Genomic DNA, 144,179 nt, shown 5'->3' with positions numbered 1-144,179 from the left:
ATTACATATGTGACGTCTAATTATCATCTTGGAAATTAGAATAATTTAATTCAGTTTTGTGAAATTAGGTATTTTTTATGATAGAATACGTCCATGCCAACATTGGCTCAACCAATGTTGTGAGTTTGTGGCAGGACTATTTCTCTGACCAATAGCAGAGTGTCATTATTTTTACAGTTCTGAAATATGTAGTATACAGCATGCTAGCCTGTTATTCTGAAATAAGGTGTGTACTGAAAGTCAGTCTGACCAGCTTTATTTGGATTCACAATTAAGATGTTTTTTGTTTTGTTTTCCTTCAGCAAAAGAGATGGACGACAGGTTTTTATCAGAATATTACACACAAACTGTGTTATGCTGTATGCATAATGAGAATGATCTAATTTGGCAAATCAAATATAATGTTAGAAACTATAGAAACAAGTCAAGCAATATCACTGAAGCACAATACCTGCATCAATCCAGTAAGTCCGGCTCCATGGCAACCATTCTAGAGATATTTTACCACTGAATTCAACAACTACAGAAAGGGAGATTAGAAGGTGAAACACAATTTAGCTTAAAGGAATAGTTCACCCTAAAATGAAAATTAAGTCATTATTTACTCACCCTGGTGTTGTTGTAATGCCTAATGCCCTTCTTTCTTTTATGGACCAAAAAAGGAGATAAAAAAAAAAAAAAAAAATTATGTCCCATTCGCACTCATCCACATAATGGCAGTGAATAGCACCCAGCATCAAGCTTTTAAAAAAATTATCAAAAGTATGACGGATTGATGCCATGCGACACGTGCTTCATATTCCATATGTTCTGGGGGTGTAGATATGAAATTTAATGTATTATTTAACGAAGATCCTGACATTGGCCGTTGGTCTTCTGTGTGCGACATGCGCGTTTGTGTGACTCTGTGAGCGCCGCAGTTCACTCCATCTTGTCCATAAAAAGTACTCAAGTTGTGAAAAAAAAAAAAAAACGCGATATGAAATACAATCTTTGTACATTCTTCTCTGAGTTGAATATATCCATTGTATTCGGTCGTAACAAGAAGTACAATAACTTCTTGTTACGACCGAACACAATGGATCACATCGGTCAACTGTCAAAGACATATTTAACTCTGTGAAGAAAGTACACCAATTCTAATTGGAGATTTCTAGGCGTTGTATTTCATGTCATGTATTTTTATTAAATTAACTTTTTTTGCAGCAAGGACAAAAGAAATTGATCAAAAGTGCCAGCAAAGACTTTAACATTGTTACAAAATATTTGTATAAAAAATAATTAAAAAAATAGTTCTTTTGAACTTTCTATTAAAGGGATACTTCAGGATTTAGCATTAAGCTTTGTATCAGTAGAAAACCTGTAGTATTTTCGATTTACCGTGCTTCCCTCCCTCATATCCCCCTGAGACGAGAGATTTATGTATTTTTTGTCTGAAAAAAATCCTCAGATGACACAAAAATCGTCATTTTGCGTCATCAGAGGATTTTTTGGCCAGAGGCTAGAGACTACAGCCAGTAGTAGGAGCTCGTTCCGCATGTTTTCAACCCGCCCATAGGTGGTGGAATCAGGGATGGAAATTAGCACCCGCCACCAGCGAAATGCGGGTGATTTTGTGTTGTGGCGGGTAAATTCGCTTCACCTACCGGCCACCGTGGCGGGTAAATAAAAATATACTGTTTCACACAGACGGCGGACACTTTTAGAGGACATAAGTGTACGCTGAAATAAAGTCTTTCACCTCAGAAAAACGGACTTTCTTGTCCTGTCACGTCAGCCGTTATCCGGTTCTCATAGCGAACACTCTTCAAATGCACGCGCAAATGTGGCGGCGCGCGCTGTGTATCGCCTCACTGTATATAAAGTGCAAAATAAACTACGAGCAAGCAACACCGTTACGTTGTAAATTACACAAAATAAAAGTAATGCAGGGACGATTTTCATACTATTCACCAGGAGCAGTTTCCATGGTTCATTAACAGTTATTGTTAATATTGTGTATTCACCATGGTAACTGTCGTTTCCATATTAACCCCAAAATGCCACTTTATTTTTCTTTGCGTTATTTTTTATATTTTTAAATGACTGTAGTGGCTCATTAGCCTGACTACGTCAGACTTCCTACTTCCGCTAATTTCATTTCGCTCCTGTAGTCAGTCTGAGATAGCAGCCTATCTTTCAGTTTTCCACCGGCCTGAAAACAGCCGGGCCAATCAACGAACAGAGGGCGGGCTGAGAGCCGTGACGTAGACGCTGATTGTACCGTGGAAGCGTAGATTTACTTCACATAATCTCCAAAAGTCGTTCACAGCCATGTTCACTCCGGTATTTCGCTCGATGGTTTAGTTTTTGCATCATACATGCGTTTACAGTGGAAGTTAGATGCGGCTGAGCATGCGCATAACACACGCCATAACCAAACGTTATGTGATTGGCTTACGGGTAACCAATGATTTTAAACTTCAGACAAGCGCCCCCCCGCGAGAGAGAAAACACTTCTCTATTATGCCCTTCCAGACTCTGTATACGAAGCAAAGTGAAGTAGCAGAGTCTGGTATTACCAGGCTAGTGGCTCATACCAACATTGTATTAACAAAAACTAGTTTGGAACTGCTATTTAATAGCTTTAGCATAGGCCTAATGTTTATTTATTAGTACTAGTCTTTACTATTAGTCATATTCTTACAATTTATGTTAAGTAAAGGGGGACAGTACTTGTGTGTGTGGAAATAGCCGGTTTCAATAAAACTACTTGTGACATGTCATATTTGGCTTTGACTTTGACTGAACATTTGCTCTCACTTTGCGGAAAAAATATCGGGATATATATCGTATATCGATATTCAGCCTAAATAATCGGGATATGACTTTTGGTCCATATCGCCCAGCCCTAGTTTCATTGTTGGGACTAAAAACCTAAAACTGGAAGCCATAAAAGACCACGAATCATTCAAATGCCACATCCAGGTAAAAAAGAGAAATATATATAAGAGAGAAAGAGAAAATGTCAGTATTTCATTGAGACTTGAGATTAAATAAACTGCTTAAGTATTGTAGATCTTGTAGTATTAATTTTCACATGCAGTTACACATTGTCGGTTAAAAACAAGAAAGTGGCTGGTAAAAACATTGAGTGGCTGGTAGATTTTGAAATCCACCAGCCACAGTGGCCGGTGGACAAAAAAGTACATTTCCATTCCTGGGTGGAATCTCACGATAAAACGGCGCCTTTTAAGTTTCGAGTCAACTAGAAGCCCAGCCGAGTTGTTTAACTGTGTGGCCTCGTAGGGCAGCGAAGCAAGTGCATTCTGGGAATTGTTGTCTTTCATCCACATGAGCCAAAAATTATTTTTTTGGGGCTTTTCTCAGTCTGGAAGGCTCCAAATTCAAAAATAATTTCACATTTCTTCTACATAAATGACCCATTTTAAATACACATTCATCTTTCCAGAGGTGAAGTATCCCTTTAATCAATTTTGCCAAATCAAATACTGAAAAAAATAAGCAACTGTTAATATTAATAAGCAACATTAATAATAAGAAGAAATGTTTCTTGAGCACCAAACCACCATATTAGAATGATTTTTTAAAGAGCATGTGACACTGAAGACTTGAGTAATTATGCTGAAAATACAGCTTTGATCATACTGTTACGGATTGACAGACTCGAGAGAAACTGGGTGGAGAAACTGGGATATATGTTTATTACAGCAATGAGCAATGGGAAATGCAGGTAAGCAGATCAGAGTTATTCCAGTATAGTGATGAAGAATTGTGAATGTGGAGATTTTGGACCGGGGATGCAGACACTTTGTTACACTGATGGTGAATAGGTAATCTTCAAACATACAGGGAGACAACACCAATGGAGACCGGAAGGAGAATGAATCACTCTGGAGAAATGCAGGAGAATCGAAGGAGTAATCGTCAGAGCTTTGGAACACAGGTAAGTAATCCTTCACTCATAAAGTGCAGACGAAACTGACCCCTGGTTAGCAGGATGACTTGTTGACCTCTTGAAGGTCGGCTGGCTTGAGAACGACTAGAGAACCGGCTGAAAGACGGGCCTCTGAAGTGAAGACAACGGCTGGCCTGGCGAAACAGAGAGAACAAATATTGAGAACATAAGAGCGTCCATTGTGGCTGAGATGAGGGAGCTTTGATCGGCCTCGTGCACATTACTCCTCAACCTGCATGTGACGGTATTAACGACGGTCCTGAATTGTTGACAATGACAGAGGTGTGACCATGGTAGTACGGTTTCAGGAAACAGTCATGACAAATTAGGGAATTTCTCCAACGAAGGATCGTAGCAGGGTAATTAATCAGCGAGTTACATTGTTGTATGGGAAACGCACCAATGACCAGCTGAGGAGTGCCCAAAACCCCTCTCAAGTCATCAAACCAGACCAGCCTAACTAGCTTGGTAGTTTAAACAGTGACAGCAGAGCCTCTGGATGTGTCATTCGAGTGGGTGCGATGGACTAAGAGTCAAAGTTGGTATATTGCCATTTTCCTCCTGTGCTAGAGGAAGGAATATTGGCTCGGTTTTAAAACATAGTGAACAACTTCACTGTATACTGTCTATATCCCCTAATGCACTCAGTAATTTTGAACACTCCACACAGTTCTGGTGATGGTCATTCACTCTCGTCATGAGTTTGATGTCAGCACATTGTTGAGATAATGGCCCTGTTTACACCTGGTATGTGTTTTGGTAGATCGGATCCAAAGTAGAAGGAGACACATACCCGTTTACACCTGGTGTTTTAATCCATCTCTTTTTTTCCACTTTCCACCACTTCTGTCCTGATTACTTCTAGTGGAGTGTCTATGAGCTGCTCCCGACGAGCTGGATGGCGCCTTGCATGGCTGACACCGCCGTCGGTGTATGAATGAGTGAATGAATGGGTGAATGTGAGGCAATATGTAAAGCGCTTTGGTGGCCATTGAAAGCGCTAAATAAATGCAGTCCATTTACCATTTACCATATGAGCGGGTAAATGTACGGGGTTTTTCAGATCTTTTGATCTAGTGGACAAAATTAGCTCGCTCATTTACATATGAACACGACCGTAGACAACGGAAAACATACAGAAAACATACAGAAAACATCAGCTTTTGTTTTTACTCTGATAGACGCAAGACCCCGGCGAAGTGTTTGTTAGAAATCAGGAATGGTGAGAGAACGTTGTGCTTGGTACGTTTTTCATCTTCAAACCAAACTTGGGTCTTCAGCCGACAAAGTTTGAATCCCGTCTGGCTAGTGCACTTCCCATAATGTTTACTCATTAGGTCAGTAGGCAGAAAGTAGGCAGACTTTTGTGGCTTTTCAATCACATTTGACCACATGAGCGTTTACACTATGAAAGCAATCCAGTCTAATGCATTTTCGACTAACTCTGGAAGTGATCAAAAGTGGACAAGCTCAAAACGTTTTGGACCCCGTTTACACCTGTATTTAGCGTCATCCACTTGTGATCCGATCGATGAAAATGCATCTAAAGCTGTCCTCAAGTCAGTCGTCTCATTGTCTTGTCTGCTCCCTTGTGTGTGTGTGTGTGTGTGTGTGTGTGTGTGTGTGTGTGTGTGTGTGTGTGTGTGTGTGTGTGTGTGTGTGTGTGTGTGTGTGTGTGTGTGTGTGTGTGTGTGTGTGTGTGTGTGTGTGTGTGTGTGTGTGTGTGTGTGTGTGTGCGCCTGGAATTCCTGTAAGATAAACCCAGTCATTATCTGCATATTCATTCAAAGACTCTATTGTTATTGATTCTCCTGCTTTTCATTACTCACCTTCATTGGATTGTGTTCCTGCTGGCTCTAACAATAAATGTACCTGTTCATTGTTCATCTGACTCTCCTATCATCATTGTGTCCAAGCCTATGACAGTGGAACAAGGAAGCTTCCAGAAGAGCTTGTATGTCCTGAGCGAGTATGTCGAACCTGACACACATACAAATTCTTCAAACACCTTCAAATCTGTCACAATAATTTTAATTTATGTTTTACCTTTGCAGTTTAAATAAACCATACACCTCACCTATTTTAACAGGGAATTTTGCTTTATTATTTATTATGAATTTCTTAAATAACTAAAACTTCACCAACATAAGGGCATATCCCTTTATCGCAGCTGATGATGCTTTGAAATGACGCTTGAGTGATCAAAAATATTCCAATGTACAAATAAGATTTTCTTCTTTTATTGCGTCCTCAGTTTCTTTCCTTGCATGCTCCCTTGCATCCTAAGGGAGGTGGAGTTGTGAGAAAGTGAGGAAAAGAAGCAAGAAAAGAAAGTGAGGATGCACAAATAAGAAATGTGAAGCACCCTTCATTTCAAGGTGTCCTTGTTACAATGTAATTATACATTTCAGTATTGAGTAATATTAATTAACTATGTACTAACTATAGGGTAAGGATTAGTTGCATTTGTTTATGTATAATTTATATTTATTATTCGGTAAGTACTAAGTAATTACATGTAACATGTAAAGCACACTATAAAAGTGTTATCTGTATTATAAACTTTATAATTACAAATGTGCAATCACAAATAATGTTTAAATAAATGACATCAAAGCTTCAATAGAAATGACATTAAAGTATATTTTACTTTAAAACAAATGCTTGTCAGTATATTCGACAGGACACTTTAAACATAGTTCAAAGACAATAGAAGTAATTCAATAAATACTTTGATTCTTCATCCTCTATACGACTCATTAACAGCACCACAGTTCCTGTAAGATTCTCACATTCTTCACCACCATTGAATCCCAGCATGCACCTCTCACATGTGACTCATTCTAATTATATTCCTTTTAAGTGCAAAACAAACACCTCTTTGGGACAATTTCATGCCATTTCCCCATGCTGGTGACTCACCACAGCTATTTTTCTATTCTACCAATAATTTCAATATTTATATTTTATATAGTATAGCGCTTTTTATGTCTCAGGAGTAGGCTTATTATTATTATTACTATTATTATTATTATGTATTTTTATCTAGCAGATTTAAAAAAAAAAAAAAAAAAAAAAAAAAAAAAATATATTTTTTTATTTTTTTATTTTTTGTCTTTTGAAGATCACATTAAAATGGCCATCATTTTTAAACCCAGATGCTTGGCCATTTTGTTCCAGAAATGTTTAAAATGTACACTTGTATCACTTTAATTTCCACCACACAATGTTATTTTATACAATACTGTACATAATTTTTGTAGTGTAATAATAATCACGTTGTTGTTATTTATAGACAACGTTATGTTATATATAACAACGTTGTGTGTGTGTGTGTGTGTGTGTGTGTGTGTGTGTGTGTGTGTGTGTGTGTGTGTGTGTGTGTGTGTGTGTGTGTGTGTGTGTGTGTGTGTGTGTGTGTGTGTGTGTGTGTGTGTGTGTGTGTGTGTGTGTGTGTGTGTGTGTGTGTGTGTGTGTGTTATGGCAGGAGCACCTAAAAAGAAGAATTTGTATGTATAGAAGGTTGTGGAATATGGAACAGGATTAATGGCTTTGCTCTTAACACAATTAAGGCCATTAACCATATTCACAGCTTGCTAATCTGAACCAATTAGCCTTTAATAAGCTGCCCAAAGACGTCCTTCTTAAATTATGCTTGACCTTTTTGCAGTTTATGAGAACAATTTAGTGCAAACATTAAAGAACCCTCAGTGTGGACATAAGAAGTCATCTAAAGCCATCAGGATTTAACATTAAATGCCTCACGATTTACAAAGACTTACACTGTGTTTATAAATCAGTATGTTTGATAATTGAATAAAAATCAAGCATATTGTCCACCTCTGAAAGGGCACATGATTTGAAAACTCTCCAGTGTATCTTGATGTGGGCTTTCAAATTAATTATCAAGAAAGGAGGCCCATTTCATTGTGAACTAACAGAACGCTAAATCAAACAGAACAAGCCTCTTTTTTTCATAAATATTTAAAGCCGAAATAGCTTGCCTCGACATTACCATATTTCAATATCAACCTTTTCAACCTCCTTTTGCTACTTTGATGAATATGTCAAAGCTTCACTTCTGTCCTCTGCCTTTCGATTTGGCTCTTCACTTTTGGCTCGTTGAAGCTGTCGCTATCTTGTTTATCCAATACCTCAACAGATTCCCTCTGATTAAACTGGAACAACAGCTGCTGGTGCATTTGAACACAACAGATAGTTGAACCATTATGAAGGAACCTGAATGAACCCTTACATTTTAACATGCTTATTTCTCTGAGACACTCCCTAGAGGTAAACATAAAAACCAGAGGGGACAAATAAACGACACACTTTCAAACCATAGCTTAATTCACTTTGACTGATTGTTTGATGCTGATATGCACACAGAAAACACTTATCACAGCTACACGGATGATGAAACAATCACTGGAAACATTTTGTTTTATATTTACATGCATGATTAACTAGTCTTACAAGTCTATCTTCTAAATATCAAAATATTAGCCTCTGGTAATAAGTATTCGCAATCCATTTTAACCATGTCCAGGTTGCTTTTGTTGTCCACATGTGATTAAAAGAAAAGGCCTTTCCTGTAGCTCAAACAGTAGAGCGCTGGCGCTTGCAATGCCAAGGCCATGGGTTCGATTCCCAGGGAAAGCAAGAACTGAGAACTGATAAGAATCTAAAATATGTACCTTGAAATGCAATGTAAGTCGCTTTGGATAAAAGCGTCTGCCAAATGCGTAAATTGTAAAGGCTATCCACAGCAGTTTTGAGAAACTCAAATGCAGCACTGTAAAGGGGTAATGTATTCAGACCTTGCTTGTATCAGAATCCTTTGAACCAGCATGACCTTGTGGTTAATGAGTTACACTTGACTGCCAGTGTACTTTCACCCACAACACACCATATTGGGTACAATCCAGCATTGTAAGAGTCTGAGTGTCCTTTCTGACTCAAAGGCTCCAATTTGACTCTCTACTCTACATTTATTCTGCTAGTATGAAGACCTTAAAAAAAAAAAAAAAAAAAAAAAAACCCTGAAGGCCATGGCTCGGATATATTTTAAACAGTTAAGAAGCCATAACTGATGATCATGATTATGTTTTGTTCACTGTGTTTTGGTTTGGTTATGTTCTCTTTCTGTTCCCTTGCCATGTGTATCCTGACCTTGTTTCCTAGTGTGTGCCAGTTAGTTCCCTTTCGAGGGAACTCGAACTGCGTCGATGACGACACTTTGGGGAACGCGCTTAGCGTAACGCATCTGAAGTATGAATGAAACTAATCCAATCCCGATTGGTGGTGTGTCATGACGTAACATGTGACGGCATACACGGAAGCTACAAAGGGACGCCGGCACACAAAAGAGTTCGCTTTTTGCTCTTCAGCAAGCACTCTGTGTCAAACTGTGTGCTGGCTGTGTTCATTGAGAAATATCTCGACGCGCACAGCCGTATGTTTTCGGGTTTTTCAACCTAGCGCCCGTGACTTTCTTCTCGAGGGATGGAAGCCAAATATATTGTAACAGCTCGAATCTCGCGTTTGGTAATTATGGCTGCATTTAATTCTAAGAAACTAAAATGATGGAATGTTATCTGACTTTAAGAAGTTAGATATTTTAATTCAGCCTACCATTCAGACCGTGTTTCACTTATCCAGTGTTTATGGCTTCATTTAATTCTGAGGAATTAAAAGGATGAGCAGCGAACGCACGCTGCTCTGCCTGCCCCACAGGCTTGCGGCCAGGCAGTGTTCGTGTCCGCACATTGGAAACTGTTTTCGATTATTCCCTTCCGGTCCTCCGCTTCAGGGTGTCGAGAACGAAACCGAAAGAGCCTGCCCTCTGGGGAGTCCTCAGTATGTATCCTGCCGGGCACGTTGCTCTGTCTGCACCCACAGGCTTGCGGCCGGGCAGTGCTCGCGTCCGCACAACGAGAATTGCTTCGACCAAACCTTGCCGGAGAGCCGCTCAGGGGATTGAGTACGAATCTCGAATAATACCCGAAATCAGTCTCGAGAGGCTGGTTCCCTTAGCAGGACAAGCATGGCAAGACCTGCCAAATATTTATCCTTGGGTCCTGCACACAATAGAGAAGGGTTAAAGGCTGCAGTTCGATTCCGCCTACCGAAATTCAGCGGGGTGGTGTGGACTGCAGTCGACCCAGTGCAGGGCCGGGTATTGGAACAGGAAGGAAACTCCCTGATAATGGAGGCCATGGAGCGTGTTCCACCGCCGGACAGGGAGTCCGGGTTCTACAGCCACTACTTCATAGTTCCCAAGAAGGATGGGGGGTTGCGCCAATTTTAGATCTAAGGCACTTGAATCTGTCTCTGAGGAGATTCAGCTTCAAGATGCTCACTATTCCCATCATCGTGAGTCAGATCAAATCTGAGGATTGGTTTGTCACGATAGATCTAAAGGACGCATACTTCCACGTATCCATCCTTTCATCTCACAGGAAGTTCCTGAGGTTCGCTTTCGGGGGTGAAGCGTTCCAATTTTGGGTTCTTCCGTTCGGCTTTGCTCTCTTCCCTCGCACATTTACCAAATGCATGGATGCAGCTTTAGCTCCGCTGAGGCTTCAGGGTATCAGGGTGCTAAATTATATCAACGACTGGCTTATTATGGCCCAGTCACAAGAGCTGGCAGTTTGGCATCGAGATGTCGTTCTTGCCCACATCCAGAGCCTGGGGTTGGGACTCAACACGAAAAAAAGCGTGTTGGCACCAGCCCAGAGAACCACATTCTTGGGAGTGGTGTAGGACTCGGTCACGATGCAGGCACAATTGTCTCCGGCACGGGTCGAGTCCATCCTGGCCACGGTGACCAGGATAAAGCTAGGCCAAGCCACCACTGTAAAATGTTTTCAGAGAGTGTTAGGGCTCATGGCAGCAGCGTCCAACATCATTCCATTCGGCCTGGTGCACATGAGGGCCCTGCAGTGGTGGTTGAAAACCAAGGGGTTTTCCCAGAGGGGGAACCAGTTCTGCATGATCAGAGCTACGCGCAGATGCCTTCGTTCCCTATCTATGTGGGAAAAAGCTTGGTTTCTGTCCCAAGGCCCCGTGCTGGGAGCGTCATGTCACCGTAAAGCCGCTTCGACAGACGCCTCCCTCACGGGCTGGGGCACGGTCATGGATGGGAGGGCTCTGAGGAGCTTCCTCCCAGACCTCAGGGGTTACCATGCAGGTAATGTGTCGGTGGTCTCCTACTTGATTCATCAGGGGGTTCAGAGATCGCGCCCTCTATCCAGATTGGCACATTAGATCCTCCTGTGGTCCCAGGGGAAACTGTTATCTCTCAGAACAATGCACATCCCAGGGGACCAGAATCAGAGAGCAGACATCCTGTCGAGGCAAGGGCTGAGGTCCAGGGAATGGAGACTTCACACAGGACAAGAAAGTCTGACCAGGTGCATGAGCTGGGTGACCTGTACCTGGCCTCTGGAAATATTTATGAGGCATTGAAAGAGGATGTTTACCTGATTCTCCCATCTCCCCAGGTTCCACCCAGCTTAAAGTCTCCTGTGCCTCTGTTGGTTCTGGCCAGCTTGAAGTCTCCTGTGTCTCCAGAGTTCCCATCCAGCCTGCCTCTCCGACCTCCTCTTCCAATAATAGCCAGTTCCTCTGCCCCGCCTCCGCTGGTTCCCTTCAGCCCCTCAGCTCCTCCTCTGACACCTCTCCACTGTATGGATTTTCCTTGGGTCTTCCAGTCTCCAGCTCCACTCAGTAAAGAGGTTCCCCCGGCTCTGCTTCCAGCCACTGATCCCATCGGCTCCACCTTGGCTGCTCCCTCCCTCGGCTTCACCAGAGACCATCGTCCATGTGGCTCCAATGGGTTCCCTCGTCCTTCTGGCTCTGCCTTGGTCAGACATCACCCTGCCTGCGCAACAGACTTCTCAGCCATTCCGCTGCGCTCCATCTCTCTACCCCTTCAGTTCCGATTGGCTCCGCCTTCCCTCTGCTCCACCTCGGCCCTCAGTCCCACTGGCTCAACCTTGTTTCCTCATTTCTCCCTATGTGATTAAGCCCTTAGTTTTCCTTTCCTCACAAAAAACTCAATTTAAAACCGAGCAGCTTCAGTTGGACAATGCAACGAATTCACATGACCAGCTTGAACCTGTTGAGGAATTTGCGTGAGGATGCGTAATTCGCTGTCATGCGTAATTCCCGATCGTGTGGATTTTTATTGAATGTACTGGATTTTGCCAATTAAAATGTGGCTAACAAGCGTAAATGTGACCGCACCTTTATTCTGTGAATGTTATCAAATGACAAAATACTAATTACTAAACACTATGAAAAGTTTTCAAACTGCAAAAGTGGTAACCTGGATTTGTTAACTTTTTTTTACAAGATTTAAGCCATTACAACTTATATTATTGTTGGAATAAATTAATATATTTGAGATTGTAATAAGGTTAAAGGCTCAGGGAAGGAGGAGGAGGTAACCAGCGAACATTCAACGAAAATTGTATTATAAAATAAACAGACAGAAAACAAAAGTAAAGCGACAGCCCCTCACGGACTAAATAGTCCAGGCCTGGGGCCTCATTTATAAACGTGGCGTACGCACAAAACGGGGCTGAAAATGTGCGTACGCCACTTCCGACGCATAAGTTGTGATTTATAAAAACAAACTTGACAGGAAAATGTGCGCACCTGCACGCAAACTCTGACCCATGCGTACGAACGTTTTGGAGATGGAGCAGTTTGGCGACACCGATGGTGAGCTGGAGTTAAGTGTCTTTTTGGTCACTTTTAGACAGAAAATCTAAAGAAAATTAAACATATACAGAAAGATAATACAAATATAATTTCACTCACCAAGCCTGTCACTTGAAGCAAATATCCCTTCTTAAATGTCCGCGCCAGAGAGCGCATTGGGCCGTTTAGTGAAACTGACGCAAATAACTGTTTAAATAAATAAAATAATGATTTAAACTATGTTTTACTTCTGATATAAACATTTAGATTAAATATGCCATTCAAATTAATGGAGTTAAACACTTAAACATGAAATCATTACTGAGAAGTTACAACATTTTTTATATTCAAATTCAATCAATAGAAATATTGCTGTGGATGCGATGTTTTTGAACACTTCCTGTGGCGTGCTGTGTTTTAATGTTTTAACCACAGAGATAATTGCTTATCATGATAATACCAGATTGTCTGAGAAAATAGTTCCGTACAAATAATGCCCAAGGCCTATCTGTTTCCATTAAAAATATAAATCAATTAAAAATACAATTCGGCCAGTGGAAAAGATTGAGAAAACTTTCTCTGAAATGATTTTTACACTATTTGATTTATGTATTCAAAAACAAGGCAAGGATAGGCAACTACTTGATTTTTATTAATGTAATGTGTCTTGTACCGTTAAACGTTATCACGTGGATGAATAATAATATGCAAATGATATGCAGATGAGGATCTGCATAGTAAAACTAGGTGTTGTAAGCTCCATATATGGTTATTTCGGGGTGGAGACGCATGTGCGCACAATCTTCCGCTGACTGGGATTTATAAAGTGAATTCTGCGCAGGTTCTGGCGTACGAACGGTTTTATAAGTCTGAATATTTTTTTGCGTACACCATTTTTGCCTTTCGGGCGCACGTACACTTTTAGTAAGGTTCCTACGCACAGTTTTATAAATGAGACCCCTGGTCCTCTATCGTCCTTCACTGTTGTCACTCCTCCTTTTATCCTTCCGGAGCTGCTCTGTGAGAGATACGAGGTAGTTGTGGCGCGCAGGTGACGCTCATTAGCACTTGCGCCACCGGTCTCGCTTCGCTCCAACAGCTCTCTCGGCCCTGCACTGGGATGTTTTGAAGTTGTAAATAAAAGAAAGATTACTGGAGTGTGTTTTACAAGAAAATACTATATAAAGGGGTACTTAACCACTGCCAAAATAGGCTTTCAGTAAAATGTGGCTGCCTATGCACTAGAAAGGCGAAACAACCTTTAAAATTGGTGCTACCTGACTAGAAAAATACAGAGAAAAAATGGCTGTTGTCTTCCCTTTTGCCAAATGGTAGGAAAACTTCAACACCCAGAATGCACTAAGCATTATGCCGTCCCATTATGCTTCCCACCAGTCTGCTGTGGATATATTTACCAGAGTCAAATAGTGACTAGGTTAAGTAGGAAATACTTCTTAGCAAACTTTTAGTCATAATGGTCTCGACCTGTATTGTTCCCGGGTACAAGGATTCAAGAGTAAACGTTTAGCGGAAGTGAGTTACTTTCAGTTTCTAGTGAAGGATACAGCGTGTTGTTGGCAGTGACTAAAGGCTGCAAAAAAAATCGTAAATGCGGAGAGAACGGCGCAACGTCGGTGGAACATCTTAAAAACTTCTGTGTTTGTAGTCAACATTTCAAACTGGATGAACACAGTGTTTTAGACCAAACGGAGGAAAAAACTGAAGGAAACTGCTGTTTTCACAAAAGTCCTGGTGACACATAAAGGACTTTTTTTGACAAATAAACCTGAATTTCTCGGTCCAGGCAGGGGTGCGGGAAGTAGGGGTAATGTGGGTGCAGCAGCACCCCCTGTTTTCACATGATTGTAAATGCAACACATTCAGTAATTTATTTGTAATAAACACTTTAAGTGGGCTATTAAAAAAGTGTAATTTATATATTTCATTGTTTTCCAAAACATACACACAGAGTGTGACGTCATTTTGTGACCGTTGCAGTGTGCATAGAAAGAATTTGTCCGCTCTACTCCCGAGTGCAAGTTCGGTGTTGTACAAGATAGGCAGTTTTTCTTCTGTTCATTTTTATTTTCTGTCGCTGTAGGCTCTTTTTTTTTGTATGACAATGCAAATGACTCAATAACCCTTTTATTTAAAGGCTTGATTTATGTCCCATATAGCATTGCATTACGATTGCAAGCAGTATCAATAATGTCAAAAAGTGATGTGCAGTCAAATGTCCCAGTGTGTATGTTGTTTAAACGAGTGTTCTTACTGATACACTTGTTGTGCTTTGTGGAGTTTTGACGTGTTTTATAGAGCCAATACTGTTTCGTATTCAAATGTGGTGAACCATTGCATTGCACAAAATGTTCTTTCTAGTGGGAAAAATGGTTCTTCTATGGCATCACTGTGAAAGGCCTCTTTTGAAATCTTTATTTTTAAGAGAGTAGTGCAGAATCTGCTCTATCACATCATTGCAGTATGATAAAGATAGTAATTTTCCATGAGGAAAGGTAGTACATCAAGATCATTTTATCTAACTGAAAAGTGAGTTTATATCCATAGGAACAGACTAGTCCTACTTGTTGTACTGGTCTGTGTTCAGGACGTGGTCACCAGGCAAGCATGACCTAGGGCTATCAGGATGACCGATAAGGGAGTACATCTCCTCAGTGAAATGGAAACCAGAAAATTTTCCATTGTAAGAAGACATCATGATGGCAGTCCCTACAGTCAGCTGTTGTAAGAACAAGATCTATAGATATCAGATGAATCAAAACTATTGTCTTGGTTGGTTGTTTGGTTAGCTCGCACCCATTAGGTCCACAAGGAATATTAGTCCAACGCATTAAAAACAGAAAAGACTTATCGATTAGGTACGATAAGAGATGACCTCAAGGTCAGCAAAAGATAAATCAATATGAGATAAAGTTCATTTCTGGTGTCTACAGTCTTTCTTTGATTACACATTTTTTTCACATTCAACACTATGTGTCCCTTGCTGAAGGCTGTGGCCAATCAATTTTTAAAGCCCTTTTTGAAGTCCAAAATAGCTTTCTTTCTTTCTTTCTTTCTTTGTCTGTGTGATGTTTAAAGTAGCACTGAACATTGCAGCAATTTGTTTTTGATTGTGTCTAGCTGTCCCCATCACAATCGTTATTAAATAAATCGTAATATTGTATTTTATTTTGTTAGGTTTTATGATATTTTATGATGAATTTGAACTTCTGTTCTGTGTTCAACTGAAAACTTTGGGTGGGTAAACTATTACATTTGCATGCATATCAGAATTAAAATAATAATTCACTATTGAATAAAATAGTGTCAGTCTTTTTCTGTGGATTTGTTGACATAAAATATGAGAGTCTTAATATCTTTGCTGCATACAGTATATGTTTTGGACACTTAATAGCATTTTAATCGCAATTAAATGAAAATGCATTAAAATATTAATTTAAATTAAATATGCTTAGCTTAACTGTAAAGTGCTTTTCGACCTAGGCTACTTAAGTAGGACTTAAAGTTCCCCTGTGGTGAAAATCAAGCTTTTAATGTTGTTTATATGTCTATCTGCTGTTTTTAATATGCTTTAAGACAAACCATGTGCAAATTCATGAGTCAACACCATTACTGAGTATTTTCTCCTTAAAACTGCAGTGAACCAAAGACAGTCTCAAAAACACGGTTTGATATAGTTGGTGTTTCTGACGTCACAAACTACCTTGTAACCAATCAGGGGTGCGTTTCCCGAAAGCATCGTTAGCCAACTATGGTCGCAAGTTCCGTCGTTATCAGCATAGTTCAACGATTTGGTGTTTCCCGAAACCATCGTTCCAACGAACGTACGCAAACAGCATCGCAAACTTGTGTGGTTGGAACGACAGCTCTCGAGCTGTGGTTAGAAGCATCATTTCTAGTTTACATGAGATGTAGACTGAATAAATCCTTATCTTTAGCAAAATAAGCAAGCTGACATTCAGTACAACCCGTGTTATTTATTTAGAATACATACAAATGTAATTTACATCTTTTAGTTTGTCAAGAGATTTAAAGCACCGTTTTTGAAGACTGCGCATGTGCGAACGTGCTCTACTATGTAAGAACGAGCCAAATATTGAGTCTGGTAATAAAGCAAAATAACTGAGAAAAATTTGAAATGGTCTTCAGATGCCATGTCTGTAACTTATATGACAAAATCTAGCGTTAATTCGATCTCAAACAGATTCATTAAAATAAGTTATTAGTCCACCACGTGCGAGACGTCATAAACCAACGTGGTTGAACGATACTTTGCAACATACGGTTTCGGGAAACAGTCGTGACTAGCTAGTTGATTTCTCCAACGATGCATCGTACTATGGTAGATATATATATATATATATATATATATATATATATATATATATTTATATTTATTTTTTTCAAGGAAAAAAGTTTAAACGTCATTTTGGTGATCAAAGACGAGTAAAAAAAAAAATACTACAGGGGGATTTAAAGTACAAATCATAATTAACTGATGTAGAGGACCAAATAGTATTTGCACTTCACGTTAGGAGTTTTTGTCGGAGTCTGGAAGTGCAGGTTGAGGTTTCTTTATTCTTACAGTGCGTAAAATGTGTGCAACTTAATTTTTCTTTTTTTTAAAAAAAACAGGATGTCCCTTTGCACACACCATATGCAAATGCAGCAGTGCCAAAGACAGACGCACGGTGAGGAGATTACGACATTGTGAGGTATTTTGTTTAAATCATTTGCCATCCTGAAAAATTTAAGTAGGCCTATATGTAGTTCACTATATAGTTTTATTACTTTAAGATGTCAGTTTATGTCATAAACTGCTGCGGTTACACGAAATGATTGTTTGCATGAACACAAAATAAAGTAAAGTTAATCAGATTGATGTGCGCGTTTATGTTGCAAGTATCAAATCGAAAATGATCTTTTCACGTGCGTAGACTACACAAACCAACCAAACATTACAGTTTCAGAAAGCAAGCGATCATGTGTTTTCTCATTGCAAAATTTTTCTTAAAACAATCAGTTTACAAAAGGTTTCACCACCACTTACAATAAACTGATTATAAGTATCCATGTAAACGCAGCTAATGACTGGCTCTGCTTTTGCGGAAAATACGCACTTGCAACTTTGAGCCGGCGAGCCGCCGGCCGCCGCGTCAGGATGTATCGTGTGATATCAGGTCTCGCGATGTAAACAATTGCTTTACGGCCAAAAGAAATCTGCTAAAATGCATTTTATTATTGCGCTCCCTCACGCTGTTTGAACCCGAATGAAGAAGACGTTTTAAAGAATGTCCCATCTGATTTTATTTTATTTGATAAAATATAATTTTAGCCTATCCAAAATTGTATGTATTTCAATGCAGTATTACCATCACATACCAACAATTCAGGAAATAATCTAATGAAATATGAGTTTCAAACCCTCATTCCCCATTGTGCTATACCATTTCTCTGGTACATTCAGACTGTGTTCTTTGCTATGGTTCTTTGATATCACTTCACTAGCTGTCAAAACCATAGACTGTAAAAAAATATGGACGTAGTGTCCGTGACGTCACCCGTAGGTTTCTGAAGAGCATTTTTGAAGCCTAAAGTGGGCAGAGCCGGCCGTCGCCATCTTGGCCTCGCGTCACTCCCGGATAACAGAAAATGGGCAAAGAGGCGGGGCGGGTGCTACTGACAGTACCAAGTCTGCGACTGCACAGGCAGGGACGTGGGAACTATATTTTGAGAGGGGGGGCGGGATTTTTTGGGGGGGGGGGGGGGGGGGGGGGGGGGGGGGGCCTATAGTAGAATTAGTATAGGCCTATAGTAGCCTGTGTTATGTATCCTGATTGACTTTATGATTAGTTAAACCTGTTTTGCACATGCATCGCCACAGAGTTAACCATTTCAGACAGTAGGCTACCGGACAGCCTCTGTCTCGTTCACTTCAAGTCTGTGGGCGTTACGCACAGCTCAGTGTGGCCGCTCCAATTTACCTTCAATGAAATCTATGTGAAAACGCGTCAAAAGAGGCAATGCATTTACGCAGAGCAGGGTCATAAACGCGCAGAAAACGTGGCCATGTGTGTCTGGAGTTCAGCGAGCTCCACGGACCACTCCTTCAGTCTATCCACGGAGCGCTCTAAAGTCAACAGCGCTGAATGAATGATGATCTGCTTTTATGTAATTTTTCCTTTTTTATTCAGAATATTCACAAATGTGTTAGCTATGGCATGAAATATCTGATATTCCGATTGTCAAATATATGCAAGTGGAAGTGTATTGTTGTTTAAACACCTTTATAACGATCGCGTTAGTTGAGCTGTATGCGCGATGGGCGCCGCCGTGTTAATTTGTGCCGCAGACGCAGTTCAGAGAATCGGATCTGTTGGATTTACAACACGTGTAAATTTCACATTCATCCACTTCTCCCGAAATACATAAAAGTAAGTGGCTGGTGAACTGGGAGAAGAATAGCGTAAACATTAAAGTTACTTACACAATGTGTATCTGATATGAATAAAACGTGTCGAATTATAATGGAAAGGATTATTATTACCTCCGAAAACAATACATTTAGAATTTGTAGAATTTTTACAAATTCTAAATGTATTGTTTTTTTTAGTAGCCTACTTATGTGAATTTATATGTCTGAAACCTAAAATAAACAGTATGTGGTTGAAAACACTGAAAAGTTGTGATATATGACAGCTCTGAGCGCGCCTGTCTCTGGCTAAATTCAACATTTGAATTTGACATTCAACATTTGAATTTAGCAGTTGATCATGTGATGCACTGACCGTTCTGATCACACCGGTGTGAAACGCTCCAGGGACCAGCCTAGACTGATCACAACGGTGTGACCGTACGTGCGAAAGGCTTAAAAACAAGAAATTTTATGACACAAAATGTTGAAATGTAGGCTTAAATCAAACAGATTTAATTCAGATTCTGTATATATAAAACGGAAACCAAAAACAACGAAAAAAACAGCTGGCTGACCCCTAGAGGGGTGGGGAAAAGGGGTGGTGGGGGGGGGGGGGGGCGGCCGACCCCCCCGCCCCCCCTGTTCCAACGTCTATGTGCACAGGGCCTCGCGCTAAAGTGACAGTTGATGATGTAAAGCCAATTAAAAGTTCCTGTTTTTGCCCTTCGAAATATTATAATAGTTAAAAGACATGGCAACAAGTGAGACTGTGTATCGTAATTCTGTACTATTCTGCTAGTTGAAAATGTATATGCAGTAACTTAATATTACTCTGAGAGAGTGTGTGTGACAGTGATTTATGTGCATACATGTCAGTCACTCTTTTTTTATAGTGTATGGTCCGTCAGCGCGGCATCGCTCGTCAAGCTCGTAGAGAGCTTATTCAGTCCATTTTAAATTCTGATTTTGGCCGCCTCTCAAATGGGTTAAACCATAGATATATTAACGTTACCTATGAAGTTCAAGTAAATGCGCTGGAAATCCGCGCTCATGTAAGGATGTGCATTTATTGCATGGACGGAGAAAGCGCCGTCACCTGCAGGATTTCATCTGACGGTACATAAGCATATTATAATCTGTTCCGTGAGAGCAGAACGAACGAGCCTTTACTGACGTTTTTAAATCTGAAAACTCCAAAAAGCAACGAAATTGTCAGACATCCATTAGTGCATGTTCACAGAGGAAAACAACTGAAATACAGCGCTGGTTGCTCTCTCGAACGATACTCGACGACAACGACGGAATCCGAAGTAATGGGTGTATTAAATTGTATGAAATAATCCCGAAAAAAAAAGCACAAACACTGCAGAGATGGCAAGTTCAGCAGCTAAAATTTGCTGAGGTGAAGTGACTAGTAACAGCAGACAAACGGCTAGCATTGACATCAGCGGGAATCCACCTGTCACTCTAGTGGACACACCCTTAATTATGCAGAACTTTAAATATTAATCAACTAAACGGATGAGTTATAAAAAAATTCACCCCCCTCACAGTTGTTATGAAGGGCAAAATTAGCTGTATAGACCAAAGCCACATACAGACACCAGGCTGTAAACACGTTTTTTTCTGCTGTAAAATTTGCCATTTTAACATGGGGGAGATACAGATTTGACTCACTTTTGACACCAGCCTCAAGCGTCCAGTCAACGAATTGCAGTTTAACTCACTTCCGTGTTGGTTTCAAGAGAGAGACGGGGAGGTTGCCGCTTGGTCAAAACTTACGTACGGGGTACAGGCGCAGGCGCTGGTGTGTCAGCGAAAAATTAAGAGTAAGTGGAGTAAGAGTAACTGAATCAACTTTAATCTCTGCCTATGGTTTTGACTGTCATGTATATCATCATGCGTTGTGCTTTGTGGTAAATTTTATGAGCAGCTCGTCATCTAAACAGGTTTTCAGAACTGTCTTAATTTGGTTGTTCATAGTGTTTCTCTCATCTATAATGAAGTCATAGTCTAGCTAGCTAGCTAGCTAGCTAACTAAAAATATTGTCCATATCTTGGTGAAACTAAGCCAAGAATGGTTGCATTAATGAAAGCAGTTGTTTATTATCTCATGGACAAGGTTGTCGGATGGAAACGTGCTCAAATGTGTGTGTTTGAACTGCTGTAGAAGCTAGCTAGTCTATCTGTATTTAGGCGCGAGATAGGTCTTCACTCCCGAACATACACCACTAAAGTAAGTGAAACAATTATTAAAAGATTGTTATGAATTTTAATGTTTGACGTTAACACATGAATCAACGCGATTCATTTCAAAACATTTACGCGAGGGAAGTCACTTACATACAACCTACTTAAACTTGAAATTAATTTCATTTACAGAGCAACTATGAGTAAGAGAAAAGGGACAGTGGCAGACATCAGGCTATTTTATTTTTATTTATTTTTTGTGGTAAAAGAACAGTAAGTAGGACATATAACAATTAAGAGTATTAAGTGAATTTTTTAAATATAAGTTTGAGTAATATCAGATAACACTCTAAAGTTTAATCAAAATCAAGTATGTGCTTCAGTGTATAAGTGTACTTCTTTAAAGCATGACAAAAGATTATTAAAACATAATGATTTAAAATGCACTTTAAAGATTATTACGAAGTGCATAGAGGTGTGTGTGTGTGTGTGTGTGTGTGTGTGTGTGTGTGTGTGTGTGTGTGTGTGTGTGTGTGTGTGTGTGTGTGTGTGTGTGTGTGTGTGTGTGTGTGTGTGTCTGTCCAAAATGTAACCCTGACCGTTTTACTTGCCTTTTGTTAAATAATCACTCATTATTAAAATTTTGATATTTCGATAATACCTCAATTGTATGCTTAATTTGTGCAAATTTCTATGTCACTGTCCATCTTTATTATGTGGGTTTAGGGGGCGCGTAGATCTAGGCTATGTAACATTACGGACCGCTTGTTTTGTTTTTTTGCGAAAAATGTATTATTTTCAAATATATGCATTTATAGTGTGTATATAAACAAATATATATTTTATAATGACATAATTATACATATACATGTACATTTATATGTTTTAAAAACAATTATGATTACTGTAGTAGGCTAATATATGTAGCAGGGCATTCAGTTACTTTTGAAAGGACAAAAATAAGGTGTCTGTGTATTCATTAGACTTGAACTTTGCCAGCTATAAAAAAATCTAGCATGTCCTTTTACTGCTGATTTTTAGACTTGAGCTGAAAGAGGGGGGTTTCATGACCCTTTAAAGTTTTCTCTCTTTATGTACCTTTAAGTGGCATTTTATTTCATTAATATTATAGTATCTGTTTTAACTTTTAAGATTTGTACACTAGCACATTCAATATAAGTAGGTAGTCTGTGGATTTCTAATGTTGCTTGAAAGCAACACCACAACTAATAACAAAATGCTGCATTTTACAGCTATGCGGAAGAATGTTTGGACCAATGAGATTTCACTTTGTCACACCATTACAGGATTAGAAAGCCTGGGATTGTCTACCGAAGCATTCATACTGACTGCGATATGCAGAAACAAAGCGACTGGAAGTCATTTATTTTTCAATGACAGTCATTTCAGGCGACATGAGTGACAGCGACCTTTGCCAATGTACAAAGTTGAGCAGAGTTTTAATAAAAATGTGCAGTGACACGATGGACAGTGACAACATTGAACTTCACATGATCCACCACCTGAAACATTAGAGTATGACTGCCTATTAGAAACAGTACAGAGTGACCTCCATTGATTTAATTGTGAACGCCCCTTGCACGTCTTGTCACATCGCTTGTCACAGCTGGTTAGGAAAAAAACTTAAATAGAAGAGACACGATTTATTGCTTGTCTCATTATCCTGGTATGCCTAATTAGGACAAAATGTAAAGCTGAACTTTCAGATCATCTGCTCTGAAATAATTTTGCACAATAACCTAGATTTTTAAATCCCACAATCTAAAAAGATGCCAAATGTGATTTACAGCATCATGTACACCAGGGGTTCCCAACCTTTTTTGTGCCAGGGACCAGCATATTCATAAAAAAAATTCCAGGGACCAGTTGTCAATTTTAATGCCTCAATTTTAAGATGCATCATTTGGAACATATCACGGTGTAAAACATAACAGATAATTTATTTGCATATAATGAACTAGGTGGCAACAAAGGCTAATTGTCTATATCTTTTTGAACTTTCAGACCGGTTCACAAAATGTTTCCCTTTTCTCCCATACAATTAGGTCTACTTCAAAAGCAACTCAAAAAGCACTCACTCACTAGCAGGTGGCATAATGGCAAATTGTATGAAAATACCAGACCATTTCACCTGACAAATCTCTCCAGAACCACTAAAGACAATCACTTCAACAGCAACTTAGTGTTTTCACACACCAACAGGTGAAAACAAAGGCTAATTGTATGAAAATAATAGCCAGTTTCAACAGTCATAAAGTTTCAGAATACAATAGCAAACATTCATTAATCATTTTTAAAAGTATAAAATTAGGCTTTAACCTTTAACAAAAAATACTAGACCAGACCAATGAGAACAAAACTATTTTAATGTGAGCATGAACTGCTTATTGATATTACTATTTTTGTAGCTGTGCACAAGACAAGCTGTTCTTCCTGGGCATCCATAAAAACATATCCAAAACAATGCACACACATTCCAGGATACAATAAAATGACATTTAAAAAGGTCTGCTTCACAAATATGAACGAAAACCAGCTTATAGTTTTTCACCACAAATAACACACAACGGATTTAGCTCCACGGAATCGCCTGTTGTCGTAAAACCATACCTAATGTATGAGGTAGGGGTGGTAGTGGCGCAATGGATAAGACACATGCCTTTGGTGTGAGAGACCCGGGTTCGAATCCACTGTGAGACACCAATGTGTCCCTGAGCAAGACACTTAACCCCTAGTTGCTCCAGAGGCGTGCGACCTCTGACATATATAGCAATTGTAAGTCGCTTTGAATAAAAGCGTCAGCTAAATGAATAAATGTAAATGTAAAATGTAAATGTAGGTATTGTATTTACGATTGAAGCTTGACTTTTTTTTCTCTCGCTCGCTATTTTCGAGTTGGCCATCGCCTTTCCTTTTACCGGAACTGTCCGCAATGAAATTAGCCATTGAAGTTTGCTGAGGCCCGCTCATCTCTCCACTCTGTCACTTCAGGTGCAACGCGCTTTTTTTCAGTCCGTTCAGATACGACGCGTTGCTAAGCAATCGTAAGGCGCTCAAAGAAACACATTTTCACAAAACACATCTATTTATTGTTTATGTTTTTGATTAAATACGATGACATGTCATAGCACTTAAAGTATTTAAAAAAGACAATTATTATTATTATAAAAAAAAAGAAAAAAGAAAGGGAATAAAAACATTATTCTAGGAATATTTCAAGGCCCGGTACTAACGGGTCCACGGACCGGCACCGGTCCGGGGACCGGGGGTTGGGAATCACTGATGTACACTATCGGTGAAAAGCTTGTTTTTGAAAGATGTCACTTTTATGACATCAGCCTTTACCAAAAAAGAACGTCTCGGTTACATGTAACCCTCGTTCCCTGAGGAGGGAGCGGAGACGTTACGTCAGTGAATGACGAAATGGGGGTTTCGCTTAGAAGCCTATCACCTTCGAGTTCTACAAAACGAGCCAGTGGCAATGGATAGCGCAACTCCGCCCCACTGCGTGGGTATAAAATGAGGACGCTGGCATCTCGCATCATGTTTTCCGCTGAGGAGCCAAGACTGAACTCCAGGCCGCTCCAGCGGTACTGAAGTTGTGGCAGAGGGAAGTAACATCTCCGTTCCCTCCTCAGGGAACGAGGGTTCCATACGTAACCGAGACGGTCCGTTTCGTTCAGTCACTACGAGTTACGTCAGTGAATGATGAAATTCAATCACGGAGGAGACTTAGCGTGGAAATACACATGTGGGGGTTGCCCAATGGGGGAACCATGCACATGGAGCACCTAGCCAATCACGAGGGCTGACCAACTGGGCTTGCACTCTGGTGATGGCATCAACAGTGCCGGAGGAACTCGGGGTCTAAGGAGAACTCATCTGAGTGAAATAGCGCACATATCCAGTCCACGGAGTGGAATGGCACAGCGAGTGATGACACCGAGCAGGTCCTACTTACTGGATAGTGGAAAAGAGTACATGAGAGGACACTGGCTCTGCGCGGAGATTATAGAAAATATGCATATCATATATAACTCTATCTAATTATATGTAAGTGTGAACTTGTGAAAGTAAAGACAACACAAGACAAAGAGAAGAACCAAACGGAGGGCTTGACTACATGGCTAAATGAGGAACCAAACAAGACTCAGGTGAACATAATTAAAGCAATGAGTAACCATAGAAACCAGCTAGCAATAGGGGCTTCCTCACCGGGTAGTTATAGGACAGTTTTCATAGAGACAGTTTTCAAAAGCGTGCACTTTGAAACCCATTATCAAAATATTGCGTTTTCATACACCGAAAACGCCATTGTGGTGTAAATGAATGGCCAAAACTCATCAAAAGTTTTACGTTTTTAGTTGAAAACAGTGTCGTGTAAACAGCCCCTTAGTTATAGGAACTAGCCACCATGGTGGTTCCCTGAGAACTAAATTTCCCCCAGGACCATTTTCCTGGTTGCATTCGCACAGCCAGTAGGAACTCTGAAGTGACGTAAGACCGTCCGACTGCGACGTCATAGTGTAGCAGTCTCAACATTGTCAACAACTAGTTGGAATGTAGAAAGAGAAGAAATCTCCTACGACAACCTGTGGAGCTACATATCATCGAGGCTGAGAAAAGAACACAGCGTCGCAGACAAAAGCGACAGGTAAATGCCATTTAAATTAGCTTTCTGTATGTTTATTGTGGAGTAAACTGTGCGTGTTTGTATGGCTTTTTTTTTAAAAATGGTGGGTGCCGGTGTTCCGTATTGCATGTGTTCAATGCGCTGCATTGCATGCCATTCATTAATCCTCTCCCGTGGCCTCATGGGATAGTAAAGTGTCCATCGAATGCGCACTTCAGAATCTTGCCGGAAGTAGTAGGTCATCTGGGTACTTTTCGCTGGGTACTTTTTTGAAAACTATGTATTTGAATACTATATAGTAGAAAAGTATTTGATTTCAGATGTAGTGATAGCCTTTCAAAGTATACTCCATTTGACATGTACATGTACAGAGGCGGTCCCTTTTGAATCAACAGTGTGTGCACTGTTGCCATTTTGTGGACATACTAATTAGTGCAAAAGAAAATCAGTGCGCAATTGCAATCTGCACACATACAGTATGCACGTACTGTGCTGATGACAGTTAAGTATACTTTGGGCAGAAGAGACTTCTTTCAAAAACATAAAAAAAGATGTAGTTTATTGTAGTGTAGTGTAATTCTGTCACTTATGGGTGCAAATATGGGTATTGCCACTTACTGTGACTTCCTGTGACTGCTCAGCCCTCTAGTTCCACACAAACCATAAAGAAAACACCATCCTAACCTCTTCCTACTGGGAAAGTATCCGCTCCTGTCTAATTATGGGGCATTCGGGGCAGGAGGGAGAACCCGAGCCAAGCACAACATGCCAGTGACTGGCAACACATGAGACACAGAGGCCGTTCCTGTTTTCAGCAGACCATCACTCCTTCCCTTCCGCTCCAGTCATCCTTCGTCTGGGCAAGGATGTCGAATGTGAGTGTGGAGGTGAGTCCGTCCCACACTGACCCATATATAAACACGAGGAAGAAAAAAAAAAAACAGGAAGCAGCCCACGACAGCTGTGGCTGAGCCCAGCCAGTTTCGCAATGGGAACATGTTACATTTGTCTGACAGGAAGTTGGTGGTAAATGGTTGCACCATGGTGCATTACAGAATGTGCCCACAGAAATGCCACATCAAATGGTGCTCGCTATCTGGATCCCTTTCATGGTACTTTTAAAAAAAAAATCATGGTACTTTTAATCAAAGCAAATGTTGACTGATTGAAGTTCAAACTGACACGTCTGGGTCAATCCGTCCTTCACTCAAACATGTCAGATCATGACCCTCGAATGTACAGTACATTGGTTACTATCCAATGAGTGGTGGTAGACGCTTAAAAGATCAGAAACTGAAGTATACCATCTGCCTGTACTGTGAGGAAGTCATAAAGGATTGGTCAGGAACTGGAGGGGCTGTTTTAGTATCATCAAAACTGCAAGCCAGCAAACAGGGAATGATCTCAAAACTTTAGCTAACAGTGTGGCAAAGTTCTCCAAAAAAACTTCTTTTTTTTTTTTAATCTTCCAGATATGTTAATAAAATAGTTGTTCAAAGTTATCTGGTCTTAAATACTGTTCTCAAAAAGTCAGCACAAAAACATTACACGTCGTTTTTTAAATGTTGCCACGTCTTTCAGAATGTTCAGAAAACATTCCCGTTATGTTTGTAAAATTATAGAAAGGAATATTTCCTTAACGTTCGCAAAAAAAAGGTTTTAAAACATTTAAAAAACGACATATCAGAGACCATTAAGTTTTTATAACTTACTGGGAACGTTAGCAAAATGTTAACACTCTAGCAACCACATAGCAGCCTCATTATAGTGACTCTTTGCACAGCTTTGCATCACATTGTCACCTAAAAATGCAAAAAATCTAGTTAAGTTAAGGATATTGTACATCCACGCTGTTTTCACAAAATAAACCCCGACAGGAGGATAAGGCCTTGTTTATTTTGCGATAACAACCGGCTGGATGTACATTATCCCACTTATTATATGGCTATTTTGCCACATAAGTAAATAATCAGACACACAATATTGATGTAAGTTTATATATTTTATGAGCTCATTAAACACAAAGCTTCCGTGAATAAAAAGAGTTCCTAGACGAACAAACAAGTTAAACAAGACATTTAAGGGATTATGTACAGTTTTATCACTTATTACAGCTTTTCACCATAAGTAATGACGAGGAAATGGGATACTGATTTCAGAAAAAAATATTTTTTTTATATATCTTATCTGTTTATTATCTTATAAACCATTACAGTGTTCAAAACAATCATTCTAGCAACAAAACGAACACTTCAACATTACCATAGGCCTACCATTAAAACTGAAGTGGCAGTCATTATACAGCATTGCTATTGACCACAGTCATTATCGGGGAATAGATGACCTCATAATGTCGCAAATGACCAATCAGAATCAAGCATTCCAGAAAGCCATGCAACAATATTGTTTATTGTACAAACATTGGGAAGAATTACATTCTCTACAGCCACCTGCCTGCACAATATAGTGTAATCCTTCCAAGAGAAATCTGAGAAAGGTTAAAATGACAGGATTTAACCTCAACCGAGGGGATTTCTGTGTGTTTCTTTATCCCAGGCTTTAGCTAAAGTACACTGGGAGGACACATCGCCTCATTTCACGACTGAATCAGCACACTTGAATAAGACTGTCAGTTTAAGACCAGCAGTAATATGACCTTGAGCAGCTCTATGCATCCGAGCAACATTACACTGTATTTCTATTTAGGTTGGGAGATAATAGAAAACACTCCTGTATATATTTATTTCTTGAACACTACGCACTTGTACACAGTGCAATGATGTGGCACGGTGCCACTCTTTTTGATGTGGAGTGATCAAAGCCAGAATCTGTTTTTTTATTCTCTAGTCTGTCATTCTTTCTCAATTCAAAAGGTTTTTCGTTGTCCAGATCTTCTCATCCACACACATTCAGCAACGACAAACTGTGTGTGTGGGTCTGAACTCTCAACATATCATATAACATCTCATCCATCTTCTAAATCTGCATGTGGTAAGAGTTATTTCTTTATTCAGATGTTTAACAATTTCTAATCCATCCTTTTTCCAAACCGTTTGTCTGGATCAGACATGCACTGTTGTTTGAAAGTGTGTAAATCATAGCGGATCAAATTGCAACATAACTTTAATAAAACAAAAGCAACCTAATGGTGTGCTCTGCACAGACAATAAACTGGGGACTTAAGGGATGTTTACTCAACACCATTTTCAACTAAAACAGGAAAAATGTTATGCGTTTTGGTCGTTCATTTACACAGTGTTTTGGGGGCCTGAAAACGCAAACTTTTGAAAACAGGTTTCAAAGTGCAAGTTTTTGAATATGATATCGTTTTTGTCTCAGTGTAAACTAGAAAAACGTGAATTTGTGAAACTGGTGACGTCATGCACATGCGTATTACGTGTTCAGTCTATAGGCGCGTAGTGTTTCTTTACAAAGTGACATCGCCAACTACTGGCCTGGCATGAACAATGCAGTGTTTTTAGTTGTTTCCGTGGATCCGTGTGAACGGGATCATTGACAATGTTGTCGTCTGTTCATGAAGAACGTTTTTAGTGCATCGTCGTGTAAACGTTCTCTTAAATGCACAAAATAACAAATTCAATACTAAACATGGGTGTGTTCAATAACATAATGAATTGTCATTATGACTAATGACAAGGGGAAACATATAGGAACAAAGAGAAGCAAACCAAAAATCTAAACCAAAACACAGGCAAAACATGCCAACTAGAGTATTAGTAGATGTCCTGCTTAATATCTGCTAACATTTTATTGTGATGCTCCCCCAACAGACTACTACGTCAACTTATTCTACTAACCCGAAACCTAACAGTACAGTCTACTAATACTCTAATGATACTCTTAGAGCTTGTTAACATGTAGTTACTTATAGTTAGTGTAATGTCTAAAGTGGACCATAGAAATAAAGTGTAACCATCACCTTTGATCAATTCAATGCATCCTTCTTTAAAAATAAAAATAAAATTCTTAGCGACCCCAGACTGTTAAACGGTACTTTATACATTCATACTCTTTCAAACTTATATGTAGTGTCTCCAATTCCCCTGCCCTTGGATTGTTGAAGAAACAGGAGAACCCATAGGAAACCCACGTCAACATAGGGAGAGCATGGAAAAAACGAACTCCTGACTCAGCCGTGACTTTAATCCATGCATGTCACGGAATAGTGAATTAGTGAAGCAAGGATTCAGGTTCAGAAAAATAATGATCTTTATTAAAGGTATAGCGGAGGATCTTTCCGAATTTTAGAAAAGACCCACCCTCTCCAATTTTTTTAAAAATGCACATGCGCAACACTATCTGCTCCCGAGAGGGAATGCCTAAACGTGTGCACGAGAGACATGATATGCAATGGAGAAGTAGTTTGTTGCATTTGTGTAATAAATACTATGGTGAACACATTGGAATTATCAAAAATGAACACACAAGGATTTAGAACATTTCAGTGTGATACCATTTGGTCATAAGGCTACTTTAGACAAATTGAGATGTTTACCGTGTCTACGCGGTGCATGACTTGTGCCGGGGCTAGCATCGCTAATCATAGCTTACATTAACTTTTACTAGCAGTGATTTTAAATGGATTTCTCCAAATAGCATGCCAAACTTTACCTGTCTAGTAGAATCTTCGCGACTGCGACATCAGTGGGAAGCCCAACCTGTGCTTTTAGCGCACGCCAGCGTGTGAAATATTCACCCAAAATCACTCTGGTCTTGTTTCTATATTCTGCGGCCTTTCTCTTCTTATCATACACTTCGTATACATTTTTTCTCTTTCGACCCTCAGCCATTTTCAAAGGAATGGCTGAAACCATAACTCATCACACATAATACACCTGAAAGTGCGCATGCGCAGAAAGCGAAAACGTACTCGGTTACTAACGTAACCTCGGTTCTCTCTAGAAGAGGGACCGAGTACTGCGTAAGATATCTTACGCTAGGGGAAAATCCTTTTTCCGCGAGATATTGAAGCCAAAAATTATCCTTAATTTTGTTATAATGCAAAACGCGTTGCAGCAGCAATGCAGACATAGGCGAGACAGCTCGCGCGCCTATTGGCTGCTCTGCGGCAACTGCAGCAGCCTATCGAGCGAGGCCTGGCGTGACGTCAGACCCAATCAGGGCACTTCGCGCCCGCTACGTCACGTCCCGCCGAAATGGGCGTGGTCTAGGCCTATAAATATCGCTCGCAGGCAGCTATTATCTGGTTTTTCATCATCGAAGCAACCAGAGCGTGTGCATGCACGGCAAGATACGCAGTACTCGGTCCCTCTTCTAGAGAGAACCGAGGTTACGTTAGTAACCGAGTACGTTCTCTTACGAGAGGTCTCTCGTACTGCGTAAGATATCTTACGCTAGGGGACCCAGTGTAAAACGCCGTGCGTGCTGAGATCTGACACCAAAGACCCAAGGGCGAAAAGCCCGGGGTACATATAGTGCACAATCACTCAGTGAACTCACAGAGAGTCCGGGAGAAGGAGGGGTGCAGCCTCACTTTCCACATAGAGTAGCGTCGAAGGGACGCAAATTTCATCATACAGACAGGGCGGGGTACGGCCTGAACTGATGGAAAAAATGTGGGTCTTACACAGTTTGCCCAGCTTTAAACTGTCGAAAATTGAGCTGTGCTCAGTAAACGCAGCATTCTGAGCTGAACGCATCAGGTCAGATAATACTGGTAGTCTAGACCGACAGCAGCCTGGCCTGCAGGGCGGGAACCTCTAGGTTATAGAACCTTATAAATGTAGACGGGGAGGCCCAGCCTGCCGCCATACAAATATCTTGCAAGGCAATCCCACTCGACCAAGCCCACGAAGAGGCCATGCCTCTTGTGGAATGCGCTCTGACACCCAAAGGGCACTGCATGCCCTTGGAGGCGTATGCCAGCGCTATAGCATCAACTATCCATCTGGATAGGCTCTGTTTCGACGCGGCTAGTCCCTTAGAACGTCCGCTAAACGAAACAAAGAGCTGTTCCGTCTGTCTGAAAACAGACGAGCGAGACACATAAGCTCGTAATGCCCTGACTGGGCAAAGGAGGCTCGCGTCTCTTTCCTCATCAGGGACCGGTAGGGCTGACAGAGAGATAATCTGCGCCCTAAACGGTGTGTTGAGGGATTTTGGAACATAACCGTGCTTAGGTTTGAGTATAACTTTTGAGTCATTGGGCCCAAACTCCATGCACGCCGCGCTCACAGAGAGCGCGTGCAGATCCCCTATGCGCTTCACCGAAGCGAGAGCCAGCAAAAACACCGTTTTGAAAGACAGGTGTTTCAAATCGAATGACTGTAAAGGCTCAAATGGCGCACCTTTCATGGCTTCCAGAACCGTAGAAAGGTCCCATACGGGGACTGAGGGAGGTCTGGGAGGATTCAGTCTCCTAGCTCCTTTAAGGAAGCGGATGACTAAATCGTTCCTTCCTATTGACTGACCAAGCGTTGTTTCTGAGAACGCTGCTATAGCCGCCACATAAACTTTGAGCGTGGAGGGGGCCCTGCCCCCATCCAACAGCTCTTGTAGGAAGGAAAGCACCTCCGTCACATCACAATTTGTGGGTGACACACCACGGGCTGTGCACCAGCCCGAAAACACTGACCATTTCGAAGAATAGAGTCGTCTTGTAGACGGAGCTCTAGCCTGCGTGATCGTGTTTAATACTCCTTTAGGGAGTCCAACATGTACCCGTTGATGGCCCAGACATGAAGGGACCATAGATCCGGGTGAGGATGCCAGATCGAGCCGCGGGCCTGTGAGAGGAGATCTCTCCTCACTGGTACTGGCCACGGGGCAGTACTTGCTAACTGCATCACGGCTGGGAACCAAGGTTGGTTTTTCCAGAGCGGTGCTACCAGCAGTACTGAGCATCCTTCTTCCCTGATCCGTTCTATCACCTGAGGCAGGAGAGAGACGGGGGGAAAAGCATAGAGCGGGCGGCGGGGCCACACATGGGCCAGCGCGCTCCTGCTCTTGGAGAAAAATTCTTGACAGTGAGCGTTTTCTTGAGACGCAAACAGGTCCACTTCCGCTCTGCCGAATTTCTTCCACAGCAGTTGGACTGTCTGTGGGTGTAGGGACCATTCGCCTGCCGGAACGTTGTTCCTGGACAGTCTGTCTGGTCCTATATTCATGATCCCTGGCACGTGCGCTGCTCTGAGCGAGCGCAGGTTGCACTGAGCCCATACCAGGAGGCGTTCTGCCAGCCTGTACAGTTTCTCGGATCTGATGCGATTCCTGGCGATTTATGTAGGATACCACAGACATGTTGTCCGAGCGGACCAAGACGTGGTGACCTTTTATTTGGGGACAAAAACGCGTCAGCGCGTTGTCTACTGCCAGCATTTCGAGGCAGTTTATGTGCAGGAGCTTCTCCCGTTCTGACCACTGGCCGAAGAACGGTCTGCCCTCGAGCAGCGCTCCCCATCCCGAGGTGGACGCGTCCGTGGACACCACTTTCACCCTCGAGGAAGTCCCCAGGCTTACACCTGATTGGTACCAGTCGTTCGCTTTCCAGGGTTTCAGCGCTGTAACGCATTTCTGATTGACCCTGAGGCGAAGCAAACCGGGTGCCCACGCTTTGCGTGGGACTCGCGCTTTCAGCCAAAACTGCAGCGGGCGCATGCGGAGCAGACCCAGCTGGAGTACTGACGATGCTGAGGCCATGAGACCTAGCATCTTCTGAAATCTTTTGAGCGGGACAGACGCGCCGCAGCGAAAAGAGTTCGCTGTGCGTCGAATGTCTACCGCGCGCCGTTGTGATAGTCGCGCTATCATGGATAGTGAGTCCAGTTCTGTGCCCAGGAAAGATATTTTCTGACTGGGTGACAGGGAGCTCTTCGCCCAATTGACACTCAGACCCAAATCCTCGAGGTGATCGAGTAAAATGGTCGTGTGTTCTATGAGCACTGCGCGAGATTGCGCTAGAATCAGCCAATCGTCCAAATAATTCAGCACTCGTATGCCTCTCATTCTGAGGGGTGCGAGCGCCGCGTCCATGCACTTCGTAAATGTACGGGGTGCTAGGGACAAGCCGAACGGCAGGACTGTGTACTGATATGCCTGGCCCTCGAAGGCGAATCTCAAAAATCGCCTGTGACGTGACGCTATCTGTATTTGAAAATACGCGTCTTTCAGATCTATTGACACAAACCAATCTCCTTGGCGAATCTGCACAAGGATTTGCCTGGTCGTGAGCATCCTGAACTGTCGCTTCACAAGCACTTTGTTCAGTTGCCTTAGATCTAGTATGGGTCTGAGACCCCCGTCTTTTTTCGGTACCAGGAAGTATCTGCTGTATAGCCCTCCTTCGCTCTGATCTTGAGAGAGGGGTTCTATGGCCCCTTTTCTCAATAGTTTCGTCACTTCGGCTCGAAGTAGATGTGCTACTTCTGTTTTTACCGTGGTCTCGACGCGCGCCACATAGCGGCGAGGGCGTCGGCGAAACTGCAGCGAATAGCCTCTTTTTATAATGTTCAGCACCCACTTCGAAACCCCGGGCAGCTTTGCCCATGCGTCTGCATGGATAGCTAGGGGTCGAATACGAAGCGCGCTCCGCTCGCTCAGCGATGGAGAAGCTTCTGTGTGCTGTAACACAAGCGTGTCGCTCGTGACATTTGAGGCATGGGGCGCGCTGATGACAGCGGGCAGATTGCCCGCGCTCGACTCCTCTACGGTGGTTAACCGCGAGGGGGAGGGCTGGGCGGTTCCCGTGGGAACTGTCATGTCTATGTGTGGATGTGGGCGCGGGACAGCGGGCACATTTATCACACCGAAAACATCGTTCGCTTGCGTGAAGCGAGTGCACGTTGGTTTCGTTTTTACAGAAACCGTGAGACATGCGTAACGTGGTGTTAGTGGGCACTGGGTAGTGGGCACATTCACCATGTTTGAAGCGCAACCGACTTGAGTCGGTTTTATGTGCGCGAGCCCTGTGCGACAGGCTGTGCTTATGTGTAGGGATGGGCACTGGGCAGTGGGCATTCTTACTACACACGAAACACCATCGGCCGTGGCCGGGACACCAGAAAATACGCTCTTTTGGGGATTTATCTGGGTAGCCGTGAAAACGGCATTTGTGTGCAGGCAAGCGGGTGACAGAACCGACTTGTTGGCTGCAGAAAACACTGGAACAGTCACATTTTCTGGAACTGGACGAGCGAATAGCTTTGGTGTGAGTCCGGCCGCAGCGGGACTGGAACACCGTCGTTTTCCTAGCTGTGCTAGGACGACTTCGGGGCCTCGGGCTTCACCGTAACCTTAGGTCGCGGGCCGCGTCCTGCGGGGCGGCGACCGGATGAGCGGGAGCGCGGTCTCGCGCTTCTGGCCTGGCGGCGCTGTGAAGTGGAGGCAGTGGACGGTGGCTGTGGCTGTGAGCTCTGAGCAGACGGTTTCGCACGGCCTGCTGCAGAGCTGGAGCGCTTCGGGAGGAAGTGCTTCATAGCCTGAGACGCTTTCTGTACCTCTGCGAATCTCTCCGCGAAATCTTTGACGGAGGATCCGAAGAGGCCTGCGGCGGAAAGCGGGGCGTCGAGGAACGCGGTGCGCTCAGACTCGGCCATTTCCGAGAGCGTCAGCCATAGATGTCTCTCAGACACGGTGAGAGAAGCCATAGTCCGTCCAATGGCTTGCGCTGCGGACTTAGTAGCACGAAGGGCGAGGTCCGTGGCACTCCTTAAGTCCGGCACGCAGATCGCGTCAGGTCCTTCCTCATCCAGCTTACGGAGGAGATCGGCCTGGAAGATCTGGAGCGTTGCCATGGTATGCAACGCTGACGCAGCTTGCCCGGCGGCGGAGAAAGCGCGGTGGAGCAAGCTCGACGTCGTGCGGCAAGCTTTAGAGGGTAGGGCCGGCTTAGCGCGCCGTCCAGCGGAGGGCGGGCATAAGTGGGCCGCTATCGCCTCTTCAACCGGCGGCAGCGAGAGGTATCCTTTGTTCTTGGCATCGTCAACAGCGGAGAATGCCAAAGAAACAGCAGGACGCACTCTAGCAGAATAGGGGGCGCTCCAGGACTTGGCGACTTCTTCGTGTAACTCAGGAAGAAAGGGCGCCGGCCTGGACACAGGTGAAGCGCGCTCCCCAGGCAGGAAAAATCCATCCAGCCGGTTGTGAGCGGGCTGCTCAGGCGAAGACCACTCGAGGCCGAGGCTCGCCGCGGCCTGTGCGAGTACTCGCATGAGTTCCGTCTCTATGGAAGCTCTCTTGCCTGACGAAGTGCGGGCAGGGGGCGCGGGGTCCTCAGAGCCCGCCCAATCCTCACTGCCTGACGCCAGGATAGAGCAGGAATCATCCTCTCCCAGCAGGGCTTCCTCATCCGCGATATCAACGGAAGCGGCGGCAGACGGCGGCCGCTGTCCGTCAGGAAGCGAAATAGAAGAAGCCGGGGAAGCAAGCGGGCGAACCGGCGAGCTTTGGCGGCTGAGGGAGGGTTCCGGGGCCCGCTGGGCACGGCGCTTTTTACGGCGCGACGGCGCGACGCCGCGGCGGGCGGGGGAGCAGTCTCGGTGAAGACGGCTAGGCGAGTCCTCAGAGTCGCCATTGCCATCAGCTCGCAGTGAGGGCATCCGCCGTCAGCGAGCGCGAGAGCTGCATGTTCCTCACCCAGGCAGGAAACGCAGATCACGTGGCGGTCCCCGTCGCTGAGTGTGGCTCTGCACGAGCCGCAGGAAGGCATCTTTAAAAAGACGCTAGCTCTTTTAGAAATGTGTGTCGCAGCGGCGACACACACACACAGAAATACAGTGTAATAAAAGAGAAGGATATAAGCGCCGGAAAGCGCAGCAGGAAGGCAGGAAGGCGGCGCGGCCAGCGACTTCAGTGACTCGTCCCGCTGAAGGTGCTCTCTCTCGACGGCGCGGCTCCTAATCCAGCTCCAGCGATGCGTGTGCTTCGCTTGAAGGATGAAAAATCAGATAATAGCTGCCTGCGAGCGATATTTATAGGCCTAGACCACGCCCATTTCGGCGGGACGTGACGTAGCGGGCGCGAAGTGCCCTGATTGGGTCTGACGTCACGCCAGGCCTCGCTCGATAGGCTGCTGCAGTTGCCGCAGAGCAGCCAATAGGCGCGCGAGCTGTCTCGCCTATGTCTGCATTGCTGCTGCAACGCGTTTTGCATTATAACAAAATTAAGGATAATTTTTGGCTTCAATATCTCGCGGAAAAAGGATTTTCCCCTAGCGTAAGATATCTTACGCAGTACGAGAGACCTCTCGTAAGAGAACTACCTAGGGACGAGCACGTACGACGGCCTTACGTAAACATATCACCAGAATGATTGACACTTAGGTGGACCAATAGTATAGGCTACCCACCCGGAAAAAGAAAATCCTCCGCTATACCTTTAAGTAATAAAAATAAACAAAACTTCAAACAAAAACTCCCCGTGGGGGAAAACAAGACAGGCATCTGGCAAAACTGGAAACACAATTGAATATAGACAACAAACCAGCACAGGACTTCTTCTTCTTCTTCTTGCTTTTTTACGGCGGATCGCAGACAGATATGTGCATTACCGCCACCTATCTAGGAAATGGACCATTGACACAACTATAACCTCTATTTACCCGCACAGAGGCTTCATAGAGTTTCATCAGCACAGGACTGCAAACACAAGGAGACTAAATAGGGAAGCAAACAAAAGAGGGTAACGAGGAAAGCAGGTGGGGCAAATTAATCAATAATCAGGTAACAAGATGGGCGGGGCTAGACAATTGACAGGAGAGCACATGGTGCAAGGAAATACATGACAAGCCATGTGCTCACAACAAACCAGACTATACACAAACACATGACAAACCGGGAATGCCAGAGCTCTGTCACCAACACAAGATGTAACCCAAACAGAAGTGACAGAACTCTGACAATGCACTGACCATCTTCTTGTGAGGGTAACCCACTGAGCCACTGTGTATTATTGTAAAATCATGTATTATACTTAATATTTTTGCTCATTATCATAAAAAACTGACATTGTCTTCTTGATCATGGACTACTACACTGTTGTGTCACTACACCTCTATTGCTGACATCTCTATAATACTTCAGTCCTCTCATGGGTCACTCAGTTGGATTAAACCAAATACCAGTCAAAAATGCCTTATTTATGCACTTTTAGGCCTTGTTCACACGCATTTAGCTGTATATGCTTTTTTTTTTTATTACGTATTGCCGTTTCGTCCAGACGGATCCGACGTTTTGGGAGCCTGAAACCCCCTTTTTTTTTTTTTGCGGTTCCCGGAGTGGATAAATCTCAAAACGACACCCTTGCATTTTCGTGTGTACAGCCAAAGCCAGCCAATTCATACATTTTGTGAAGCGATGATGTCATCACCCCACGTGTCAACCCTAGTCAGACACCGCTACGTTATTTTTAAATACGTGTTATTTTATTTTATTTTATTACTGCACACTGCAAAAAAAAATCTGTTGCTTTTACATTCAAAAAAATTTATCTGGGAGATGTGTTTTGTTTTTAGAATAATGGGAAAAAACAACAGTAAAATTTTTAAAAATGTAAATGAAATACCATAAAATGTGAAGTGTTACACAGGGAATTCTGTTTAATGTCGTTTTACGCTTTTTCACTGTAAATTATTAGATGATTTGTTCTTTTTACTTTCTAAAACTGTAAATTTTACTGTATTCTACTTTAAAATTACATGAAATGTCCTGATAGATCTTTTATCACAGTATTTTACAGTCTTTTACCATTCAGTTATAATTATTTCTCAGTACTTTGCAATAAAGAAATAGCATATATTTATAAATAATATAATGAAAAAATATAAATATATATGACTGGTGACTGACGAAGACAAATTAAACGAGAGGTTGTCATATGTTCAGTATGGGAACTCATCAATGGCTTGATCGTTTTACTTTTCAGTACGCTCCATTATTATGAAGAGTGCAGAAAAGATGAATGGTGGATGAAAGCTGGACTCATCTTTGATGATGGATGCTTGGATGAAGTGATGTTAGATTGGCAAGGCATGAGTCACGCCAGCTCTATAGGCGAGAAATTGCACCCTGTGGCCGCCACGTTTGAGTGTGTGGATGCACTTCATTGCTGTTCGTTCACTGTATGCATGTGTTCAAAAGTCAAGGTCACCCACTGATGGATTGTGTTATCTTGTATACGCTATTTAAAGCACTATTTACAAGGAAATTCATAATCAAGTCTACATAAGGACTCTTCAACAAGGAGGTTTCACTGAAGTTTAAACCGTATGGCCAATTACATGAAAATATTTTCATCGCAATTATGCTGAATAGATTTTTTATTTTTTTTTACCAACAGTGAATGTATTTCGCTGGTTATAAATAAGTAAAGATCTGCGGATGGTGTCTGTGTGCATGTAAAAGGTCAGCCACTGCAGTTATCAATAATGTACAGAATTCATCTGAGGCTGAAACTCAAGTTGAGATCATCGTTTACAGAGAGACAAATAAATGCCAGCTCAGACAGACATTTGTCAGCCCAAATCATGCCGATTATGAAACCGTTCCATTCCTTTCTTCCTTTGTTTCATTCTTTGTTCTTGTGAGACAACTGGAAATGAGCAGCCAGATTCTGACTGAAATGTAATGTGATCTTGCGGACGCTTTATAGATGTAAGCAATTTGTGTGTGTGTGTGTGTGTGTGTGTGTGTGTGTGTGTGTGTGTGTGTGTGTGTGTGTGTGTGTGTGTGTGTGTGTGTGTGTGTGTGTGTGTGTGTGTGCGCGCGCGCGCGTGTGTGTGTGTGTTTTATGTGTGTCAACTGTACCTGTTCTTTCCTGTCTAATTTGTCACTGCCACCAGCTGCCAAAAATTAAAAAACTCCTAGACCTGACAATGGCAGAAGTATCGAGAAAGTTTGCCATCAAAACAAAACAAGAAAAAAATTTTTTTGTATTATGTGTTATTTATTTTAAAATATATATTTTTACATATAATCATTTTTTATTATGACAAAAGCATAAGGATACGTTTGCACGACAATGATGTATTAAAACCGTAAACGGACTTTCCGCATACAGACGACAATGTCAAAGTGACCGCCGTTCACTCGGATCCGCGGAAACGGCTTAAAACACTGTATTATTCATGCCAGGCCAGTAGTTGGCGATATGACTTTGTAAAGAAACACTACGCGCCTATATAGACTGAACACGTAATACGCATGCACATGACATCACCATTTTCACAAATTCACATTTTTTGTAGTTTACATGGAGACAATAACGGTATCATTTTTAAAAACATGCACCAAATAGTCCGAATTAAATAGCCAGTCGTGTAAAATATTATAACCCATTTTTATTTTTTCTAAGATTTCCAGATAAAGAAAAAATATTTTTATTTTAGCAAAAACCTTTGAAGTTTTTTTTTTTCATTAATTATTATTATTATTATTATTATTATTCATGAAAACATTTATTTGCCTGTGAACTGAATCGCTCACGTTGCCTGCATCATTGAAGGTCAGAATGTCAGTTTAAAACACATGTTAAAAATGTACTTGAGAGAAAAACATAGGCTACTTTCCTCAAATGCATTTGTTGTTTTAATGAGTCTAAATTTCCACAGCAGAGGCTTTGTGACCATTATTGTCTAAAACTTTCCTCAGGCTCACTTGTCATGCAAGCCTGACATACATTATTTTAATTGTGACTTCTATCTGGAGCACTGTATTCGTTTTTTTAACAGCATCTGAAAACTAGCTACAGTTTGTACCTTAGACTCAATCAAGTTGTCAGACAGCTCACATAGCAGGCTTCAAAAACCACTGGGAACACAGCGCACCTTCACGTCAAAGTCTCAGAAAAAGGAACATTAAGCTCTATGTGGGGAAAAGAAAAGGCCACAAAAACATGAAAGAAATTCAATTATCCTCCTCACAATACTGCAATAAACCTCATTTTACTCAGGGCCATGCATCTAAACAGTCTGGATGTCAGTCAAATTGATGCATTGAAACCCTGCGAGGGACGTCACATTACTGCCTGACTGTAAAACCAATAGAGATACTGAGACTTCATCGGTAGGAGACCTAGCTGGACCTAGATGGTGTAGAATCATCAATTCATATTGATCCACTGATACCAGCCCTCTTCAAAGTTTTATTCCCACATTCCAATTTTCTTCTCTTGGAGGAGGAACAATCCATTCTTGAAATACCTCCCTGACTTGGCAAAGAGTCCACCTCGGATCAATGCCAAGAGCGAGCCACCGCTCCTCTAGCTCGAACACACCGTGTCTCAGCTCACACTCATTCAGGAAGACCAAAGGTCATCAACTTTTAGCGACAACAATTTATAAATATGACACTCTGACATCATCCTGGGAAAAGCATAGCTGAGGAGGCGAATGGAAAAACTGCTAAATTTCACCTGGTTGACCTCTCTCTATATAAAACGCTTACTGCCATGCATAAATTGGATTATTTTAGACACAATGCATAAAAAGGGGAATTATGTATTCTGAATGAGCGTTTTTTTAACCATCATTTTGTAATTTTATCTATATCCCCATTCAACCTACTGTGTAAACCATCATTTATTTTTGCATTGGGATGAATGCGAACATACTCAGTGACTCATGAAATCTTTATAGAGCTGAATCATATTAAGTAGGTGGGCACCAAAAGTAAGAATTAGTCTCAAGTGCTTGCTAAAGGCTGGAAGATTTTAAAATGCTAGATATTATACACTTGCCAAACTTTGTAAACGGTTACTAAGAAAAACTGGGCATCATACACTAAATGACTGAGGATCACACGCTACCAGACTTTCAAGTCCTTCTAAACATAACAAACTCATGCAGAAAAATGCGCCTCGAGACTAGTAGGTATGACAAATAAAACCAACATGTGTTCTAAAATCAGCTCAAAATATCAAACACGTTTGATGTCCTCTGACAAAATCATAAAGGGCTAAAAAAAAAAAAGAAATAAGAGTCTGTGCCCTTTACACACTAGGCCTATATGATTTTCTGCAAAATCATTCAGCTCAAAACTGCAGACTGTCTCTGACTTTCGGCAAGGAGCGTAGATTCCTCCGAACTGTAAATTGTGGCAAAACATCTGGGCAAAAGTGTAGTGTTGTGTATTCCAGCCCTAAGGCAAATTCAGTGTTACTTTTGCACACTTAGAAATATGGATTTAAACAAACCTTAGCTCTCAATGTTACACAATGGCACACTCGTCAATGAATGATAGCTCAAATCAAAGGACCTTTTGAGGTCAAGTGTTCTGACTGTGAAAACAGCCAAAACATCCCACAGATGTAAGCTGCGGTCACATTTGCGACATTTCACAAGCAAAAAAAAGGTCTGTATTTTGTCAATATTGGCGTGACGTGTGGCGCCCAGCCCAGACAGAGGTCAGTTTCAAACCAACCGGCTTTCTGTTGCTCTGTGTGTCGAATTCGCATCACCAACTTGAACTCAAGCGAAATCTGCATGGGCAAATATTTTGCCCTCACATGAAACTCCAGATTACGTGGATGCTAGCATGCTAGCTGACAGTCGGCTGTAGTCCTTTCGGTGTGTTCTAGTGCAGCCTTTTTACCCCGAATGCAGGCGACGCGAGGAGACAACACAGTCAGCTTTCATCAGCCCTAGTTCTTTGGTTTCCGTTTGGTGTGTCCTTAACTTAACCCTGATCAAACTGAACAAGCTAATCAAGGTCTTCAGGATTACTACGGCTGCATTAAACTCAACTTTTAGGGGCTGTTTACATGACACCGTTTTCAACCAAAAATGTAAAACTTTGTATGCGTTTTGGCCGTTTGTTTACACGACAATAGCAATTTGGGTGCCTGAAAAAAAAATACATTTTGAAAACTATCTCCGTGTAAACAACAAAAAAGGAATCTCTGAAAACAATGACGTCATGCACATGTGTATTACGTGTTCAGTCTACAGTGTTTCATCGCCATCTAATGGCCTGGCAGCAGAATACAGCGTTTTTAGTCGTTTTTGCGGATCCGTGTGAATGGGGATCGTTTCGACAATGGTGTCGTCTGTACATGGAAAACTCAAAGGAAAAACTTCTCCGTTTTAAGAATATCGCTTTCGTGTAAACGTACTCTCAGACAAACTATCGCAAACTTCCCTAATCACTTCCCTCGGGTGAATCCCCACCGCCATTATGAAGTGCGTTCAACTTCAAGTTGACGAGGGAAGTTTATTTGGACAGACCCTTGGGGGAGTCAGGGGACTGTCCAAATAAACGTTCCTAGTCCTCTTGATGTATTTAATCGCACTTCAAAATGGCAGCAGGGATTCCAAATAAACTGTCCAAATAAACTTCCCTCGTCCTCTTGACGTGGTTGAACGCGCTTCAGAATGGCGGCAGGGATTCCCACCGAGGGGACGTGTTTAGGGAAGTTTGCGAGAGTATGTCTAAAAGTGAAGTTAAACACAGCCTAGAAAGTTACAGGCACAGGGGAGTGCTGGCTGGGATTCTAGCAATCCTTGCACACAGTGACATGTTAGAAACCACTAAGCAACCACATTACAGCATTCTGACAAGACTCTAGCATAGTGGCGGTGACTTGTTTGCTTAGGCAAGCACCAGTTATCTCTTCAAAAAACCTGTTTTATTTTCCTTGCAGGCTGTTAAGTCAAAGAAATCACTATTGCTCCCATAAAACTGGTATGTAGATCTGAATGAATGACGTCCTACCTCTTTTAATATTGCTTTATGTCGCGAGCGTAGTGACGGGTGACTTTACATTGCTCTTTTGGGCAGCTCACAGGCCAGATTCTTCTATTAAAACCTAGATTATATAAGATATCCGTGAGCTTCTATCAAATAGAAATGGTAGATTCTGCCAACAAGCTCATCCAACTGGCTCATCAACATTCTGGCTTTACAAAAACGTTCATGTTCCTTGTCGGAGGCTTCAAGGAAATGCGTGTGTTTGCGATTTTCACAGACCTGTTTGAGAGGTAATGAAATCTTGTTGCAACAGCTAGCATGATTACAATGCTTTATTTAGGCCGGTACACCCCCCTCAACACTGTATTCTAGACTGCAATGAAAAATCCATCTAGCGGCGCAATGAATAATCTTGACAAAAAGGAATGTTAATCAATTTGAGGCAGAGTTGTGAAATGCTGACACTTTGTTTGCCTTCAAAGTGTTGCGAGACACTGGAATTCATTTCATAATTTTTTTTTTTTTTTCTGGTTCAATCACAAAGCACCTTTGTGCTGTTAAGCAGCAGTTCTCCTTTTGTTTTACGTTAGGACCCAGATTTTACTTTGAAAAATAAGTGGTGACAGTACTAAAATTGTTTATCATTGTAAAAAATAATAATACAGAAATGTCCTTTAAATGACGCATTGAGTTTTATTGGACATATGGCCTTCTAAGTCAACATCAAGATATATGGGAAGCGTCACATTTTAAAAATGGATTTAAAATGGATTTTCTGACCTAATAATTTTATATGATTAGTTGCATTTTATTATTTTCATTAAGCATTTTTGCTCCTCTGCCTCTTACCTCACAACGACCGCATCGCAAGCCGAACTACATGGTAAACATGTTTAATATGCAGGTTTACGATGGCAAAAGACGAGAGGGACAAAAGGTTCTCTCCTTTTGTCACCTTCCCTTCGACCACCTATTAATGAAGCACTCTATTTTTCAATTCATAATAAACACAATGGCGTGCTCTTACAAGCTCTCAGATTTCCCAGATCACGTCAGATGACCGTAAGAGCGAATAATGAGAGCAGAAAGGATAACATCTTTACTGCTCCAGATCCTTTGTTATACCTTTAAAAGGAGCTGAAACTGGCTTACATTAAGGAGGACAGTGCAAAATATGGAAACATTCATTAAAGCCATTTAGCAGTTGAACAAAGGGGATCCCAGCCTACAACCCTGATTCATTTTACTCTCGTGCTGTATTCATAAATGTGCTCTCTATATTTTTTTGGTTTTATCATTCAAGATGAGCTCATACTACACTGGCATGAGAATGCTTTTTTATCCTTATGTAATCTATAAGTCTTTTAATATTCTTTCACTCAGAATCGAATAGGACGTTACAGTTAGAGTTGGTATGCTGTTTACAAGAGTGGACAGAACACATCATATTTTAGAAAAACCTCTGAAACCATATTCATAGCTCTCTTACGATGTGCAATTTCCAAGAGTTTTAATGTGACCTGCATATATATAAAAAAAGAAAACCTCTTGTTTATCTGTTAGTTTCAATATAAATGAACCCCGTAGCTGAAGGAACACCCACACGTGTTTTTCTGCAGGACTATTTCTGCTGTTATTACTGCAAATACTTCAACTGCAGATCTAGGAAATATTAGGGATAATTTTAGCAACAGCTGCTATAGATCCTGCAGCAGAGATAAAAGAAACGGGAGGGGTTTGAAGTTTTGGAAGGCAACACATATAGGAATGTTTGTCATATTACACTGAGTTCTATGCAGATGTAGATACTGTAAAGTTCCATAACAAGATCGACTAAAATTCTATTAAATTAATATTTTGCAATCAAGTCTTGGATCTAAAACAGTGATGTTCATCAACAATCGTGTTTTTTTTTGTTTTTTTTTCATAATTGCATAGATTTTTCTAAAGTTAACATTTAAACCAGTTATTTGAAATTTTGAGACATAATTTCTTATCTGCTAGTTTTGAGTCAAGATAAATGCGTTCTCATCAAAATACATGCCCCAGACATAAACCATGGCAAACTGCCATATCAAATTCATAATTATTGTTAGGCTGATGAAAAACTCCTTTTCTGATGAAAATATATTTCATTACCATACTGCTTTGGATTTACATCCTCATGAGGCAAATCTTTCTAAATCTGTTAGTTTGGGAAAATGTATTCAAATTGTCCATAAAGCAGGCTACTTTACTTTATTATCTTAATTTCCCACCCGGAAGTCTCAGCGTTTATGGAGAGCTCTTGCATCACAATAGAGAAGTTGATCTTAAATACATAAATGCTGAGGTTGACAGCTCAGGTTAAAAACAAATCATAAAACCAGACACCCAAAACTTTTATGAATAACATTAACAAACACTATATGCTTAAAGGGACAGTTACCCCAAAAGTAATATTTTGTCATCATTTACTCACCCTTGCGTCGTTCCAAAACTATTTGTTTCTTTCTTTGATAAGGGTGAATTCAGGTTAATCAAGACACTTTTCCCCACTCATCTCAATGGGGAAAAAAGTGTCCTGAATTCACCATGATTTTAATTTTGACTGATTTCTTGAACAGATACATTCAAATAATTAGAAATTTTAAAAGACTTTTGATTAATTTATTTCCCTTAATATTCACATTGTATCTACTGATATATTAAGCATTATGTGGTGTTTTTTTTATAATTTAATTTTATTAATGACAGTTTTACCACCACCGATCATCAGTTAACGTGAGTCTAATGCGCATCAGCGCCCTCTGTCTTCACACAAAGGAACTGCACTGGCATTCCAAGCCGAATATCTTTTTTGAGTCGCTCTTCCTTGAGTCTCATGGACTCAGCCAATCTGAATGCTGTGACGAGGAGAGGCAGGATCCCAATATTTAACACACAGGGCACTGATACATCTACACCTGTCACTGACTGCTCTCCATGAAGAACTAATGCACTTTATCTCTCTCTTCACATACTGAAGAAATCCACACATGGGACTGCCGACCCGACGTCCGTGCGGTTCTTGAGAAGTCAAACGGCGGTTTCCTCGTGTTTTGTCATTATTTACCGGGACATTTTTACAGATGCGCTTTATCATGATGAACTGAAGGTGTAAGGATGCGACTTCACCAAAATCAACTATGCCGATAATAAATCTTTCTTGATAGGCTACACCTGGAAACAGCAGGATGCAGAAGAAGATTATTGCACCTATTTGAACATGGATCTCGTATCATAAGGAGGATTACAGAAGGACACCACACAACATCCTTTATTAGTATAGCCTGGCTGTATCATATTGTGGCAAGTGCTTTAGGTAGCCTATAAAGATGATCCTTTTCCGTAAATTTCGCGTGTTGATTTTAATGGTGTTTCTGGTCGCCTGCACCATGCACATCATGATAGACCTGTTACCTAAGCTGGAGAAGCGCGCGGCGGGCTCGAGCTCCAGCGCTGGAGGAGGAGGCGGCTGCTCCTGCGCTCACACCCCGGGCGAGGAGCCTCGATCCTGGGCTAAGCAGCGCGCCAGAGCCGCCGCCGCCGAACCGGGCTGGCCTAATAAACACTCTTTGAGATTACTGCAGGATTTCAGCAATGAACCCAACTCCAATCTCACTTCGCACTCACGGGAGAAGGTGACCGAGAGAGGCGAGTCTGGAAAGAGAGTGAGACAGCTGCAGTTGGGCTCGGAGAAGAGGGGTTTGATGAGAGACACAGCGAGCGGACAGAAGCAGAGAGCTGTCCAGGGTTCCTCCAGACTGAAGGCGCTCTATGAGAATCCGCTGTATGGGACTGAGCTGCCTCATCTCACTGAAGATGACACCTTATTCAACCTCAACGCTGATATCAGATTCTACCCCAAAGCTGCCGGACAACAAGAATGGCAAGTGCTACTCTAAACCTGGTGTGGGCTATATTGTTATGTTATGTTGTTTAAAAGTGAGCTGTTAAGTCCCGGGACCGGGTCCTATAACGCACATGGAGGTTGTCAATATTCTGAAAAAGAATCCTGTTGAAGATGACTTATTTGACTTATGAATAAAAATTATTTTATTTATTTTTTTGGTTGAATGCACTTACAATGCACTTATTGTGTTGATGTTGCATTGCAAACACTTTTATTGGGGTGGATACTGGTAAGGTTAGGGACATGTTTGGTGGAATGGGTATATTTAATGGAGGGTTAAGGTGTAATTATATATTTTAGCTATAATTATTTGCAGGTATTTTAAAAAGAATAAGTAGAGTGTAAAACATGTACACAATAAGTGCATTGATTAATCGAAACATTTGTACAAAGACACTCAATATAAAGCGGCTTGGCCTGGTAAATGGTTCGATTTGTTTGTTGGCCAAACAATATATGTTTCTACAATAAACAGAAATTACTTTCAATAATCCGGGATCACCAGTGATCCCTGACGGGTAAGGGTAAACCTGTCCTGAGAAATATTCACAGCAATAAAAAAGTGTGACAACTTGCCCCAGTCTTGCTTCTAAAGAGATGATATAAAGAAAAGCATTGAAAGCGATTGCTCCTATTTAATCCCAAAGCATTAGGAAAAGAAGAATAGAAAGTGAAACAATGTCCCAGTTATATGCATAATTAAAATGTTAATCTAGACTGGAAAGTTGTCACAACTATAATATGTATAGTCAAAAAATGGCAATTAAACAAAATGTGTTTTTTCTTGCAGTGCTTTTGTATTTTGGTTTTAAGCACCTAGTTACCAAATGACATATTACGATAATTGGGATAATTTTTGCTGATCTTGTTTTGTTTCGCAGTTTTCCTGTTTAAATTTTGCTGAAAAGTACGTTTATTAGTTTGTAATGTGTTTTAAATATACATATTGTGGAGAATTTCTTTTTCACTTTAGAAAATAGATCACATTTCTAACAAAGACATTTTTCTCGAATCAGAGTTAATAAACTAGAGGTTCCCATTGTGACTAAATGCTTTTTTGTAGAACCTATATGGTATGTCCCTTTACAGAAAATGTGTTTATCCAAAAGCAACAGGAAAAACTAGTATTTCAAGAATGGCTAGAGCTAAGAAATGTTTCTCACATCACACCTTGGGCCAGGAGTCATAATTTTCTCGTTTTGTCTAGTAATAATCATAAAAAGTAATATTCTCAATGGAAATCAACAGTGAAAGCAACGATTAAAAGAGGGAAGTACATCTCTTAAATCTAGAGCTAAAAATAAGAGCGCATATGTTGTGGAAAGACGTGATACTTTTATAATTTCCAGTTGATACTGAGTCATTGTGAGTGTTAAAAGCTTTGCTGCTAGGACTCGTCTCTGTTCCTCTGGTGTGATGTGTTGTTTTCTTCAGAGCTGTCAGATGCATTAAGCTGAAGGTTTTTTTTTTTGTTTTTTTGTTGGTGTCATGCCCTTTGTTTTCTCCTGCGTCCTCTCTTTTTGTTCTTCACCCGGCAAGCTCTGGCGTCCTCAGGGATATATCTCAGCTGATTCTCTCTGCCTTTAACTATGACTGTATTACTAAACATGCCTTTTAACCATGCCTGACTGATCCAGATTAACTAAACAGGAACAGTTGAGTTAAAGGCCTTTTTAACAGTGCTTTGTTAATCACTGAGAATGCATGTGACAGCTTGTCATCCAGATGATGTCACATTACAGTTTAATATTGCTTTTCCTGTTTTGATGGGACGCATTTTTTTTAATAGACAGAACTCGTGTCTTTTTTTGCTTGTGTGTTGTTGTGAGGTCAGAGGCCTCAGGGAAATGAAGTACAGCTGATGTATTCAGTCATTTCACTGTCATCACAGTATTTTCTGTGCATGACATCAGTCCAGCCAACACATTCAAACATGATCACCTTCATTTAAATGTTTTAAAATAGCTTTCACAGTCATCAAACTTAATACTAAATGGTCGAATTCTAATTGAAGCTAGTATGTTAATATAATTTAAATAAATAAATAAAACTTATGAATCAAAAAAATATGAATCAGTGAAAATGTCTAAAATTGCTGTATTATTAATGCCAGGCCAGAGGTTGTCGATGTCACTTGTGTAAAGACACACTGCGCGCCTATAGACTGAACACGCAATGCGCATGACGTCAATGTTTTCTCAAATTCGCACATTTACACATTTACACTCACAAAGTTGCATGGCTTTTATCTCATTTTGAGTTAATCTTAATGTAATAAGCTGGGTTGGTAGTGTGCTGGTAGTGACTAATGTCCTCCACTGTCCTTTATCAACAGGCATAACGAGGGAAACGTGGAGGAGGAGTACAGTCCGGCAGGGGAGGCCTCTGCTGAGTCGTATCCCAACTGGCTCCGCTTCCACATCGGGATCAACCGATATGAGCTGTATTCCAGACACACCCCTGTCATAGGGGCCCTGCTGAAGGACCTGGTCTCCCAGAGGATCACCAGTGTAGGTAGGTACGGGTACAGGACCTGTTCCCGTTTAATGGAACAGCCTAGGTGAAGTGGGATGGCTTTAGGTGCTGTGCTGCCATCCCGAAAGCAATTATTGCCAAGTGGTTTAGAGCCATTATAGGAATGAAATGAGCCAACTAGGTCAGTGGTGTGCACAGTGTCATTTTGGTTGAATCACAATGAATTTTTGAGGCTAAGGGTGTGTTCACACCTGGCATGTTTGGTTTGATTTAAATGAACCCTGGTGCGATTGCTCTGTTAGTGCGGTTCATTTGAATAAGTGCGAACACTGCCATCTGAACCCTGGTGCGCACCAACCAAGTGGCCTGAGTCCCCTGAAAAGATGGGTCTCGGCCTGCTTTCAAACTAACTCTGGAAAGGTTTGACTGATATATGATTGCAACACGGACCAATGTCATCTAAATGAACCAAAACTAGAAGGTGATGTCACAAGATGTGAGCCTAAAAAGGACAGAATGCTCACGCATACATATTTTTCTCGTCATAGTGGCAATGTTGCCATCACAGTTCGGTACAAACATCAGAACGTCTTCTCCTCACAGCAGATCTTTGTTTGTGTTTGTGACGGAGGGATTCCCGCCACTGTTTTGACTCCTTTACACATTTTGTAAGCTCTTCACGAGTTCTCTGCTTCGTCATATACCATCATATGCACACACAGCGAGCACATTTAGCCCAGCACACAGCATTGTTTGGAATGTTCAACAAGGTCCGTCATGAAAGTGTATGTCAAAAAAAGTAGTTTTTTGGTTTTGTATATTTAGGTTTGGTGTTAAAAATGACAATGTGAGCACTAAGTGAACCAGGGCTAAATTAATCATTTACTTTTTTGGTCCAGACCAAAAGAACCAAGAGAGCCGAACTACAAGTGTGAACACAACCCTAAAGGGCTTTATTGGATATAATGTGCATGTTTTAGTGGATGAGGAACATGAAAATCTCAATAATTTGAGAAAATTTGGCTCTTTCAACAAATAGTGTACACTTAGTTGTGAAAACTATTAGATATGTTACATAAACTATTATCAAACATAAGATGAATATGGCATGAAAAATAGTTACACATTAAATGTTTATATTATTTATTTTTTTTCTCAGAAATTGCACTGTCAATGAAGCTCAAAAATGTGTTGCTGTTACCAAAGCTATTGTAAGAATAGCTGTAAAGGTTAAACAAATGAATTGAATATAATAGTGAATTACAAACCTCCAACTTAGTTACTGTATTTAGGTTAAATCTCTAACCCTATTACCAATTGGGTGTACTGTTAATTACTCACAACGCAACCAAATACAGAAATGTGCTGCAAATACTCACAACGCAACCAATACAGAAATGTGCTGCAAATATACTCACAACACAACCAAATACAGAAACGCGCTGCAAATACTCACAATGCAATCAAATACACAAATACACTGCAAATACTCACAACGCAACCAATACAGAATCACGCTGCAAATACTCACAATGCAACCAAATACAGAAACACGCTGCAAATAATAATAATAATAATAATTCATTACATTTATATAGCGCTTTTCTCAGCACTCAAAGCGCTTTACATAGAAGGGGGAATCTCCTCAACCACCACCAATGTGCAGCATCCACTTGGATGATGCGACGGCAGCCATATTGCGCAAGAACGCCCACCACACACCAGCTTACTGGTGGAGAGGAGACAGTGATGAAGCCAATCAGTATGGGGATGATTAGGAGGCCATGATGGACAGAGGCCACTGGGCAAATTTGGCCAGGATGCCGGGGTTACACCCCTACTCTTTCGAAAGACATCCTGGGATTTTTAATGACCACAGAGAGTCAGGGCCTCGGTTTAACGTCTCATCCGAAGGACATCCAAATACTCACAACGCAACCAATACAGAAAAGCACAGCAAATACTCACAATGCAACCAAATACAGAAATGCGCTGCAAATACTCACAACGCAACCAAATACAGAAACGCACTGCAAATACTCACAACGCAACCAAATACAGAAACGCGCTGCAAATACTCACAACGCAACCAAATACAGAAATGTGCTGCAAATATACTCACAACACAACCAAATACAGAAACGCGCTGCAAATACTCACAATGCAATCAAATACACAAATACACTGCAAATACTCACAACGCAACCAATACAGAATCACGCTGCAAATACTCACAGTATAACCAAATACAGAAACATGCTGCAAATACTCACAACGCACATACGATCAGGATGTTAAAATAAACAAAAAACTCACTTTTCAGGTCATCGACAACACCACTGACGAGTATTCATTGAAGAATAAGCGATCCCATCCAGGTTTGTATTTTCTGTATTTGGTCGCGTTGTGAGTATTTGCAGCATGTTTCTGTATTTGGTTGCGTTGTGAGTATTTGCAGCGTATTTGATTGCATTGTGAGTATTTGCAGCATGTTTGTGTATTTGGTTGCGTTGTGAGTATTGATGCATACTCACTGATGCATAAGGCACACAAAATGGGACTTCAGGATTTTCAAAGTCGTCATCCAATTGGTTGAATTGTACAGGATTTCCGGGAGACATGTGTGTCGCGTTCTTTAACAGTCCGCCTAGAAACAAAGATGTCGTGATGCTAAACCCCCTCATTGAAGAAGAAAGCCATCGTGTTTACAACTGTGACAATGAGCACTACTCAGGATCAACTAAGCACTGGATTATCAAAATATTTGGAGACTGATGTGCTATTGTCGCAGTAAATTTGCACATTGTTTTTGAATGAATGATTTATTGGTTGCATACCGGTCTGTTATTGTGGGGACATCGACTTTCCCGCCCCTAAACATGATGGTAAACAAAACGACCTGTGATTGGTTGCTTTAGATGTCAGTCAGACGTTCTCTTGGGCGGTCCTTGGCCAATGAAAGCTGCTATGTAATCCAGACCTTCTGCCGTCAGTCTGAAGGTCTGGCTACGTGAGACTAACATTTTGGTAAGAAGGTCTCAGATCTCTTAAATAAAATTAAAACTGCTCATAAAATATTTAGTCCAGGGGTAGGCAATGTCGGTCCTGTAGAGCCGCTGTCCTGCAGAGTTTAGCTCCAACCTTGAAGAAAACTCGCCTGCCTGTAGCCTCAGTAATCGTGAAGACATTGATTAGCTTGCTGAGGTGTGTTTGATTAGGGTTGAAGCTAAACTCTGCGGGACAGTGGCCCTCCAGAACCGATGTTGCCTACCCCTGATTTAGTCTGACCTCCTGAGGTTGACATTTTTGAAGGTTAAGCATGTCCTTTCACTCTTCAATTACTGAAAATGGTTTGTAAGACTGTACTTAATTTGTAAGAGTTTCAGAACCTATTTTGTCCTCTATTTGTGGAAAGTGCCTTTTATTTAGAAGGTTGTGAGGTATTCAGAATGATGTATATGCATGTATGTGCATGCACTCAGGCACTTGAGATGGCTAGTGAACATCAGGGCCTATTTCTGTAGGCAGAATGATGGCAGAAGCGGCATGCACACTTCCTTTTATTCCCTAGAGAGAGTGCAATTGACAACTTATCTTCTTCCATTAGTCTGAAAGTCCACCTGAAGATCTTACATGACTTTTTTTTTTCCAGCCCTGAGCACGTCAGTCTGAGACATCTGTATTGTGTATCTCTAACTTAAGAAATTATAACTACAAACCTCAGAAGTTTGCTTCATGTGGTAACATCTGAATGAAGTGGATTTATTTGAATAAACCTAACACCAACTAAATCCATTTTAAGGGTTATTAAAAATTGCTTAATGATGGTGAAGTGTATAAATTCTACTGTGACTGTCACCACTTTAGCATACTTTCAAAAAGAGTACTTATTACTGAAATAATATGCTTTAAAAGAATATATTTAAGTGTGAACTGTTTTTAGATACTTAATTACATGTTATTTGCAATTAAATAAAAAAAAGATTATACACTCAAATTTCTGGGCTGTTTCAACCGCATGTTTGGGTCAAATATGGACAAACCCATGGTTTATACATGGTTTCAATTTTAAAATTTTAAACCCAACAGTTGGGTTTTCCATATTTGACCCAAACATGGGTTGAAAAGACCCAGCTTTTATTTTAAGAATGCAGTTTAAATGTATATTAAATGCAATCAGTTGAGCTTAAGTGTTTTTTCCCCAACCCAAATAAGTAGTGCTTAAGTACACCTTTTTATGCAATTTCATAATTACTTATATTGTCTTTGAAACATGGTTAAAATGTACTGCTGAGTGTACTGACAAGTATTTATGGTAAACTGAAATCTAATATATTTGTAATTACACATTTGTAATGAAGTTGCAATTTATACATTTAAATATATTAAATATTAAAGTAAAATTTTAATTTGATATTATTACAAAGTCAGTCATGAAAGTGACCTTTTATTTCATTAATATTATATTATCTGAAAGTAGTTTTTTTTTTCAGATTTGACGTATACTACAATTGCATTTTTAGTGTTGCTGAGAATATTTGAGTTCACACTTTTCACAAACTTACAAATAGCTTAATTATAGTTTTCTGTATGTTAAGCAGGGATAGGAGAAGGTATTTAACATTTAAAAAAATGATCTCTATATGGTAAGAATTGCCTATGTTCACTTTTTACACTGTGGCTCAATGCATCCTCTGGAACAAATAGCACCTTGCTGGAGGTAATTTTAGTCATATTAGGATTAATTAAGGTTATAAAGCCTTGATGAAATACTCCACAGTCATTGCAGCGCTTTTAAAAAATTACACTAAAATAGTGTTGCTGGAAACATTCAGGACGCATTTAATCAAATAAATAGAGCAGTTCTCTGGGGATTGAAGCATATCAAAAGATGTGCAGTTAAACAGTACTTGTTTGTGTATGTGTAGACCTATATACACTAGACTAGATGATAACACTAAGAGTTACGGCATTGTGGCTTTGTTCCAACTGACGTGTCTCTGCTCAACTAATGAGTTCAATAAGACTTTACTGCTGCAGAATTGCACAGGTGCTCTCTGGGGAAATATTATACAGAGATTTTTTTGGGGATTACTCAACGTAAAGCTGTATCAGCCATCTTTGCTGTCCAATCTCATTAATCAGCCTGACAAAACATGTGTTCTGCTGATCTAAGGTCAGTTTTCTGACTTCTCTCATAGTTTTAGGACTTCCAAGAACTAGACTGTCTGGATCTAACACTTAAAAAGAAAATGTGAGACAGGCACTGACACAGCCCGGGCTGGAAAAGCCATGAGAAACATGACTTCACTCTCTAGACAGTATGGTGTAATTTTGGGGGATTATTCGCTTTGTAGTAAATATGATTTGTTGTGACTAAGTTAAGCTGCCGAAGGCCTACGTACACGCAAACCACTTGTGCACACTTGCGAGGGACTTCATTTAAACTTCAAATAGTTTAAAATGCTCTCCAAAATTCTTAGACCACAAAAGTAATGTAATGATATTTATATATATATAGTCTATATGTTTGTGTGTGTATATATATATGTATGTATGTATGTGTGTGTGTGTATATATATATATATATATATATATATTATGTATGTATGTGTATATATCATGTCATGTATTAATTCATAAATATCATCACATTTTTTTACTTTATTCCCACCCAATTTATGTCCCAATAAAATTGAATGCAGAAATTTTAAAAACATATACTAAAACATTGTACTGCAATGCATGTATGAATCTGTGTTGTTTTAGTATCAGTGTTATTTTATATGCTATTATAGTTTGTATTATATTTTGTATTATATTTTTAAGTAGTTTGCTATTTTTATTTTATGTTTTTTTTTCAAGCATTTTTTATGTTGATTTGAGTTAATTTGCTGTTTTGTCATTTTTTGTAATTTTTTTATTGTCTATATAGGTTGCTGATTTTTTTATTTTTTTAATAAATTATTGTTCAAATAAATTAAAATGATAAATTAAAACTAGCTGATATAAAAGTTTGTTTTTATATTTTTATTTCAGTTCATGTTTATTTTATTTCAAGTAACGAAAATGCTTTTTTTAATGGTTTGAGTGTTTTAGTTTTAGTTAACTACAATACTTTTAATTAAATGAACGTCACGTAATCAGCCCTTGATTATTCGTTTATGCACAACAAGTACCCTGAGATCGTCATATCACAAATATCTCATATATTTCAAATGTTTCAACTCTTTGACTATCATAAACCGCAGACGGTTGCTTAGTCTTGTAAATCTGCATGTGTTCATCATGAGATTTGCCGACAGCCTGACGAAATGCTCTAAGATCACCACTTCTGTTTACAAAACTGACTCCCAAAACATCACATCTAATACATAGTTGTGTGAGTTAGAGTGAAAGCTATTTAGCATGAATGCTGGAGGAGAAGGTTGTGTTAGTGTGTGGGTGTGTGTTCATATTGTCTTGTTTTTAGAAAGCTGGTCAGCTGGTGTTACAGTAATTATGTTCCTTTCACAGCTATGAAGTCAGGCGGCACTCAGCTGAAGCTCATCATGTCATTCCAGAACTACGGACAAGCCCTGTTCAAACCTATGAAGTAAGTGATACTGCAGTCTTTCATTTTTCATGAATGCATTTCCAAGAGAGAACCAGTTTTTTCAGAAAGTTCCTGGCATACTTTCATTTCAAGTGTACTTAAGAGGCGTGGACTAAGCCTTTTGTGTTTCAACAAAAACATGTGGTTCTGGTGTCAGATGTTGAACCAGATTTATGGTTCATGTAGTTGCAGACAGTCTTTATACATGTGTAAAATATAAAAAAAGTATGTTAAAAATAGAATGGTGTCAAGAAATGGGACAGGCTCGAATCTAATTCAAATCGCCACATGAGTATCAGGACTCAAACTTCTAACTACTTAAAGCTCCAGTCCGTAGCTCTTTTTGTGTTCAAAATTTACAACATTGATATAATAAGCGAGTACTTCATGAATCCATTTTCCAAAACGTGTTTTTGTCTTTTGTTACTACGGTACACCTATACTAAGTTTATATTCAGACTATTTTAGACTGGTTCGGGTCGTACCACTGTGGAGTATCCCAGTACCTGTGTGACTTGTCATAGACATAAACAAAGAGAAGTAGCTCCGGCTACAATGTTCTTCCACAAGACCCATGCAGTTCTGTTTATTAACCGCTAGAGCGCCAAAAGTTACTGACTGCAGCTTTAAAGTGATAATTCACAAAAAAATTTTTTATTTCTGTCATCATTTACTCACCCTCATGTTGGTCCAAACCCATAAAGGCCTGTTCACACTAAGGACAATAACTATATCTATATCGATAAAGATATCGTTACTGTTCTAAATAAAGAATAGCAGAGTCCACACCACAACTAACAATGATAATTTGAGAAATGTTATAGTTGGAATCACTTTCAGAATGATTTTTTTCCAGCTGATGAACCATAAATACATTGACAGCCACTCAGAATCCACCCTACTTGAAAGAGTTAGAGGATTTAAAGTGGCAGCGTGCACATATAATAAACAGAACAATATTTTGTGGACGCTAATGTAGTTATTGTTATAGTTATCTTTGGTCTGCATTGGAAATTTGTGTTCTGCATCAGCTAATTTACATAGTGGTGTGCCACAGGATTCTATACTAGGGCCTATTTTATTTTAAGGTTCTGTTTATGTTTTTTAAAGCATTGCATGGTATTGCCCCAAAATACTGTATATTGCTGACCTTTTGATACCTTATCAAAATACAAGAAATAAGAGATCTTCTAGTCAGATAATTCTTCCTGCACCTAAAACTAGATTCAAATCAATGGGTGATAGGGCGTTCTCCGTGGCTGCTCCACGCTTATGGAAAAGCTCTTCCAAAGCACATTAAATCTTCCCCATCTGTGGATACTTTTACGTCTAGTTTGAAGTCGGATCTTTTTAATATGGCTTTTAGAACTGATTAGAGTTAACAGGTTTTAATTTTGTTTGTGTAACTTTATGTAATTGCTTATGTTGTATTAATTATGCTGGAAAGCACTTTGGCCAATGGCAGTTGTTTTAATTGTGCTATAGAAATACAATTTGTATTGTATTGTATTGTTTCTTTATAGTTATCAATGTTGGTGTGAACGGGCCTTTAGATTTTAGTTCATCTTTAGGACACAGTGAAGATAATTATTTAAAATATGAGATTTGGTCTCTCCATTGAAAGTCTAAAATCTGATGCTTCACAACTTTCATAGATAGATCGTAAAAGTAATCCATATGAATCAAACGGTTTAAATCCTAGTTTTCTGAAGAGACACAGCCTCTTTATATGATGAACAGATTTAACTTAAGCTTTTTCATGCGCTTATGAACATTGACTGGGCGAAAATACGGAGGACATTCAAAGTTGGTAACGTGAAGCTCAAGCATGAGAACCAATGAGGTTCAATGATATTATGATATTGAACAAAGCGAAGATAAAATGAGTATACAGCTTTTTACCTGAGTTTTTCAAAATCCCCAATTGAAAAACTTTTTTTAAACCCACTAAAGATTGCATCTGAACTGAAGGATTATTAGTACCTCCTCAGTTGTGTTCGGCGTTTGTTAGCCGGCAGCATGAGCGTCCGTAAGATCTTTCCGGGTGGGTAATGATCAGTCTGGTTTTAATTAACATCGCCAGGCTTACACATTAATTAAAAACTGCGATACACTATCACACGCTCTCGGGGATATTTGCCAGAAGAAGCTGTAATAGCATATTACAAAACAGGGCGGATCGACGGAGTGTGTCTGCCATATTCCCTCTGTTGAAACAACACTGCCAGGGCTACCTGACTTATTCGTGATCAAATAATTACTATGTGATGGTTGATTGCTTCCACCCAGAGGAAAACCTTTTTTTTTCATTTTTTTATTTTTATTGTTATTGTTTTGTTTGATTATGCTTTGTCATTTGCCATCTGTGATTTCTTAGTCTTTCTTAGTGGGTACAGACACAAGCATTTGGTGGCTAAACACACACACACACACACACACACACACACACACAGAGAGAGAGAGAGAGAGAGAGAGAGAGAGAGAGAGAGAGAGAGAGAGAGAGAGAGAGAGAGAGAGATATTACAGTGGCATCAGGAGAGGCACAATTCACACACCAGACAAGGTGGCTTATCCATGTTTGGATTAGTGCTCCCTACTGAAAAAATCACTGGCTTAGGCCATGATGAATTACTGCTGGGATGTACAACATAATACTGTGCAAAGTCTTAGATGATTTTAAGATGTTTATTATTGTCTACTAGTAGGACATGCCAGTTTACATTTCTATGTCAAAATGAATTTTTTTTATTATTTTTTTAATCCATTGATATTTTTGTATAAGGAGCAGTGTTGTTTATATACTATTTAAATCATATTTGAAATCATTTTAATTTTTATATTTTCACTTTTCTTTTGAATTTTAGTTTTAGTCATTGAGTTGTGCTGGTCATTTTTTTTTTTTTTTATTGGCTTTTGTTTTGTTTTTATATTTATTTAGTTTTTTATTTATTTCAGTTGTAGTTAGTAACTTACATTTTTCATTTTATCTTCTTTCAGCTTTATTTCAATGACCTATTTTTAGTTTAAGAATGCTTTCACACTTGGTTCGATGGCCTGGTCCGAACCAGTGTTCGGCTGCTCGTTTTGTGGACTCAGGTACAGTTTGCGCTTGCACTTGAGTTAGGAAAACAGCGCTCAAATTATCCAAACGAACCGAACGCATCAAGGGCCAGATTAACTAATATCTAACAAACCCTCTTTTGATGTAAAATAAACTACTGTCAGGATTTACTAAAGGTACGCAATGAAAAATAAGCGCTGAAAAGGCGTGGACAGGGTTATTTTTTCGGCTTTCCTTATTGCATATGCATTTAAAAGAAGTTTCCCTTTCAAACGCAAAAATTATGGTCTATGACAGTTTTTAAATGAATCATGCGAGGTGATTTACTAAGTCAGTTTACTGGTATTTGCGCCATTATCTAACGACCCAAAAAGCATGTCTTAAACCAAACGCTAATTTGCGCTGCTCTTGGTAGATTGCATTGGTCATTATGGAAATTATCCAGCTGCATCTCTGTTCTTTTATTTACGCGTCGTCAGTAGATAACATGCAGAACTTTCCACTCCCGTCTGCGCTTTTTTGGAATTGCGCTCTCACACTAATTTTCCGTTTAGTAAATCTGGCCTAAGTAAAGTAAATGTAAGTAAAAAGTAAGGAAATCTTAGTTCAATGCCCTTGTCAGAACCAGAGTTCGATTGCTCTTTATGCAGACTCCAGTACGGGTCATGGGTGCACAGTCGAGTTCACATCATCCAAAGGAACCAAACTCTGATGTCAATCGAACTGGATAATTTCCTGAAATTTGGAAAGCACCAAAGTGCTAGTGTGGAAGAACCCTTAGTTTTAGGAAGTGACAACAACACTGACAAGGAGTCTGACAAAAGATTGTCCGATTCACATAGAGATATCTGATCTCACCGGCATCGAGTCCATCTGAGACTACATGAAGAGATGGAAAAAAAACTCAGACAGATTAAATCCATAAGAACTGTGGCAATATCACCAAGAGACTCGCAAGTATACCAAGGTCAAAAGCTGTTTTAGACACAAAGGGTGATCAAACCACATTTTAATTAGAAGTCAAGTTCATTTTTAAATACAATCTACTCATAACATTTGATTAAAATCTAGTGAAGATGAATACGATCAGGGTTTAAAATCCAAGTGAATATTTATTAAACAAAACAAACTTAGGGAGAGTGACGAAACTGAGTGCTAGGCACAAAAAATACCAGACAAATAACTGAAGGAACTGAAGGACTGAAATACACAGGGGCTGAATCCGAAATCGCCCCCTAAAACCTCAATCACGATTCCATACGTTGGTCCACTAATACAGTTCACTTGAAGGAGTGAATGAAAACGAGTGAGGAATTCGTAAAGCCATTCAGCGTTCGTCGGCTGTACACTTGTTATAATGGTGTAATGTGGGATAGAATGAGTGCACTCGATAATTTCCACAATGGTTTCGGACACCACTACAAATGGCTGTCCCGTCAAATAATGCCCTATTTGAGGGTTTGTTTGTTTGTTTTTTTTAACCATGGTAACAAATGCAGAGCGGGAAAATGTAACAAAGGGAATAGGTAACTGAAGAGAAACAATCTATGAAAATGTTGTTTTGCACATCCCTAGTTTGGCGCTAATCTCGTTTGTGGACCAGTATATCCATTGAGTAAACTTGATGGTAAACATGGAATTGGTCAACCAGCATGGTTTTATTTAATAATTTAACGGAGGAAAATTTGAATGTACACAATACACCTACCTAGATGATACACATCTGCTAGGATAACAGTGGCAGAAAAAAAGAACATTGTGTATTGTTTTCTGTTGAAATCCCAGCTTTCATCTAGTTCTCAAGAGAGATCATGAAAGGACACAATATTTGAGTGGAGCGTTTGGCAATGTGTGTAATAAAAGCAATAATTAAACATAATCTCCGACTAGACAGAGACAACAACTGAAAGACTAGACTGACTAATACAAACAGAGTTCTCTTTAGCTGTGTTTCACAATTTTGAGCAATTACACCTTGGAGGTGTTAAAACATTCATATTATGCAATGCATTTCTCGGTTTGTGCTGTGAATAATCTTCGCTAAGAAAAGCAAATACCATGTGCTAAGCTTGAAGAATCATCTATTCATCATATCATTGACATGAATAGCCGTCCATATGGTCCCACTCAAACCATTGAACATCCAGAGCACATGGCCACCCTCACCACAGCAAGCATGCACTTTTTCATCCCGAATAAAGCTCTTTCCCAGGCTCTGCATCCATCTCCCACTACAAGAGGGCTATAGATATATCCAGCTCTAAAAGCTGGGAGTTTTTCCCAGAATCCTCATTGACGGCACGGGGCCACCCTTTCCCTCACCTGCCCCTCTGTGTAGCCGTACTGAGCATCAAAGCTTCTTTTGATGTGCTGCTGCTTTGAGCCGGATGCTAATCTATCTGCCGGCGCATGGAGGGGTAACTGCTCCGGTTCCCGCAGTCTTAGAAAGCCACGCAGGCTGCCGTGTGTGTGTGTGTATGTGTGAGGAATTTATTGAACTTGAGTGATCTGACTGGGATCTAGGTGCAAATGCAGCAATAAATCATTGTGCAACCATTCGCTCTACCTTCTCCATGTTCAGTAAGAGAACAGACCGGTGGGACATGTGCCACGGAAAAGCACTCGTCCCATCAAAATGAGGAAAGAGTAGCTGTACAGGAAAGCCCTTCTCATTGAACGGTTTATTTATGCCACACCACAGCACTGAATACTGATGATGATCAAAGAACGAGGAAATCAAATCAAATTAGAGAATGACAGAGAGACAGAAAAAGCCCATGTGTAAGTTAAGGCAAGTTTAATTATAAAGCACATTTCATACACTATGGCAATTCAAAGTGCTTTACATAGAAAGGAATACAAATAATCACAAAATTAAGCAAGGAAAATGAAAACAGTTATTCAAGATGCTTTAGAAAGGAATGAAAATAATCACACTATGGCAATTCAAAGTGCTTTGCATAGAAAATAAACACAACATAAAAGCAAGGGGAATTAAAACAGTTATAAAAGGAATTAAAAGAGATAAATGATACAGTTCTAGAATGAATTAGAGTAAAATGAGTTCAAGTAGTAAAAAGATGATACATAGAATAAAATTCTCATCTGGCAAAACGGCGGTGTATCTTATTTTGAATTTATGTTTGTCTCTTATCCAATTTCCAGTGCCATTTGAGTTTAGAATCAAAAGGAGGATGCAGAAATAAAATACAGAGTAATCAGTCGGACGAACAGCGGCACAGTGCTCATTCAGTAAATGCACAGCTAAACAGAAGTGTTTTGAGTCTGGATTTGAATGTGACCACTGTAGGAGCACATCTGATCTCTTCTGGAAGCTGGTTCCAGCATAACCGCTAAAAGCGGACTCACCATGCTTAGAGTGAACCCTTGGTATTTCTAGCTGATATGATCCTAATGATCTGAGTGATCTGTTGGGTTTATATTCAGTGAGCATATCTGCAATGTATTGAGGTCCTAGGCCATTGAGTGATTTATATACCAGTAATAATACTTTAAAATCAATCCTAAATGTAACTGGGAGCCAGTGTAAAGACCTGAGGACTGGTGTGATATGTTCATATGTTCTGGTTCTGCTCAGCGTTCTGTATGAGCTGCAACTGTCTTATGGTCTTTTTGGGAAGGCCAGTGAGGAGTCCATTACAATAATCCACCCTGCTGGTGATGAAAGCATGAGCAAGTTTTTCTAAGTCTTTTCTGGAAACAAAGCATCTAATTCTTGCAATATTTTTTGAGAAGATAGTATGCTGATTTAGTTATTGCTTAAAATAAAGCATATTTTGTTACCTTGGAAGGGTTCAGTTTGAGGAGATGTTACATACCAACATCACTGTCCTTGTCAGAGCTCATTTCCCAATACATTCAACATCTGGCTCATATTCACGATCTCAAACACATTCTCAAAACTATAATTTTCAACATCTTTCAAAAACATGATAGCTTCTTCACCAGATCCACCATCATGTGAGAGTGACACTAATATTGGATTGCGTTCAGTACTTGCTCAGTACTTGCTAAATCACCAAGCCATTTCAAGGTTTGCTGTTGAACTTCCTATTCTTTTGTTTTCTGCCTGCTGTAACTATGAGTGAAATGTCACTTCATCATTGTATCAGACATTGCCATCTTGTGTAATAACTTGGTACTAACCCTGAACCTACCCCTGATCTTAACCATGTAGTTTCCCAGTACTTTCTTAAGTAAGTACACTGAAAGTATACGTATGTGCACGTACTGTAAAATAAAGTGCAACACAGAAGTTCTAACTTTTAAAAATGAATGAGGAGGAGGACAGTGAATGACGTCCCGGGACACTAAAGACCTGAGGTATGCGTTTAAGGGTTAATATGAGTCATAAAACAAGGTGCGTAGGCCAAAAATCCATTGTAGAAATAAGGGGAAAATGTATAAACAACACTATATAGGAGTTAAAAAGGTTTTTTTATATTGAATCTAGTGGTTTTTATTATTTTATTCTCAATTCTGCTGTACCCAGGGTTGTAATGTTTTTGTTGTTTTTTCTCATTTTGATTTCGAGGGAATATGTGAACTGATAAAACATGCCTTGAAGGCGAATGTAAGATTCTTTGGATAACAGCATTTGCAAAGTGCATAAATGCATATATGTAATAACTTTTTATTTTCATCTCCTATATTGGGATTCCAGCCTTGATTATCAGACCCACCCATTATTCACTCCCTGACTTCAGGATCTCATCCTAACTTCTTAATTCAGAGACCAATGATTGGTTAATAGGAATATTCCAGGACCATCAAGAGTGTTGCTTAAGGAAAATGTCCTACTTGGATAAACCATGTTATGAACCCTCAAACAGTTCTCTTTTACTCACAGGCTGGAAGTTTGGTTTGTGAGCAGCTCTTTCAAGTGTGTGCCAGGCTAGATGTGTCTCAACAGGAGCAAAAACTCTCACACAGCAGAATAGCTTGTGGATCTTTAAGCTACAAGCCAAGTTTGAGCTTTCCACTCCTTTGATGTTGATGATTTTTTCCTCGAATTGGTTCTGAAATTGCTGCTGTGCTTTGATATGAACTCCCACAGCAGCAACAACTGAAGACTTTTCAGCTACAGCTTTTGTGCATGCAACGCTGTAATGTAGAATATGTTCATGTCATGTAGAATATTACATGCATATCACTCAGGGAGATACAATCACATGATTCCTACTGTCACTGTGTGTGGCTTCTCTGTGGTACCAGCTTCCAGTAAGATCTGTTGTAGGCTGTGCGCACTCTTATTGTCTTGTATTGGTACGTATGAGGCCAGATTGGATCTATCTTTACCTTATTGATGCATGTCAGGTAGATTTATGAAATGGGAAATTATTTTGCTAAAGCACAATGCATGTCAAAACCTGCGCTGAGAACTTTCAGAGTTAGCAGGGTCTGTGTTGTTTTGGAATGCAGATGAAAAACCCAGTTGGAAAATCCAGGTTTATTCCCAGCTTCAGATGCGTTTTGTCATGTAAATTGTAAAAAAAGAAAAAAAAAATGGAGAGAGTTTTTTTTTTTGATTGAAAGTGTGGGCAGGAATAAAAAAAGATGCATGATAAAACATGTTTTATGGTCAATGGATAAGCGTATTTAAAATAAATAAATAAAAACACTACATTTGCTGCATTACATTGAATCTCATATTGAAATATTCTGGTATAGTAAAAGAGGCTTAGAATATTTTAGGTTCAAATCCTGTTACGGCAGTTCACATGTCAAACTCCATGAAATATGACAACTGGGGTAATGTTTACTGTCTGAGCCCTCAGCCGTGGCAGGAAGTTAAGCTGAAGTGATGCATTTATGTGTGGAGAAGGGTTGGATTTTTACGAGTGGCAGACGTTGGACCTGCTGAAAGACACGATGTTTAAGGATTACAGAATGTCAAATCTGACTAAAAGAGATTGTTGATGATGCAACCGGATCTAGAAAACATAAAAATTCTAGTTAACCCTAATGAGAAAAGTGCTAAATGTTTAAATGTAGGATTAAGGGGTCACAGTTTTGCTGGTTAGCATGGTTACCATTAGCATTTTGCTCTATTGATGGCCTTTCAAAAGTATATACGTGTATTTTGGGTTTCATTAAGATTAATGGTAACACTAACTGCTAACACCTAATTATAGACCTCCTTTATGAAACTGTGCTTTTTTGTTGTTTTTACACAACTTCTGTAAAAAGGAAGACAAATGTTATTATTAGATTCTTCTTGATTCAGTTTTGACAGTTTATTTTGGTTTGCCTTGCTTGACACAAGAACAACCCGCAAAGTCGTTGGTTAAACCCAAGCTATTCAGTCGTGTCTGTCTGATTTCCAAGTCCTCCAAGCAGAAATCATTTATGCTGGAGCCCCTGAGGAGGGTCAAAGAAACTTCCATTAACGCATGCATTTCTGAAGCGATGCAGGCTGCTCGTAGCCAGCGAGCAGTGAATCAACATGTCAAAGCACATTGTATGCCTTATTCCTGACAGCTGTCTCGCACAGCTGCACGGCTTTCTGCACTGATCCAGGGTCTGTGCACAGAGGGAAGTCTGTTTCTCAGCTCAGATGAGTGTGTGTGTGTGTGGTGAATTCCAAGTGTTGACATCTCAAGGCTAATAGTCCTATTGGATTTGAAGAACGTCCTTTGCAAAAAATGACCATGGTAACTATAGTTACTAAATATGCAATAAATTTGGACATTATGCTTTGGTTTATAATAGATAGAAAAAACATTTTAAAAAACAGACCCTGATAAAATGTCTACTATTTAATAAAATATCCACAATATATATGTTGTTTTCCATTTTTAGATGCTTTTTCTTCTAGTGGAGTTACAAAATCTACCAGCAAGGGGCTAATGCTTACCAGCCCCACCTTGACCCCTTGGTTACCACAGATTTAAAGTTGTTTAAATAACTGTAGCTCCTACTTGACTGCTCTGTGCCGGATTTTAACCAGAATCAACCGGCATGGGAAGCTAAAGGATGCAGACTCTAGAGTCAGCTGCTAGTGTGCCACCTGTTAGCAGAGGAGTGAGGTTTACCAGGGCAGCTCTATTACTCTCAGCCCTTGAACACTCGCTCCCATCCGGGTCATAGCACCAATGAAACTGGTCCTGTTCTCACAGAAATTAGTGGGATTAAATCCAGCATTAAACCAGCATGGGAGGCTAAAGGACACAGCCTGTAGCTTTAGTTGCAAGCATGCCTCTTGATGACACAGGAGTGAGGTTTACCTGGACTATCTGGCTTCACTCCCCTAAAGCTCACTCCCATCCGGATCACTGCACCAAAGAAACTAGTCCTACTCGTAACCTAACGGATTTGAACCAGCATCAACTGGCATGAGAGACTAAAGGATGCAGCCTCTAGCGTCAGTCACCAGCACGCCTGCTTTCTCCCAAGTTTTTTTTATTTATTTTTTATTCTGTTACCTGATGGAGTTTTGGTTCCTTGCCACTGTCACCTTGGCTTTTGGCTTGCTTAGTTGGGGACATTTAATGACGTTATTTTCTTCTAGAAACAAACTTTGTTGCATTTTCTTGTTATCAAAGTAAAGCTGCTTTGAAACAATCTATTGTAAAAAAAAACTCTATATAAATAAAGGTGACTTGACTTGATTCTTGAGTCCAGGGGACTGAGGTTTACCTGCACAGCTCTTACTATCTGGCATCTGTTACACCTATCCCCCTAAACCTCCCTCCCATACGGGTCACGGCACCAACGAAACTGGTCATACTCTCACTGTAATGAGTGGGATTAAAACCAGCATCAAACCATCATGGGAGGCTAAAGGACTAAACCTGTAGCTTCAGTTGCAAGCACGCTTGTTAATGACATGGGAGTGAGGTTTACCTGCACAGCTCTTACTATCTGGCCTCCCCTAAAGATCACCCCCATCCGGGTCTCGGCACCAAATAAACTGGTCCTACTCGCACTATAACGAGTGAGATTTGAATCGGCATCAACCGGAATGGGAGACTAAAGGACGCAGCCTCTAGCGTCAGTCACTAGCACGCCTATTGATTCCAGGGGAGTGAGGTTTACCTGTGCAGCTCTTACTATCTGGCATCCGTTACACCTATCTCCCTAAATCCCACTCACATCTGGGTCACGGCACCAATAAAACTGGTCCTACTCTCGCTGTAATGAGTGGGATTTGAACCAGCATTAACTGGCATGGGAGACTAAAAGATGCAGCCTCTATTATCAGTCACTAGCACGCCTCTTGAGTCCAGGGGAGTGAGGTTTACCTGCACATCAGGCCTCCGTTACCTATCAGGCCTCCGTTACCCCCTAAAGCTCACTCCCATCGAGGTCACGGCACCAATGCAACTATTCCTTCTGAGTGGGATTCATAGCAGCATCAATCAGCGTGGGAGGCATATGCGGTAACAAGGACACAAAAAAAAATTCCACAGCTTCTAGCGTCAGTTTCTAGGGAAGTGGAGTGAGGTTTACTTGCACAGCTCTTCCTAGCTCGCCTCCGTTACAAAGTCACTATGGTATTTTGATTTACAGCAAATTGTGGTATACTCTATCACTGTTGCTGATTTGATTGCATAATTTGCATTACTTCATGAGTGGTTAATTGCCTCATGAAATACATTAGATACACAGTCCTATACTGTACCTTTGTCTTCTTGGTTTATGTATTTTGTTTCTTAAATGAATCATTAGTGTTTTTTAACAAATCCCTGTGAAAATGAATAGGAATATAGTTACAGAACGAATGCCATTGTAAACGTGGGAAGTCACTGTTGCACACCACAGCGTAGTGACTCAGCTGAACAATGGCAAAGGGGAAATCTGATGCTAGCTCTGAATTCGTTGAGCACTAGCCCTTGTTCTTTCAGTTACACCTCATCTTCCTCCAGAAAAACCATAGTACAATTTATCTCCCTGATAGTATGTTGTTGTGCACCAGGGAGCCATCGAACAGGAGCTGTGCTATCAAACACTGTGGCTTTTCTGGGCACATCAGGAATCGATTTGTTAGTTCTGACTTTTATGGTGCAAAACAAACTTGTTCAAAAACTTCTGGGGAATCACCTGGGATTGATGAAGGCTCATCTTCTCACTTGGAGCCAAAAACATGAAGGGAGGGGGTGGATGATTATTTTCTGAATTCCTCCTGGCTGTTGTGGGATGGTATTACTTCCTAGTTATACTGAGGAACTATCAAGAGAAGAGTGTCTTCTGTGTGTTTGTGAAACTACCGTCCTCAGACGATATGTCATTAACTTGGATATGGCTTGTTTGAATGTTTGAAACATGTTAGTCACATTTTATTTTGGTCAGATTCCCCCACCCCTCCCCGTGAGTCATGCTTCACACACCGCATGTAATGCTGGGAACCGCATCTGCAGTAAAGTTGAGTGGTTCCTGCTTCACAATCTCAGCATTGTGTTTTAGTTTCAGTTTGGGCTGCTCAGCGAACGTGACCCTCGGCCCACCCCCTCATCTCTCATTCCCCTCTTTGTGATTCCATCTGTAAGATGGCAGGCAGTCAAAACATGCTCAGATAACAGCCCTCTCTCTCTTTCTTTCTCTCTCTCTCATGAGCATACGCTTACTGACTTTGTATGACTGTCCTCTCAGTTCCTCTTTCCCTCTAACCTCCTGTCTGCCTCACTCTGTCCTTGTCTACCTATCTCTCTCCATGTCCACTTGTCTCTCTCTCCTATCCTTTTGACCTGTCTTTCGTCTTCCCTCTCTACCTGTCTTAATTCCTCCCACCCTATACCTGTCTCGCTCCCTCAATGTCCCCACACCTTCATATCTCTCCCTCCCTTTTGACTTGTCTCCCTTTCTACCTGTTGTGCTCACATACTTTCCCACTCTACGTCTCTTTTTCTCTGATTCTCTACCTGCCTCTCTTTCCCTAATTCTTCCTGTCTGTTTATTTTATCCTCCCTCTCTAAATTTTTCTCACTCTACCCATCTCTTTTTCTTCCTGCCTCTCCAGATGTTTTTCTCACCCTCTTACACTGTATATATTTTATGTCCGTCTCTCTACCTGTCTCTCTACTTGTCTTTCTTCCTCTCTATCTCCGCCTGTTTTTCTCTCTACCAGTCTCTTACCTTTACACTCTACCTATCGCTCTCAATTCTTTTTTACTTGTTTCTGTTTCTCTACCTGTCTCTCTCTTCCTTCCTCTATACATGTCTGTCTTCCATTGCCATTCCTGTCTTTCTTCCTCTCTCTCTCTACCTGTCTCTCCACTTATCTTTTTTCCTCTCTATCTGTATCTCTTTCTCCACCTGTGGTTCTCTCTACCTGTATCTCACCCTCCTACTCTACCATCACTTTCTATATTCTTTTACCTGTCTTTCTCTTTCTCTCCTTTTAGACTGTCTCTCTCTTCCTTCTTCTCTACCTATCTGTCTCTCACTACCCCTCTTCCTGACTCTCTTCCTCCCTACCTGTCCATCACTCACTCCCAATTATTTTGTCTCTCTCCTCTCTCTCCCTTCTCTACTTGTCTCTTTCTCTGTCTGTCTCTCTACCTGTCTCTCTTTCTGCTTTTTTTCTCTACCCTCTCTCTCTCTCTCTCTCTCTCTCTCTCTCTCTCTCTCTCTCTCTCTCTCTCTCTCTCTCTCTCTCTCTCTCTCTCCATTCATCTTTACCTGGCTCACTTCCTCTTCCTACCTCTTTCTCTATTTCCAGTCAGTTAAATTCTACCTGTCTCTCTCTTCCTCCCTCTGTACCTTTTTCATTTCCTCTATATACTGTACATCGTCTCCCACTACCTCTCGTCTTGTCTCTCTCCTTTCCTCTCTGCCTGTCTGTCTCTCACTTCCTCTCTCTCGTCCTCCCATTCTACCGGTCTCTTTTTCTTTCTTTCAGGACTTTTTTTGTCTCATATCTTCACTGCTCTCTGCCCTCAGATCTGCTGAATTGTATGTGACAAAGGGAAATGTGTGTCAGAATTAATCAGTGGACTTGAGCAATAAAAACCTCAGCAATCTCACCCCTGCAGACAATGAGCTGAGTAACTACTGAAGCACAGAAACAGCAATGCAGACTTAAAGGACTTTTTAATCTCATCCCCAGTCATCAAAATGCGCTTTAAACATGTTTCCAGAACATTATAAAGAGGATTTTGAAAAAGTTTCAAGCATATTTGTTATATCATTATAGCATCCAACCTGATCCATCCGTGATCTGCCCATCATAAATGATGTGTGAGAAAGCAGATGGTCCATTGTGTATTATAGCTGCATTAAGATTGATCTGTCCATCCTCTTTCATTACAGCAGATGCCACTCAAACTTGCAGTTCTAATCATCTTGTGCTACCAAAAAAATGATCAATTGAAATTCCCTTCCATCTTGCTTTTTCTTTCTGTGCCATTAAAAACAGGACGTGTTCTGGCTAAGGTTTTTTGCCAACGTATCTTGTGTTTTCATCTCTGTTTGAGCAACACAGCCCATTTCACCTGGTCCACATAATTCTAAACTATTTCCAAAATGTCTATCTTTTTATATTTCCAGATATTTTATTTTATGAAAAGCAATGCCGTATATCTTTGTACCGCAGCTACTTACACTTGACTATTGTTCTGGTGTAAAGCCACAGAGTGTTTCTGTTGGCTTGAAGGAATGCTCTGGGTTTATCTAAATCGACATTATCTGCGGCACGCTGCTGATTACCACAGACAACTATTTTGAACCGTCTCTCAGTGCGTACAAACAAAAAACATGTTGACAGAAATACACTTACATTGGAGGTCTATGGGGAATTGTTGTGTGTTTACCCGCATACTTCCACTGCAAGTACTGTAACCAAGAATGCATTCTTTGTTTGTTGGCATCCGCATAGCGCAGATGTAGATAAAGACGATAAAGACCCAAAAATTTGTCATACTTACTTTTCATGTTGTTCCAGATCTAAATGTATTTTTCTTTCTTTTCTTTCAAATGGAGATTAGAAAATAACCATAAATGCATCATAAGTAGTCATGATTGTACTGCTTTTTTGACTCTGCACCCTTAAAAACACCCTTGTGTTTTTGCAATGATGCCATAGACGAACCATTTTCGGTTACCCAAAGAACCTTTCAGTGAACCGTTCTTAAAAGAAGCCTTTTTTATCTTAGTTTGAAGAAAATTTTTATAATCTGAAAAACTTTTTTCCACTATTAAGAACATTTTGTGGAATGGACAGGTTCTGTGAACGTTCGTGGAACCATCGATGCCAATAAAAAACCTTTATTTTTAAGAGTCTGCATTATTAGCAGCTTCAAGAAACTGAATGAGAAAAGAATGGAGCGTATAATAATGGCCCACACGAGCTGACAAATCGGTGATCTAACGGCTTTGAGTTTGAGATTATCTCCAGACAAGTTCATTAATCCTCTCATGTTAATGAAAAGAACAGCTACAGCTTCCCTGACAGCATGTCAAGCCCCAGTAATCTGGGGTGTGCAGAAAATGTGCAATAACCTGCAAGTTCAGCCTTAGGATCGAGACTCTAAAGGAAAAGGATGGAGACAAATAACAGTAATATCTCACAGAACAGCTTTAAGATCAACTCAAGTTGAGGCACTTCACATTGTACCATACATGCTTTATTAAAATTTCAAACAGTAATTGTCCCCTAATTGTGTAATTTAATGTCTCGGATTATGCCGACCCTGTTTTTGCAATTAATTGTGCATAGGTGCTAAAAAATGTCACTTGTGTTTCCGCTCATGCTAATGATACATTCGTTTAGATGTGTGGCTTCTTCAATTATGGTAAATGTTATGGATGAATGCATTTAAATTAACCAAGGAAAATTTAAGAGCACATTAGGGGGAGAAAAAATGATTCATTCCTTCACTTTGTGATCATTAAATCAGTGCCATGGTGGTAGATTTCACTTCTAATCACCTTTTTCAAAAAGAAAAAGCACTTGAATATCTCTTACCGCTGTTGTACCTCCAATTAAAATGACAACGTACGGCTTTAATAAATGAAGGGATACAGGGACTAAGAGTGATGTCTTAACAAAGAAGAGGTAAGAAGAGGTAAAGAGAGGCCAAGACTTCTCAAAGTTACACTAGTACTGGAATATGCTCCAGCTATATCTTAATTATGCCTTTTTCTCAAGCATGAAGGAGTGTAGGCAATCATTATCTCTACACAAACCCTTTCTTTCTGCTCATTCTAGCCAGGATGTAGTCAGATCTCAGATCATCAGGTCATGTATCACTTGGTCTAAGCTGAAGAATTGTAATCCTACAGCTTGGCTTTTTAACCCTGCTTCTGCAGAGCAGCAATTAGTGCTGGCTGAAAATGTTTCAGTCTTTTGCTGATATTCAATATATATCACAATATGTATTTGTTCTGAAAGTAAACATTTTAGTTCGTTTTAATTAGACCAACCATTCAACCAAACACCCATTGCTGTCAATAAGATTCATATTAATTAAGAACAAAAACAAAATAATAATATTGAGTTCAAAATCATCTAACGCATGCTTTCCACAACTTTTTAATAAATTAAAACATCAATAGGTTACACTTTATTTGAATGTGTCCTTGTTAGTGCAATTATACATTTAAGTACTGAGTAATATTAGCTTCAGTTTTTCTGCACATTTAGCCATTGTTATTGTCATGAACTGTTCTGCTTGAAGGTATAGCTGAACTGCCATGGACAGAGATGCTTTTTTCTTTCTAACTCAGCTCAGGAACAAAATTATGTCTTATAATGGTGCTAAAGGCCCTCAGCCATCTTGCCTAAATGGCTTTATTTTGAGAAGTGTTTCAGTCCTTGCAATTGCCGACAGGTTCTCCAAGTACACTATGCTTTTTCTTGGAACTAAAGGAGAAAGTTGTGCTGTAATCAAGCAAACACCATTGAGAGGCCTAAAAGTGTTACTTGAGTTTGAAGAGTGAAGACTGAAAAGACCTTCCAGAGATCTTAATGTAGAGGTATAGCATTGATACCTGCAAGTGCCTGAAAGAACCTCCAGATTCAGTTATAGCAGTAAATGGGTCTCATATCCCAAAGAGAAAAACAAGCCTAGTCGTTTTTTTTAAGCTTTTTTATCCCTTTATCCTGGAAAGCCACCACTATCCACCCTCATTCCAGCATGACCACAAACCACTAAATGTTGTTTATGTATTTGTTCTATTTATGTATTAGATACAGTTTTAGAAACCATACAAGATGATGGGATCACTAACATTGTATCAGATGAATAATCTTTATTTCTTTTTTTAAAAAGCAGGCCTCTTCAAGAGGTTCAAATCGAAGTTTTCATATACAGTATGCATATACAGTAGCTATATAGGGTTCACTATACATCATATTAAACAATTAACAATTGAAAATAACTTGGCTGACAAGCTCCTTGAGGGTCTGAAATTGAGCACACACTTCTTGGATTCTGGAAGACAAAATCTTACACAACACAAAACATCTGCATTTAAAAAACGTCATAACCATTCACTTGAGAGCTAAATAAAAGAATCTAAATCAACAGGAATTCTGTTATGAATCATGTGCCACCAGTAAATAATTTTAATTAAGAGGGTTGGGGGCGCAGTGTATTCTTAGGTTGTTGTTGTTGAACTCTATGGAAAGAGCTCAAAATTGAAAGCTGTGAAAAGCCACACTGCTATTGTGGTCGTTTCTGTGGCACATCCAGTTTGTTTAAGTATAGACACAGATAGAGAGTTGACAGAACATGCTCTCCATATCTCTTTCTCTCTCTCCCTCTTTCACTCCTTATCTCTTTGTGTCGCCGTTTTTCTTCTTCGTTCTCACTAGATTTGTTGATCAGATCTTAGCGGCTGCCAGATTCTCACAGCTTTCGACTTCGTCTAACGACTTTTAACTCCTGAAACTTAGTTCAAAACATAAAGTCTTTCCCAAAGCCTTCAGCACTGTGCATGAAGAGAACAACTCTGCTGAGATTCATTAGTCAGATGTTAAGAGTCAAATGTTAAGAAGAGATTGTCTGAGAGGATAACTTTAGACAAGAGTTGACAAAGCCAGAGCACATCTGGTAACTCAAAAGCCCAAAGTGATTCAGATTATTTCCAATTAACATTGGCATATTTATCTTTGCATCTCAACAAGAAACATAAGCAAAATTCATCTTAAGATACTATAGCTGTGATTTGGAACATGGTATCTGGTGTCTAGCTGATCCAGGCTGGTCAATAGCTGGTCTAAAATGGTTATTAATTTCTCCAAGCTGGTCATTAACTGATCTAAAATGTTTATTAATTGGTCGATATCTGGTTTAAATTGTTATTATTGGTCCAAGCTGGTAGTTAGTTGGTATAAAATGGTTATTTATTTATCCAAGCTGGACATTAGATTGTCTAAAATGGTTCTTATCGGTCCAAGCTGGTCGTTAGATGGAATAAAAGTTTTTAATTGGTCCTGGTCATTAGCTGGTATAAAATGGTTATAAATTGGTCTTGGTCATTATCTGGTATAAAATGGTCATTAATTGTCCCTGGTCATTAGCTGGTATAAAATGGCTTTTATTGGTCCAAGCTGGTCATTAGCTGGAATAAAATGGTTATTAGCTGGTCCAAGTTTTTTGTTTTTATTCCGCTTTCTGCCCTAATATTATCATTAGCTAGTTCAATCTGGTAAATAGCGGTTCTAAAATGGTAATTTATTGGTCCATGCTGGTCTTTAGATTGTCTAAAATGGTTATTAATTGGTCAAAGCTGGTCATTAGCTGGTATGAAATGGCTATTAGTTTGTTGTTTAGTGCTCTAAGATTATCATTTGCTAGTTCAAGCCAGTCAATAGCTGATCTTAGATAGTCATTAGCTGGTAAAAAAAAGAAAAAGAAAAAGAAAAAAAAAAGGTTATTAACTGGTCCAAGCTGGTTATTACTGTAGCTGGTATAAAATAGTTAATAGTTGGACCAGCTGGTATTCATTAGATTGTCTAAAATGGTTCTTATTGGTCCAAGCTGGTCATTAGCTATATAAAATATTTATTAGCTGGTCCTAGCTGTGTTTTTTTTTTTTTTTTTTTTGCTCTAATATTATCATTGGCTTGTTCATTCTGGTCAATAGCTGTTCTAAAATGGTTATTAATTGGTCAAAGACAATTATTAGGCTATTAGCTGCTCTAAGATTTTCATTAGCTGGTCCAAGCTTGTCATTAGATTGATCAGCAGCCAACCAGCTACCAGCTGGTCATACAAGTTCATTTGGTCGTGTAATGTCCAGCTTTTTGCAGCTGCATTTATTGCTTTAAAACCATCCTATATTACAGAAGTATTAGACAACATGAAACCGCATATGTGCTGCATTAAACTTCCTCAAAGTGGTCTATTTCTGAGGGAAACAGAATATTCAGCAGGGAATAATATTTAGAATGTACATTTTCCCTTACATATAATTTATTTCCAGCACAACCTTGGGTTACATCAGCGTAACGTTGTTTTAGAGGGAGAGAAAGTTATTACATTTTGATAAAATATTGTGAGAAACATTTTTTTCTTAAGAATAGCAGGCACTGATGAATTTCGCACAATAAGACCATGTGACATTTATGAAGAAATGAAATTGTTATGGTAATTCTCTGTTCCTCTCCTTTTCTCTTCCTCTGTTCCATTCTGTCCCTATGAACCTGGCAGGCAGAATTTCCATCTACAGTGTCTGTGTACTTTGCAATAAGGACAGTAGCCCAATATCTACGGCAGCGAGACAGTTTGAGACGTCTTTTTTATGATTTTCGGTCAGCCCCTGAGAAATACGTGCTCCTGGCAACAAAGACACCGTTAAATTGGAAGCGTGATGGAAGTGTTCCTCCGTTTTGACTGTAGTGTTTTCTCATTTAACCAAAAATGCTTGTGAGATTAGAATGTGAAGTCAGCCCTCAGGTGGAAGAACACAGTGCTTTTTATACTCATTCTCAGCGGCTGTCAAGCTCAGATGAGCCCCTTGCAGATCCTGCAATTTCACCAGACGCAGCAACTCGGTTTGCCATCAATCCCTTAACCGGTGCACACTGCATGCTAAAAGGCCGCAACTCGATATACAAGACAGTACAGGGAGAGGAGCTTGATAAACACCAATTGATTTTGTGTGCTGGGAAAGACACAGGAAAAGTGCTTAAGATGGCTATCAGAGTTAAGAAGCTGGAAGTGGTTGGGCTAGTCATCATTAATGCTCCTGATCACTGCTCACCGTCTCTCTCGGCTTTTGTTGGGCAGGGACACGCACTTAAATTTTAATACCAAAGCTGGCTGTTATCCCGGGAAGTAAAGCTAAAACACCACCGCCTGCCCTCTCCTCCGCTAGCACCTCATCCATCTTTCTGTGCACTCTCTGAAGCCGTGAAGGATTGAGGCCTTTGACTGCGGCTCTCAGGAGGGGAATTCTTCTGGATCTCGGCTGCCCATTATTCCGGTAAATCTGGGCTCTGCGCAGAAAAAGCTTAGGAATGAGGAAAAATGACCAGCCCGTGGCGCTCTTAAACCATGATTGTGCTTTCATTATCTGGTCCTGCTGTAATGGCTCGCTTGTGTGTATCTTCAATGGACCGCCATTCCCTACATGGCTGACAACACACATCCATTAGCTTTCCAACAGCGTTTGTTATTTATTCGCATTGCCACTCAGTGGAAATGCTTTGTTGTCGTAGTGTGTGGAGTGACAACAGGTGTACAGCAGTAAAATTATCTAAGAAATAAATAAGTCAGAGTTATGTAAACACCTGGGGTTTATTTTAAAGGAAAACAAAATGTACGTTTTTTAGCTTTTAATATGAATATGTTAGCCATAAGGTTATAAATAAGCTGGTGTGTTCCAAAACAATGACAAAATTTGCATTTAGGAGATATAAGTATTCAAAACTTACAGTAGGCGCGTTTCCATTACAGATTTGCGCAAAACTCGATTGCGCGATTTTTTTCTAAATGTCGACAGAAAACGATTGCGAAATGACGGCGTTTCCATTAAGCGATGTTATGCGACTAAAACTTCATTTTTTCCTCTCGCGATAAGTAATTCCAAAAACCATAGCAACGGACGTTGGTAGGTTTATGCATCTCAGCCACCGCACTGGCCATTATTATTAATCAAAGGAGACGTATCCAATCATTAATGGTAAGGAAAGACTCTTATACTTGAGAAAATCGAAATTGACGTGTTTCCATTGGGCATATTTTCAATTCGCAATTTCAATTTGTGCAATTTGAAGGGTAATGGAAACGCGGCTAGTGTCTCACTTCTGCCTAAATGGTATCACGAATATTTATGACTAGATGAAATGGGAAGAAGGAGGCGGGAACCGGCGAACATTTAACAGCTTTAATAATAAAACAAACAAATACAAAACGAAAGTAAAAGACGGCAGCCCCTCACGGACGACTGCTGACACATAAAATAAAACATAAACATCAAATAAAATAGTCCAGGCCTGGGCTCTTTTGTTCTTTACTGTCGTCGCTCCTTCTTTTATGCTTCCGCTCCTCCGTGAGAGATACGAGACCGGTGCGTCCCGCAGGTGTCACTCGTTAGTAATCACGCCACCAGCCTCGCCCTGCTCGCCACAATGACATCACCGCGGACTTCAGGTTCTCATCACATCTTCTGTCCAATCAAATGCTCTCTAGAATCTAAAGCGTCCCGCGACTCCCGCCCCCTATGCTATAAATACCACCTGGCCAAAGCGACCGTTGACACGTCACGGACCAATATGGGTTGGAGATGTGTGTTAGGTTGCTCAAACACTCGAGTTTTATTCCGTTTTCCAACTGTATATTGGTTAAGAATGAAATGGCTAGCATTTATACACACCTCTACTATTTACGACTTGCCGTCTGTGAGGTAAACTAAACGCTATTGGCTATTTGAAAAGGGGGAGGGGCCATTCAGTATGTCCCACCTTAGCTTCCTGTTTCAGTGGAAATGATGTCAAGGCATCATACAAAGCTGTGCGTTCTAAGGCACTTCAGTGGGCCTTTAATGTAAGGATCTGGGAGGCTGCAGTGTTGTGTAAAAAAATTTAGTGCATTTCCCCTTTGTGTTTTGAATAAATTAATACAATATATCCAGACAAAAAAAAGAAAAGTGAGCGTTATGTCATTGACCCATTTCACTGATTATCTTGTTTTCCAGTGAGCTGTTACCCACTACAACAAATGAATCAATGAATGAATTGTTATTTTAAAACCGCTTCTTTTAAATGAACCAGTTGAACTGGTACACAAACTTGACAAACATCAACTCACTATCGCAGCAGTTCTCAATGTAACATCTCACTGGAGGAAACCGAAACAACACAGATGTACAATAGTACAATAGAAGTCAAATAGTAGGCTCCACAGACCAATAATGATCCTGTCTGTTGCAACTGTTTGTGGCCGCCACACTGTGTCCAACAGCAAAGCTAAAGGCGGGCAGTTATCGGCATTCACTACACAAAGAATTGAATCAACTTTAATTTGATCCCTCACTGATTGGTTGCAATCAAGTGGAATGTGTTATTTCCATTCACTTGTCGAAAGAGTTGGTAGCTCATTCAAGGCCACCTTAAAAAAATTATAATTTGTCACCACTGCCTTCCAAGAAATCCATTTCAAGATGAGGATTATGAATTATGGAAAGGTCTCTGCTGAAGATATGGTGCACAATATTTCCTCAGAGATTGAAGAGGGCATGTGGTAGAGAATAGGAACCTGTGAGCTATAAAGAAGCTTTCATAGGGGTTTGATATTCTCCAGCAAACCTTGTGAACAGAGTGAAGCAACACGCTTGAGTTTGACGTTGTTGAAAAAGTTGAAGCAACCATTCATCAACTCTCACAGGATGGAACTAGTTCAATAATTTCTCTTACAAAGTTTTTAAAATGTCCTGTGGATTTTTTTATTTATTTTTTGTCCTACAGGATTCCTTACTCACTCCTTTTCATTGTGAAAGCAGGGGGAAGAAATTGGTTGCGCTCTGCATTTAATGGAAAAGAGGCACTTTTAACTTCGGTATTCAGCAACTTGACTTGCACTGATGAGCTACACTGATACACAGTTAAACTGCACATTTTTAACCCTTTCATTTATATGCATGACTTAACCATGTCAGTGACACACATCACCAATTAGTAATTAGGCTGGTCATTACACTAAATTGTTGCAAATTTAACAAAACCTCACGTTTCATAATTCTTAATATCACAGCATAACAAGAATTATTTAACAAATTAATCATTAATAAGAAATTATACAACGACTCTAAGTATATCCAACCTTACCCAGATTCACAATACACTCATTTTAAGCAGTATGTACAATAAAGCAAATCTCAACTGCTTGATTATTAAATCAGCGAAAAATGTAAACTATTGCACAGCTCTATTTATAAAGTTTATCCACATACATACAGCATACTCAAATCATGCTCTATATACCATATCTCAACTTTTTTCGTCGCAAAAATAACTATATTATCACACAACTCTTTATTTATAGTTGGTCAACTATATATACTGTATAGCAAATCTCAACTGCTTTATTGCTTTTATCGTCGCAAAATGTAAACCATATTATTGTCCAGCTCTAATCTGCTAAATGCATGAAAATGCTAAGATATTATAAACATTAACATCATGATTTTCTGCAAAGCTGCTTTGAAACAATGTGCATTGTGATAAGCGTTATACAAATAAATTTAACTGGTTTGCGGAGGTTAGCCAATCATAACAGAGGTAATTTGCATATAGAAGATACAGTAACTACACAGCCTGTTCAGTTGTGTCAAAAAGTTTAGAAAAATATAATGAAAACATACATTTGGTGCAAGACAAGCTGACTAGAATTTTCGAATAATATTTGAGCAAAAACAAAAAAAAAAAGTAGAGAATGGTCTGTGTGGAATAGACAATGGCCAGTCTGTTCTTTGAGTTATTTTTGAAACTGTCTGTGAATTGAAAATTAGCACGTTAAGCCTCAGGGGTCTCCAGTACTGAGCAGGAGCCTGGCTCTGTCGCCTCATTCATTTTGTTTTTCCCCTCTCAGATTCTCATTCTAAGTATTCATTCTCTCTTAATTAAAGAGACCTTGAGAAGCATGTCACCCATATGTGCTCTCACAGTGGCACACTAGCAGAACAAGAGCTTACTGACATATGTCCAGGCTTCACACTCCTCTCAGGGGGCCGGAGAGGATGCTGGGACGTCTGGGGCCACTCCAATTTACAGCAGGGCAGCCACTAGTTGGATTGGTTTGTTTACACTGATCCTTATAGTCTGCTGGTCTGGTTTCCAAAGTAGTGGCAGACTTAGGGTTGTGTTCGCACTTGTAGTTTGGTTCTCTTGTTGCTTTTTGTCCGTACCAAAGAAAATAATTAATTTAGTCCTGGTTCGCTTAGTTTTCACGCTGTCATTTTTAACACTGAACCTTAAGATACAAAAAAACAAAACAAAAAAGCAGCTTATGATGTAGGCCTATATGTTGCATCTGAACTTACTGGACATCCAAAACAATGCTGTGTGCTAGGATTAACACGCTTATTGTATGTGTGTACATATGATGGTATTTTTATTAGCGGAGCACTTGTGAAGAGCTAATAAAATATGTAAAGGATTCAAAACAGTAGCAGGTATTCCTCCGTTGCGAACAAAAATGATCAGTTTCACTTTATTTTGATGGTCCCTTTAACACATTCTGTTGACTATAAGTAATGTTGCACCTACATGTTTACTAACTCTCGTTAGAGTGTTAGTAGAGTATAGTAGACTGGTAGGGCTGGAACAACAAACATAAAGTGTGGCAATGATAATCTCAGGTACTGTTTATGTGCTTTATTTAATTATAAAAGCATGCAATGTGACTTTAAATATCATTTAGTGCTCCAGCTTTATAGCCGTAAAAGCAACAATGGATAATTCACCTCAGATCTTGAAATTAAACAAATGGAAACAAGAACGTTCAAACTGTGAACAAACAAGTGTATTATTTGACAAAGATTGTTTTAGTAACTGTATTTTTAATAATGTGTAAATGGTGTAATATTTGTGAATTTGATTATGTAGCTACTTATCCATTTTCTTGCGAGTAGCTACAAGATGACTCTCTGGTGCTGTGCACTCGCTGCGAGACTCCGCCCACACGCTGTTCTGATTGGCTGTGGGTTTTGATTGATTTATGACGCATCTCGTAGTCGCGTCGCTTCTAGTGTGGACAGACAAATTATTTGTCGCTGGAATCTTAGCACATTGCGTCCGGTTAGGACACGGCATTAGGTTTAGAATAAGTTGACATGTAGTTGCAAAGTTTCTTATAGTCAGTCTGTTGGAGGAGCATCACAATAAATAGTTAGCAGATATTAAGCAGACAGTCTACTAATTTTCAAATAAGAGTTAGTTGATATGTAGTTCCAAAGTTACGTATAGTCAACAGAATGTTCAAAAGGGACCATCAAAATAAAGTGATACCAGAAAATCTGTTGCAAGGAGACGCGGTTCTGATACCTGTACCAAACTGTGATGAGCAATGTCGCGACTATGACGAGAAACCAGGTATGCTTGAGCATTCTGTCCTTTTTAGGCTCACATCTTGTGACATCACTTCCTGGTTTTGGTTTGTTTCGATCCCAGACAGCAACATAGTGTTAGCCCAGATCCGGGCCACATCTGGTAAGGGGCCGGATCTGGGCCGACACTATGATGCTGTCTGGAATGTCTTTGGTCCTTATTGCGAACCTCACCAGAGTCCGAAGTGGACATCCTGAAAAGGTGGATCTCGGTCCACTTGTTTGGCGCTTATTCAAATGAACCGCACTAACTGAGCAATCGCTCCAGAGTTTGTTTTAATCGAACCAAACATGCAAAGTGTGAACACATCCTTAGAGAGAACACGAAACACTTAATTCAATGTCGAAAGACTGTTTAGAGGTGACAGAAGGAAACACCTCAAGGCAAGCTGGGTGGGAACTGCGACATGCAGAAAACACTGACAGAAGCTTGAATCTCCGCCCATCAGGAAGCTGCAGCCTGGGGAAAATGTCAATTATATTCTGGGAGAAATAGGTTTAGTACGGCAAGAGAGAGAGAAATTAAATCAATGCACTTTAATCTTCCTAGGGTGCCCTAGGGCAATTCAAATAAAAAAAAAATCACAATGACCCTTAATTCTCTTAACCCTGGAATATAATTACTGCAGTAAATTGCACTGTTTCTAATTATTATCATGTGTGTCTTAATGCATTTTAAAGCCACGAAGTAAAGTGTTTGCGACAAAACTGTCAGCAGAAACATCCGCTCCTTTCGTTGCATGTCTGACTTCAGCTGTTGCAGGATCTACTCTGCACTAACCGCCTCACTGTTTATTAATCAAACTTTAAAGGTTGGAGCCTTGCACATGCTTACGAAACTTAATTGGATCTCAGAGTTAAATTAGACTCTAAAAATCATTGCTGCATTAATTACACCACTTATGAAAATATGTCAAGTTTCATTGATTTCCATACGCACCCACTCCAGTTATCCAAGCATATGGCAGGCATCATTCCGGACTTATTTCGTAGCTTTTCTTTTCCGACAAAAACATGTGTGTGCAACATGCAACAAGGTTTAGATGGTTACAAATATCTATCTAAATTTAAATATTAGTTATGCATAATTCACTGAAAAATTACTTTTTTTTTATGTAACAGCAATGGGCGGAAAAAACTGTTATACACTAGGAATCAAAGATTCATTTGTCTGAATTAGGATGGGAACCTCATAAGCTGATAAAACTGTATAATATGCTTTGCACTGGCTTATGTAAGCCCTGGGTAAGCCTTCTGAAGACACTAAATGTTTGGGCCTTAAATTTTTAGGCCTTTTGCTTCCTTGCTCTCGGTTTCTGAATCATTTGATCTGTCAGTATGAATGACCCTCCAGCCAATCTCATCTCTAATTCTCTGTCATTCTAACTCTTTGGGTTTCATACTTGATCTATAATTATACTTTCTCTAGGTTTCCTTCATGCTTGTCTTCTGCTGTATCTCTCTTTCTCTCCTGACGTGAAAGATGGTGAGCTCAGGTGAAGCTTGAGTTGCTAACCGGTCCCCTCCGGCACAGTCTACACGTGGGCCTCTAACAATCGGTCCTGTCATTGGAGCAGTAACAATATCCGGGATTACGTCCGAATGATAGATCCCTCCTCTGAATCTGCCTGCATGAGAAAGGACAGGATTCAAGGAGGTTCTGCGCAGGCGGGCCGAGCTCAAGAGCTCAGTCCTGTGTGTTTGTGAGCTCAGGGAGAATTCACGACCTGCTTAAGGTTTCAGGTGTTGGTTACAGTGTTGAGGTGTTGCCCTCGGCCCCTCCTGCACCGACAGCACCATGGGTCACTGAGTTTGAGCAGGTGGCACTGACTTCTTAATACCTGTGGGAAACGCTGTGAGGACACTGCAGAAGAGCGAAAAAATTATTTGGTGGGATGAAGCTCTGACACTCTCAATGCTTGGTTTGGGACATCTGTGGTGGGATAAAACCATCTGGATGTGCTTTCGTGTGTTGCTGATTTAGCTGACTGACAGCTGTCACTACTCTGTGTTGAAAAGCCATCATTATTTTAGGATGTGCACTCATAACCCTGCTAACATCCTAGTTAGGTTTCTATAAAACACTGTTATGGATTGACAATGAGTGACAGGTTATTTTATGAATTACGTCATTCTGTGATGCCTAGATGAATTATCTTTGTTCCAGATACAATCAATCTGCTTATTCGTGATCCTTTTTTAAAATACACATTCATGGCCTGTTCATGATTATTCATCAGTGTATGTTATTCTAAAGGGGGGAAAAAAGTTCTATTTCATCAGAATGTTATAGCTTATCTTTTCAGATGAGCCACCATCTCTTCTTTTTCAACCTCTCAGTCCACTTCCACAATCCAATCAATTCCAATGGATAAAATCGAGTCATGTCGTACATTTTTACTTGTTGAATATCCTGTTTCACTCAGAGGTACATCACATTTTGAAAGTAACTTGGTTGTGAATGCCTTTTTTATGTTGACTTTAATCTGGACATGTCATCAAATTGAAAAAAAAATTGAAAAATAAGTCTGTTGTGATTGGTCTACTCTGCTCTGATTGGTCAGATTACTCAGTCTGTTGTGATTGGTCTACTCTGCTCTGATTGGTCAGATTACTCAGTCTGTTGTGATTGGTCTGCTCTGCTCTGATTGGTCAGATGACCCAGTCTGTTGTGATTGGTCTACTCTGCTCTGATTGGTTAGATGGACCAGTCTGTTGTGATTGGTTTACCTCTTACAGTGTGTGTCGGAAAACAAATCACCTATTACCACATCTGAATTTCAGCTTTGGATCTTCCTCAGCACTTGTATCACAGTGATACAAACTGTAAAGATGGCTTTGGTTTTACTGTATCAATTTGAGCCTGAGTCCTTATCCTTTAGAAGTGCAGCAATGTGGATTTGCAGTGCAGAAAACAGCGTCTTCTCGACATGTCGACAACACAAACCAATCTCTTCCAGGCCTCAGCAACAACTACAGTGTTTGAGGGTCAAAGTAGACGTTGTTCTAGAGCAGCCAATGAAGACCATTGGCTGGCATTATTCAAATGTCTTACAAACCTACGTAGGTTTAATTATGATGACTCGTTTCAGATCGGTCAGAATCGCTTCTTTCTTTCGGGAGACAATTTATCTGCACTTTGATCTCTGAAACTTTGCAGACCTGTTTATATTCAAAATTACACACTACATGAAAGGTAATATCCAAAAAAGCCTAATAGGGTCACTCTAAAAGGGCAGTTTCATTCAGTAATTCCACCAAACGTGTCAACACTCCTAATCCAAATTACTTGCTACACTCTGTTCTTTTTTATTATGAAGAGATATCTAAAGGTAAAAATGATCAGAAACTAAAATAAGCTAAGCTTGTGCCATTTCATAAGCGGTGCCCTTTTCACATATATTAGAGAATATCTGTCAAATTTTTAAGGGATTGAATTCATGAAATGAGATGTAAAAAAAGTTTACAGGGTTTTTTGAGTGCAGACCATTGCTAAGTATTATTTAAGTGAAAAAATCTAGGCATCTAAGGCCCAAATATTTTTACTAAAAAGTGTTAAAAACCAATTTAAGGTTTTGCTTTAAAATATATTTTGAGGAGTAGGAGAATAGGGGAAATTTCACACTGAATGTTGAATAAGTTAAAAGCATCTCTGTTTGCTGATGTTGTGATATTCAGATCTCGAATGCATTACTGTCCAAAACTCAGTTGCAAAAACAATGATTCATACATTTATTTTCTTAAATTAGATTTTGGCTGTCTCAGTCACCTTAGTGACACTGCAAAAAAATATAATTTAGTTAAGTCAATATCATTTATGACTTCCATTCCATCTTCCTTATTGTTTTCTTAGAAGGATTGTTTCCAGACCAGAGATTTTATTAATATTTTAGTTTACAGCCAGTTCAGCATATTTTATTCACTTGTTTTTTGTTTGTCTGATTGACCTGGCCTCCCTTCCGTCTGTCTCTTCCACATCAAGAGATTTCCCCATCAAAACTAAAAGGACTTTAAAAGAGGATTAATTGCTTAATGCATTTTTTCTCTCTTAAAGAGATTCTGCCATAATTTACTCACCCCTCATATTGTTGCAAACCTGTATGATTTTCTTTCTTCTGTGAAATACAAAATAAGACATTTTGAAGAATGCTCAGTGTGCTCTTCCCCACACAAGACAGAGACCAAAAATGAGATGCATGGGGAAATCTTTCGCCTTGCCACAAAATCCACAATCACATGGATTGCTATTGAAATGACTGGATTTCACAGATGAAAATTTGCGGAACAACTGTAAATGTGACCTCACCTTAATTAAGTTTCATTAAGAGGTGAACTGTACCTTTAACTCTTTCCCCACCAGCGTTTTCTGAAAAAGTTTCCAGCCAACGCCAGCATTTTTTATTTAGCATATTCACAAAACTTTTATGGCCCCCAGAATATTTTGTTGTATGAATATGTAAACATTCAAGATCAAAAGAAAGAACTGAGCCTCTGCTTTAAATTATTAATTTTTTAATCTAGCTTCATTTGTTCTTTTTTAGCAGAACTTGAATGTGGGTAATAATAATTGTAATAATCAAAACAAAAACATTTCGAACAAGATGTTGTGTTCTCTATCGGTAACAGTGCCCCCTACCGAACAACAGTGAAAACACGGAAAAAACTGTCAATGGTGTGGAAAGAGTTAAAAGTTTTAGTAGATAGTTGTAATCTGGGTGTTAAAAAAAAATCATAATCAATGTGTTGGATGCAGGAGAAATGGGCTGGAATAAAGATCTGAGCGACTTTGACAAGGGCCAAATTGTTATGGAAAGGTGACTGGGTCAGAGTATCTCTGAATCGGCGAGGTAAGTGTGTTGCTCTCGGTCAGCAGTGGTGAGAATTTACCAACAGTGATCTGAGGAGGAACAAACCACAAACCTGCGACAGGGTGTTGGGCGCCAAAGGCTTATCAATGCATGAGGGCAGCGAAGGCTATCCCATCTGGTCCGAGCCAACAGAAGGTCTACTGTGGCACCAGTCACACAAACTTTTTATGATGGTTATGGGAGGAATGCGTCACAACCATAGATTTAAAAAAAAAAGTACAGTCCATTGTAGTAATTTAAGCTGCCAGTGTCGCAATACGGCGCTGACATCTTAAATCTCGAGTCTGCACTGTAGTGATTGCGAAATGGAGCCGCGATATCAAGGCCCCATCCACACTCCCGCAGAATCGGTTAGCACAGTTTATGTAGGTGTGAAGGTTGTATGTAGGTTATGGAAATGTAGACATTAAAGTTTAAGCTCCAATCTCCTCCCGAAGATCTCGAAAAAAGTCAGTTGGTGCCTCAGTGACTATACTTCCCTCAGAGAAGCTGTCAATCTCAGCTGCCAATCATGACGTCACATCTCCATTTGTATAGTATCAAATAGCTAACTAAAACCAAACTTAAGGCGAGACACGGCAGGCAAAAACATTGTTTTTTTTTTACTGGTCAATTTTGAGATTTTTGGATATTTGTCTTCAATAACATGTCTTCTTTCAGACTTGTGTTGAAAAAAAGTCCGAAATACACATTTAGGTCTTTATTTTACTGCACTTTGTCTGTTTGCGTCTGTAGATTTCTCATAAATTCAACAAAAGTTTGCGTTCTTAATCAACATGCTGCTCCGCAATCGCTGTCTGCACCCTGTCATCACAAGCACCGTTAGGAAGCTCTCTCTCTTGTGTACAATCCTGTCAGATCCAAATATGGTCATTTCCTTTTTATCAGCAACCAATCGTGAAAGTAAAAGGGCTGAATGCGCAATCTCATTGGCTGATGAAAAATCTTTAAAGCCCGTTTTCTCAAAATGACTTTTCTCTCATACTCCAAGTCCAAAATCTCCACTTCAGTAGCAGCTTTATACACCAAACTTCCTACCTTCCTAGTCTTGTACCTAGATATATTATGAAGACATTTACAGAGGGATTTGTAAATATATTATTCCTAGCCTGATTTATATAACATTTTATTCCAAAAAACATGGCGAAAATCATTTTTTTAAGGCTATTGACAGTATTTTCTGATTTACAGGATAACAAAAGTAGATATCCATAAATCCCTCTGTAATTTTTACCCCATCTAATATGTGAACACAATGAAAAACATTTTTTTAACCTGGCTTTATCCAATACTCAGATTTTGTTTTTTAAAATATATGCAAATTAGTGCATATTTGATCAGATATTGCCTAATTTGCATATTTAAACATTAAATTACAGAAAACTTGTAATACATTTTTTTCTCATCTTAATGTAGGTAATCAACTGGGAAAGTTTTATGGTGATATCTGCTAGTTAAAAATGTTACCCTATTCACCTGTAGTGTCTCGCCTTAAAGAACGAACACTTGAACTAACATCAGCTTGATAAAAACTGACAGTAACCATTTAAAAAAATAAAAAAATGTAAGTGTAATTGTTTAGTTTGCCTCACGTCCATTATGTTACATGGAGAAGGCGTGGTTTATGACCTATACTGCATCCAGCCACCTGGGGGCGATTGAGATGCTTTGGCTTCACTTTTCAGGACTCAGGTGGTACGCTTGGTCACAACACACGGTGCATCACACTCTGCTGTGTATGGGGCTGCGTAGACCAATCAAAGTGCCTATGATGACCCCTGGCCATCGTCAAAAGCGCCTACAAATGGCACGCGAGCATCGGAACTGGACCTTGGAGCAGTGGAAGAAGGTCGCCTAGTCCAATGACTCCCGTTTTCTTTAAAATCACGTGGATGACCGTGTGTGTGTGCGCCGTTTACCCGGACGATGACAAGCCGGTGGAGGAAGTGTGACGCTCTGGGCAATGTTCTTCTTGGAAACCCTGGGTCTAGCCATTCATGTGGATGTGAATTTGACACATGCCACCTACCAAAAGCGTTGCAAACCAGGTACACCCCTTCTTGACACTGGTGTTTCCTGGTGGAAGTGGCCTCTTTCAGCAGGATAATGTGTCCTGTCACACTTCACACATTGTTCAGGAAAGGTTTGAGGAACATGATGAGGAGTTCAAGGTGTTGTCCTGGTCTCCAAATTCCCCAGATCTCAATCCAAACGAGCATCTGTGGGATGTGCTGGACAAAGAAGTTAGATCCACAGTGGTTCCACCGAACAACCTATAGAACTACAAAGCTCTGCTTGGTGCCAGATACCACAGGACATCTTCAGGGATCTCGTAACTCGTCCCTGCCTCGGCGGGTTGGCGCTGTTTTGGCTTCACGCAGAGGACCAACAGCATACTAGGCAGGTGGTCATAATGTTTTGGCTCATCTATATATAGAGAGAGAGAGAGAGAAGAGAGAGGGAGAGAGAGAAAACCGCCTTTTAAACATGTTCCTTTCCAAGTACGGTGGAACATGACACATGTTTGTGTTTGCTGACTCGGACTCAGCCAGCTCTTAGCGTGATTGCTGTCCAGATGATGTATGCGTCATGTTATGGAAATGTGACAGTTTCAGGTGGCTGCCGTGACGATTTGTCATCTCCACTATTGTGTGTTGACTGTTCGTCAAAGCCATCTGCCAGAAAATAAAGCCTGTTGTGTTTGCATTCGTTTGTTAATTCGTTTGCCATTTGTTTGTTGTTTGTAAAGTATTTAACATTCAGTTTTTCTGCACATTTTAAGTGACAGGAGTTGAAGCTGCGGCAATATCAATTAGACTGCTCTGCTATGTGGTGATATGTTTTATGTCAGGATTGTCACAGATTGTCCTTGAGGGTTCTCAGCAGGCTGCCGTTTAACTGCGAGGTGACCCGGCTTTGTTTACCTGTGCGGACGGGGACTCGTCTATCCGTTTTGAGTGACACACATATTGCTGCTTGGCAAACAACAAATACCCAGGCTGTCTCCTGCTTTTATTGGCAATGAGATTTATATCAACATAATTGATTTGCCCGTTCTTCAGCAGAAAAAAAGCACATTAATATGGCTCGACCGCTGAGCGATACACCCACCAGCCCCTAGAGCCATGAGCTGTCACACGTCAAACTGCCTGGACTTCTTCCCAAATTGGAGGCTGCACGCAGGGTCAGGGTGACCGTGGCAACCCTCCTGCCAATCACAGCCCAGTAAGAGACAACAGCGCATCCAGAAAAGTGCTCTGAGCGCTTTTTAGCCACAGCACAAGGTGCCGGAGACTAGCATGTCAAGAGCACTTGAAAAAAACGTCATTTGTGTTCTGTTACGGGGGATGTGAAGACATAATGAGAAACAAAAAGCTACTTTTTACAGCTATTTTGCATGTTAGGTATGCAATTGAGTCACTTTCCATTATATTCCCCTCTGCCGCAATTTGCACAATGTTCATAAATATACAGATATACAATAATATACATCTCAAAGTCATTTCTATTCATGTTTCAGAGTCGTGCCTAACGCACTTGTTCTGATGCGTGCGGTTTTGCAGATCTGGCCTTTTCTCCATCTTCGAATCATTTCCTGTCTTCTCTTGACTATGTTGCTAATGAAGATGGTTAAAACATTATATGGTAATATGATAATAAAAACATCACTTCTGTGGAATACAAAACAAGAAACAGTTTCAACTGCAATTTAGTGGGGTTCAAACATCATTGGACCCCATTGACCTTTGATAAAAAAGTACTGTACACTTTAGCAAACTTTAACTCTTTTCCCGCCAGTGTTTGTTTTTCTTGTGTGTTTTTTTTTTTAAGTTGCCTGCCACCGCTAGCATATTTGATCATTTTCACAAAAGTTTCATGGCCCCCAGAATATGTTGTTGTTTAAATATCTGAACATGCAAAATGTCAAAAGAAAGAACAGAGCCTCTGCTTTTAAACAAATAGAACAAAAAATATATATATATTCTAGCTTCATACATTCTTTATTAACATTTGAAGTTTCATAAGAAAGCAACATTTGAGCAAAAAGCTGAGAAAATCGTATTTTTGTCAAAGACTACATCTGAATTGGATTCAGAACGATGATCAAAACACAGATGGAGTAGACCGAGTCCATCAACACCCCTAAAGCTTCACAGTCCTATACTTCATCCTGGGTTGACATTGCATTCAGTAACATTAGGCCGTTTTGTGCTATCGCTCATTTCTGCTTCTTTTTCGCCTGCGTTTTGACCAGGAGATGCTGTACTCTCTCAAAAGAATCGTCATACTTTAAGTAGTCAACAATGCTTATGGACTCCCACTGGCTGAATAAAATCCCACTCTGTGGTTCAGGTTGTGGCACATGATACTTCATTCACTTCCTGTGTGACTCACTGCATTCTGGGCCAAAAGCTTTGCCCCCCCCCCATCCCCTCTCCAGAGAGGTCGCCTGAATCAGCAATACATTTTAGGCCTCATCTGGCAAATAAAAATCCATTAGTTCCCTTTTGATCCAGGAAATTGAGTGGATAATAATGGTGGAGGAGGATTTCAGAGCGAAAAGCTTGCTTTGTCCCTCAAATGAAAATATATGAAGTCACAGAAAGTCTTTTCCATTAGTGTTTTGACAGTGGCGAGGGAAGAAGATATAAGCTGCACTTAGAGTTCATGGCTAGATGAAAATGGGAATTTGGGGACTAAAAAGTTAATGTAATAACTTTCGATATTAAGGTCTGATGGCTGGAGTTCTTTGTAAGAGCAGGGCTTCCTGTAGGAAAGAAAAATCATTAACTAGATCTCTTTAATATCTCAATTAGTTTTCCTAGCCAGCTACTATGAGATTATAAGAAGATGGATTAATATCCTGAGTGAAAGACCCAAGTACTCTCACATTCTTCTTCTCTGGGTTTCAAAAGAGATCTCAATGATGGCTCAAACTCTGCGCTGATTTGCCAAGAGACCAAAGTTCACATTTTAAACACACATCAAAGATTTCTTTTTGAGATTTCTAATGACCAAATGATCTGAATTTCTGATCCGAGAATGATATCCACATTCATTTCATACCACTATAAATAATTCATTTTAATTTCATTCAGAAAGAACAGTGCTGGCTGAGACAAAGTTGATACTTAAATTAAACTCTATTCAGTTATTACAGTTTTCCCTCTGTGTTTGTTCGTCCACTAAAAACTGAAGTGGGCTAAGATTAGCTTAGCATAGCTGGCTCTGATTTGCCGTTTTCTGTGATCACTCCGTAATACTTCCAGGAAAGATCTTACAGTTGTTTCAGAGAAGCACCATGTAAGAGACACCATGAGCTGTTGAGAACGATATCATTGTATGTGATTGACAGTTAAGATCTGTGGTTTAGTGCATGTCTGTTTGGATTTTATGGCTTTTTTCCTGCGCCTGTCTGCGTGAGTCTTGTAATCTGTCTGTCTGAACGCATAGGTACGTGGAGAGAACATGCACCTGCAGTTCTGTACACACACAGACACACACATCTCTTTAGTTGCTGATCCAGCCATGCAGGGCACTCGGCAGACGTCCATGTTGTCTGTTCGCTGGTGTCACAGCTAACCGAAACTAGCATAGCACTACCTGAAAAAAACAGATCGCTGAAAGCCGCCCTTTCCTTTTGTTGCAGGAAAAGCGCTCTTGATTAACAAGACAAATAATTGCATTTACATTTGTAATATGTATAGTGTGATTAAAATTAAAAGATGAAATGTTAATACAATAATAACTCAAATTTAATCCGGTTTTGTGTATAAATGTTTAGATTTTCTGACTAAATAATTAGTCAAGAAGAAGCTACACTGTGGGAAACAGTATCTACAGTATTTTCTGTTTTATACTGAACATTATGATAAATAGTATATGGTCACACAGCTGTTTCATGAATACAGAATATACGGATATATATAGACTACTGCATAATGCAGAAATAATAAGCAAAGTATGGTAGTATGTTATCCTAATATAGCCAATAACCAATATATGTGGTTAATGACATGGAAGCAAAGTCAGCTATGATTTAATACAGGTTTCAACATGGTACTTTACAGTGGTGGCCAAAAGTGATGTTGACATCTTCACCCTATATTTAAATATTTAAGAACAAAAATGTTTTTGTAATCATATTACGTAGTTGTGATTGGAGTCGATTATTTTATTTGTGATAATAGTGCAATGAAACATGCCATATATTGCGGACATCATTTCATCAAAAACAAGAGCAATGAAATAGTCATAACTGATTATGTCGGTGAATGCCTTATGTGAGCATTTTTTATAAAATAAAAAAATATATTGCATAGTAAAATAAAGCCTGTAAGCTGTAGTTTGTCAAATAGTTTTGTCAGAAAATACCGTAACCAGATTTAGTGTTTTGTTTTTCCTAATTAAAATGTGATATATATATATATAGTTGTATTAACTTGTAGGGTCATACAAACAAACATCCCCTCTGGACATCACTTTCTGTACATATTTCATACTAAAAGTTGGAACAGTTTTAATCAAAAATTGATTTCAGATGCAAAATTTCTTCTTAAACCTGCAGCAATGAAGTTATGTGATGACAATGCAGCATACAGGAGACTGATGCTGACCAAAGAAGTGCAAGAGTGAAGGCGTAGGTCACATGATAATAACAACATGGCATTACTTATTCAAAATAAGTACCTTCTCAAGAGGGTATGTGATTTCGGGTGCAGCCATACTGTCTAGAATGAAGTATAAAGTATAAGCAATACTCTGGTTTTGCATTCTGAGGCTGTTAGGTGTAAAGCAAATATTTCTACTGCAGTTCGTGTGCTAACTGTGCCTCTGATTCTGCCAGAAGCTCACTGCCAAACAAGCACTAACATCAACCTTGTTTGTTGTTTCTGCTCTTTTCTTCTAGACAAACCAGAGAACAGGAAACACCCCCAGACTTCTTCTACTTCTCTGACTTTGAGCGACACAACGCAGAGATCGCTGCATTTCATCTGGACAGGTAAGACTAAAACACCAGCAGAGAGAAAGAGAGAGAGAGTAATTTGCATGTCTCAATGGCCAGTGGGAGAGTTTGGGATGAGGTGTTTACGCATGTGTAGTTAAGTTGTTTTATTTGATAGCTGCATAATTTCAAGCTATTATTGAAAATGAAAAACCTATACCTGCATGCAATTACAGCACATCTACAATTGATTTCTAAAGTGACAGCTTAATTACACTGTTGACCTTCACTTACACCTTAACCCACCCTTAAACCTACCCATACTATAACCTGTCTCTAACCTTAAGCCTGTATCCCACCTCAATATCAGCACAAGAGTTTTGCAATGCATGAACACAATAAATATAAGTACAATGTAACCACATGTATGTACACAATAAGTGAATTGTATCAAATTATGAATTGTAGTTAAAGATGTAAAGTGGGTCCACATAAATAGCTGATCCAATGTTTTTGTTGGCTGTATTCCTTACTTTCTTGTAAATTTGACTGTTTCAGAGACAAACTGGTACCATTTGAATAACAATGAGATCATGTGACCTTAAGCATTGCCAAGAATTTATGCTTAGCGTCCCACTGTGTTTACTTTGGGTTTGCTCTGCCTTTATCTTCGTCTGGCAGAAATGTTTGGAGGCTTTTAGATATGATGGGTATGTGATTTTGTTTTAAGGTGTATGACAGTAATGATAAGGTTGGAAGAGACAAGATCAGATTGCCGGTGAATTTGACAATGTAATCAGTATTGTCTGAACTTCAAATTGTATTTCTTATTATTGTAGACAACTTTTTCCTGATTTTTAATGTGGCATAATGATATTTACACAGCAATCAATAATGTCTCTTGCACCTGAATGTTACATTATAACATACAATTGTCTCAATCGTTTTAATTATTAGGGGCCAAGCACTGTTAGTTATCTTTATCTGTTGGTTTATGCTAATAACATAAGGGCAAGAAAAAAAAAGTTATTAAAAGCTTTTTGATAAACTTTTTGATAAACTTTGTCGAATAACGACGCAAACAAATTCGATGAAGAGCACGTAACAATGGATGCAAAGCTATATCTCCGCAACGCTTTAGCGTATTGAGACGAGTCTGGGTACATGTCATCACAAGCATGAACTGAGGCTACTTGTTGATTTTCGGGACAGCGCCACCTACTGGTCTGGAGATGTGCAAATAGTTATTTTTGCTTGTAACTTCTGAACAGCTTACCAAAAAAAAACTCTTTTGATTCAGTGCAGGATACCGAGTCAAATGATGATGGCCATTTTGAATTATGATGTAAAAAGTTGTATTTTATGAACACATTAGCGTATAGTCACGAAACTTGATGTGTTAAACTTAATCGGCACCATGCCCTATAGGTACTCAAAAAGTTTTGAGACACCTTCTGGTAAAAAATTATAGTGAAATTTCCAAAAGTGCTAAAGCTTATTCATTTTGTCTATTTTAATTAAACTGGTGCTCTCGTACAGAGAACAATGTTACCAATTTTGATATATTCAGTTAAAATTGCTGTCTGCCATTTTGAACTTCTTTGAAAACCTACTTATTTTAACTCCTCCTAGACCGTTGGTCCAATTTTCACCAAAATTGCCTCAGATTATTGTGAGACCATGCCTTCAAAACATTTATTAAAAGATTTTTGATTGACCAAACCCTTCTCGAATAACACATTAACAAAATTGTTGGCATGATGCCAAGCTGTAACTGCAACCCTTTGGCATATTGACACGAAACTTTGTATGTGTCATTGTCACCTTACACTGACCCCACAACATCAATTTGGTAACAGCGCCAACTATTGATCAAAAGTGATAAGCAGTTAAATCATATTATTAGTATTAGTTGCCTAAAATAATCAAAACAATTATTTAATTACTCATTGTTGAAGTCTAATAACTCATTATGCCTCATTTTTGCTTGGCCCTTAATTGCTGATTGCAGCTATATTTATTATTATTATTATTATTATTCTCATGCACAACCAACATCAAAAGCGACACATGCTGATAGATTGCAGAAGCAGCACCTACATTCTGTTATTTTGTTATATAAACACTGAGCACATCTGAATTCCAGTGAAGCACTGTTTTTTAGTAAATAAATTAAATAGAAATGTTATTAAGAAAACACCATTACTTATTTGAAAGAAATACTTTGATGTTATGTTGTAAATTCAAAAAGTCTGGTTGTCTTACAATCTAGTAGCCTGTTTGACGCCTCATTCAAACCACATTCAACCAAATAGCCTTTAAGAGTAAATTCCCCTCACAGAGACCTTCAGTTTGGCGTTCACCCAGTTATTTCACTGAAAACACCTGTAGGACTCTGATACTGCTCTGGAATGGACGTGGGCCGGGGAAAAGAAACCAAAACCACACACACACACACACAAACATCTCACATTTACGCACAAGATCGCTCGCACTGTTGTGATGTCAGAAAGCCAAACCAACTCTTATTATATTCCCGCCACTCTGCGCATGTCACTCAAGACTTTTGGACAACGGCCTGAAAAGCACTTAGTGCTATAGAGTCGATACACCTTACGGTTACAACGAGAGGAACATGTGTGCTAAGTGGGCTAAGATTAGCTTAGCATAGCTGGCTCTGATTTGCCGTTTTCTGTGATCACTCCGTAATACTTCCAGGAAAGATCTTACAGTTGTTTCAGAGAAGCACCATGTAAGAGATACCATGAGCTGTTGAGAACGATATCTTTGTATGTGATTGACAGTTAAGATCTGTGGTTTAGTGCATGTCTGTTTGGATTTTATGGCTTTTTTCCTGCGCCTGTCTGCGTGAGTCTTGTAATCTGTCTGTCTGAACGCATAGGTACGTGGAGAGAACATGCACCTGCAGTTCTGTACACACACAGACACACACATCCCATTGGTTGCTGATCCAGCCATGCAGGGCACTCGGCAGACGTCCATGTTGTCTGTTCGCTGGTGTCACAGCTAACCGAAACTAGCATAGCACTACCTGAAAAAAACAGATCGCTGAAAGCCGCCCTTTCCTTTTGTTGCAGGAAAAGCGCTCTTAATTGCATTTACATTTGTAATATGTAATACAGTGTGATTAAAATTAAAAGATGAAATGTTTTCAATGTTTCAATGTTTTTGAAATGCTCGAATTGAATCCGGTGTTGTGTATAAACTGATACACCTCACGGTTACACCGAGAGGAACAAGGTGCATGTGAGTGCAGGCAGAAGAAAACTCCCTGCTGACTTTAACAAGACGCCCCACAGAGGAAGGCTTTGTGGAATCAGAGAGCTAATTGAGTTTGTGAGACCCCACTTGATTTCCTCCAGAACGTTGTTGCTGTCATGTCCATGATATATTTTATTTGGGAGAGAAAAAGCGCAGTACGATATGCCAATTTATTGTCAGCTGAGTGATAACGCTGAGAGGATCCTTGCTAGTGAATTATTATATTGATATTCCATTAGCGTGAGAGCATGTGAAAACAATTGAATTTGACAAGAAATGTTGTGCTACTGCAGTATGTTTACAGTACGTAAACCAATTCCAACAGCGGTTCCTCGCTTATTTCCACAAATGTCTGTTTCTAGAATGCGGTGTTTCCACACTGGGCTCTTTGTCGCCTGCGTCCAGAGTTGCTTTGCAACTTGCGACCCCTGAGTGGTTTCATCTCAAAGGCTTGGGTTTCTGTCTCTCAGGGGTCTGGAGCCCATGCGTCGTTGGAGGTTGAATGTTGAAAGCGCACACACAACACGATGTGAGCTTTTCTCCGAGACGGCCCACTGCACACACAGACAAAGACTGAGAACTGAATAAACCCTCCACCAGGGTTGTGCACCAGTCAGAATTGAATTCTGAAAGACTTTTACATTGCAATTCAATTCCTCTATTTGAATTGAAATGCAAACAGGGTGCAAATTCAAACTGTATGGCACACTGTGTGGCTGTAATGAGCTCGCAAAGACAAAATAGGCAGTCTTTTAATAATAATCTTCACTGAATAACACTACCATGTAATACTAAGATGACACGGAAACACAACTGAGGAAAATAAGGACTTTAATACAAAAGAAGTGGTAATGAACTGAACAGAAACAGGTGCGTAATTAGGAACTATGGAAACTAATAGGGAACATAGACAGGCAAACAGGAAAACCAAAACGCCATGATAATGAAACAGAACTAAACAGAACATAAAATGTATATTGTGATTCGAGTTTGAATACAAGAAAGTTAAACTGAATGGAATTAAACTGAAATAAACTATTTTAACTCTTCTGTGTGTAGTTATTAGTAATAATTATGTTTAATTTTACCAATGAATTACTTCTAAACAAATTGTCATACACACAACATACAGAGTATATTTCCAGACACATTATAAAATACTGTATTAATAATCAAACGTCCTGTAGACATTTATATTTAGTGTGTTAATTCAATTAATATAATTTTATTGACCATGGTAAGATGTTAAATGCTTTATATTTATATTTATTAAGTTAACTTTCATTAATATTTTTATTTTACTTTTGATGCTGTATAGCAAAATTAAAATGTGTTTTTGTATGTTTGGCTGTTGTTTTGACATTATTGACCTTAATTTGGGGAAATATCTCTAATCGGTTGAGAAAAAAACAAGATGCAGATTTGGAATTAAAATCCAAATTAATCTATAATGTAAATACAAATTATAATATTTATTATCCTCTCTAGGGTCAACAAATATATATATATATATATATATATAATATATAAATGATTTAAATTATAAATAATAATTTGTAAATTAAAACAGTCTCCGAGGGGGTTGAATTATTTAAATTGCAACTATATATATATATATATAGTTGCAATTTAAGGGTTGAATTATTTAAATTGCAACTATATATATATATATATATATAGTTGCAATTTAAATAATTCAACCCCCTCGGAGACTTTAATAATTTACAAATGTAGGCTTTTCTAAAGATACAGAGTTTTATAATAAATAAATACAAATCTATAACAGTTCAGTGGCAAAATAAAAGTGATAATAACACTGTAAACATACTGCAGTAGCACAACGTTTCTTGTCAATATATAATGTAATTATTTTGAGTTATAGGATTTTTTTGTAATACAGTTTTGTATGGTATGGTACAAAGCCTTTGGAAACTCTATAACAAAACTGAATTAGCTTGCGTGGTTACACATACATACATTTAGCCCTTGCACGTGCTGAAGTTGAGTAGCAAACATGGCCAAGTTTAAAGAGTTCTCATAAAACCTATAGAGAATAAATTGTTTTATTACATTAGAAAGTCTATGGCTACAAGAAGATTTCCAAAACACTAAAAGTTTGTAGAGACACAGCTGGCAGCCTTATTTATAAGTTTAAAATTTGTTTTACCAGAAAACCCTTGAGGGTGTTGAAGAAAAAGCACAATATCATTAAGGGGAATACAATGTTTGATCAGAGAAAAAAACAAACAAATGACTGCCAAAGATATGCAAGATGACCTGATGAAAGGAGGAAAAAAACATTTCAATGCAGAGTGTAAGAAGAACACTAGACAAGCTATGCTAAAATTCATTTGGATAGACCTGTGGAGTTCTGGAAGAATGTTTTATGGAGTAATGGGACTAAACTGGAACTTTTTAGGACCCATGGATCAGTGGTATGTCTGATGCAAAAAAAGGTAAAGCTTATGAGCAGAAGAACACCATCTTCATGGTCAAACATGGATGTGCTCCAGTCTTGTTATGGAGTGCTTTGTTGTAGCAAGAAGTGGACATCTTGACTGTATAAAGGACATCATAAATTCTTTGAAGTATCAAGCCATTTTGGCAAAGATTGTGATGCCTTCGGTGCAGAGACTGAAGCTTGATGATCAATGGACTTTCCTGCAGGACAGCCGTCCCAAAGTGTACATCCAAATCTACTGAAGCTTGATTTCAGGGATCAGTCATAGAACGTTCTTGAGTGGCCTGTACAGTCTTCAGATTTACATCTCATTGAAAATATTTGGTGGAAATATGAAGCAAGCAGTGGTATCGTGAAAACCAAAGATTATCAGTGATCTGGAAGCTTTTTCAAGCGAGGAATGGGCCAAGATTGCAGTAGAGAGGTGACAGAAGCTTCTTAGCACTTGCAGCGTTTATTGGACTTTATAAAGAATAAAAGATTCTACACATAGTGTGACTTTTGGGGGTTGAATAATTTTGAACATGAATGTTTAGAGGCAATTTGATCAACTTTATATTCTCAGAATCACTCAAATGTGTATTAACACATTTTCTATAATAGTTTACTGATGCCTTTGTTGAATTGTTTACGTAAAAAAAAATTCTTAGTAGCAAAATGTCTTGCAGGTCAAGAGAGTTGAATAATTTTGACTGTGTGTGAATATATATATATACAAGAAGATAAAATATATATAAAAAGATATATATATATGACCATAGTGAGGATAATACATATCATATATTTGTTTAGATTTGTATGTATGTACATTTAATAAATAAAAGTCAAAAGAAAATATAGAATACTTAGAATACGTTTTTTGTCGTTTTTTATTTTATCTTTTATTATTATAATTTTTTCAAATCAGTCTATCAGTTGAAGAAAAAAATATAAGAGATACAAAAAAAATATAATTATAAAAATGAATAATCTAAGGTTGTGTTTTACTACAAATCTTGTGTTATGTTAATGAAATTCCTCCTGTTGAATTTCTTTAAATTGAATTCCTCTTCCTATAATTCCACTTCAACTTCTTGTGTGGCTGATTTAATAAAAAATTCACATTCTGGAATAATTGAAAAGGAGCCAATTCTGACTTTTGCCCAAGAAAAGTACACCAGAAAGACGAAATGAGTGAGAAAGTAGAGGGCATTTATATCCTGCGGTCTGTGGCCAGATGCTAAAACGCCAACAAAAGTCTTTAAAGAGCTAATAAAGAACAATCACAGAGGTGTCATAAAGCCAGTGAGTAAAGAGTGGGCTCAATTGCTTAGCAGTAGCTCCTTGAAGAAGAAAAAAATCATTATCCAGCCACTTTAGAAATTGCTTTATTCTATGGATTTTCTGCACTCTTTATTGTTTGCTTCCTCATTATTGATTGCGGCAGAAGATTGAATGTCTGGTGTCACTTTTCTCATAAAGCAGCTTGTGATGTGAACTGTGCAACGTCTGGATGAAGAAACACCACAGGTGTTACATCTGATAATGCATTGCAAATGAATAATTGACACGGTTGTTTGTTTGTGGCGCACAGAATCCTGGATTTCCGGAGAGTTCCCCCGGTGGCCGGCAGGTTGCTGAACATGACACGGGAGATCCGAGACGTGACCCGTGACAAAAAGCTCTGGAGGACATTCTTCGTTTCCCCAGGTATGAGTGGCTTCCGCGTGGCCTTTTCTTCTATCCCATCACGCCATACTTCCCCCCCTCCTGATTGTTGGCTTCTCACGCAGATAGAGTTCAGCACAGCGACAGAAACTGCATCACTACATGCTAAACGTATGCAATTCCCTGCCAAATCCTCAAAACAATTCACACTACTGAGCATGAAGTAAGCCGGTTTTATGACAATGTTCCAGATGCCTATGTTGTGTAGAAGTGTTAGCATTTAGCTATTTGTTGCACAGCCTACAAATGCTAGCGTCAACGTTAGCATCTTGCTTTACATATTTATAACTGCATATTCCTTATTTCAGCAGCTTAAAAAATCCTCAGAGAACCATCACAAACAACTACAACCAATATTAGCAACCCCCAGCCAAGATGCTAGGCTAATTACAGCCTTTAATTGGGGAGTAACAAGCATGCAATAACACACATGCAGCAAGTTTGGCAACTAAATTACCGACATTTAGATGATGTAAGTGTTCGGATGAGGCACACAGATTGGCCATATTCTTTCTCTGCAGGGCTATCATTAGCATTCTGCCTCCACTTTTCATGACAAATGTGTTTTTGTGGGAAGGAGTGAAAGGGCTCCTCTTCCCCCGGGGAGCCGTGTCAGGAAACATTTGAAAAAAGGCGTTATACACAATGATTCATCATTGGCTAAACAGCGGCGTTTAATGAGCCCTTGGTGAATCCGAGCGTTTTAGATCACTGACATCCTTCATCACATAAAGGCACATCTGGAGAAGTCACCTATTTCAAAAACATGCTCTACAAACTGTATTAACACTATAAACAAGGTTTCTGCACAAAAGATTGTCATAGTTGCTTTCTAATGTGTTTACCATCATGATGATGGGGGAAGGGATGGGTGGTATGATGCTATATAACTGTGTGTCAACCTTTCTTTTTTCCTACCATGGTAGATACATTTATGTGGCTATTACTGGGGCGGCTGCTTTCCGTTATTTATAAATAAGACTGATTAAAGGACAAGTTCGGTATTTTACACTTAAAGCCCTGTTTTCAGATAGTTTCTGATGAAATACAATGGTTAAGATTGAAATTTGGACAAATGCTGCTGTCCCGAGAATTTTAGGTTTCTGTGGTAGCACCCCCCACCTATACAACGGTTGCATAGGTGCACTGGAAAAATCGTTCGTTTACAAAGACGTGAAACTCACCGAGTGGTCAGGGGGTGTTCACTGATATGCTCACACAAAAATCGCTGCAAAAGATGCTTTCAAACAGGTGTTTTACCATTCGTTGTAAAACTGTGGACCTATTTTTCCAAACGCGTCACACCCGTACATTCTTCCGTTGAGAGCTTGAATAATAGACTCTCCAGCCCAGTTGGTGGTGATAATGCACCTTTGCCAATTGCAAGCAAATCACGGGCATTTCATTGAATACACAGAAGAAGCAGAAGAAGAAGCGGCGGAGTAATACCGTAAAGGTGCTGCGGTCTCACAGCACGTCCTATACAAGTCAATGGAGTTGGACAAAAACTACGATAAAACCTGTTGGAATGCATCTTTTTCAGCGATTTTTGTGTGAGCATATCAGTGAACACCCCCTGACCACTCGGTGAGTTTCACGTCTTTGTAAACGAAAGTTTAATGCGTTTTAGGAAGGATTATTCCAGTGCACCTATGCAGCCATTGTTAAGGTGGGGGGGGTGCTAACACAAAAACCTAAAATTCTCGGGACAGCAGCATTTGTCCAAAGTTCAATCTTAACCATTGTATTTCATCAGAAACGATCTGAAAACAGGGCTTTAAGTGTAAAATACCGAACTTGTCCTTTAAGAAACATGGAGTGAAGCAAAAATACAGAGCAGGATGTGTCTCAAACAAGTCAACATGAAGAAAAAGTCAATCTAAGCTGTTCAACTGTTGTGTGTTGGTTATTTTATAACAAAATGTTGCTCCTCAAAACAGAATTTATAATACTAGCCTTGTGAAAAAGAAGCACACTTTTAAAAAGAGCACTTATTACAGAAATAATATACTTTGAGGGAACACAGTACAAACTGAATGAAATGTTTTGGGACACTTAATTGCATGTTAATTACAATTAAATGAAAATGCATTACAGTTTAAATTCATATTACATGGAATTAGCTTAACTTTTTTGACATTTAAATAGGACTTATGTACATCTGTATATGTAATTTCATAATAACGGCTTTTGTCGTTGAAATATGGTTATAGTGTGCGGCTGAATGTAAGAATTTATGGTAAACTAAAATATACTTCAATGTAATTTATCTTAAACCTTGTATGTTATGTATTTAAATATATTTGTAATTACACATTTGTAATTATGAAGTTGCAATTTAGTACATTTAAAATGTATCAGCTTTAAATGTACTATCAAATAATGCACTACATTTAAAGTTAAAATCAAGTAACATGCTCTTTAGTATCTTAGTCAAGACATAAAATTGTGTTATTTAAAGCATGATAAAAGAGTATTAAAGCATACAAATTTTAAATATATATTTTTTAACTTTAAATTTGATACAAAGTGCATTTTGGTTACACTTGTTACACGTTACATGTTACATCAGTACTTAAATATATAATTACACTGTAACACAGACACCTTAAATTAAAGTGTAACTTGCACGGTTACACTTTATTTGGAAACACTTTATTTTACAGTGTCCTTGTTACATGTTACATGTACTTAACACAGTAATAACAGTAAATTATTCATAATTACATGCAACTAACCCTCAACCAAATCCTAATCCTACCCTAACCCTATAGTAAGTCCATGTAGTTGCGTAATATTACTCAGTACTTAAATATATAATTACACTGTAACAATGACACCTTAAAATAAAGTGTAACCCGCTTAGGTTAGGTTTAGGTTTAGGGTTATGCATGATTTACTGTTGTTACTATAGTAAGTACATCTTTGAGTGTAACAAGGATTCTGTTACCTTTAAGTGCTCTTCTTTTTCACAAGGGTATGGTTTCACTTTATTTCAAGGTGTCCTTGTTACAGTGTAATTATAGATTTGAGTACTGAGTAATAATGATGTACTCACTTTAAGAGGTAGGATTAGGGTGTGCATAATCTATAGTTATTACTACAATAACTACATGTGTAACACGGAAAAAGTGTTACCGAGAGTACATGTACTCTTTTGAGTCTGTGTTTAACGCATTACTAATAGGTGGGAAGTAATTATCAAGAGTTACTTTCCTACAAAATCAATGAATGGTTAATATTAGATGTATAATTCATGATTTGAAACATGAATTAGGCCTACTAGGTTATTTTATTTATTTATTTTTCGAAACTGGATGCAGTCTAAAAGATAAGATTATGTATGCATTACAAATCAATGCATCAGTGAGAAACAGCTGCTTTACATTTTATAAAACTTGAGTTAAATATCTGGGGAGTCCGAAAACTTGTAGGTTCAAACCCCGTAATGAACGGTCGATAAGCTATTACCATTGTGTGCCTGAAGACACTTAACCCCATGTTACACCATTGGGACTTTTCCTCACTAGTGGTCCATTTTGAGACCCAAAGAACAGTTTTTCTCTTTCCTAAGACCCTTTCACTTCCTCACCTCTGCAGCCAACAACATCTGCTTCTACGGCGAGTGCTCGTACTACTGCTCTACAGAACATGCCCTGTGTGGGAAGCCCGACCAGATCGAGGGCTCCCTGGCTGCATTTCTTCCTGACTTGGCACTAGCTAAGCGCAAGACCTGGAGGAACCCCTGGCGCCGTTCCTACCACAAACGCAAGAAAGCTGAGTAAGCTCTTTTTCTCTGCTTTATCTCAGGTCTCCACGCACCACCCCATATCTTCATTAAACTACAGTCTGGCTTTATCAGCAAAAAAGACTACTGCGGTTCTCACTTACTCTCAGAGAAATCCTATCTGTGCTGTAAAACAATGGGCCATCCTGTTTGAGATGGAAGTTGTACTCTAGTGGGGTTATTTACGAGAAGGGGCAAAATGCAGATCAAATTCAAAGGTGAAGTGAGTTTCTTAGTGGTTTTCTCTGTTATAAGGTGGGAAGTGGATCCGGATTATTGTGATGAAGTCAAACAGACTCCTCCGTATGACCAAGGCACACGACTTCTGGACATCATGGACATGACTATCTTTGACTTTCTAATGGGTAAGTGTTTTAAATTGTTGCAGTTTTGAATTGAATATTTGTATAGACTCATGGAGTCTTGGATAAAATTGAATTGACTTCCGTGCAGGAAAAATATACAGTTCATTGAACACCTTTTGTGACAACATGCCCCCGATAATAACCTGTACATTTTGTCTCCTAGAAGTTGTGTAATAGCCAGCCAGTCAAATTGCTTAATATGGTCTATGAACTATATGAAAGCCTGTTTCTGACTTAGTGTAAAATCTAAATAAATAAATAAATAGGGAATTGTGCATATACACTGTAGGAAAATTATATGATCAATACGTTATGACAACATATGTTTTTACATTGCTTTAACTCATCAAAATAAGTATTTTTTTAATAACTTATACAAGATTCAACACATTTTTTTGTTTAAGTCTTAAAAAGTCAAATTAATGTAATTTAAGGTTAAATGACTTAAAGTTTTAAGGCAGCCACATTTTTTTTTTTTTTTTTTGTGAAGTCACAATTACAAGACACAAAGTCAAACTGTATGATAAAAAAGTCCCTTTGTGGGATTACAAAAATACATTTGGGAAGTGCAGTCACATTGCTAGCTTATCTGTCTCAAGATAAAAAAAAAAAATACATTCGGCAGATATTAAGTTGCATTATGAGATGTGAAGTCACATTGCAAAATAAAAAAATGTACACAGTGAGATACATTTTTATATAAAGTCACATTTTGCGATAAAGTCACACTGCAAAATAAAAAAACAAATCACATTTGGGTGATATACAGAACTGAAAAAAGTCACACTGTGAGATATGGTCACCTTACAAGATACAAAAGTATATAAATATATATAAGTGTATATAAAGTCAAATTGTAAGATGTAAAGTCCCAACTATATAAAATATAATGTCTCAAAAATAACATCACAATTTTGAGATGGTACAAAGTTACATCTTTACATAACTTACCCTAAACATAACTCTAATATTAAGCAAGTACATTTTGTTCATTAATATTACTCTTTATCTCCCAGTTGTAACTTAATATCTTTCAGTGTGACTTTAGGTTTACACTTTTTTTTTAAGGTGTCCTTGTTACATTGTAATTTATACACTTATGTACAAAGTTAGGAGTATAAAGTCTCAGGTTTCGAGAAATAAAGTCACAGATGCAAGAATTGTGGGATGTAAAGGCTCCAGTAGTGATCAGACTGTGGGTGGTCTCTGGGTGTGTCGTCTGAGGCTGAGAGTATTTTGATCCCGTCTTCAGCGAGGCTCTTCTGGTGGGATTTCCCCCGTTCATCATAAGTCCACGCTGCTTTCCTGTAAAGCATTGTGTGAACAAACTCCTTCAGCCCTGGTTGTGTGTGGATACATACTGGGTGTGTGTCAATCAGCTCACTGGTTCAGTAGTCAGGGCACTGATCAGGGTGTCGGCCATTTTAAGGGCTGTCACAATCGCAAAATATTTCCAGTGCACTGGAACGTTCGCTCCCTGAAAAATCCCACAATGCACTGCAAAAACCAGGGAATGGTTTTATGATCCATCTATGCTCCCTTAACGGAAATTATGTCGCATTTCTGAAGCGCAAAACATAAAACGCATGAGCCAACTCAATAAATATGACACGTTTTTTATTATTATTATTGTCATATGTCAGCATAAACACACATCGCTAGACAGGTTGTGAACATTTATAACTAATATTCGGCTGAAATGTTGTAAGGATATGTAACAGAACAATGTGTTTATTAAACAGCATAACAAATAATATCAAAAAGATATAGGTTTTACAACATTGTATGTCCCAGGGTCCTTACCAGTGCCTGTATTAGACACAAAATATTGATTCAGGAATCTAGGGAGCTAGAGAGCTGATTGAGACGCACCCATAGAAACTGATTCAAGTGTTTACTCGTTAGTCATTAAGACAACTAAAATGATCAACTGTAAATCTGGACTTTATGAATCATAATTTAACCCCTTAGATAACCCATTATGGGTTGTATTAATTAAAAAAAATTTTAGTATCATATTTGACAAATCAGGCTTTTATGGCTCATATAGTCTGATATAGTGAGAATATGAAGCTCACACTCAAGGAGGAAAAACACATCACTTTTATTCGGAGGCCCAAACTGAGCAAAAATATGCAATTTGGTCCAGATGCTGATATTTACATCACCGAAAAGTAAGATGAAATGATAGCTTGTAATGTAAATCATTGAGATCTAGTATAGCAGATATAAAATGCATAGAACTATCAGTTGTCTCTCTATATATCCCAACAATATGTCTTATTAGGATGATATTTAAATGCTTAGTTTTATGATCAAAGCTCGGTAGTTTTTGTTGTGGAGGCAAAACGTATAATGCATTCAATACAGTGACGATTGAGAGTTGGATTGATAAACATTTCTGATGGATCGTATTTGATACTCACATTTTAAAAAGATGTTTCTACAACATGTCGTAAGTTGTTTCAGTACCATGATATATTACTACTTATTTTAAGATTTCACAGCAAAAAGACCTGTGTATCATACATCGTGAACTATCAGTCAGACGACAGACGGCATGTAGTTTGTTAGATTGTGCAACAGGTTTTTCCACAGCAGTAAATGTGATCATGTTGATAATATGACACAGTAGGGCTAACTTAAAGGTGCGATGGACTTCCTTTTATCAGTGATAAACATAAAATTATTTTAGGTTCCACATCCCACGTCAATTATCCCCTATTTCACTCTCTCCATTTTCTTTAATTGAACAGGCAACATGGATCGTCACCATTACGAGACTTTTGAGAAGTTTGGAAATGAGACTTTCATTATTCATTTGGACAACGGCAGAGGGTAAGCCGCCTTTATTAATGTGTAACGTCCTGTCCGTCCTTCACACCTCGCTCCTCATGACTCCACACACAGGCTCTTCCTTTTTACACTGAAACCATGGAAACAGTGTGTTTCTATCTTAAGAGGTGTGAATATGTAGATGTGGAGTGGAAGGTCAGATTTATATGGCGTCGTGTCTCAGGGTGTAATATGTGTGCAGTGGAAGGGCTCACGGTGGGTATGAAGTCACACAGGTGCTCGCACAGATAAAGGATTTTGATTAAATTGACATTTTGCTTTTTCATTCTCCACATTTGTTGCTGAAGCAGGCCACTGTGTGGAGCCGTAGCTCCCTCAATGCCAGATTAATCTAAGGCCTGGCTTAAATATGCATTTATTTTCTTCCATTTTGTGTGAAATACAAACACCGAACTGAATCTTCAATGGGGTTTTAGCGCTACAAATATGTTGCAAATGTCCTGTCATGAGGTTATATGAAGGACTACTCTTTATTTGTCAGTATTTTTGTTGAAGTTACTGTTCTGTCATTACTTGTACTTGACAGTTTTGAGAACATAACCGTAAATGTAAGGTATGGCCTCTGAAAAACACATTCCAGCTCCACTGAACCATAAAAGCAGTGCATACAATTTGACACACCAATATGAAAGTAAAAGCAAAATATTACCATAGGTGATTTTTCATGTTATAGGCTGCGTTTACTTTTAAGAGCTGAAAGTATAATTTGCTGTGTTCTTCATATTCTAACTTTTATGACTTCTGAAAATTTAAACAAGTTTTAGACCCTGCATATCATGCATGTGATTTCCCTGAATCCATTGAACATCATACTGGACTTACTGGTATGTTGGAAATTGGCTATTGGGGTTTTTAGCATCTTTACCGTTATGAAAAAGAAGTACACTTTAGCATACTTTCACTGTTAACCCTAATGCTCAAAATAATTAATTGGTTTGAGTGGAGTAAACTTAAACAAATTAGTTTTAAAAAGTATTTAGAACTTTCTTTTTCTTTTCAGTTCACAAACTGAATTTCTACTTCCCAGCATGCTTTGCCGTGACACTCAAAACGGAGAGTAAATGCTAAAATTAAGTGTTCTATAATGTGTGTTTTTTGTGTGCAAGATTAATGTTAAGTGTGAGATTTAGTAGTGTTTAATGTTTAGCTATGCTAATTTAGAAGAGTTTCTGTTATTTTGGATTTTTGGGAGGGGTTACAGTACCATCATGGTGATGAGTGGAGCATGAGCTTGGTTTGAGAACAGATATATGTCAAATGTTTCATATTGCCATTCTCATTCAGCAATAGCTATGCTATTAGCAAGTTAGAATTTACTTTATTTAACTAGTTTAAGCTTGGCAAGTTTCCACTACTAAAATATTTAAGTTGAGATTACATGATAATTTAATTTAAAGTCCCTTTGTGGTGAAAATCAACATCATTGCTGAGTATGTTCAGTCTCAAAAACACGGTTTGAAATCGCTGGTGTTTCTGACGTCACAAACTACCTTGTAACCAATCAGATCAACGTGTGATCGTCAACCAGTGGATCTCTGAGCTGGTGTGAGTGAGTGGAGGCGGGGCTCATTTGCATATTGCATAAATTGCATAGAACCGCGTATACTAAATGAGGCAAGGGTGTAGAGTTACGTTCAAGCTTTGGTGATCAAAGATGAATTTTAAGGGATACAATTATTGACTACAGCAGGGGGACTTACTCAAATGTATGAATTAGCTAACTAAAATATTTCAAATTAAGAGCAATTAAAATGTATGAGTAGCCTACAAAATAAAAATCTGCCAGTTCTGCTTAAACTTTGAATTTATTAACTGAATGTAATGTTTTTGTAAACTTAATTGCATGATAATTGCAATAGTTGCACTTTTTGTAACCCACTTGAGTAGGACATAATTACATCTTTATATAACTCATAATTACTTCTATTGTTTTTGAAATATGGTTAAAGTTACTAACAAGCATTTATGGTGAACTAAAATATACTTTAATGTCATTTTAATTGAAACTTGTATGTCATGTATTTAAATATATTTGTAATTACACATTTTTAATGATGAATGCAATTCAGAACATTTAAAAGATATTAACTTTAAACTGTCGATAACACACTACAGTTAAAATTATAATCAAGTACTCTTTAGTATGTGCTTTAGTATGCTGGTCAACACGTCAAAATAAGTGTACTTCTTTAAAGCATGACAGAAGATTATTAAAATTATATAAAATGTACTTTTAAATTCAAACTCTTAAAGGTGCAGTGTGTAATATTGACAGCTAGTGGTTGAAATAGGCACTGCAGTCCAAATTCAAAATATTGGAGGGGGTTGTTTCTCCCGCCCCCTCCTCCTCAGACTCAATGCTCACGCAGGTTGCCAGATAGAGGACATGTAACAGGAATGAGCACAATTGACAATGAATAGTGACGAGCCTTACACTATAAGTTGATGAGTTGATCTATCCGTGTTTTAATATGCCTCTAATCATTTTAGATGAATGCCGAGGTTTTTTAGGTCGGGTAGAATCTGCAATCTATGACCTAGTATTTTTACTGGCTTCCATGGCTATATGTGACCCTGGATTACAAAACCAGTCACATGTCGCACGCGTATATATTTGTGGCAATAGCCAACAATACATTATATGGGTCAAAATTATCGATTTTTCTTTTATGGCAAAAATCAGTAGGATATTAAGTAAAGATCACGTTCCATGAAGATATTTTGTACATTTCCTACCGTAAATACATAAAACATTTATTTTTGTGAGTGAATGCAGCACAATCACCAACATAAATGGACAACTTTAAAGGCGATTTTATCAATGTTTAGATTTTTTTGCATCTTCTGATTCCAGATTTTCAAGTAGTTGAATCTCGGCCAAATATTGTCCTATCCTAACAAATCATACGTCAATGGAAAGCTTATTTATTCAGCTTTCAGATAATGTATAAATCTCAATTTAAAAAATTGACCAATGTGACTGGTTTTGTGGTCCAGGGTCACATATAGCAAAAATAAATAAATTGTGTTTTCCGCTTTTTTGTGAAAAATTTCCAAATTCACAATTTCACTGTGTTTACCTCCAACTAGCAACCCGGGTGTCGAAATACTATTGGGTAAATTGACAGTGGGCGGATTCACACATAAAAAAAAAAAAACATACATTCCGACACGAAACTCACATTTTAAAGTAGAATAACTGGCTGTCGCATTGTTTGTCAGAGAAACGAGTATGTGAACTCAGGCCCCGTCCACACTACTGCGTTTTCGTTTAGAAACGGAGAATTAAAACGAATACGATCTCCGTCCACACCAGCGTTTTAGCTGCGTATTAGAATTGATCTCCGTCCACATTAAAACGACTGAAAACGCGGATCACGTGACCATTCACCAACACTGGGCATGCGCGTGCCGGTGTAAACACAACTTCATTGATAAAATGATCTCACCATGCGCTGGTTCTTCCCGGGTTAACCCAAACCCGACGCTCCATGTACGGTCGGTACCGCCGCTGCACATGGGAATTGTCACAGATCGGTCGAATGATAGCTTGCCTCCGGCGCATGTAAGCAGTTATAGCATTGTAAAATGCAGAATTTACTTGCACAAAAGCTGCTAGCAAAGTTATTACGCCATGACTGATGACACCCAATCATAGAGCCTCTACTACGTCATCGTTTCTAAAGTCCTCCGTTTTGACCCGTCCAGACTAAAACGCCCTCCGGAGATTCAAAACGAAAAACGGGTCGGCAGCGTTTCTAAACTTCTCCGTTTTGGGTCTCCGTTTTTGCCGTTTTAGTGTGGACGGGAGGTGCAAACGTAGCAAAAGGTCTCCGTTTTTAAACGAAAACGCAGTAGTGTGGACGGGGCCTTAGCATGTTCCTTAAATATCAAAAAAAAAAAAAAAGTGCTTTAGTACAGTAAAAAAAATACATACAGCACCTTTAATTTGACTTAAAAAAAAAACATTTTTTAAAAGTAAAACATAGCCATGAAAGAGTGTTGTCTTTAAACTTAAGTCGCCTTTTATTTTACTAACATTATCTGCAAGTACAGTTTTTGTTTTGTTTTTGTTTTTTTTAAGATTTGAAGTACACTACAAGCACACATTCAAAAGAATTAAGGGCACTTCACCATTTAAAAATATAAAATATCAGACATTCGACTTCTGTTTCTTTCTAACCCCTCAGATTTGGAAAGCATTCACATGATGAAATGTCCATCCTGGTCCCGTTGACTCAGTGCTGCAGGTAAGATTGTTTTTCTCCTCTTTGAGACATCTCTTGAATTGAGGCAATAGCTTCCCAACCGAGAGAGTGACTGCAGTGCAGTAATTCACTATAGCACTGACACAAACACATCCTGCCGTCTGCTGTGCTCTGTAACTGTGGCTATATCCTTTATTACACATATACATTTATTTCCTGTGGCTGATGTTTTCTTGTTAGAACAATCTATATTAATGGTTGCAAAAAAACTTGCATACTTCATACTTCTACTATGTACCGTAAGCTGCTATAGACCACTTTGTTGCTAACAATTTGTCAGCATGTGGCATGATTTAATATTCCAAGGGGCCGTTCACACAGAACAGAAGTTTTTTCATCACACCGCACTACTTTTTCATTGATTTTTTTATGTAAACGTGCTAGATGGATGTCTGACCTTTTAAAAAATGCGTCTTTGAACTTAAAAAAAAAAGAATCTTGAGCCTGTTTTTTTTTTTCCTATTTCGTTTTTAAAGTGTTATAAAACTTTTTTCTACATAACAAAGGTTTACTGTTAAAAAATATTAGTAATTGTGTGATATTCCATAAAAATAAAGTTTTGTTATTATTAGTGTTATTAGTAGTAGTAGTAGTCGTCGTAGTAGTTGTAGTAGTAGTAGTAATAGTGTGTATCTGATGATAGTTTTAATGAAATGTAATCCAGGTCCAGGGCTTTCAGGAAAACTGCAGATTGGCTTTTGACTACAACATGCCCAGTGCATTATGGGTGTTAAAGTTTTCCTACCTATTTGGCAATATTGGCAATATATGTTTTCAGGTAGCACAGATTCAATTTTTTATATATTTTTTTTTTGCCTTTCTGCCGCAAAAAAAAAAAAAAAAAAAATTATTGAAAGCCCATATTGCCAGCTGTGAATTACTTTTAAGTGTACCGCCCTACTTTTGATATTTTAATCCAAATTTTTCATCCACATTAGACTGTAAACTCTTTAAACATTTTTCTGACTGGATTCTGCAATTCCGTCTGTTTAAAGCTCTATATACTGTACTATACAAATTAGAATGCTGTAACTTCACCATAGTTGTACCTATAGTCTTTCTCTCTCTCTCATACACACACACACAGAGTGAAGAGGTCGACGTACCTGCGGCTACAGCTGTTGGCTAAAGAGGAGTTCCAGCTGAGTTCACTAATGGAGGAATCGCTACTGCAGGACCAGCTGGCGCCCATCCTCATCCAGCCCCACCTAGAGGCCATGGACCGTCGCCTGCGCCTGGTGCTCAAGGTGCTGGCCGACTGCGTGGAGAAAGAAGGTTTCTCATCAGTGGTGGAGAACGACCTGAATGGACAGCCCTCCTCGCACCACCACCAGGCGCACGGAGGGAGGTAGTGAGGCCTGAACCTCGACCCCTGTCAGTCAGTTCCCCACCATGAGCCCCACCGAGGCTTGTGCTCGAGTCACACTCTGAATTCAGTGAATTCCACGACTAGCCACCAATGCCTCTGAGGAGCCAACCTATTCTGTGTGTAGATGCGTGATACGGATGTACAGAGACACAGCTATCAGAGGAACGCTGGGATGAAAAAGATATTTGGTTTCTGGATGCTGTTGCTCGGAGCTGAAGTACATATTTCTTTCTGCTGCATCCTTATTTGTTTGACAAGTCATGCTTCTATAATTTAATACATTTTTGAGTTGCAGAGTGTACAGAAGACTTTACAGAAGGGACCAAAGTTGGAACAGAGATCTATATATTCAAATACACAACTGTTATTTACTTTGCTCATTTAGGTCTTTGACATAAGGGCACGTAAACGAGCTTTAATGACAGTGCTGCAGTGCAGTGCTACTGTGCAAGGACACTCAGACACATCCTCCTCTGTGCGTTCACAATTCCACATCATTTCCTGCCATCTGAACTAAGCCATCGTTTAAATCTCACATCGTGCCATCAAGCCTTCAGTCATTCGGCACATTATTTAGGGAAATTCAGAGGTGAAGTGCACGCTTCATTTAAGTTTATTCAGTGGTGAAGCACGTGTTTAAACATCTCCATGGAGAAAGAGAGAATGACGCTGATTGGTTGTTCAGGTGTATTATTCCCGCAGTCAGTGTCTCCCATCTCAGGCCCCATGCTCTCTCTTAATCAGAACCTTAAGGACGAGCTGACGCTGTGCTAGCGGAAGTTTATTATGTTGTTAGTTGTACTTCACGCCGCACCTATCTTGTGTCTCATCTGGCAGAGCGATTTCAGCGGTTGATTATAGAGTAGGGCACAGGCTTGAGGGAATGAAACAAACCAATCAAACATGTAGGGGAACTGACACTGTGTCCTGACTATAACCCTGTTTACACCTGGTATTAAGATGCGTTTTGGTCAATCGGATCACATGTAGACGAGGGAGACGCATTCCTGTTTACACCTGGTGTTTTAATCAGTCTCCTTTGAGGGGAGGGTCTATGGGCAAGGCTTTTTCTGATCTTTCGCTCTAATATTGAACGTGAAAGGAGACTAGGGAAAGCGATACAGAGAGCAGCAGCTTTCATTTCTGCTCTGATACCCTCAAAAATATGCCGAACGCCGTGGGATTGTGTTAGAATCAGGACTGGTAAGACAACACTGTGCTTGTTAAATTTTTTCACCTTCAAATAAAGCTAATGATTTCAGACGGCAAAGTTGAAATCCCATCTGGCTCGTGCTCTTCAACAACACACCCTGTAATGTTTATGCATTAGGTCAGTATGCGGAGATTAGACGGTATTTTGTGGCTGTTCGAACACATTCGAGTACATGAGCGTTTACACTACGAAAGCAATCTGGTCCAAGGCGTTTTGGACTACCCCTGGAAATGGTCGAAAGTGGACAAGCTCAAAACGTTTTAGACCCTTTGGCCACTTGTGATCGGATCGACGAAAACAAATCTTAATACCAGGTGTAAAAAGTCCATAATATCAGTTTTTGTCCTAACCAGTTGAGAACATGACATGTGACAAGACATTTTGGTTGGTTTGTGTTTCTTTTGAGTCTGTTTCTTTTAGCGAACTAGCACTGGTCCTAAATCCTGCTCCACAAAACTGTGTATTATGCGCTCCATTCACAGTCAAATATAGGTTATTCATATTTGATATCTCTGATCTCTGATTCTCCTGTTAGTTTTGCAGGTGTTGCATTGTCTATAAAGATGTGTCCTGGAAATCAAATTGGGGAGGTTACATGATGATACGCAGTGCAAGCATTTGCTGTCCTGCGATTGCTGTCAGAGATGATCAATCATAGTGTTTTACATAGTGTTTCCTGAGAACCCGGGAACTTTGACTCGTTAATGCATTTTAGTAACTTATAATTGAATGTTTAGCATTAACTGTGTGCATCTCCCTGTGTGCCACCATGCTTGTGTGATCATACACCCATATCTATGTGCACGAAGTTAGAAGTTGGAAGAGCCGGTCTATTGCACTTTTCCAAGTAAGACATTGGAATATTCGACTTTGCAGGTTAAGGGAATTCATAAATGTTCTGGGGTCGGATTCACAAAAATGTTTTTAAGAAAGAAAGGTATTTCTTAACCCCTTCCCCATCAGCATTTACTAAAAAAGTTGTCAGCCAGCACATTTCAAACAAAAAGCTGAGAAAAGTGCATGTTTACGTAGTTTATGTAGATCTTCTTCTTCACTTGTTTTTGGATCCGGAGATGCTGTACTATTTCGAGAAGATCCATAACGGCTCACCCTACCTTATAACAGTGAAAACATGGATTGCCGGAAAAACTCATCAATGGCAGGGAAAGAAAAAAGAAAGTGGTTTTCTTTTTTTTTCCTTAAGAAAACCACAAGATTTGATGTTATCTGATTGTATACCGGTTATTACCGAAGATTTGCTGATCAACTCTATGAAAAACGACTGGTTTGACGGGAGTTTAGCACACTGCATTACAATTTTTAATGTGCCGTGTATTTTAAAAAGAGACTGTCTCGAGATAGAGCCGTCTGCTTCATTCATTCGTACTCTCTCTTGAGTGAATGCATCCTGTGAAGGGCATTGACTGAATTTTCCGGCTTTCCGTGTTTTCACTGTTATACGGTAGGGGGCGCTATTACACATCTTCTAAAAAAGTACTGAATCTCCTGATTGTAAGCAGATGCATTATGTCAAATAATGCAATCATCAACATTAAACAGCATATAAATCAAAACTGCTGTTTCTGCTGATGTTACCGAATGAATGAAATGTCGACCCAGGACGAGGTATAGCACAGTGAAGCTTTAGGGGTGTTGATGGACTCAATCTACTCCATCTGTGTTTTGATCATCGTTCTGAAACCGATCTGGATGTAGTCTTTGACAAAAATGCAATTTTCTCAGCTTTTTGCTCAAAAGGTTTCTTTTTTTCATGAAACTTGTCCATATTCAAATGTTGATTAAAAAAAAGAATGCATGAAGCTAGATTTTTTTATTATTATTTTTTAAGCAGAGGCTCTGTTCTTTCTTTTAATGCATTGCATGTTTAGTTATTTATACAACAAAATATTCTGGGGGGCTATAACATTTTTGTGAAAATTATCAAAGACTGTATGTTGGCGTTGGCTGGCAACTCTTTTCAAAAACGCTGGCGGGGAAAGAGTTAAGAGGCTTTAAGAGCTTTAAGAGGTTATTTACAATGATTTATAAGAAGAGTTTTATATTAAGGAATTCCAATTCTTCAAGTTTTCTCTTTAGAACAATCTTAAGAAAAATAAAGAACACTCTTAAACAGGCTCTTATGTAGAATTCAGAAACTCTTGTGATGAGCGACACCGGTGGCCGTTAAGTGAACTGCAGCAACTTATTGCTCATGATTGGACTCGTGCACAAGTAGCCTAACGTACAAGAGACTGAACGTGATTAAAGGCCCCGATATTCTCACAGCAAAGTTATTTTTCAATTGAATGTGTCATTGAACGGTAGAGAGGCTCTTGGGAGCATGTAATCGTCACATCCTTTTGGATTTTCCCGGAAAAAAACGACCCGAGTCTGAAGGTTTTCATAGACAACGTAGGAAGTCGGGGAATTTCGTTACAAGCTGTTCACACGGTGGCAATAAGAAAGAGATTAAAACATGAAAATTCTGACATAAAGCCCCTTTAAAAGAAGCGTTTATGGGAGCACAAAATTGTCTGTTTTGTGAATCTGGCCCCTAAATAGCAAATTACTTGCTGCTGGAAAGTGGTTAGGACATGGTGTAATGGTGATAGATCATTTTATTTTTCAGCATTAGTCACATATTTTCAGCAGAAAAGTTACTATTGCATTGCTCTGTATAAAACAAGTTTTCAGTGCTCACTTATTTTGTATTGTGTAAACTACAGCCAAAAAGGCAATAGAGTGCCTTTAATCTTTCTAGCAGTGGTAATCGCCACTTCCAGTCTCATTCATTCACTCATATTCATGCCATAACATTGTCTCTAAATGAAACCTTTTTAGTCAGTCATGTGTGTTGTATGTTAAAAGCTCACATTGCTATTTATTAAGAGAGAGTGCATTTGTGAGGAAATCTTGTGGGGTTTTAGGTTATATTTTGCATTTGAGATTATTTTCGTGCTTTAAATGAAGTCCCTGTTCCTGACAGACATTATAAAGATGATTTGATAATCTGACTGCTGACAATACGGCTGAATCTTTTAAGAGGGGCCACGTGTGTTTTGTGTTTAACCCCAGTGCCTGTGCAATGCTCAAGAAACTTGAATGTTTTGGGATTATTCACAAACTGACCTTTTAGTGGCCCATGGCCTGGTCTCAGAGGTGGGTTTTTTTTTTTTTTTTCTAGTGGGCAGTGAGGAATTATGGGATGGTCAAGGCTTCTATTAGCCAAACAGAATCAAAAAACGTTCCCAATACTCTCAGTGTTTCTGTAAATATCTGTACGATAAATACGACACGTTGATCCAAGAGGCTGTTTTTAGAGCAAAAAAAAAAAAAATGCATCAGTTTTCTTTTCATCTCGTAAGCATTGTTACTGTGAAGATCTGTTTGCAAAATGATAAAAGTGTGCAATAAATCAAGCTATGTTGTTGAACTCTTTTATGTGTAAAACGCAAAGCAAATACAGATTGTGAAAGATCAAAAACTTAAATAAATGTTCCGGGTTCAATACAGGTAAAACCACGTCACATGCTGTGACTTCTCAATCTTTTATTGGTCACACATCTTCTCGTGATGCGAATTCACAGGTTTCGTTTCCGGTCATTCGTATGGCTATAAATGGAAGTTTCCCTTTGAAGGGCAAGACAGGTATTAAAAGCAGACATGAAGTATGAATATTTTTGTTGAAGTGCATCTATTATTCTGTAATTATTTCTTAAAAGTATATTTTGTACTTGCAGATAATATAATGCTAATAAAATAAAAGGCCACTTAAGTGCACTTAAAGAGAGCACACTTTCAAGATTGTTTCTTAACACACTTAAGTAGACTTTTAAAACGTGCACTTTATAATGTCAAATTAAACGTTTTTCTTTAAAGTACATTTTAAATCATTATGTTTTAATCATTTGCCATGCTTTAAAGAAGTGCACTTATTTTGATGTGTTGACTTGCATACTTGTAAAGTAACTGATTATAATTTTAACTGTAGTGTGTTAATACATTACAAGTTAATATACTGTACATTTATTAAAGTGCAACTTCATTATTGCAAATTAATTAAATGTTTAAATACATGTTGAAATGACATTAAACTTTAATTTAATGCTTGTCAGTAGTATACATTCAGCAGTAACTTTAACCACATTTCATTCAAAGACAATAGAAGTAATTCAATTGCATATACTGTAAATATTAAGTCAGTCAAAACTCAACTGATTAATTTAATATAAATTTAACCCCAAGTACATTTTTATTTAATTGTAAATAACATGCTGTGTCTGAAGAAAAAAAAAGAAAAAAAACATTTCATTCAGTTCACACTTATATTCTTTTGAAAGTATATTATTTCTGTAATTACTTTTTTTAAGATTATGCTAAAATGTACTTCTTTTCACAAAGGGTTAAAGACAAAACTGTTATACTTGGACTTTTCTGTGTGTGAACAGTCCCTTTCTGATATCCTTGGGCATATCATGCAAGTTCATGTCAGGACTTTGTAGTGTAATTATGTTTGCTCCATAGACTTCCATTGTAAATGCATGATGATAAATACATTTTTGTTTGTTTTTACAAACAGAGGGACTAACTGAGAGTGTAACTTGTATGTGGTACTAGAGCTTAACCGGTATCCTTTATGATTTCATATACATATAATACATCTCAGTCTATGAAGAAAATATAGTGGCTGCATTTAAATGTCTTAAACTCACAACCACTTGACTATCTGTAAATGAACCCTGAAAGCAGGCAGATATATCAGCTCTGTGCTTCTTCAGATATGTGCGGCTGCTCTCTTACTCTGACATTCTGCCAGGTCATTTACAGACATACATTTAGAGCCGATACATAATACCCCTCTAATCCGTAAACCCTCTATCTCTCACACCCATATCCTGCGTTTTTCACTTCTATTGCGTTATAATCGTTCACATGCAGAGGCAGATACAGGACACGCAGGAATGTCACTGTGACCTTAAAGTAAAAACCTTCCTGTCGGCACCAGAAATGAAGTTCAAGTCTGCAATTACATCAGTTGGTGTCTGTCACCATTTGATAAAGAACTAAATGGACTTTTTTATAAATGTCACAAAAAAAAAGCATGAAATATTATAATAGCACACTATTATAACCCTTTTTTTTTTTTTTTACATTATATGGAGGTCAATGAAGACCATCTACTGTACCATTCTTCAAAATATCTTCTTTTGTGTTCAGCAGAAGAAAGAAACTCATACAGGTTTGGAACAACATGAGGGTGAGTAAATGATGCCAGAATTTTCATTTTTAGGTGAACGATCCCTTTAATGTTATGTTTACTCAACAACGATGCACTTTTTCGCGTACAGACGACAACGTTGTCAAATGATCCCTGTTCCCACGGACCCGCGAAAACGAGTGAAAACGCTGTTTTATTCATGCCAGGCCAGTAGTAGGCGATGTCAATTTGTAAAGAAACACTACGCGCCTATGGACTGAACACGTAATACGCATAAGATAGACGCCACTTTTTTCACAAATTCACGTTTTTATAGTTTACACGAAAACGAAAACAGTATCGTATTCAAAAACTTCAAACTTTGAAACACGTTTGCATTTTCAGGTCCCCACAACACCGTTGTGATGCAAATTATCAGACAGAACGGATAAAAAGTATTACGTTTTTACTTTGAAAACTGTTGTGTAAACGGACCCTAAGATGTATATTTGAATTTCCATCCATTTAGATGAAGTTTTAACACAAACTAATTGCGTAGTGTATTTGTCAGTCATACATAAACGAATAGTGTTGGGGAAAGTTACTTTTTGAATGCATTGTAATAGTGCGTTACTCCCTAAAAAAAAAGTAACTAATTGTGTTACTTAGTTACTTTTTATGGAATAATGTGTTACGTTACTTTTGCGTTACATTTTCTCACCTAGATGGCTTATACTTGTTCTATTTTTGGCAAATGTTAAGGACCTTTCACACCAAAAGTGAAATGAATAAGCCTCAGGCTGAAGGAAATGCAAATTCGCACCTGTACAGTAGAGGGCGCCGCTCATACAAACCTTTCTGCTGTTCTGGATCACAGAAGATTAGGATGCAGGAGAAGTAAATTTTACACATTTACTTCAACAATATGAAATGCAAATATGGTGTTTAACTAAAGTCAGTTTTACTTATGGCTGAATTGGATCATCAAAGATCAGTGGTAAAGACATTGGTTAATAAAGTGAGATTAAATACATAAAGTATATTTGTGTTATGTAAAGTCCCCCTGTGGTGAAAATCAAGCTTTTAATGTTGTTTATATGTCTATGTGGTGTTTTTAATGTGCTTTAAGACAAAACGTGCAAATTCATAAGTCGACACCATTGCTGAGTATTTTCTCCTTAAAACTGCAGTGAACCAAAGACAGTCTTAAAAACACGGTTTGAAATCGCTGGTGTTTCTGACGTCACAAACTACCTTGTAACCAATCAGATCAACGTGTGATCGTCAACGATCACAAAACACAGTTTGGAAAATGGATTCATGATGTACTTGCTTATATCAATTTTGTTCATTTTTAACACAAAAAAAGTTACAGACAGCAGTTTTGCATTGGCTTAGAATCAGCACAAATCTGTTCATTGTAAAATGATTCAGTCATAAAGTATGAACACTGTGGAGCAAGCAAGATTCATTAGTTTCAATTGTAAGAGAATGAAAAAAATTGGATTGATTGATGGCAATAACCCTGGTTTAAAACACACTCAGTACAATTACAGAAATCTTGTCTGTTTCATTAATGCATGATTGACAAATATGCAATTCAAATATATAAATCTTAAATGTATCGGCTGGTTTCCCAGATTAAACTGCATGTTTGAGGTGTTTTAAAACTGAAAGCAACTTGCACTGACACATCTTAAAATAAATCAGTGCCATTGTTTTGTCTCAAGATTCACACAAGTAATGTTTTTTTTTTTAGGCACGTTTATAAAAGCTACTTAAATGTCCTAATTGAACTAAGACCCTAACTAATCTAAGCCCTGTCTGTGAAACTAGGCCTATATGTAAGGGGCTGTTTACACCTGGCCACTTAATGTGTTTTCTCAGATCGGATAGCTATCTGATTTATCAAAACGATTCCATTTACACCTGGTCACATAAATGTGTTTTTGCGAAACGGATTTAAATCCGATCTTCAATTCCCGCGCTATATGCAGATTTAATGGAGTGTACGTCACCGAAAGCAAAAGAAATGAGCTGCATTTTATTGATCATCAGCTAAAATTTCAAAGACCGCAATAAAAGAGAGCGGCAACAGCCCTGGTAAGATCATTTCGTTTCTTAAGAATTTACTTTTAATGATGATGATTGTGTGTTAAGCGTCTACGACTTACTTTCACTTTGATTTGCGATAGTTTGCACGTTGGCTTAATGAATAGATGCTCAGCTTCTCATCTGAGGTGATGCGTGTTCCAGTAGCGTCGTCATATCTGGCTATAACATTATATAGCCTATAACACGCTCTCACACGTTTATTTTTTTAGCATTTTTGGGAGGAGTACAATTTACATATGTGGTTTCAACAACCAGATGCATTTACACTTGTCCAGTTTCGTCAGGAATGCGGCCCAGACCACCTACTGAAGTGGTTTGAGCGATCGGATTCAAATCCGTCTCGAATGCGTTTCGGAGGGCATTTACACCTGGTCTTTTCACGATCGGATAGCTATCCGATCTGAGAAAACGCATGAAGTGGCCAGGTGTAAACAGCCCCTAAGTGTATCAGAAGCAGCAGGGCGTGCAATTTATTACTTGACCACTGGATGGCAGCAACTACCAAGTAATGTCCCTGAAATGCTGTGTTACCGTAGCACACAATTACTTGATACACAATGCTATAGGATGCTATGTGAAACATGACAGGCTTTCTTCTCACTGCTTTACATTAAAGCGCCCGCAGATGCTGTTGTTTCGGCTTAGTTATTCCTTCATAAAGCCAACTCATCCTCAGCCTTTCGTGTGAGGAGTAGCCTACAAGTAGGAGGTGTTTCATGTCGTGAAACGGACCCCTGTAAACCCGCGTCCCGCTGAAAGGATTAGACGACATGATGACGGAAGAAAACTGCGGTCTCCAGGCAACAGCTTGTGGCGCACTGAGGCAATATCTCATGTAAACAAAACTGAGATGTCAATGTCGCATTCATTCCCTATTGCTTAACAGCAGGTTGCATTTCAAAGGGGGAAAAGCCTTTTTCACATTTCCTCTGAAATTAAAAAGCTCTACCTGCAATATCCAAACTCTCAAAGCTGATATTTCGCACAGAAGGGCGTACTGAAAGAGACTTGCATTAGATTTCGACTTAGCCATTTAGGATTGAAATTGAAATGTCTCTATCCACATGTCATTCATAAAGGTCATTAGCAATATGCGGCCCTGCTCACCCTATAATTGCATTTTCCAATATAAGATCTAAATTACTTTTGCAGGGCAGCGAATTTGAATTTCCCTGTCTAGTACAGATTAAATTTCACAAGGAGTGTTATTTTGAAGAGTTTAGTGAATTTAGTACGAATGGGATTTGAGGGGTCTGATTTGGAGAGTGCATGCCGTGACTGTGAGAGATTAATATACAAATTATGTAAACAGGTCATGCATATTCATCAGACAGACAGGTGGCTTGATTGTGTAGTGTTTGATTAATATTACTTATGAGCTACATTTACATGTGTCATCAGCCCCAAGGGTGAATTTGCAAGCAATTGAACATATTTAGTTCTATTTATTCAAATCTAAGAACTGCATTTTTTCCCACTTTGGTAGAATTCACACTGAGTCAGGATTTACAGTATAATGCTTATGCAAATGAGTAATTCATAAGTATATAAAGTCACCATGTAATCAAAATTGACCATTCTTATTTGTTTACAGAATATTGCAGTGTTTTTTATAAATTATTTATCCGTTTATCCATTTTATATATATATTAATTATATATATTAATCCATTTAATTATATATGTATTTAATTCATGTGCCCTCGTAATCTTTAATCAAAATAAATCCCCTCCCTCTTGCAGCTCATCTCTTCTCCTCTTCTCTGATGATGCGTTTACTGGCATGAGGGCGGGGAAACCTGTCACTCACATGAGATCAACCGATAGCAAACCACAACCATCTAATCAATTCTACGTGGACAAAATCAAGCCCCGCCCTACATTTTTCTTGTTTAAGAAGTCGTTTCACACATATGTCACAATAGGAAGAAAACACTATCTAGTAGTTACTATTACTTTAAGAACACATGCGCCCTTATTAGCCAGTGTTAACACAGTGTTTATACAATACTGGCTAAATTATTATTTTAAAGTCAATTAAAAATGGTCCAAACGACCAATATATTATTATTCCCGATTAAAAGAAACTAATTCAGCTATGTCTAACTATTCAAAAACCATTTGTCGCTAATAATTGACATGGTTGAGACTCTCAATATAAGCCAAATGGAAGTTAATTATGACTAATTAGTCAATTAGTTAACGCTTAAATTATTGCTTTTATTAATAGAACTGCTTTACAGTACACTAATTACAAGTTCAGTCCCCTTAGATTAGAGCGAGGACACAAGAAACAAGCGCACAGCCATCTTTTGAATCTTGTGTTTGAACTTCCAGTTTTTGCTGGTGCTCTGTATATTTCTATGGCATCGCTTTCGAAGAGAAATTTACTTATTGTAGAGATAACGTCATGAGAATTGTAATGTTTGAAGCGGATAACAAATGTCAGTAGACCTGGAAGATTTTAAAACGGGCTACAAAAGGTCTATAAAGCGAATAATGACTTGTGAATAATGACTTGTGAATAATGACTTGATCAAGTCAGTCTCCCTACACTCTCAATATAACTGTACGTCCACATATTTTACATTAACCTTTTACATTTACATTTGTGATCCAACAACTTGATTCTCAATGACTCCTGGGTTTGGTTAATTCCCTCATAAAAGACATCAAGTACGCAGTCTTTTACCTTTCATGATTTTCATATGTTTTTGTTTCAAATCAGTTTAGATCACTAGTTAGCCTACCTATTAATGACAGACCATTATTCTGAAGTGTTACAGAAATGTCACAGATAGAACATTTCGCATGAAGTCAGTTCAGTGACAGCAGGACTGGTCTAATGTGAGGTGTGATTTTCAGAGGATGAGTGAGTAAATGTGTTTTCATCTGACCTCCTAGAGAGAATAGAGAACATGACACTCACTGGGCCAGAGATTACCAGAAGAAATTATATTCAATGGCAGAAGTGAATTGAGTGAACCCCCTGCTCCACTGTAAAAAAATTATGTGATCAATAAGTTATGACAACATATGTTTTTACATTCCCTTAACAAAATAGGTTAAGCAATTTTAAACTTTTTTGTTAGATTTAGCAAAAAAAAAAAAAAAAAAAAAAAAATGTAAGTCAGTTTATTGTAATTTAAGTAGATATGACTTAAACATCCAGGTTCCCAGACAGCAACATAGTGTTGGCCCAGATCCGGGCCACATCTGGTACATGTGGATTCAACTCGTCCCAGATGTGGGCCGGATCTGGGCTGACACTATGTTACTGTCTGGGTTGATTGTACTTAAAAATTTTAAGGCAGCAACTTTTTTTTGTATATATCAGTATACCTATTTTCTCACTCCACAGTGCAAACTAAAATGTTCTTTTTTGAAATTTGGAGAAGGTAATAAATAATGAGGATAAATAATTAAAAGGCAGACCTTTTCAAGGAAAAAAATTCAATGCAAGTAACATTTGCACTTAAAATAAAAATGTGTTTATCTTGACAACTTTTGTTTCACATCTTTACAGAACCTGGAGTCTACAAAGATGGAAAGGAAAAATAATATATAGCAGAGGTGTTTGTGTTACTTTTGCTCAAGTTTTTATTTGGCTAAAAGTAATAATGATTTTAAAATAAAGTAGTGTAGCCTACTATCTGTGTCACTAAAGCAGCCAATATTTAGCCTTAGTGGTTTTCTTGTGATTTGTAGCACTTGCCCTGTATCTCCGCTAGATGGCGACAGAAATCAATCAAAGCAACGTCTAACCTTAGCAACGCAGAACACGCTGTTTTCTGTGATTGTGTTGGCACAATGGCACTTCTGATTCATTCGCCGCTATGGCAAATAATAACAAAATGCAGTAAATGAACGAATAATCTGCGCTACCAACCTGTGTTTAATAAATTAATATGATATGATAACAAATAACAGTTTGCAATTTTAAGCAGCACAACAGCTAAAAATGTTGTACAGCTAAAATAATTGGAAGCGGATCAAACCAGAAGCCTTACGTGAAGTTACGCTCGCTATTACATTAAGAGTTTTTGAATTGTTCTGTCGACGGATACAGAGTTTTGCCCTGGTTAGAGAGATTGACTCAGTTGTGTGTCAGATAGAGTTGTGTATCACTGTCTCACCGCTAGATGGCAGCGCTTCTGTTATTATTGTATAGTTTTAGCTGTGTTTACTTGAGCTGGCGTTGTAGTAAACATATTCTCATACATCTGCCGAATGAATGACAATATCATGAACGGATAAACATGTCAGAAATAAATGTTACATTAATTTGACTCTATGAACATGACATTGAGCCTTTTCATGTAATAGCCTAGGCCTACTGTAGTACAAAGGCAACAAAAATGTGGATGCTCTACATCAAGAGGTTGAATAGTTTAGATTAGCCTACCTATTGCACTAATTGCTCAGATTTAGCTCTACCTCAGTACAACCATGTCTTCTGGCTTGTCTGAAGCCCATCTCTTATTTTCATGCACACCAGTGTTTATAACCTTTCCCACCGCTTGTATGAGCATCCCTGCCCAATATGTTCAAGACCACTGTCCTCTCGTCTCTATGGTAACAGTGAGACACCCTCTCCCCCAACACACACACACACACACAAACAGATTGATCATGTGCTCATGAGAGCATCTGACCCAAAGATCCCTCTCTCTCTCTCTCTCTCTCTCTCTCTCTCTCTCTCTGTCTCTCTCTCTCTCTCTCTCTCTCTCTCTCTCTCTCTCCTCACCCAGCGCTCATTAACATGATTCCTCTGTGTCAGGCATCCATTCACCATTAAAGTAACGTAAATGGAGGAGAAGAAAGCGACAGACATTCATTAATTGCTGTGGGGTGCTTCATTAGTGTGTCCCAAAAAGAGGCATGTGACACAATCTCCCCCTCAACAAGCCATTAATGAACCTGTGTCTACCTGCAATTACTATCTATCTATCTATCTATCTATCTATCTATCTATCTATCTATCTATCTATCTATCTATCTATCTATCTATCTATCTATCTATCTATCTATCTATCTATCTATCTATCTATCTATGTTTAAGAATGCATAGAGTAATATAGAGAATATAGTGTTGTAATGGAATTTATTTCTGCATTTGTTTTAGGAGAGTGACAGCCCCAGTCACCGGTGAATTTCACTGTATGTAAAAGAGGAGCCAGGAAATTCTGCTATATTTCTTTTTGTGAATTTTCTTTTCTGGTGACCTATTCCTTTAATAATTTCAAATTGCAGTAATACGATCAATAACAAACGAGAATGGTTTTGCATTTTTAAAATCCGGAATGATTGTCCTCTGTAAATCAGATATATACATAATAATAATAATAATAATAATAATAAATGTATATGTGTTCACTCCACTAGAGAATATTTAAGGCTGCATCCTAATCTAGTATTTATCCCAGTGCCTGAATGGATTTCATTTGTTAACAAGAGCAGATTCAAGAGCAAAACAAGAGCAGATTCAAGAGCAAAACAAGAGCAGATTCATTCAAAAAATTGTAAGACTTGATATTCTAGACAGAAAATCTGCATGTAAATAGTCTTGCGTGTTCAAGGTCGCACAGTGGCGCATTTCTGGAGAGAAATGAAATCCCAAATCAATCGGAGAGAAATACCGTCAGGCAGTGTCAGAACACGGTCAGAAATGCGGCGATCTAGTCCTTTAATATAGACTGGTTGTTTAGTGTGATTTTTGCACTTCCGGCTGAGATAATGAGATATGAGGGTTGTTGTGCAGTGATATTGATGACTGCATTCTGGATTCTGATTTGATGGTTGGTAGAGAGAGTATAAAGAAGTGTACTTGCAATGAAAGGCAGAAAGGTATTAGTATGCTTGGCTTATTTTTATTCATGACACAATCTGTGACACACACACACACTGCCTCATAAAAATCTCTCCAGCCTCAGTGTTTCTCCCCGGAGGAAAACACCTCAGGAGATCTGAGTTATGTCTTCTAAGTATTTACTTTATCTCAGATGTTTATCCTTAAATAGACCCAAATGAGAAATTAGGCTTTTAACATAACTTATTTCTGATCATTTTGGTCTTTCATGTTCATTCTTTTTTTTTTTTTTTTGAATTTTGAAATATTGAACTTCCCTTCTGAAAAATAAGAACATCTAAGTACACTTTAACTCTTTTAAAACCAAATGAAATGACACTTAATGATAAGTGTCTGACGATAATGATAAATAACAATAAATGAAAATGTTATAGTTCATAATTTTTTTTTAAATTAGTTAAGGTGTACTGCCGAATGTACTGACAAGCATTTATGATAAACTAAAATATACTTTGTATGTAATTTCTACTGAAACTTGTATATATATATATATCACTGATTCTTGAGAGTCGGGACAAAACACGTTTTAAAAAACTTTTTTGTAAAATACACACTATATCAATTAGAGTTATATGTTTCTGCAGAGAAAGGTCTTAGCTATTTAACCATGTAAAGGAACAGGTTCTAAATAAAAACACATTTTTAACAAATAAACATGTTTCCCTTCAGAACTGGATTTTTGTCAACTCCGTCAGACACACTTAAAAGTATACAATTTTAATTCTTCAAATCCAACAAGAATCTAAAGTTCTGAAGTATATTGTAATAGTGTTTAGTTACTCTGATATGTAAAAAAATTACAATATATAAACTTAAGTTGTGATGTCACACTATTCTGAAAACTCAGATTTCTAAATATTTGCATTTTCAAACTTTGATTTTAATTTCAATATTGTAAAAACAAAGAGGATGTAGATCAGATGGTCCTTTATTACAAAAACAACATAAACTGAGGGAAGAATATTTGTTTTTCCCCCAAAAATAACAAAAACATTCATACATCCAACGCTGTTGACGAAGATCTGACGGTGTTGACGAAAAACTGACGGTGTTGACAGAAAAACTGACGGTGTTGACAAATTTTTTTTGAATGTTTTACCTCCGATTTGTGAAATGTTCACCTGTTTGTCATGCCAGTTCTGACAATAAAGAGTAGTTTAAAACCACAATTAACGCTCTGTTTTCTACAACTTTCACTTAGGATCAAAAATCTGCCTTTAAACTTGAAAGAAATAAAGATTTGACATTTATCGTGATAATTATCGATATCGAATGATATAAAAAAAAATTACTGTGATAATTTTTTTTGCCCATATCGCCCAGCCCTACACTAGCTTCTCATTTCTCTATCTCTGTCTCTACATATAAATATATATATTAAAGTGCTGGCAAAGTTACACGTTACACAATAATAAGCAGACCACTGCCTGCCCATTCTCTACAAGTCAGATGTGTATGGTTAAATAATGCAATGCATGCTATGTATGTGCATTTATGTGTAAATAAAACCCTGAAATAACAGTTTAACCCTTCACTATATTCACAAATAATATTATATTTGCACATTAAGAGGTTATTGGTGGATTTGTCAACTCCGTCAGCTTACAGGTCAACTCCGTCAGACATAGAACCTGACTGAGTTGACGTCTGACGGAGTTGACGTAAGGGCATGTATTTTCCCGCCAAAACATGTATTGTACACTGCAGCTAGGTAGTTTTTCCTCAGTTGCTAGCTGTCCCAATAACCTCACTAAAATGCTTCAATTCAATCCACTATGGTTTAAAAAAAGTATCTTAACAGAAAGATGGTATTGACATGGTGCAGCTGTGACCATAGGAATATTGACATTGTTTGTCTAAAATATAAAAAAAATATAAAAATGTACCAGAGCATGTGTGGTAGTGCTGCATTCACCACAGGCAGGGAGATGAAAAGGGGTCCTCAGGGATATAGCTGGCCATGCTATTTCCTGATTTAAAGAGCTTTATGAAAAAATCTGACGGAGTTGATTTTTATGGAAAATATTGTTTGATGTTCACTTCATGCATTGTTTTTTATATTTATACCCCTTATTTTTTATTTGATATATACATATATATATATATATATGTTTGCACAATTTAGAGCTTTTTTAAAGTTTTTTGGGATGGTTAATATTGTGACCTCTTGCTGAGGAAAAGTGCAATAACATGGACCTTCTAACCACAGACCATACATTTAAACAAATTTTCCCAAAAAAGATAAAAAGGGTTATTCTAAAAATCAGATAGGTATATACAATTCCTTTAGATTTAACTTTGTAAGTATGTCAATCATGATGAATTTCTTAATTTTTGCTATAAATTAGACTTTTCTATGTGGGACATGTTTTGTCCCGACTCTCAAGAATCAGTGATATATATACAGTGGGGAGAACAAGTATTTGATACACTGCCGATTTTGGTTTTCCGGTTTTCCTACTTACAAAGCATGTAGAGGTCTGTCATTTTTATCATAGGTACTCTTCAACTGTGAGAGACGGAATCTAAAACAAAACTTCAGAAAATCACATTGTATGTGTATTAAGTTTTGTGTATTAATTAATAATACATTAATTAATTAATTATAAATAATTACATAATTACATAAAACATAAGTATTTGATCACCTACCAACCAGTAATGATTCCGGCTCTCACAGGCCTGTTAGTTTTTCTTTAAGAAGCCCTCCTGTTCTCCACTCATAACCTGTATTAACTGCACCTGTTTGAACTTGTTACCTGTATAAGGAGTGGAGTTACCTGTATAAAAGATAAAAGATACTCGTTACCTGTCTTGTATAAAAGACACCTGTCCACACACACTCAATCAAACAGACTCCAACCTCTCCACAATGGCCAAGACCAGAGAGCTGTGTAAGGACATCAGGGATAAATTTGTAGACCTGCACAAGGCTGGGATGGGCTACAGGACAATAGGCAAGCAGCTTGGTGAGAAGGCAACAACTGTTGGCGCAATTATTAGAAAATGGAAGAAGTTCAAGATGTCTGTCAATCTCCCTCGGCCTGGGGCACCATGCAAGATCTCACCTCATGGGACATCAATAATCATGAGGAAGGTGAGGGATCAGCCCAGGACTACACGGCAGGACCTGGTCAATGACCTGAAGAGAGCTGGGACCACAGTCTCAAAGAAAACCATTAGTAACACACTACGCCGTCATGGATTAAAATCCTGCAGCGCACGCAAGGTCCCCCTGCTCAAGCCAGCGCATGTCCAGGCCCGGCCCGTCTGAAGTTTGCCAATGACCATCTGGATGATCCAGAGGAGGAATGGGAGAAGGTCATGTTGTCTGATGAGACAAAAATAGAGCTTTTTGGTCTAAACTCCACTCGCCGTGTTTGGAGGAAGAAGAAGGATGAGTACAACCCCAAGAACACCATCCCAACCGTGAAGCATGGAGGTGGAAACATCATTCTTTGGGGATGCTTTTCTGCAAAGGGGACAGGACGACTTCACCGTATTGAGGTGAGGATGGATGGGGCCATGTATCGCGAGATCTTGGCCAACAACCTCCTCCCCTCAGTAAGAGCATTGAAGATGGGTCGTGGCTGGGTCTTCCAGCATGACAATGACCCGAAACACACAGCCAGGGAAACTAAGGAGTGGCTCCGTAAGAAGCATCTTAAGGTCCTGGAGTGGCCTAGCCAGTCTCCAGACCTGAACCCAATAGAAAATCTTTGGAGGGAGCTGAAAGTCCGTATTGCCCAGCAACAGCCCCGAAACCTGAAGGATCTGGAGAAGGTCTGTATGGCGGAGTGGGCCAAAATCCCTCCTGCAGTGTGTGCAAACCTGGTCAAGAACTACAGGAAACGTATGATCTCTGTAATTGCAAACAAAGGTTTCTGTACCAGATATTAAGTTCTGCTCTTCTGATGTATCAAATACTTATGTCATGCAATAAAATGCAAATTAATTACTTAAAAATCATACAATGTGATTTTCTGGATTTTTTTTTAGATTCCATCACTCACAGTTGAAGAATACCTATGATAAAAATGACAGACTTCTACATGCTTTGTAAGTGGGAAAACCTTTAAAATCGGCAGTGTATCAAATACTTGTTCTCCCCACTATGTGTATATATATATAGTATTTTTAAATGCACATTAATGTGAAGCTACAATTCAGCACATTTAAAATCTATCTAATATCTAATAACACATTACAGTTAAAATGATAATCAAGTACTTTACATGTGCTTTATGTTGGTCAACGCATCAAAATAAGTGCACTTCTTTAGCACATGATACAATGTTATTCAAACGATGAGTTAAAATGTATTTGAAAGTTACATGTTGGCATTATTACAAAGTATACTTTTAAAAGACTGTCAATAAAGTTTTATTTAATTAACATTATATTAACTGCAAGTCCCATTTTCTTTGAAATATACCTTTAAGGTGTGAAGTACACTTAAAGTTCACATTCAAAACAATTGAGTTTTCACAAGTGATGAAAAATCTGAGCACAGTTTGAGAGTTTTATTAAACTCTATCTTGAAACTGGTACCATTGACTTCCATAGTAGGAAAAAATATATAGCCTACTATGGAAGTCAATGGTACCAGAAACTATCTGGTTACTGACATTCTTCTAAATATCTTCCTTTCTGTTCAGCAGAAGAAAGAAATGCATAGGTTTGAAACAACATGAGGGTGAGTATATGCTGACAGAATTTTCATTTTAAAGTGGAGTATCCCTTTAAAGATATATAGCCTACTATGGAAGTCAATGGTACCAGAAACTATCTGGTTACTGACATTCTTCTAAATATCTTCCTTTCTGTTCAGCAGAAGAAAGAAATGCATAGGTTTGAAACAACATGAGGGTGAGTATATGCTGACAGAATTTTCATTTTAAAGTGGAGTATCCCTTTAAAGATATATAGCCTACTATGGAAGTCAATGGTACCAGAAACTATCTGGTTACTGACATTCTTCTAAATATCTTCCTTTCTGTTCAGCAGAAGAAAGAAATGCATAGGTTTGAAACAACATAAAGGGTGAGTATATGATGACAGAATTTTCATTTTAAAGTGGAGTATCCCTTTAAAGATAACATGAAATGTCTTGAAAGGGGGAGCTTTCTTACTTGTGTTCATATATTTTCCTTTAAAACAGGAAGTTTATCACGAGGTCATCCCTTTTTCTTTTTTCTTTTTTTTTACATTACAACATTAAAAAACAATTGTTCACATTACAGCCCTGAAACAAGTTTTGCTACTCGCTTTTGCTAATCAGTTGCAGGTGACAAAGGGGGAGGTGCATTCTCCCTCTAGAGATCACCTGATTGGGCAAACATTTGCATATGCCTGTGAGTGCAGTATGAGTCATCGGCCGAGTACGCTAGCATAAATGACCTCAAAACTCCCATTTAGATTTTACAGGGTCTCCATTTGTCCTCTGTTCAATTCTCAGTGCTGTCAAGGAAGAAATAATTGAAATATTAAAGAGATCTCGTTTGTGATTTTTCTCATCTATGGCTCTCTCCTCATCTAAGCGAACTCTTTCAACTCCCGACTCATCCACACCACACTCTTTCTCTTTACGCTGCGCACACACACGCGCACGGTGCATTTCGCCGCTCCGATGAGAGATCGCCAACCTGTGAGACAGCCTTTGAAGCTGACATCTTTCCCCTCCATCTCTGTCCTCTCTCTCTCTCCCCGCTAGAGCAGGTGGTCTCCCCCCTTCACAAATCAGCATTCACACACACATTCGCTGGCTTGCGAGCCCCCCTGAGCTAATTCCATTATACATTCCGTCTGGAAGTAAGAGAGGACTGCCCTCTAATTGCTTTCTTATCCCCCTGAGCCCGCTTTCTCTCCTTTACGCTCGTCTCTTCTCCTCCAAACAGCACCCCCAACCCCGTTCGGTCCACCCCCAGCCCCCGCCCCGCTCCGAACATGGCAGCAAAGGGAAGGAGGAAAGTGAAATAGAGCGAGAGAGACTAGGAGAGAGAGAGACAGGGAGAGAGACGAGTCTGCCACTGACAGGGAATATCTGCCATTTTCCGCGTTGCAGGAGGACCTGATCCAGAGGACCGGGATCCAGGCACAGGCACCACCGCAGGTAGAGACGCATGTTTCTCCACATTTAAGGCGCTTAATGTCAGTGTGAGCGGATGGATGGATGGATGAGTGGCTGGGACTGAGCGCTGCTGTGCGTCTCCAGAGCCGCATGCATGGGGACAGGGGGGCGTGTTGGATAACAGGCTGCACATGTGTTTGCCGTTGCGCTCAGAGTCTGATCTGAGTTCAGTTTAGTCCTGCACTAATCGCGTTTCGAATTATTGCAAGGTAAACTACGGCACTGATCTCAAATCAGGCAACTCTTACTATAGCAACAGATGCTGTACGAGAGGGATGTTTGTATGTTGTGTTGGCGTCAAAACTGTATTTGGTATGTGGTACGAGCTCATACACTCTTAAAACTCTTCTCTACCAAAAGAAACGTTCAGTGAATATTTATAAATAACATGTTTTCACTGTAAAGTGCAATGGAATGATTCCATTAAAGGTTCTTCGATGCCAATAAGAAACCTTTATTTTCAAGAGTGTAGCTATGTGAGTATTTAAATATTAAAAAGCAAATTTTAAATATGCAATCTAAACGTGAAACACGTGCAATTTGTCCATGGATCCGCTGAAATGTGAGCTATATTTGGAGCCGAAATCAAAAGCGACTCAAAACTATGACGTGCTCTTGTGTTTATATCGAAGACGCATTATGCAAATGAGGAGTGTGTTGCGCTTTATATGGAAATGTGTTTGTGTGATTCTATGAGTAAGATTTAGTGATGAAAGCATCGTATCACTCATATGCATGGATCCGCAGACGAAATGTGTGAGGCAAAAATTAAAAACAACACAAAACTTCATCGTTTATTTCAGACTGCAGTTTAGACTGCAGTGTCACAGCTGACTGATATTGATGCTCTGAACGGACCCTCTCTGCAAGAATCCATTTCGAGACGTGTGTGTGTGTGCGCGCGCGCGCGCGTGTGACTGACAGGCGGAGAGCGCTGTGTGTGTGTGTGTGTGTGTGTGTGTGTGTGTGTGTGTGTGTGTGTGTGTGTGTGTGTGTGTGTGTGTGTGTGTGTGTGTGTGTGTGTGTGTGTGTGTGTGTGTGTGTGTGTGTTGGTATGTGTGAGATGGACAGATACGGAGTGGAGAGAGGTGAGATGAATATGAAGGCGGGGAGAAAAATGGAGGGATAGCATGAATATGTGAGTGAACTATAAAAGAGGAAAAATTGATACCAACATCTGCAATAACATACTAGACGCATCTACTGGAGAGAGAGAAAAAAAAGGTCGCAACTGTATTCCCAAGGTTAAGAGCGTCACTCTGCATGTAAAATAACCCAAGACATCAGCAGACTAGATCATGTGCCAAACGCTTGCTGGGGGAGGCGGTATGATCACAATCTTCTATCACAGGATGAGTCATATTATATTATAAATAAATTCCAGTAAAAATATGAGATAGAATACCATATAAATGATGTAACATTTAATATTATTATTTAATGTTATATTAATATTTAATATTATTACATACCACCATATCATATTATATCACTTACTATTTTTTTTTTTTTTTTTTTTTGGATGATCCAGTAAATTAAATATTTCACATTTAGACTTTTTGCATTTAGAACATGATGAATACAAACCAAAATATAACTGTAAGCTGCCAGTAAAAAATAAGATTTTGATCTATACCTATATTTACCTTAATCTATTTTTATTTTCCAATAAAATATTTAAACATCATATACGTTTGATATCTAAACAAGATATATTTAAATGAGAAGCAAAATATTCTGACATTTCAGAGAATATAGTATACTTTTACTCCACTGACATAAATGTTCTTATTTTAAACACAAACGTTACAATTTTTGTTAGACTTTTGCTTAAAATGAAATTAAATACATATAGTTGAAATAATAATAATAAAATGTGTTCTTACTCTAATGACATTCTTATTTTAAACACAAACCTTGCTCTATTTTTACCTTATGATTTATGCTTAAAATGAAATGAAATAAATATAGTTGAAATAAATAATAAATAAATAAATAAATAAATTGTTTTAAACATTAAGTTTTATTGAGTTTTTACTACATTGTTCTTACTCCAATGACATTCTTATCTTAAACACAAACCTTACTCTATTTTTTACCTTATGATTTATGCTTATACTGAAAGTAAATAATAAGTAAATAAATTGTTTTAAGGATTAAGTTTTACTACATTTTTTTACTACATTTTCTTACTCCAATGACATTCTTATTTTGAACTCAAACCTTTCTCTATTTTTACCTTATGATTTATGCTTATACTGAAATTAAATAAATAAATATAGTTGAAATAAATAATAAATAAATAAATAAACACATTGTTTTAAGAATTAAGTTTTACTCAATTTTTACTACATTTTTCTTTCTCCGATGACATTCTTATTTTAAACACAAACCTTACTCTATTTTTACTGTATGATTTATGCTTTAAAAATAAATAAATAAATAAATAAATACTGGAAAACAAGGAAAAAATAACGATTAAGAAAATGATTTTGCACTGCAATGCCTATTTTTTTATTTTTTTGAAAATCAAATGAAAAATATCAAGCAAATTAAAACTTGATGATGCAAATCAAAAGATCAGATTATCATAAATGAATAATACTTGTGGTTTCAGAGCAAACCCAGCTTCATAAATAAACACTACACAGAGCTAAAAACGACATTATAATGACTCTGAATTCTGATTGGATGAGCCACATCAAAGCTGTTCCAAAATAGCTGATATAAACACTTCCAGTGAATTCTATATTAATGCGGCAAGTTGTGACGTTGCCCTGCAACCATAAACTGCTAAACCCTGCTTCACGTTTCTGCCCTCAAAAACAAGTTCTTGGCCATCTTGACTGACTCTGTATTTGTGCAGTTTTCCATATTTTCTCATTGCTCTCATGTGTAAACAACATAACGCAGTCCTGGCCGTGTAAATACAGCTATACCGCGCATATATCATGCAAAATACCGCCGCACAGTCTATACCATCACATCGCCCAGCCCTACATGGTGCTATATCGTATTTTGTCAGTGACTATAGCGTGGAGGCTGATGCAATCCACTGAAACTGTCACACACCTGAGGGTCAGTCAGAGAACAACCATGAAAAACAGAACGAGAGAGAGCGAGAGAGAGAGAGGGGTATCGGAAACCGTCGGCTCTTTCAAGAATAGAAGGTGATGGGAAAGAAATTAGATAGAGGCGGTGGGAAAGAGTAGACAGAGAGAGAGAGAGACAGACGGATATGAGGTGAAGAGAGGAAAGACAGCACCCCTCCCCCTCTGCTGTTTTCTAGGTGCGAGAGTCCTGAGCAACAATCTGGCACGGCTCAAAACAGATCCATAAGGTCAGGACGGGGCAGAGCGAGCGAGGGAGGAAGAGACGAGAGGAGCGATGGAGGAATTATTTATCTCCAGATGCCGCTGTCTATGCAGCACTGGGCTCAGCAGTCTTTTTACAGGAAATGAATGGATGAAGAGAAGAAATAAACAACAAACTCGACGGTCAGGGGGTCAGATGTGTGACACCGTAATGAATCAACGCCACGGGAACGTTTCACGAATGCGCCAGGCTCAGACGTCTTATAACCGTGATGTCATATTTACAGACGAATGATCTGTTTGAAGTTGAAGTGTGTGATTTCTGCTCTAGTAGTGGCAGTGTAAAAAAAAAAATTGTTTCCTCACAAGTTTCCTGGACACTCACCGCCATCTGCCATTGGCCAATCAAACAGACAGTCCCGCCCCTAAACTCTGAGCATTGGTTGGGTCAATGTGCACTACTTACTTACATGATTTTATGTAATATAATGTTATATAATATACATTTTTCAATTGTAGTCTTTTAAAAAGGCATCTGAAATCTAAACTAAGTGCAATGTAGTGTTGTCAGAAATATAGGTTTTTCGATACATGTGTTCGATACATCGATACTGAAATATCTGAAATGTGAAATCCGCAGAATAGATACACGATACCAGCTGCACTTTCTCACTCTCTCTCATCTCTCCGACTCACAAACCCATCTCTCCTCACTCACTCGCTTCATTTGCTCCGGATGAATATTGTTGCTGTTAAAGGGCTTGAATTTCGACATGAGATTGCGTGTATTGCGCATAATTGTACTCATTCCCATAGATCTTGTGCTCACACCCAAAGTGCACTCACATAAAGCCACCACTCAGGACTAAATTTAGTTATTTTATTGCGTTTAAACAGTCACACTCAAAATAATGTAAAAATGCCGGTCTTGGCGAGCATTCATGTAAACACAGTCAGTTGTTTTAAGTGAACGTAAACAATTGAGAAAGATAACGCATGTGTAACAGTAATGGATCGGTGTGTCGGCTCTTAAAGTGACAGCAGCCTAATATACCTGCTGCCAAATTAGGAGATAATATTAAAAATATCTATATAGCAGCTTTTCCCCGTGGTATCGATGTCAGAATTGTGGCCAGTGAAAATGCTGAGTCGCTACTCGCTAGTAACTTTGGAAAACCACTAGCGACAGTGACCAATAAAGTTAGTCGAGCCCTGTTTGTACGGGTAATTAAGTAAAAATTATTCTTTCTCGGCACATATTGTTGGATAAAACCCGTTCACACCAAGGACGATAACTATGATAATAAACAAAGATATAGTTCTAAAAAACCAGTCTCAATATAAAAGAACAGCAGAGTTCATGCCACAACTGTAACAGTAACGGCACAGAGAAACAATGTTGGTGATATCACTTTCAGAAGAACGCTTTTTTCCAGCTGATTAGCGATAAAAATATTGACAGCCAATCAGAATCCATGCTGCTTCAAAGACCTCAAGCATTTAATGCGACAGACGGCAAAACTGCCGCACGAGCTTATAATAAACAGAACGATGTCGTCCACTGCTGTTGACGCTAATATAGTTATCTTTATTGATATCTTTATAGTTGTGTGAATGGGCCTTAATGTGTGATCTGGCTTGATCTCTCGTTTTCTGGGCCATTAATTGTGGATGTGCATGTTTGTGTAACTGTCTGTGTGTGGCTGTGCGTTATGGACTCATGCCCTGTTGTTTCTGATTGTGTGTGTGTTTACGTCCCTCATTTCCACGTGTGTCTGATCATACACATCTGTGTGCGATTGGGAGCGTGTGACGCATGGCGTTGGTGGTGGGCCTATGCTGCACGGTGAAATCGCTTGGATGTCATCCAGCTCAGTGGAAGGTCATCTAGCATTTCTCCAAATAGATCCAGCCTTCATTTCCACTCCACAGCCGCTGTATTTACCAGTCCACTGGCCCAGAACGCTAGTGCGCACACACACATGCGCACACAAACACTCCTGCTTCCTGCCACGCCTCACTACTGACAAACCGATTGCTGAGAAACGAGTACTTAATAAAAAAGAAAAAAAAAAAGAGGCATTTATTTTGAGCTTCGCTTAATTTGTTATGAAGGAAGTAACGGTTCCAGTGCTTTCCATGGCTTAGGTTTAGCGCAATTGAATTGTCCTGAAACTGCATCACTCACGTAGGCAATACGCGTTTGATTCCAGTGGTTTCTAGGGTGTTCTAGGAAGTGTTCACTGATGAATTGAAAATATTTAATAATGCTTTTGTATATTTTATAATGAAAATAAATATTTTTAAAAAAATTACTGGGAAAATTAAAACAGATTTTTTTTTATGACTTTAGAGCTAAGTAACATACAATTATTTTTTAAAAGTTTATAGTTTCATTTTTAGAAAATATTAATGTATATTGTAAAACTTTCCATTAAACATGATAATGCCACTACATAGCAATAACAAAAGACTCTGACGATCAACTTAATGCTGTTAAACATTTTTAAATGATACCAGTTAACTTTGGCAGCCCTAAATTAATCCAAAAATTGTAAAATAATATCAACAAATAAACATGACTAAACAAACATTAAATGATCTTTTTTTTTTTTTTTTTTTTTTTACAAAAAAACATCTTAAAACGAAAACTAAACCAAACTGAAAATCAAGCATAGCGTTAGTTGTGGCAGGTCACGTTCGTCAAGCTCACATCAGTTGACTCTCAGCTATTGCATATGACTGTCTCCATAAGATATTATATTATAATTATATTATAATCAGTATTATCAGCAGCTATCGCGTTTCTCAGGAGCTTTACCCTCCTGCATCCCCAGCTCCTCCTCTCGTCCAGTCAGGATTGGCATTCTGATTCCCCTTTGAATCAGACTAAATTCTCGAATTATGTTGTACATTAAAATATTGACATGAATGATATCTGCAATACATTCATGTTGGTTCTGTTCTGTTTACCCTAAGGGGGGTTATTGCTGCTCTTATCCATCATGCTAGGCTGCATGAATGCGCAGGGAGTTCTTGCCCAGGGCCGGGTTTCCCGATAACGATGTATCTTAGCTCTTAAGAGCGCTCTCTACGTGCAAGGTTACGAACGCTCGCAGCAATTCCACGAGCGTTTCCCAAAAATGCACTTAACATGAACGCGCGAGAATGCGCTCTACGTGCTACTTAAGAGTCGCTGTCCATTCGTGAAGTGCTGAAACATAACCTTATATGGAACGTTTAACCTAATAATCGTCATCTGTTGTGGATTAGCAATCAAGACAAGTCTATATAAAGCACCTACAGGCGGAGGCACTGACAAAATAGCTAAAAAATAAAATAAAAAATAAAGATTCCTTTCAAAAAGATGAAATTAATGTCCTTTTAGAGGAGATAGAGTGAAACAAAGATGTAATTTTTAACAGATTAAAAGGATTTCTTTTATTTATTTTTTGTTCATTCTTTTAATTTTGATTAAAATTATTAGATTAAATTATTTCTATTTTTTGTTTTGTTTTCTGACCTTTTTAATTATTTAATTTATACATTAATTTAACCAACAACAAAAAAAGAGTAATAAAGTGTACAATAAAGTACAATCAAACCTTATATTATAATCACATTGCATTTGAATAAAGTTAAAGGTGTAATCTGTCGGTTGTCCTGCAGGTGTCCTCATAAATCTGTCTTCTTACGATGAACTTGGTGATGTACGATTACTCCAGAGCACTCGTAGATCTACGAAGATTTTCAAGTGCTACTTAAGCTACGATGCTTTTGGGAAACAGACCGTAATATTAAGATCAGTCGTACGATCGTTTTTACGATCAACTTAGGCTTACGATGCTTTTGGGAAACGCAGCCCAGAACAGAACCATCCCGCCAAAACTAACTATATGCTAATTGTCAATCGTATTTGACGATAGTGGTCCTGACAGGACTTGCTGGTTCAATCTGGTTACTAAGGTGTTCTGGGTGGTAGCTACCCAGCAAGCAATAGCTGTCATTTCACCGTCTAGGTTAACTATAGGCTCGATATAGTTCAGCTATGAGTAACCCACTTCTAGCCAAAATAACCTTGAATTTGGTTACATGTCATTTTTTGCCAAAATAACTTGCGAGATGCGTGATATTCCATCATGTACGCAAAGTAAACAGTGATTACAAGGTGTTTGGTTTCATTTCTTCACTCATTTCATTTCTTTGTTAAATAATTGATGACTAGTCTATTCTTGGGCTATGGTTTAGACATCTATTACATTTTCACTGACAGCCCAAATGTTGCCTTGTTTTAGCCTAGATGTCAGGGCTGTGTTTGGACGGCTTTTAGACGTCTTTTTAACGCAAAATTGCTTGCTGGGTGTAATCCCTCCGGTTCCACTCGCTCCGAGCGGGATTCAAACCGCCGTTTCCACGCTAACAAGGACGCTAATGACGCCAGGAGAGTGAGGTTTACACACACAGTCTGAGTTACACTAGCGTTACTCAAACGTCTCTCTGATATATTCCAATACATAATTAAAGTCCTTCCTTCAATGCAAGTCTTAGAGTGTTCAAATAACAGCGCAACTTCCTCAACAAGCCACGCGATGTGAGGTTCATTCAAGTCCATGGCACAAACAATAATCCGCTAGGGTTTAATATTTAGGGTTAATGGTTTAGAACAAACCCCTAACCCTGAGTATGAGCAACAATTATAGCCATGCATTACCAAGGACAGTAATAAGTGGAAAAGGGCATTGAAATCTTTGGCAAATATATGGCAAAGCTCAAATCTACTGGTTCAGGTGGAACGCACAGGTTTGAGTCTCCGCAGAGACCGAGTGAAAGCATTTGCATGTGATTTATTTGTGTCCCAATTCTGACTGTATGTGATCCATACCACATCCCCTCGGGAGAGACCAGCTGCACAGACCAATTTACCACCTAGCATCAGCACATCCCGGGCCACGAGTGTGCGACACTATCAAGGGCACCTACAGGTGGTGTGAGATCTCCAGCGGCGCTGTTCGATCTCTTCCGGAGTCCGCAGAGCAACGAGGGGGATTGCGTGGGATTTTTAACGACTCTCATGGGCCGGTGGGAACAGATGAAAGGGGGAGGGGGGATTTTAAGCCGTACTGTTGCAGATGATTTTTTTTTTTTTCATGATCACAGCAGCACTGGAGCATTTGAAAAGTTCTGCGGCCTCAAACAGCCGTTTGAATTATATAACCGTTAGAAGGAGGGCGACGGCGCATAGTCTAACGTTAGCGTCAACAAGGACCGCACAACAAGGTACTATAGTCAAAAAGGGGTTTGCTTTTGAAAAGGAACCAAAAACTAATCCTTTCATAGCACTACAAAAGCTGACAACTGCATTGGTTTGATTTGAGAAGATCTCATGGCTTGTCTTCACTGGCAGACACGATTAGTTCACTGTCTATAAGGATTGCTGCGTCAAACAGGATGTGTGTGTTGAGTTGCGTGTGTGTGTGTGTGTGTGTGTGTGTGTGTGTGTGTGTGTGTCGGGGTTGGGGAAGGAAAGAGACGATCTCTTGGGGGACGACGTGTATCGGGACAGTAAAGTGGGCCATGAACACACATCTCTGTCTTAGATTTGGAAAATGCTGTTAAGCCTCTTTAATTGCACAAAATATATACAGTAATTTATCTGTCCTCTCCTGTACATGGCAATAATCCTTTTCTAAATTTAATTTAAAAAAAAATCATAACATTACATTTACTTGAGAAGCAAAATTGTACAATATATTAAGACCTGTTTTGTAAAATAAAGCATGAATTAAGAATACATCTAATACAGTTTAGTGAGGTTTGTGCTTAAAACACACAAAAAACTAAACAAAAACAATACAGACAGACAACACCAGGTTAGGCTACTTTTGATATGAAACAAAGTCTCAGCTTTTAAATTCAGTCAATTTTATTACAAAAGTCCGTTGTGACGCTGTTAGTAGCATCAGAAGGTATGTTGAAAGATATAGTACAGCAGCAGCTTACAGTATCGTGTCTCGTTCGATGAGGGTTTCAAACGCGTAAAAGACGTGAATAAAACAGCTTGTGAACAATGTCACGTAAAGCCATTCAATGACCTAGTTAGCTAGAAAAAACTTTATTGAGGAGCATTTTGCGAAATATATGCACTATATTACATATTTATTATATTTTTTACTCTTGTATCATTAAAAATATTATAAAACCTCATTATATTAATTGAATAAGAATGAATTGTTAATTATAATCTTTAATAAT

The 144,179-nt window shown here is 39.0% G+C and overlaps 2 protein-coding genes across 4 annotated transcripts in view; both read left to right on the top strand.

The window, feature by feature from the left end:
* Positions 1-46,549: 46,549 nt before the first annotated feature.
* Positions 46,550-118,657, top strand: fam20ca (FAM20C golgi associated secretory pathway kinase a). The gene is made up of 10 exons (XM_082185625.1): positions 46,550-47,514; positions 49,874-50,052; positions 56,530-56,608; positions 93,960-94,052; positions 101,312-101,427; positions 105,046-105,226; positions 105,488-105,597; positions 108,354-108,435; positions 112,644-112,703; positions 113,809-118,657. Exons 1-10 carry the CDS (start codon positions 46,961-46,963, stop codon positions 114,071-114,073), a joined length of 1,719 nt encoding a protein of 572 aa, XP_082041751.1. The 5' UTR covers positions 46,550-46,960; the 3' UTR covers positions 114,074-118,657.
* A 15,255-nt stretch (positions 118,658-133,912) lies between these two features.
* The window catches only part of rai1 (retinoic acid induced 1), a 61,663-nt gene continuing 51,396 nt past the window's right edge, over positions 133,913-144,179 (top strand). For 2 of the 3 annotated variants that reach the window (XM_082184601.1, XM_082184600.1), the window contains exon 1: positions 133,914-134,595. The gene's annotated coding sequence lies outside the window, so the exon portion shown is untranslated. Of the gene's footprint in view, positions 134,596-144,179 lie in introns of all 3 variants that reach the window. The other variant, XM_082184599.1, reaches the window with a different exon arrangement.

Source organism: Leuciscus leuciscus (genome assembly GCF_965113295.1).
Source record: "Leuciscus leuciscus genome assembly, chromosome: 1".
NCBI lineage: Eukaryota > Metazoa > Chordata > Actinopteri > Cypriniformes > Leuciscidae > Leuciscus > Leuciscus leuciscus.
Note: the sequence above shows the minus strand (reverse complement) of the source record. Positions and strands in the feature narration are given on the sequence as shown.

Excerpts from the sequence above, each read along its gene's own strand:
- fam20ca (XM_082185625.1), top strand. The coding sequence starts at position 46,961 with ATGATCCTTTTCCGTAAATTTCGCGTGTTGATTTTAATGGTGTTTCTG. Across the intron at positions 56,609-93,959 it reads GCCCTGTTCAAACCTATGAA|ACAAACCAGAGAACAGGAAA; the intron begins GTAAGTGATACT and ends CTTTTCTTCTAG. Across the intron at positions 105,598-108,353 it reads TATCTTTGACTTTCTAATGG|GCAACATGGATCGTCACCAT; the intron begins GTAAGTGTTTTA and ends TTAATTGAACAG.